This window comes from Perognathus longimembris, chromosome 14, assembly GCF_023159225.1.
Source record: "Perognathus longimembris pacificus isolate PPM17 chromosome 14, ASM2315922v1, whole genome shotgun sequence".
In the NCBI taxonomy this organism is placed as follows: Eukaryota; Metazoa; Chordata; class Mammalia; order Rodentia; family Heteromyidae; genus Perognathus; species Perognathus longimembris.
In genome coordinates this window covers 60,667,965-60,791,384 of record NC_063174.1, presented here as the reverse complement: position 1 = coordinate 60,791,384, position 123,420 = coordinate 60,667,965, and the positions used below count along the sequence as shown (strand labels likewise).

Sequence of the window (123,420 nt, the reverse complement as noted above, 5' to 3'; positions counted from 1 at the left end):
GGCCCCCGGGGGGGACTACTTTCCCCCCCCCGCGCGGAGGAGTACGGCCAGTCTGAGGGGGCTCGGTACAAAGACCGAAAACTAATTGGGAGAAATTAATTGTGCCGCCGCCGCCGGCCCCAGGGGCCCGGGGCGCCCCGGCGACGCGCCCCGGGAGAGGCGGGCGGCGGCCCCAGGCGGCGGGCGCGCTCCGCTAATTGGGTGGGGGGCGGCGGGACCCCGCGTCGCCCGAGGGCCGGCCCCGGGGGGCCGCGGGGAAGCGGTGGGCTCCCCCCGGCCCCCCGCCCCGCGAGGCCCGCCGGCTCCCGTGCGTGCCCACCCCGCGGGCAGCGCGCGCGGCCGGACGCCACCCCGGCCCGGACGCCCTCGGGAGACCCGAGCGCCACAGTGCCGTCCTCCTCCTCCTCCTCCTCGTAAAGCACGGCGTGGCTTCTGACCTGAGCCCACTCGGGGCCGGCCCGCAGCCGCAGCCGCGGGAGGAAGCCTGCAGCCTTAGGGGCTAAAGCCTAAACGAGGTGAGCAGGACCGACCTCCCTCCCCTCCCTTCCCCCCCTTCCAGGCCCGGGCTCGGCGGGCCCACCTGTAATCCCCGCCCTCTGCGTGGAGGCTGAGGCCGCAGAACCGAGGTCCTGAGCCAACCTGGGCTACAGTGAGGCTGTCCCCAAAGTGGAAGAGGAAGGAAGGGCCCTGAGAGGACACCCCTGGGCCCGTCGCATGGCCCGGTGATAGAGTGCTGGCCTCCTGGAAGGACTCCCCTCTCCAGTTGTTCCTGCGGGCTGGCCCGGGCAGAGGGGTGGGAAACGGGCTGCCCCGGGGCAGGCCAGACCGGAGGATGTGAGCTGGGCCTGAGGAACGGGGTGAAGAGCACGTGCTCCTTATCTGCCCAAGTCTCCTACAGGCTGGAAAGATGAGCCGCATTACAGGGGTGTCATTTATTAGGGCGGCAGGGCTGGGGCACCCCTATCCACCACCAAAGGCCCAAGCTGAGGCCACCTCCTGACAAGCGCTAGGGAGCACAAGAGCCTAGACCCTCCCCAGCGGGGCCGGGCCCGCCTCACCGGAGGCAGAGCCCTGCTCCACCCCGCCAGTGCACGCAGAGGGCAGGGCCCGCTGACTCCTGACTGCCCATGTGAGGCCCCCTGCCTGTCCACCCCAGAGCCCTGGCCTCAAATTCTGGCTAGGTTGTGGGTGCCTCCAGTCCTCGCATGCTGGACCCTTACTGTGGTGTGACCGAGAGCCCCATGGACCCCTCAGCGGCCTGCAGCCCCTCAGCCGTAAAACAGGAATGGCACCTATGTCCAGGTCATCTTCCAGGCCCTTCTAATGCCCCCTTCCACCACAGAGCGCCCTCAGCCTGAAAGAAACCCCCTTTCCTGTTGCCCCAGTGGAGCGGGGTTCCCACACAACCATCTTTCTTTCTTTTTGCCATTCCTCTGGCTTGAACTCAGGGCCTAGGCCCTGGCCTTGTGCCTCTTTGTGCTCAAGGCTAGCGTTCTGCCACTTGAAGCCACAGCTCCACTTCCAGTTTTCTGGTGTTTAATTGGAGATACGCGTTTCACAGACTTTTCTGCCCAGGCTGACTTCACAAACTGTGGTCTCAGATCTCAGCCTCCTGGTTAGCTAGGACTACAGGCCTGAGCCACCAGCGCCTGGCTACGGTTTACTTCTCTCTGAGTCTCCAAACTGACAGATCTCCCGGCCCAGCCCCTTGCCCTTGCTGCCTGTCCAGGATGTCTCAGTGCTCTTGTACTGCTCTCGCTGACACTGAGCTAGTATTTTCTTTTCTTTTTTGTGCCAGTCCTGGGGCTTGAACTCAGGGCCTGAGCATTGTCCCTGAGAGTATTTTTCTCCAGGCTAACATTCTACCACTTGAACCATAGCACCACTTCTGGCTTTTTCTGAGTAGTTTATTGGAGATAAGAGCCTCACAGAGGGCTGGGAATACGGCCTAGTGGTAAGAGTGCTGGCCTTGTATACATGAAGCCCTGGGTTCGATTCCCCAGCACCACATATACAGAAAACAGCCAGAAGTGGTGCTGTGGCTCAAGTGGCAGAGTGCTAGCCTTGAGCAAAAAGAAGCCAGGGACAGTGCTCAGGCCGTGAGTTCAAGGCCCTGGACTGGCAAAAAAAAAAAAAAAAGTCTCACAGATAGACAGACTTTCCTGCATGAGCTGGCTTTGAACTCCCATCCTGAGATTCCAACCTCGGTAGCCAGGATTAGAGGCATAGGCCACCAGTGCACGGCTTGGGCCAGGATTTTCTAAACAAAGAGGCCAGGGCTGCTGAGCACCCCCACCCCGCAGCCCTTGCTCAGTCTCTTCTCCCTTGGCAGCCACCTACCTCCCCCTCCCCCCCCCCCGCCAGGAATCCACCCCTGCCACCCACCTCCCCATGAATCCACTCCTGCCCAGCTCAGTCTGTCCTGTCCTCCCCCCCCCCCCAGCTTCTCGCAGAGGCCACCACAGCCTTCCTGCTGTCCAGTCCTGTGGTCAGTCCCTGGGCAGACCCCTCCTCCCAGGAAGTCACCCCAGGTCCACCAGCACCCCTACCCTGCTGAACTGTGTCCCCCTCAACTCCTCCATAATCTCCACCCACTCCCTTCCAGCCTGTAATTACTAGGTTCCTGCCTGGCCTTCTCTGCCCTCCATGCGTGCTTAAAGCACAGCTAAGTGCTCATTAAGTAATGCTAAGTGAGGAATGTAGGGGTGGTTAGAGAGCACAGGAATGGTAGGCTACTGCAGGGAGAGGGCAGAGGGGTGCCCTGGAAGAAGTGAGGACTGAGACTTGACTGTTGTGGGGGGAGGGCCCCCTAGTGTGTCAACCCGGCACCCAGCCATGGCTGGCTCCTGAGAGCCTCATTTCCTACACATGCGGCCCAGGACTGGCCAGGCAGAGCCCCACCTGCAGTGACCCATCAGGGACCCGCGCAGGGCCAGCCGGGCCAGGGATAGGCCTTTCTGGAACTGGGTAGCACTCTCGGGAGCACCTCTCCCTCCCTCAGACCATCACTGACCCTGGAGAAGCACCTCAGCCTGAGGTAGCCAGAACAGGAGGCCAGTCCTGGGGCTTGAACACAGGGCCTGGGCATGGTCCCTGAGCCTCTTTGTGCTCAAGGCTAGCACAGCGCCACTTCCAGCTTTTCCTGAGTTTATGGGCGATAGGAATCTCACACAGACGTTCCTGCCAGGGCTAGCTTTGAACCAGTGGCTCCAGGCAACCCTGGCTTCCCAAGCTCCCTGGGCTGCCAGCCCGCCCCACCCTCTACAGGGAGGTCAGGCCAGCTCTGAAACTACCCCTCCGCCTTCCTGCTGCACTGGGGCTGAGCTTTCAAGCCCTCGGCGGGCCAGGCCTCCCCTCAGCCCTCCCCCCCTTAGCATCCTACACCTACCTGCGGCCTTTGCACGTGCTGTTCCCAGCCCAGCACACCTTTCCCTGAGTGTTCCCAGGCTGCCCCTGCCTCACCAAGCTTACCTGTCCCCTCCTCCTGGCCCTGTCCCCTCCTCCCTACCAATCCAGCCCCCCTTATCTCCGTTACAGTCAGGAGCCTGCGAGCTCTGCCGGCCACCTCCCGCACCAGACCCAACACCTGAGGACTAGGTTGCCACTGGTGCAGCAACCCCGGGACCCAGATACCACTCAGGGTGACAGGATGGGGAGCGGGGACTGGGAACGCGGCTTAGCGGTAGAGCGCTTGCCTTGCATGCATGAAGCCCCAGGTTTGATTCCTTAGCACCACATAAATGGAAAAAGCTGAAGTGGCGCTGTGGCTCTGTAGTAGGGAGGTCAGATCTGGCCAGCGCCATCACTGGCTGTTGGAGAGGCATCAGATTGACTCCATCTCAGATTAGTTAAAAAGAGCAGAAGCCGACTCCATCTTCACTGAGATCTCCCCCCGCCCTATCCAGGGAAATTCCCCTCCCCTCCGCTGTGATAAGATTATGTAAACTGCTTGACCACCTGGGGTGTGGAAGGTTCCAGGTTAAACCTGTGCCCTCCCATGAGTAGGCGAATCCGCCTGCATTACATGAGCCCCACAAAGTCCGTGTGCCAAGTCTAACTAAAATGATACTATGAGAGACAGATTGTAACTCCATTGGCCACCTGCGTGTGGCCTGGCATGCTCTGTCAGTGTTGTAACCTTGTTGGCCACCTGTGTGTGGCAGGCTTGACCAAGTGGTGTTTGCCGGGTCTGGAGTCGGCTGCGGCCCTGGCTGGCCAGCCTGCTTTTTACAGTTGTGGTCCCAGCTCCCGAGTCTGGGCCATGACCCTGGCCAGTCAGTTTACATTTTACTTTCCCAATAAATCCATCCTCTTATCATCTTTTTGCTTGAGACTGTCTCTGAGTGGTGGACCCCATTACAGCTCAGGTGGCAGAGTGCTAGCCTTGAGCCTTCAGCAAAAAGCCAGGGACAGTGCTCAGGCCCTGAGTTCAAGCCCCAGGAGTGGCAAAAAAAAAAAATACATATATATATATAAATTAAATAGAAACTGAGTAGGGAGCCTGGTAGATGGCTCACCCCTGTAAACCTAGCTACACAGGAGGCTTGAGATCTGAGCATCAGGGTTTGAAGCAAGTGTGACAGGGAAGTCCAAACAAAGCTGGAAGCAGAGGTTGTGGTTCAAGTGGTAGAGAACTGACCTTGAGTGAAAAAGCTAAGGAGCATCCACTACTTGCACACTTTGTAAAAACTGAGTAGAATGTTGGTGGCTCACACCTGTAATCCTACCTACTCAGTGTAAGGTCCACCCCCGGGAGGGCTCCATGCAGATGCCCCCCCACTTCTTTAAGTCTGTGCCCAGTACCTGCATTACCTAGGTAACTGGCACACCTGGAGGCCGTTGTTTCCCCCTTTTCTGAGGTCACACCAATCCATCTGGCCAGACCTCCCACCTTTCCCCCATCTGCTCAACAGGAGTCCCAGATCTCTTTTTTTTTTCCCATATTAAAAATTATAATTTTATTATTATTAAGGTGCTGTACAGAGGGGTTACCATCTTAATACCTCGTGGCATTATAATAATGTTTTTCAGATCATAGTTTTCTGTGGGCAGTTGAAGCCACAGACTGAACCCCTTCCCCGGTAGATATGGGGGTCTACTGTACTCAAAATTTTCAGAATTGTTGTTTTGGAAGTCTGGCTACTGGGGTTAATTGTGCAGGAACTGCTGGAGTATGAATTTAAAATTAGTCCCCCAAATAAACCTGGACATTGTAACATTGTGTTAAGCCAGATATTTGGGATGTCTGTGCCACACCATCTGGCGTTTAGCCTAATCTGTTATAGCAAATCTGCTCTTTTTTTTTTTTTTTGGTAATTTATTTATTAATTAAAGAAAAGTTTTTTTTTTGACAAGGTGTTGTGCAAAAAGGGTACAGTTACATAGTAGGGCAGTGTGTACATTACTTGTGATATCTTACATCCTGTTTTTCTTTCCCTTCCCTAGGTTGGTAGACATATATACAATACACAATGTACCAAGAACATATACAGTAGTCACATGGCCTACACCGAAGAAAATTCGCCTAGGTCTTTTTGTTTTGTTTTGTTTTGTTTTTTTGCCAGTCTTGGGCCTTGGACTCAGGGCCTGAGCACTGTCCCTGGCTTCCTTTTTGCTCAAGGCTAGCACTCTGCCACTTGAGCCACAGCGCCACTTCTGGCCATTTTCTGTATATGTGGTGCTGGGGAATCGAACCCATGGCCTCATGTATACGAGGCAAGCTCTCTTGCCACTAGGCCATATCCCCAGCCCTCGCCTAGGGCTTTAAATGTAATGTCGACAATAGACAATATGTCGACAGTAGTCTCATATGAACGTACATACATAGCTTTTGAGCTACTCCCAGATCTCTTTTCTGTCTTATTCTCGTTCTCTCCTTCCTTCCCCTCTTTACCCTGTACCTCCATCTTGTGCGGGCTGGCAGTTTGCTTTCCCCCCAATAAACTCTTCTCTGCCTGAGCCATGGGGCGGGTTTCCTTTCTGGTGAACCTTACACTCAGGAGGCTGAGATCTGAGAATTGCGGTTCAAAGCCAGCCCTGTCAGCAAAGTTCATGAGGCTCTTACCTCCAATTAACCACCAGAAATGGCACTGTGGCTCAAAGAGGTAGAGTGCTATAGCCTTGAACAAAAAATGAAAAGCTCAGGAACCTCAGATTGAGCCATGTGGCTGACAAGAAAAAAAAAAAAATCTTGTGTTTTACAAAATAAGATGTGGGTGCCAATGGGCCGGAAACTCCGCGAATGCGCGCGCGGCCCAGCGCCGGCGACCTGGTGGCTAAACTGGCTTTCGGAATTCCAGTCTGTTGAAAGCTTGCAATTTCCAGGCAAAGGCATGGAGGGGAAAGTTCACGAGCTAGGGTCCTCGAGCAGCAGCGCGTGAAAGCCCAGGGGCAGGCCACACACCTGCCCCCCAGATGCTCCCTGTCAGTGCCCTGCTGCAGACTTGGGCTTGTCCGCCCGGAGGGGCAGGCCAGGCTGGAGCCGTGGCTGCTGCTTCCCCAGGGCCTTGAGTGACACCCGGGAATTTAGACATCATCACCTCCCCCTCTCGTTTCTCTTTCTCTTTTTGGGAGACAGACATTAAAGATTGGGACGTGGAACCTGCTGGTCACTGAAATGAAATTTCAACAAAAGCCAAGGAAGGATTTAGTTGTTTGTGGGTTTTTTTGGTGCCAGTTCAGGGGCCTCAGGCTTGCACCGAGGTTTTGCTCAGGGCTAGTGCTGCACTAGAGCCCCCACCCCCAGTCCCAGCTCCTGGCTGATTGGACCTAGAGCCCTGGGGCTCCGGTCGGCTGGGCCTGGTTTAAAACCTCCATGATGACTTCAGGCTCCTGAGTAACTAGACACCTGGCTCAAAGGCAGATTTTTTATTTTTGGCCAGTTTTAGGGTTTAAACTCAGGGCCTGGGCACTGTCCCTGGCTTCTTTTTGCTCAAGGCTAGCACTCTGCCACGTGAGCCACAGCACCACTTCTGGCTTTTTCTGTGCATGTGGTCATTGAGGAATGGAACCCAGGGCTTCATGTGTGCTAGGCCAGCACTCTACCTCTAGGCCACCTTCACGGCCTATATTTGTTTTTTGAACGTCACCCCTTCCCTTGTTCTTTCCCGGTTTTTCCCTCATGTCCCCACCCACAGGTTGTATAGTTCATTTTCAAGGTAGTTCAGAGTTAGTATCACTGCTACAATTGTTCACCTTTGTAAAGGCAGATGTAAACAGGCAGAAGGACCCGTGAACAAGTTAGCAGAAGCTGGGCCCCGGTGGCTCAGGTCTGTAACCCTAGCTACTCTGGAGGCTGAGACCTGAGGATGGACGTTTGAATCCAGATCTGGTAGGAAGGTCTGTGACACTCTTCCACTAACCACAAGGAAAGTGGGACATGGAGCTCTGGTGAAAGGGGCTGAGTGCTGACCTTGAGCTATAAAGCTCAGAGACAGAGCCGAGGCCCCGAGGCGCAGCCCCGGGACAAGAAGGAGGAAGAGACCTGTCTGTGAAGATGGGGTGGCCAGGGGCTCCCACCCAGCCCCGGTGACTATTTCTCTGTTCCATGGGACCCTCCCCACGCACCCTGGGGGTGATCAGCTGGAATCCCACCCTGTGATCACAGCCCCCCCGGGAAGCCCGCTCCTTTGGGAGCAGCCAGGGTCTCTGGGGCCCGCAGCTTCCCCACCCCCACCCCCAAGAAGCAGCCAGTGTTGCTCAGAAATGCCGGGGGACTTGAGGGACGTTTCTCCTCCATAGTCGGCGAGTAGTTGCATCCGCAATGCAGTAGTTTGGAGCGCACCCCCCTGGCTGGATGCTGGTGGTTCACAGCGCTAAACCTATTCTCAGGAGGCTGAGATCTGAGAATGAAGGTTGGGAGCCTGCCCAAAGCCAATGAAGTCCAGCCAGCCCAAGACAGTCTCATCTTCAGACAACAGCAACATGCTGGAAGGCGGCGGGGGACTTAGGTGGTAGAGCAGGGAGCACGAAAGAGCATAAGGCCCTGAGTTCAAGCTTCAGCACTGGCAGAAAGAAAAGCACACATGATATTCACAAAACTTTAAAAGGCCTAGTGGTAGAGCGCTCGCCTAGCATGCATGAAGCCCTGGGTTCGATTGCTCAGTGCCACATAGACAGAAAAAGCCCAAAGTCTTGCTGTGGCTCAAGTGGTAGAGTGCTAGCCTTAAGTAAAAGAAGCTCAGGGACAGTGCTCAGGCCCTGAGTTCAAAGCCCAGGACTGGCAAAAAAATATATATATATTTGTCTATATATATATAGAGAGAGAGAGACAAACAGGCCTGTAATGAAAAGGAGCACCCCTCCACCCCTGGCTCATTGTCTATTCCCTCCCTCCCTCCCCCTCCCCCACGGATACAAAACCAACTACTTAGACCTCCCCGAATATAAATAACATTCTCATGCTGCTGTCCCTTGGTGTCACTACAGGTGATACCTCAGCTTCCTCACACCCGGTCCAGGGCCTCGCAGCCTTGTTTATGCTGGTGGAAGGCTACCTTAAGCCGTGCCTCCAACCCAGCTTTTTTGGTGGCTCAGTGGAGAGTAGACAGACTTTTCTGCCCAGGGTGGTTCCAAACCTCAGTCCTTTGATCTCAGTCTTCTGGAATTAACAGGTGCCAGTCACCCACACTGGTTTCTAGTTTAGTTTTTTTTTTTTGGCCAGTTCTGGGGCTTGGACTCTGGGCCTGAGCACTGTACCTGGTTTCTTTTTGCTCAAGGCTAGCACTCTGCCATTTGAGCCACAGCGCCACCTCTGGCCATTTTCTGTATACGTGGTGCTGGGGAATTGAACCCAGGGCCTCATGTATATGAGGCAGGCACTCTTGCCACTAGGCCATATCCCCAGCCCGTCTAGTTTTTGTTTTTGGTCAGTTGTGGGGCTTGAACTCACAACCTTGGTGCTGTTCCTCAGCTCTTCTGCTCAAAGTTAGTGCTTTACCACTTGAGCCACAGCTCCACTTCTGGGTTTCTGCTGGTTATTTGGAGATAAGAGTCTCATGGACATTCATGGCCAGGCTGGCTTTGAACCACGATCCTCCTATCTCAGCCTTCTTGGTAGCTAGGATGACAGGTGTGAGCCACCAGTGCCTAGCTTAGTTTATTTATTTTTATCACATTTGGTTAAAAGTACATGTGATAAACCCAAGACTAAGGCAGGTTTGCTATTTCATTATTTAGTTATTACTCTCCATGTTTAGATAGTTGGGGCTTGGGGGGTGCTGGAGATTTGAACTCAGGGCTTCGTGTCTGCTAGGTCCAGAGGTAACTCGGAGCTGTGCTGCTCGCTGTTATTCTCTGTCCAGAGTTCAGCAGCCTGGGTTTTGCCTTGGGCTTCCCTGCCAGGCTTCTGCCCCCTGGGCCTCCCGGGCCCCCCAGCTCCCGCCATGGCTGCTGACAGCTCCGCCGTGGAGGGCAGAAGCTGCCAGCCCCAACGCGGGCCTCCTGGCAGGGCTCCCGGGCCGGGCCACGGCCACTCCCACGGCTGCCTGGGGCTCCGCAGGCCGCCCCAGTGGAGCTCCCCACCCCACCCCGCACTCATCCACCCCACTCTTGCCTCGCTGGTCTCCAGAAGGCTCCTGCGGGACAACCCGCCCCATTCGGGCCTAGGGTTCGGAACCCGGTGTGATCCCAGGCAGCAGGCGCCCTTCTCCACCCCTCCCAACCCCAGGCCCCGGACCTGCCCCAAGGCTTTCTCCGACAGCACCTGCTGGTTCTGTGGGGGACCAGGGGCTTTGCCACCCGAGGCCAGCGCAGGCCTGCGGCGAGCCAGGCCTGGACCCCGGCGCCAGGCTGGTGGAAAGGCCCAGGCCTGGGAGGCGCGGCTTCTCCCTGGCTGGGGCTGGGGGCTCAGGGGCCAGCGGGCGAGGACCTGGGGGGGGGGCTCCCTGCTGCTCCTTCCTGCCCTCGCTGCCTGCCTGGGCCTACTGATGGCCAGGCCCAGAAAACGCCTGGTGACAAGCGGGGGGGGAGGGGGGCCTCTAGGGCAACAAGGAGGCCGTGGGTCACCGGTAACCCTGGCTACTCAGGAGGCCAAGACCTGAGGGTCACGGCGGGAAGCCGGTGCCGGCAGGAGAGCCGTGGGGTGTGGCTCAGAGACCCGGGTAAGGAAGAGTCAGGCCCCGGTTCAAGCCCCAGTACCAGCACCGGGCGGGGGGAGGAAATGATGGCCGCCCGAAGGTGGGAAGCCGCCCTCCGGGACCCGCTGCGGAGCGCGCTGGGCCGGGCTCTGGGCGGCCTGAGCCGCGTTCCCCGGCCGGAGTCCTGGTCCCCGGCGCGGACGCAGCGCGTGCGCCCTCGGAGCCAAGGCCGGGCCCGGGTGGGCTACGTGGAGGCGGCGGCGCCTGCGCGGTGGCGAGGAGGCCTTCCCCGGGCGCGGGCGGGCGGCGAGGAGGCCTTCCCCGGGCGCGGGCGGGCGGGCGGCGAGGGGGCCTTCCCCGGGCGCGGGCGGGCGCGGGCGGGCGGGCGGCGAGGGGGCCTTCCCCGGGCGCGGGCGGGCGCGGGCGGGCGGGCGGCGAGAGGGCCTTCCCCGGGCGCGGGCGGGCGCGGGCGGGCGGGCGGCGAGGAGGCCTTCCCCGGGCGCGGGCGGGCGGGCGGCGAGGAGGCCTTCCCCGGGCGCGGGCGGGCGGCGAGGGGGCCTTCCCCGGGCGCGGGCGGGCGGCGAGGAGGCCTTCCCCGGGCGCGGGTGGGCGCGGGCGGGCGGCGAGGAGGCCTTCCCCGGGCGCGGGCGGGCGCGGGGCGGGCGGGCGGCGAGGGGGCCTTCCCCGGGCGCGGGCGGGCGCGGGCGGGCGGGCGGCGAGAGGGCCTTCCCCGGGCGCGGGCGGGCGCGGGCGGGCGGGCGGCGAGGAGGCCTTCCCCGGGCGCGGGCGGGCGCGGGCGGGCGGGCGGCGAGAGGGCCTTCCCCGGGCGCGGGCGGGCGCGGGCGGGCGGGCGGCGAGGAGGCCTTCCCCGGGCGCGGGCGGGCGGCGAGGAGGCCTTCCCCGGGCGCGGGCGGGCGGGCGGCGAGGAGGCCTTCCCCGGGCGCGGGCGGGCGGCGAGGGGGCCTTCCCCGGGCGCGGGCGGGCGGCGAGGAGGCCTTCCCCGGGCGCGGGTGGGCGCGGGCGGGCGGCGAGGAGGCCTTCCCCGGGCGCGGGCGGGCGCGGGCGGGCGGGCGGCGAGGGGGCCTTCCCCGGGCGCGGGCGGGCGCGGGCGGGCGGGCGGCGAGGAGGCCTTCCCCGGGCGCGGGCGGGCGGCGAGGAGGCCTTCCCCGGGCGCGGGCGGGCGGCGAGGGGGCCTTCCCCGGGCGCGGGCGGGCGGGCGGCGAGGAGGCCTTCCCCGGGCGCGGGCGGGCGGGCGGCGAGGGGGCCTTCCCCGGGCGCGGGCGGGCGGCGAGGGGGCCTTCCCCGGGCGCGGGCGGGCGGGCGGCGAGGAGGCCTTCCCCGGGCGCGGGCGGGCGGGCGGCGAGGAGGCCTTCCCCGGGCGCGGGCGGGCGCGGGCGGGCGCGGGCGGGCGCGGGCGGGCGCGGGCGGGCGCGGGCGGGCGGGCGGCGAGGAGGCCTTCCCCGGGCGCGGGCGGGCGCGGGCGGGCGCGGGCGGGCGGCGAGGAGGCCTTCCCCGGGCGCGGGCGGGCGGGGGGCGCTGTGCCGGGCAAACAGGTCCGACCGGCCGCGGCGGGCCCCGCCTCTGGGCGGGACTCCTGACTTGCGGCCCCACCCACCCGGAGGCCGAGGCGTCCTTGGGCCTCAGCCGCGGGAGGGGTGGGTGGCCCTGGGCGGGAGTGGGCGTGGCACGCGGGACCCCCCCCCCCCCCCCGCCTCAGTTCCCCGTGCCCAGCGTCTTTCCGCAGCCTGGCTGCTCCTTCCCCTCCCCCCGCCCTCCCCCAGCCACCCCGCGTCCAGTCTCTAGTACCCGGGGGCCTCGGCTCCCCCGCGGGCAGCGGGCGGGCCGGGCTGCCCCGCGCTGTCGGTGGGCCTCCCTCTCGTCCCCGCTGCCGTGTGTGCGGGAGGGAGGGAGGCGCTGAGGATGTCAGAATCACCTCCAGGGCAGAGGCGGGCACGGGGCGCGCAACCTCGGGGGGGCGGGGGGAGAGTGAGCGCGCCCCGGGCGGTCCCCAGAGCCCTGCGGGCGCGGCCGGCCGGAGAGGAGGGGAAGGAAACGGGGCTCCAGGCCCTCACGGCCAGAGGGCCCGGGGAGGCGCGGAGGGCGGGGACCGGGACCCGAGCCTGGGGACCGGCGGGGCCCGCCGGCGCCCTTGGGGCACCCCAGGGCAGTGTCCCGGCCCCCTTCCGGGGTGAGGGCGGACGAGGGGCGGCGGCCTGGACGGTTCCCCGGGAAGGGCGGCCGGGCCCCCCCTTCCCGCCAGGCCCGCGCCGCACGCCCACCGGGGGCGCTCCCGCCCCCCTGGGGACCCGAGGTGGTGCTGGGCCTTGGCGTCCGCCGGGCCCGCCGGGCAGCCTCCCCCTTCCCAGAGGAAATGGCGCCGGGGCCCCGGGCGGGCCTCGAGCGCACGCGGCTCAGGGGCAGCGCTCAGGCCCCGAGTTCGAGCCCCGGGACCCTCGTCCCTCCCGTCCCGGTCCCCGCCGGTCTCGGCGTCCTCTAAGGAAGCCTCGGGCTGCGGGTCAGCGATGGGTGAGCGGGCCAGAGCCGCCATCACGCTCCGCGCCCCCACCCATCTCTCAACCGCAGCTCCCGCCCTCCCTCCCCGCGCCTCTAACCGGGGCGGGGGGGGGGCCTGAACCACGGCCCTCCACCCGGTGCTCCGAGGGGCGGAGGGGGGACGCCCAGGCCACCCGGCCCGCCCCTCCCCGGGCTCCAGCCCCCCCCCCCCGCCCCCGGGAATCGCGCCGGGAGTCCGTCCGGCACTTCCCAGCCTCCCTCCTTCTCTGGGAGCGCGGGGCCCCCAGGAAAGGGCCGCGGGGGGCTGCACTGCCTCGCCCGCCTCCTCCCTGCCGCCGGGGTGAAGATCCCGCGGCCGGAGCTCCGGTCGCCATCTTAGCCACCGGCCGTGTTGGACGGGAGAGCGGCCGCGGCGGAGCCCGAGGACGGGGCGCCGTCTGCCCGCGCGCACCGCGGCGTTTCGGGCTCCGCGCCCCGGGCTCGGCTCGCTGCCCAAGGGGGCACCGCGGGAACCGAGGCGCTCCCGGCGCAGAGCCGGCCCCGGGGCTCAGGCCTGGCCACTGGGGGGCGCAGCGGCTGACACCTTCCCGGGGACTCCCACCCCGAGACTCGACGGTGACACCAAGGAGACAGCGCTCCTGAGAGAAAGGGGGAGCCCTCGGCGCCCCCCAGCGGCCAGGGCGGGGCGAGGCCCTCGCAGCCCTTAGGCCCGGGGACTCGGGGACCCCGGGGCCTCAGGACCGGTGTGGGGAGCCCCACGCCCGGCTTTCTCCGGGACGCGGCTGGGGTCAGGGGCGCCAAGCCCCCGCCCCTCGCTTCCGGCCTGACCTCTCACCCTCCTCCTGAAGAGGAAGTGGACGAGCTCAGCCTGGGGGGAGGGGGATGAGGGGGGACTGAAGCGGGGGGGGGGGGGGGGGACCCTGTGCCCGTCATCAGGAAGCCTGTCACGATAGGGGGCCCCGGCATGGCGCGTGCACACGTGTGTGTGAGAGAGAGCGAGCCGGAGCTCGAACCCAGGGCCTGTGCTCCTGCTCCAGCGCTCTGCCGGCCCGGGCGGCCCGGGCTTCCGCCCAGCGCTGAGTCCTGAGCCGGGAGGATGGCGGGCCAGCCGCTGCCATCGCCCACCTCCAGGACTTGCCCCGTCCTGCCCCCTGCAGCTCGGCCTGCGTGAGCCGCGCCGCCGCGGGTGGGCGGGTGGGCAGGTGGGGCGGTGGGTGAGGCCGCAGGTGGGCGGGTGGGCCAGGTGGGGCCGCGGGTGGGCAGGTGGGGCCGCAGGTGGGCAGGTGGGGCCGCGGGTGGGGCGGGTGGGGCCGCGGGTGGGGCCGCGGGTGGGCGGGTGGGGCCGCGGGTGGGTGGGCAGGTGGGGCCCCGGGTGGGCGGGTGGGGCGGGTGAGGCCGCAGGTGGGCAGGTGGGGCTGCGGGTGGGGCCGCGGGTGGGCGGGTGGGGCCGCGGGTGGGCAGGTGGGGCCGCGGGTGGGCAGGTGGGGCCGCGGGTGGGCAGGTGGGGCTGCGGGTGGGGCCGCGGGTGGGCGGGTGGGCAGGTGGGGCTGCGGGTGGGGCCGCGGGTGGGCGGGTGGGCAGGTGGGGCTGCGGGTGGGGCCGCGGGTGGGCGGGTGGGGCTGCGGGTGGGGCCGCGGGGTGGGCGGGTGGGCAGGTGGGGCCGCGGGTGGGCGGGTGGGGCCGCGGGTGGGCAGGTGGGGCTGCGGGTGGGGCCGCGGGTGGGCGGGTGGGGCTGCGGGTGGGGCCGCGGGTGGGCGGGTGGGCAGGTGGGGCCGCGGGTGGGCGGGTGGGGCCGCGGGTGGGCAGGTGGGGCTGCGGGTGGGGCCGCGGGTGGGCGGGTGGGCAGGTGGGGCCGCGGGTGGGCGGGTGGGCAGGCGGCCCGCTCTCCCTCGGCGGGTCTGCACTGCCTTGCTTTGGCGGGATGTGTTCCGGGGTGGGGAGGCGCTGGGCTCCGTGGAGATGAGGAGTCTCGCGGGCTCTGCGGCTTTCAGCCTGGATCCTCGGGTCTCAGCCTCCGGAGTGGCGGGGGTTACAGGCTGAGCCTGGGGGGGGGGGGCAGCCGTTCTGTCACTGGGACGGGAGGACGCAGCCCGGCCTCCCCGGGCCCCGCTTGCTCTCCGCCGCCCTCGGTGCCCCTGGGCGCTGAGCTCCATCCGGACCTGGGATGAGGCTGCCGCTTCTGCTTGTCCCATCCATCCCTAAGTGATGGTGTGTGCACGCGTGCGTGCGCGCGCGTGTGGGTGGGTGTGCGCGCGCGTGCGCGTGTGTGCTGAGGAGCAGCTGTGACTGCCCTGCCCTCCGCACCGCGCCGCTGGGCCTGTGTCCCCCGGGCCACTGCTTGTGATCGGAAGGAGCTGCGGCCCCGCAGGGGGGACTCGGGCTCAGGGGACGCGCTGGTGACTTGTTGAGCCTCGAAACCGTCCTCCCAGCGCTCCCACCCGAGTTTCCCTAAACAACCCACCCAGGAGCCGCCAGGGGCCTCCTGAGGGCCCCCAGGTGCCCTGGAAGGGGCCCCTCCCCCTCCCCCTCCCCCTCCCGGGGATTCTACTCAGGGCCTGGGTGCCGTCCGCTCTGCCACTCGAGCCACAGCGCTGCTTCTGGCTTTTCTGAGTAATTTATTGGAGATGAGTCTCATGGACGTTCCTGCCCAGGTGGGCTTTGAACTGTGATCCTCAGATCCCAGCCTCCTGAGCAGCTAAGATGCCAGGCGTGAGCCGCCGGCACCGACCCCTCTTCCTTGTAAGGTTGATATGGCTTTATCTGTATACAGTAAAACCCCCTCCACTGTAAAGCACAACTCAGTCATTTTAGTCAATGTGCCGTGCTGTGCAATCCATGCTGAACCAATGGTCCAGTTTTCGGCAAATCTCCACCAGCTCCCGGGAGCCAGTGAGTGCGAAGCCAATCGCGGCTGTCCTTACCTCTGTACAGTCGCCTTTACTGCTTCACTGAAATCAAACCATGTAGATGTGGCCTTTCTTTATTACTATTATTATTATTATTATTATTATTATTGCCAGTCCTGGGGCGTGGACTCAGGGCCTGAGCACTGTCCCTGGCTTCCTTTTTGCTCAAGGCTAGCACTCTGCCACTTGAGCCACAGCGCCACTTCCGGCTTTTTCTACATATGTGGTGCTGAGGAATCGAACCCAGGGCTTCGTGCACGCTAGGCCAGCGCTCCACCACATTCCCAGTCCCAGTGAAGAAGTCTTTGTGTAGGAACTTGATTTTCATTCCTCTTGGCTAATACCTGAGTGCAACCGCTGGGTCCCCGGGTTAGAGAGACTGCCCAGGCTGGGCTGGCACTCCATGGTAGAGCCCGGGCCCCTGCCTCAAGGCCATGGGCTCCGTGTCCAGCACTGGGGGAAAACACCCAGAACAGCTACACTGCAAAATGACGACTCCCGGGCCTTCCTCGTGCCTGGCGGCTCAGGGGCGGCATCAGGACCTAAGTTCAAGGCCCCTGACAGGCACCACTAAAACAAACACTAAGTTTTTAGCAATGGAGGGAGTTGTTGTGACTAGAATACAATGTAAGGGGGCTGGGAATATGGCCTAGTGGTAGAGTGCTTGCCTCGTATACATGAAGCCCTGGGTTCGATTCCCCAGCTCCACATATATAGAAAAAGCCGGAAGTGGCGCTGTGGCTCAGGTGGCAGAGTGCTAGCCTTGAGCAAAAAGAAGCCAGGGACAGTGCTCAGGCCCTGAGTCCAAGGCCCAGGACTGGCAAAAAAATAAATAAATAAAAAGAAAAAGAAATGTACTCACTGCGTTACGCATGAAATTGCACCCTCTCTGTACATCACTTTGACAACAAGGAAATAAAAATTCTTTAAAAAGATACAATGTCGGCATGTGTGCGGTGCCCACGTGGCGGTGGACAGGGGACTTCCTATGCGGATGTGAAATGCAACAGGGAGACCCGCGCTGGAGTTACAAAGGGGCAAGGAGGAGGGAGGGGCACGGCGGAGGTGAGCCCCACGGGTGACCTTGCCACGCGTGCAGTGTGTCCCACGCTCCCTCCTTACAAGTTCAACAAGCAAACAAGTTCCAGGCACAATGTGTGTCCCCTTCATTCCCCGCGTCCCTCCCCCCTCCCACGGGCCCCCCCTCCCCACGGGGGCCGTTTCGACGTCTTGCTGTCCATCTCCCTCTCTGTGCGTATTAATTGCATCAAGGAGTTCTACATCTCAGCGATGCCCCCGTTGCTTTCTACCCATCCCGCCACTGATCAACACTTTCCATTGCGGAAGTTCAATCGTGTATGCTAATAAAAATCTTAATGAAAAGGTCCCTGCCACATTAAACTCTAAATATGGTTAGTTTCTGGGGATATGATTTACAAAGGTTTCCCCTGTCCGTGGTGTGTGCTGGAATGCAGGCGTCGTTAATGGTGGTAAGGTCCTATGAGTCAAGGTTTCCCTCCCCGCCTGGGGGCCGCATCCTCCTGAGCGTGTGTACGTGTAGTGTGCAATGTGTGTGGTGTGTTTGTGTGTGTGTGAGGTGTGTGTGGTGTGTAATGCATGAGAGTGCGGTGTGTATAGGTGAGTGTGGTATGTGTGTATGGTGTCTGAGTGCAGTGTGCATGTGTGGTGTGCACGTGCTGTGTATGTGCATGCGTGTGAGCGCGGTGGGTATTTGTGTGGTGTGTGTGAGTGCAGTGTGTACGTGTGTGGTATGTGCATGTATGTGAGTGTGGTGTGTACATGTGTGTGGTGTGTGCGTGCGGTGTGTGTGCGTGCGGTGTGTATGTGTGTGCATGCATGTGTGTGCGGTGTGTGCATGCGTGAGGGATATGTGTGTGGTGTATGTGTGTGAGGTGTGTGTGGTGTGTGCATGAGTGCGGTGCATATGTGGTATATGCATGTGTGCGTGCGGTGTGTATATGTGCGGTGTGTGTGCGTGCGGTGTGTATATGTGCGGTGTGTGTGCGTGCGGTGTGCATGTGTCACTTGTCTGCAGGGCGGGGCGAGGGCCCCCCATTCCCGCGGGGCGCGCCCGGGAAGATGGGGACTGGAGGCGGAAAGCGGGCGCTGGGCCCGCGGCCGGGGCCGGGACTGGGGTGGAGGCGGGGACCGGGCTGCGCCTGGGCCTCGCGGGGCGCTACGGAGCCGCGGGCTGCGCTCCCGCCGCCGGCCGCTGGAGGGCGCCCTCGCCGCCGCGCCGGCCGCAGCCGCCGCCGCGTGGAGCGTCCGGGGCTCCCACGGGGCAGGGGGAGGGCCGGGCAGGGGCAGGGACAGGGGCAGGGCCGGGCAGGGGGGGGGCAGGGCCTGGAAGGGGGAGGGGCCCAGGCCCGGGCAGGGCAGGGCCGGGAAGGGGGAGGGCCGGGCAGGGGCAGGGGGAGGGCCGGGCAGGGGCAGGGCCGGGGCAGGGGGAGGGCCGGGCAGGGGGAGGGCAGGGCTGGGGCAGGGGGAGGGCCGGGCAGGGGGAGGGCAGGGCTGGGGCAGGGGGAGGGCCGGGCAGGGGGAGGGCAGGGCTGGGGCAGGGCCGGGAAGGGGGAGGGGCCCAGGCCCGGGCAGGGCAGGGCCGGGAAGGGGGAGGGCCGGGCAGGGGCAGGGCTGGGGCAGGGGCAGGGGCCAGGCTGCGGGAGGAGGACGTCGTCCGGGCCCGGAGCAGCGGGCCGGGCTCAGCCTGAGCCGGGCGGCGGGGGGGAAACGACTTTAGCGAGTCGGGGTTCTCCAAAGCAACAGACCTGGGGGCTGCGGGGCGCAGGCCGTCACCCCAGACCCGGGGACCGCCGTCCAGGGCCGGGCACGGCGGAGAGTCCCGAGGCCCATCCCCAGGGAGCCGCGGGGGCGGCGCGCCCCCCCTCCCGCGCCCCGCCTTCCTCGAGGGCCCCGCGTGGCCAGGGATCGAGCCCGGCCCCGGGCCTGCGGGGCCGCTGCTCCCCACGCGCCCCCCGCCGCCCAACGGCTAGGATCACGAGAGCGCACGCCGGCGAGCCTCTGCCACGCGTGTGTGCAAGCGTGGAGCCGGCGCAGCCGTGCCTCGTCTCCATCGACGGCGGAGTGCAGGGCGCGCCCTCCATCCCCCGTGGCTGTGCCAAGGCGGGCACGTGCGGGCGCGGGACGCCCTTCCGAGCGGGTGAGGCCGGTGTCTCTCAACGTGTCGCCTGTTCTCAAACGACGGTGCGGGCAGGCGCACGCACTCCTCACGCACTCACGCGCGTGCGCACGCAGACAGCACCGGCACTCACTGCGTGCCCCCCCCGCCCTCCCCCCAGCCCCCCCCAGCCGTGCGTGACCTCGGCCCCGGGTGGCTGGTGGCGCCATCGCAGCCGACCAATCCCAGCCCCCGCCCGGCCACCCCTGCTTCCCGGGAACCCCGAGCCGGCTGCCCCCCCCCCAGGCGGGGCCCACGGGGCTCGGCGGGGGGCGTCCTAGCTTCCCCTCTCCCCGCGGCCCCCGTGTGCGGGACCCCACCCGCCCGTCGGCCTTCTCCCCCCTTCGTGTGCGGCCCTCACCCCCCTCCAGTACCCCCCACCCACCCCCTTCCACCCGAGCGCCCCGCGCCCCGCCTGCCAGGGACGGCCGCGGCTCCCCCGCCCGCCCCGTCGGTGCTGAGAGCCCCCCTCCCGGTCCGGGCCCCCAGACCCCTGGGCACCCGCAGGCCCTGCCCCCCTCCCCGCCCCCGGAGAACCTGTGCACACAGACCTTTGTCCTCCCCCCGCGGGGCACGAGCTCCCGGGAGGACCGGCTAGAGCTCGCCAGGGTCAAAGGTCATATCCTGTCCCCAGGAGGAAAACCCTCGGCCCTCCTCCCCCTCCCCGCCAGAGCCCTGAAGCCGTCTAGGGGCTCACCTCCATCCCCCCCAGCCCGTCCGGGTCCCCCACGGGCCCCCGCCCTCCACGCCCAGCCCTTCCAGGTCCTCCACGGCCCCCCGCCCTCCACGCCCAGCCCGTCCAGGTCCCCCACGGGGCCCCCACCCTCCACGCCCAGCCCGTCCAGGTCCCCCACGGGGCCCCCACCCTCCACGCCCAGCCCGTCCAGGTCCCCACGGGGCCCCCACCCTCCACGCCCGTCCAGGTCCTCCACGGGGCCCCCGCCCTCCACGCCCGTCCAGGTCCCCCACGGGCCCTCGCCCTCCACGCCCAGCCCGTCCAGGTCCCCCACGGGCCCCCGCCCTGCACGCCCAGCCCGTCCAGGTCCCCCACGGGCCCCCGCCCTCCACGCCCGTCCAGGTCCTCCACGGGGCCCCCGCCCTCCACGCCCGTCCAGGTCCTCCACGGGGCCCCCGCCCTCCACGCCCGTCCAGGTCCTCCACGGGGCCCCCGCCCTCCACGCCCGTCCGGGTCCCCCACGGGGCCCCCGCCCTCCACGCCCAGCCCGTCCAGGTCCCCCACGGGGCCCCCGCCCTCCACGCCCAGCCCGTCCAGGTCCCCCACGGGCCCCCGCCCTCCACGCCCGTCCAGGTCCTCCACGCCCGTCCAGGTCCTCCACGGGCCCCCGCCCTCCACGCCCGTCCAGGTCCTCCACGCCCGTCCAGGTCCTCCACGGGCCCCCGCCCTCCACGCCCGTCCAGGTCCTCCACGCCCGTCCAGGTCCCCCACGGGGCCCCCGCCCTCCACGCCCAGCCCGTCCAGGTCCCCCACGGGGCCCCCGCCCTCCACGCCCGTCCAGGTCCTCCACGGGCCGCGGCCCGTCCTGACCCCGGGAGGAGCGGAGGTTGAGAGGCCCCTCCGCACCGTCCCAGGGCCGGGAGGGCGGGCAGCGCTCTTCACGGGGGTGGGGGGTTGCGGTGAGCTCTCTCAGCTGCATTCATAGCCTCCGTGGGGGAGAATGCTAGAAAGCCCCCCCCCCCGTGGCTGGAGCAGCAGGGCGCCCCCCCCCCCGCCCTCCCTCCTTGGGGTGTCCCCCAGGGCCGGCAGGCGCCCACAGGCCGGTCCTCTCCCACCACACGGAGGCTTTGAGGCGAGGAGGGCGGGACTGAGGTCCCGGGTTCAATCCTCAGCCGCTCACCACGAGTGGATAGTAAGGGGGAGAAGCCGTGGTGAAGGCTGGGCGGGGCTGTCCGAGCGCCCCGTTTGTGTCCGAGCTCCCCCAGGGAGCTGGCGGCTGGCGAGGCGAGCTGCTCCCGGTGGCTCGGCGCTCCCCGGGCGGTCCAGGCCGCCGGCCTGCCCCGACGTGGCCTGACTGTCCGCCCCCTCTCGGGGCTCCAGCAGCTCTTCTGCCCGCCGGGGCCACGGGAGGCCCCGCCCCGCTCGGGGTGCACACGGGGGTGCACGTGTGCGGAGGGCGGATTCCAGAAGCACGTTCCCCAGCCCCTACCCTGAGGAGGCGGGGGTGGGGGGGTGGGGGGGGGGTCGTGGCCAGCGCCTGCCCGGGGAGCGGCCGCCGGGCGGGTCTGGGCTGAGGAAGTGCCGGGCACTTCCGGGAAGTGCGGGGGGGGGGGGAGCCCGGAAGCAGCCTGCAGGGGGGCGGAGGGGTTGCCCGGCGCAGATGCTGGGGTCGGCTGAGTTGGGGATCCGGGAGGAAGGTCAAAACAGACCTAGGGCTCCGAGCTGCTGCCATGTGACAACGCATGTGGATGCTTCTGGAAGGCACTCAGGCTTCGGAGTCCCCCAGGCCCTGACCCTAAACCTCAGCCCCGTTCCATTCACGCGCCTGGCTTCCTGGCTGGCTCGTCCCTCCTGGAGGCCACGTCCTCCTCAGGTGGGATTTCCGGGGGGGGGGGGGAGCACAACCTACTGCGGGCAGCGATGAAAGACCATGCAGTGTTTGTTTCTGTGCTGGTTCTGGGGCTTGAACTCAGGGCCTGGACGCTGTCCAGAGCCGCAGCTCCACGCAGCTTTGTGAGGAATTGGAAATGAGTCTGAAGGGCTTTCCTGCCCAGGCTGGTTTCCAAGCGAGACCCTGGCTCTCAGCCTCCCAAGGAGCTGGGATGAGGTCGGGCACTGAGTGCGGGGCCCAGCAGGCGCCCAGAAACATCCCTGGGAGGCCGGCGAGGGAGCTCGGGGACCCCGTCCGGCCCGCGCCCCCGCCCGCCCAGCCGCGGGGTGTTCTCAAGGTCACGGAGGTCAGGGCGGGGAGGGACGTGGGCCGCGGCGGGGAGCCCCGCCCCGCGGGCGCACCCCCCCACCCGCACGCCCTCAAGTTTCCACCAACTTTTCCGCGGGTCCCGCGGCGCGCCCCGCCCTCGGCTCGTGACGCAACAATGGTGCAGCGGGGCGGCCAATGGGCGGCGGCGGGGGCGGGCGGCGCGGGCCAATGGCGACGGCGCACGGTCCCGCGGTCCCGTCTGGCTCCAGCCGCACTGCGCCGCCCGCCCGCCCGCCGCTGGCGCCGGCACCGCCGCCCTGCGACCGGGCCCGGCGGCTCAGAGCGCGGCTGCGGCGGGGCGGCTGCGGGCGGCGGCTGATCGCTCCCGGCCGGGGCTCGGGGACCTGCGCGCTCCGGCCCGCGGCGGGGGCCGGGACGTCCGGGCCCGCGGCCCCCCACGGTGAGTCCCCGGCCGGGGCGCCGCCCCCTGCGTGCGGGCGCCGGCCAGTGCGGCCCGGGCCGGCCGTGTCGGCTACCGGCCCGCGGAGGTGCGGGCTCGCCCCCGCGCCGGGGGGGGGGGGGACCGGGAGGACCTGGCGGGCCGCCCGGGTGCGCGGGCCCCGCCGGCCCAGCCCCCAGTGTCGGAGCCGCGGCCCGGAGTCCGCCCGGTGACGTGGGGCGTCCGAACTTTACGTAACCCGCCGGCGTCCCACTCGTGCCGGATCCGTACACCCGGGGTGCGGGGCTCGGGCGGCGTTGCCGCAGCCCACCTCACGGTGCCCGGTCTCGGGGCCTGCCCGCCGCCCCTGCCCCTGGTGGCCAGAGGGGCACTTGCTGGAGGCCTGAGGGCAGTTGGACCTCAGGGGTCAGAGGCCAGGGCTCAGGCCGGGCCTGGGGCTCAGGGCAGAGGCTGGGCTAAGCACACCGGGAATGGGGGGAGCCCCGAAGGGAACGCCGGAGACCTGGGCTCCGAGCTGGCCATCCCGCGAGCTGGGTGACCGCCCCTGCACACCGTGCCCCTCGGTTGGAGGATGGGACGGCAGCACCCAGGGCAAGGGAAGTCGGTGAGGTGCTCGTCCAGGCCCAGGGACTGCGGACTGTCCCCGAGCAGACGCCCGCCCGCGCCCGTCCAGGTCGCCCTCACCCCGCTGGCTTCTCCCGGGGGCTCCCAGCCACTCCCCCCTCACCCCGCCCGCGCCCGGGCAGCCGCAGCCTCCCAGGGTTCACCCTTCACCCTTCTCTTACAGATGGGAAAGCTGAGGTCCCAGGAGGGGAAGTGACAACCGGCTTCTCAGACCCAGGCGCTTCACCTGGCTACGGGAACCAGGTAGGTCTGGGGGGTGGGGGTCGGGGGTCCCCCCCACCCCCCCCCCCCACCTCCGCTCACCCGCAGCGAGGCTCCAGGAGGAGTGGTCAGGACCCCCGCGGACAGGCCCGCTTAGGGGTGGGGAACGGACTTGCTGGAGCTTTCCGGGGAGAGTCCGGCCCGGGCTTGAGCAGCCCTTCCCGCAGCTCCCGGGGCCGCCATGCCACCGGAAGGGCGCTGGGCCCCGGGAGACGATGGAGCCGGAGCGCCCGGGGTGGTGGCGGGAAGGCGCGGGAGAGAGGAAGGGGGACCCCGTCCCAGACCCCCGTCCCCCCTGGCTCACCACACCCATTCCTCCGCCCGCCCGCAGGTGGATCCCTGGTGGCCGGCGCCCATGCCCTGAGGTGGCCCGGCGCCCCGCGCTCAGCTCAGCATGCCGTGGGACGCGCGGCTCGGGGGCGGCGCCGACGGCGGGCCCGAAGGTGCGGGGGCCGCCCGCTCGCGGGCGCAGAAGCAGTGCCGGAAGTCGTCCTTCGCCTTCTACCAGGCCGTGCGCGACCTGCTTCCGGTGTGGCTGCTGGAGGACATGCGCGCCAGCGAGGCCTTCCACTGGGACGAGCGCGGGCGCGCGGCCGCCTACTCGCCGTCGGAGGCGCTGCTCTACGCGCTCGTGCACGACCACCAGGCCTACGCGCACTACCTGCTGGCCACCTTCCCGCGCCGCGCGCTCGCCCCGCCCAGCGCCGGCTTCCGCTGCTGCGCCGCGCCCGGCCCGCACGTGGCCCTGGCCGTGCGCTACAACCGCGTGGGCATCCTGCGCCGCATCCTGCGCACCGTGCGCGACTTCCCGGCCGAGGAGCGCGCGCGCCTGCTGGACCGGAGGGGCTGCAGCCGCGTGGAGGGCGGCGGCACGGCGCTGCACGCCGCCTGCGAGCTGGCGCGCCCCGAGTGCCTCTTCCTGCTGCTGGGCCACGGCGCCTCGCCGGGCCTGCGCGACGGCGGCGGCCTCACGCCGCTCGAGCTGCTGCTGCGCCAGCTGGGCCGCGACGCCGGGCCCGCGCCCCCCGCCGCCGCCGCCGCCCCCGGGGCCGCCCCCGCCGCCCCCGCCGGCCCCGGGGAGCCGCGGCAGCGCCGCCTGCTGCTGCTCGACCTGCTGGCGCTGTACGCCCCCCCCGCGGGCGCCGCCGGCCGCGCCGAGCTGCTGGGCGACCGGCCGCGCTGGCAGCGGCTGCTGGGCGAGGACAAGTTCCAGTGGCTGGCGGGGCTGGCGCCGCCCTCGCTCTTCGTGCGCGCCATGCAGGTGCTGGTCACCGCCATCTCCCCGGGCCGCTTCCCCGAGGCCCTGGACGAGCTGCCGCTGCCGCCCTTCCTGCAGCCCCTGGACCTCACGGGCAAGGGCTAGGCCCGGGGCCCCCGAGCGTTGTACCTGGCACTTTACATACACTGGCCTCCGCGCACAAGGACCTGTCTCGTCTGTTGCGGGCCCGAGGGCGGGGGTGGGGGGATGGGCTGGGGCTGGGCCCGGGGCCGTGGCGGGCAGGGCGTCGCGCTCCGGCCCGCTGCCCGCCCGGATCCAGTGGGAGGCGTCCCGGAAGGCTGGCAGCTGAGCCGGGCGGGAGCCTGGCCAGCGCGGGGTGGGGACTGACGTGTGCGAGCCCGGGGACGGAATGTGCCGAGGACAGGCCGCGCTCCCCACGCCCCGTGCCGCCGGCGTCCAGGCCCTCGGCAGCTTGCAGGGGGTTGGACTCGATCCTGCAGGCTGGCCGAGGCGGGGCCGGGTGACGTGCGACCCGGGCTGCGCCCTCCGTTCCCACCCCACCTTGGGCGCCACTTCCTCGGCGTCCCCGTGGCTTCCTACCCGGGCCCGGATTGCCCCTGCCCGCCTCTCGCTCCCCACGGTCGCCGGCACCAGGCTCCGCCCCTGCCCTGGGCCTCCGCAGCCGGCTGCCCACCGCGGGGCCACGGGCGCCATGAGCACCGAGGGGCGCGCTCCCCGCCCCGCCGGAGAGCGGGTTCCCGTTGGGAGGTTCTGCGATGGGGACCGGTTGATGAACGGCCTTCTCTGGGAGGAGAAGCGGCGTCCGCGCACGGCGCCGCCGCGGGACCGGGGAGGATGGCCGGCCGGTGAAATTCAACCTCGCCGGCCCGGGCCGGGTGCCCTTGACGTGCTGCCAGGAGCGGACGGCCAGCTGTCGTCCGGTGGGGGCAGGCGGCGGCCACCGCAGGGGGGGAGGGGAAGGCCTCACCTGCCACCCGCGGACCCGCCCGGCCGGCTTGTCTGTCTGGAGGGGTTCGGGTCGTCACCGGGCTCCCCGCTCTGCTGCCGGGAAATGCGGGACGGGAGGGTCGCGGCTCCCCGGCACCCCGGGATCCAGGTTGGGGAGGTTCCGCCCCGCTCAGCGTCCTGGCCGGTCAGCACGAAGGGGTCAGAGGCTCCTCCTGGTCCGCCGGGGGTGCCATGTGTGCACTTTGGGGGGACTAGACATGGCTGCCGAGGCCTCGTCTGGGGAGGCACTGGGGGCCTGTGGAGTTCGGTGGCTGGACACCGGCCAGGGGCCCTTTGATCCCTCAGGTTGCCCCCCCCCCCCGCCCCCCAGCAGCTCTGTCCAGGCCTCAGCTCCCAGCCCAGGCCCAGGGGCTGCTCTGCTTCCCTTCCAGCCGCCTGGCCTGGGGGAGCCGCGAGGTTTTTCAGGGGTGCCGTACACTGGGTCACCAGGAGAGGCGAGCCTGAGGCCCGAGGCGGGCGTGGGGCAGGCCAGCCCCGGGGGGCTCTGTGTGGCTCCAGGTGGGTAAAGGCGGAGGAAGGGCCACCTACAGCACCAGCCTTGGGGGGCGCCGAGGGCAGAGCTCGTCTGGCCCCGTAGTGCAGTGCGGGGCCTGGGCTGCGGCGGGCAGATAAGCAGGGCCTGTCCTATCATGCGGGCGCTGCCGGACAGGGGCGGGCAGGACCGGCCGCCTCCCCTCGGAGCCCGGCTTATCGGTCTCCCGGCCCTCCAGCCTGAGCACCGCGGCCGCTCCTCACCGGCCGTCCCAGTCGGTGTGGCCGCCCCGAGGCGGCGGGGAAGGGCGGGTTGGTTCACTGGTTCGGTCTGAGTTTCCCTGAGCGCCCTGTGTCCCCAAGGTCCTGAGCCCCACAGCGGAGAGTAGAGCATTCCCTGTACCCCAGGGCCTGTGGTGGAGGGCGAGGGGCTGGGCCAAGGCTGGGCTCCCCACGAGCCCTGAGTCCGCCCAAGCCGTGGCTCCAGGCAAGCCCTCTGGCCCCCCGCCTGGCGGCGCTGTGTGACCGGGCTGCTGTGGCGTGGGCCCTCAGCTCTCCTGTGGTCTCCCCCATTCTGCCAGCTTCACAGGACTGTGAGGAGCAGCGGCTGTCGCCTCAGCCTGGCCAGGCCAGGCTCACTCAGCAAGTCGGGACAATGGTCAGGATGGCCCCGTGTGCTCAGGCTTCCAGGAACAGCTCACAGGGCTGGGTGTGGCAGCGCTTAAGTCAGTGCCCTTGGGAGCCAGAGGCAGGAGGGTTGAGAGTTTGAGGCCAGCCTGGACCACAAAGCAGGGCTGTCTCAAAAAACAAAATAAGCAGTATCACCACCCCCATTGTTTTTGCCAGTCTGGGGCCTGGACTCAGGGCCTGAGCACTGTCCCTGGCTTCTTTGTGCTCAAGGCTAGCACTCTACCACTTGAGCCTCAGCGCCACTTCCGGCTTTTGGTGCTTGTATGGTGCTGAGGATTCGAACCCAGGGCTTCATGCATGCGAGGCAAGCGCTCTAGCACTAGGCCACCTTCCCAGCTCCATGACTGTTCTTTTTAAAATGTAACTTTCATTTATTTTTAGAATAAATAAATTTTTGTGGCTCAAAATTAAGAGATTAAAATCATATGCCTAGAAATGCCACCTTCGTGTCCCTTGTGTGCTGGGGTTGAGCTGGGCCTGGAGCGGGCACGAGTTCTCACCATGGGGCCCACCTGGCCCGTGGGTTTGTAGTCTGTGACGTCAGGTCTGGCTGACCGCCCTCCCAGCTGGTTCCACCGCACGGGTGGGCCACCGCGCCCAGCCCCACGTTTGCCCTCTGCTCCCCGGTGGAAGGGCAGAGCACTAGGAGCACACACTGCCAGGCACTGCCTGCTTCTCGCTCTGATCTACGGCTGAGATTACAGGCGGGCCCCACGGCACCCTCTGTAAACGGGCACTGGGCAGCGGCGGCTGCGGGCCTCGGTGTGCTCAAGTTCACAGTGCCCTTCCAGTGCCAGGCTGTGTTAGTGCTTTGAGTGTTTAGACCCGTCCGAGGACAGATTTCCGGAAGTGGATTTGCAGGTGCCGGGCCTGCCAATGCTTTCATCGCCTTTGCCAGCCATGTCCCAACCACCCTCTTCCCGGTCTGGACAGGTTCTTACAGTGAGCATCCAACACGCATGTCTTGCTTCGTGCAATTACCTCCTTTTTGATCTGTGTTGGGATTCTGGTTGGTTGGTTTTGCGGAGCTGGGGATGGAGCCCAGAGACTTGTGTGTGCCAGGCTAGGAATGGGTTTTCTTCTGCAGCTTTTTCCATCATTTGAGTTTAGAAAACCTATCTTTGCCATCCACAGGTTAGAAGTCGTTTTTCCCATTGGCTGTTTTTGCCATGAAAGTAAATAACGGTACCAGGTGCTGGTGGCTCACGCCTGTCATCCTAGCTACTCACATCTGAGGATGGTGGTTCGAAGCCAGCCCAGGCAGCTAAAGTCTGAGATTCACCTCCAAGTAAACATCAGAAAGCTGGAAGCAGTGCAGTGGCTCAATGTGATACAGTACTAGCCTGGGACAGAAAAGCTCAGGGACAGTGCCCAGACCCTTGAGTTCAAGCCTCATGATTGACAAAAAACAAAAAAAAGTTAACAGTGGTCCTGAGTTGTGAAGCCACTTGGCATGCCGTCCCTGCCCTGGGCAGCCCTCGGCTGTTTGTGAGATGGCATCGGCACGGCCTGCCACCCCCGTGTGCTGCCCCCGGGTTCCGGTGTGACTCAGCTCCCTGGTTGCCCAGGGCCACGGCTTCAGGGAGGACGAGAAGCTGCAGGTGCAGCCAGCGGCAACCTGGGCATTGGCGGGCACCGTCACGATTTGAACACTACCTGACTGCGTCCACAAGAAAAACATCCCCGTGGGAGTCGCGGGTGAGCGTTTCCTTCGGTCTGATGTGTTGGCTTGTGTTTAGCTGCCTGTCCTGGAGTAACAAAGAACCCTTCACTCCCTGTTTCTGTCCTGCTGCCGCTCGCCCCAGGTCTGCCACTGCCATGTTCGTGACTGCAGCCTTAGTGCCCAGCAGGGCGCTTCTGGCACAGGGTTTCCTCTGCGAATACAGAGCTGGGGACTTCGGCCCCCAAGGCTGTCCTGGGCTGCAGGGGCAGACGGCCCTGCTCTGGCTTGTTCGGGGTAAGACACCCTTCCCCAGGGCCGCCGGAGGGTGCACCTTACTGGGGTGGCCAACACTCAGGACCTGCTCTGGGCAACACGGACCCAGGAGTGGACGGCGGCGCCTGCTGGCCGGTGGAGCTGGCAGCGCCCCGGGCACAGCTCTGGGGCTCCGCGAGGCACCAGCTAGCTCAAACATCGACTCGCCAGGTTTGCAAAAGCCTAGTTTATTGCACAGTCTCAAAGCACAACTAGGAATTGAAACCAGAAGGCAAATCCTACAAAGCACTGGAGCGAGGTCTAGTTTGCAGGTCTCCACTAGGCTTGGGTTTCATTGCACTGTCGTCCCGCAGGCTAAAGAGCGCTGCTGTCTAGGAGCGGACAAGGCACGGCACCTGCAGAAGAGGCGAGGCCAGCCGGGCCGCCTCCGCTGCCACCCAGCTCTTACAAAAGGACGCTATAAAAGTGGGAAGGTCAGGGGTTCAGCAGCTGGTCCTCGTGGAGCCCCGGAAGCCTCCCTCCTCATGGCTGGCATCCCTCGGCTGGGCTTGGGGGCCCGACGCACAGGCATCGCAGGACGGCCCGGCCGCGGGCAGGCGGGTGGGCCAAGCGGCCATCCCGGGGCGCGGGCCCAGGCAGGGACACGGCCCGGTCCTGAGGCTCAGCTGCCCCAGGGGGGTGGGGGCGCGGGCCGGTCCCCATGACCACGGTGTGATGGCCGGCTGCGCTGACGGCAGACTCGAGCTCCACCTGCTGGGTGTCCGCCCCACCACCGAGGCCCCACCCACACTCCAGGGAGAGGACGTGGGGGGGACACCCGCTGGAAGGACCGAGGGCCCGCCGCCCGCGTCTCTTCTACGTTTGTACGATTTGATTCGAGTGAGGTATCTCATGTAGGTTTGCAGTACACCAAACAGAAAGGCAGCGGTCAGGGCCGTCCTCTGAGGACGTGGCCGCCGCGCTGCTGACATCGCTCACGCGCTCCCGTCGGCTCCCCCGCTGGCTCCCGGCCCCGCCGGCCTCTACGCCGGGTGTGTGCGTGTGCCAGTGCACGCGACGGTGCCCGCTCCAACACGGGCGCACGCCAGAGCACCTCGTCCTGACGTGGGGACTGTCACAGCACACCTGCTGGTGGCAATGACCTGCGGCTGTGGGCCTGGGTTACTTCTGGGGACACATCTGTCGGGGGGCTGCGCTGCCCGTGCTGGCTCCTGGCTCGGCGTGGGTGCGGAGCACATGGCGGGCAGCAGCGCGGGGCGCGTGCGCGAGGCCGTGGGTCGGATCTGGTGTGGCAGGAGTGAGTGTGGATGAAAGCGGTGTCGGGGTCCCGCCTGGCCGCATCCGGGTAGGGTTCCGACGGGGCGCGTCCGCGAGCCCTGGCTTCCCCGTCCAGGCGCGGCCCGGACGCCCTCAGATGACCTCCCACTCGTCCTCCAGGTCCTCGGGGTGCGGGGCGGCCGCCTGGCTGCTCTTCTGGGCGCCGTGCGCGTGGCTGAACGTCTTGGTGAGCCTCTGGAGGAGGTGGCCGGGGGGGCCCACCGCCCACAGCTCATCCGAGGGGGTCACTGCGGACAGAAGCCGCCCGCGGCCCTGTTAGCCACACCGCCGAGGGTGGAGGGGGGGGCTGGACAAGGCCACCCCTCCGCACGCGCATCGCCCCTTCCACCTCCCGACGTCACTTAGTGTTACCAGGTATGTGTGATGGGGCGGTGCTCCCCTGGGGGCGTCCACGCCTGCGCAGTGTCCTCCCCCCGCCCCATGAGCGTCCACAGGTGCTGGCGGCGTGCCTCCTCTGCCGTCACTCCGTTCCCGTCACTCTGCGGGGCCGGTGGCGCCACCCTGCCCAGGCTCTGGGCCCCGCCTCGCCCCGCCCCGCCCGGCACCTGCCTGTGACGCAGGACACGCATCCGGGGATCTTCTTCCAGTAGTCCCCCGCGGGGTTTTTGTCTGTGATGCCGTAGCGGCGGGCGAGGTCGCCATTCGGGCACCGGGCCCACACCGTCCGGGCGCTCAGGGCCAGCTGGCAGGCCTGCAGCCCTGTGGGCACAGCGGGGGCTCCATCAGCACCGGCTGAGGCCCCGGATGGGGGTCCCGGGCAGGGCAGGCCCGCCAAGCCCAGAGGGGCCTGGGGACGGCTGGGCCTCTAGCCCGCACCGGGCCCGGGAGGCCAGGACGGCGGCCGCCTCTTACCTGGCACGTGCTCCCAGTCGGTCCCCACGGGCATCTCCTCGGTGACCCCCGTCCGGACGTGCACGTTCCACCGGCTGTCCAGTGCCCACAGCATCTGGTCGTTGGGGCTGCAGTGGACACTGACCAAGGTGACCCCGGCGGGCTGGAAACACAAAGGGGCCTCCTCAGCCGGAGCGCACCCTCCTCTTGGCCGTCCGCACACACGGAGACCCAGAGAGATGGCCAGGCGCACCAGCCTCCTGGCGACTTCAGCTGGCCCTGCCTGTACCCTGGCTGCAGGTGACCGACACCCCTGCAGCCCAGCCGATGAGATGGCAGTGAGGAAGGCCGGGCAGGAGCTGGACCTGTGGGTCCCGTGCCGGCCTCCCCGCTCCTCGGGAAGTCCTCGTCCGCTTTCCCCGGGGGCAGTGCCGGCGCCTTCAATGCCCTTTGCTGACCGGTCCGGACGCCTTGAGCTGGAGAGCAGAGCAGTCCGGGGTCCGGCCCGGCCCCACAGTGAGCGCCTGTGACAGGTGCAGGGGTGGAGGAGCTCTGCACCTGCCCCGGGCCCCGGGGGGGGGGAGGGGGGAAGGCAGAGTGGGCAGCAGGCACGAGCAGCAGCTGGCCCAGGGGTCGGGCTATATCCGGCTGAAACTGACCGGCGTTCCTTTCAAGAGACAAAAACGCACTGCTTACAGAGCTGGGGAGCTAGGGAGCTGCTGTGCTGGCTCAGGGTGGGCAGGGGAGCCCGCGGGGGCTTTGCCCCTAGGCTGGCCCGGTGTCTGCAAGGTAACTGACCAGGCCAGAAACAATGAGAACCCAGGACAGCAAAGCAAATGACCCCCTCACTCAGCTTCCACAGGAGAGGAGCAGGACAAATGGGGGGGAGGTGGTGAGAGGAGCTCTTCTGGGCCTAGAGCCCAGCCTGTCTTTTAATGATAGGTTGTGGGAGGCTGGGAACATGGCTTAGTGGCAGAGTGCCCGCCTTGCATGCATGAAGCCCTGGGTTCGATTCCTCAGTACCAAAGAAACAGAAAGAGCCGGAAGTGGCGGTGTGGCTCAAGTGGTAGAGCGCTTGAGCAAAACAGGGACAGTGTACCAAGGCCCTGAGTTTAAGCCCTAGGACTGGCAGAAGCAAAGAGCTAGCGCTTTCCCACTTGAGCCACAGTGCCACTTTCACCACTTTTGAGTAGTTTATTGGAAATAAGAGTCTCACAGACTTTCCTGCCTGGGCTGGCTTCAAACCACCATCCGCAGATCTCAGCCTCCTGAGTAGCGAGACTGAGATATGAACCACCACAGCCCGCAAATTTGTCTTCATTTCTTTTAAATGTATTTCAAAGTAAACTGCTGGCATCAGCACTTTCCACTGCTGCTCTCCATTATTGGGAGCTCATTATTCATTTAGGGTGTTTTCTTTAGTAGGATTTACATACGTGTGTACAAGCCTTAAGAATGCTGTTCCCTGATCTTAACAAATCCCCCAGAAGCGGCCTCGTGTGCCAGCCATTGCCACTGAAGCAAGTGTGAATCTGATCTCTGTCACTAAGGATTGTGTGGCTTTACTGTTCTAGAATGCCACACAATTGGGGCTACACTGGAGCTATTTTCTGCCTGGGGCTCCTCTCCCTCAGGATGACGACTGGAGGATGTGCCTGCTTCTTTCTCTCGGGTATACCTGTTCCTACCGTCTCTCTGGAGCACACCCCAGCGCATCCTGGATCCCAGGGGAGCCAGGCTTCGGGGCTGCCGGCTACGCTTCGCAGCACCTCCCCTGGAGGGAACCAAGGCGGCGGGGGTGGTGTGGTGGTGGTGGCTGTATACAATTTGGGCTTCCATTCCATCTTCTCTGCTGTGACCTGACTCATAAAAACCTTCCTCCCAGGGCTGGGAATGTGGCTTAGTGTTAGAGTGCGTGCCCTGCACACACAAAGCCGTGAGTTCAATTCCTCAGCACCACATAAACAGAAAAAGGCAGAAGTGGTGCTGTGGCTCTAGAGGTAGAGTGCTAAGTAACCCTGAGCAAAAAGAAGCCAGGGACAGTGCTCAGGCCCTGAGTCCAAGCCCCAGGACTGGCAAAACAAAAGCAAAAACCCCTCCTCCCAGAAGCAGAAGTGTGGGTGGGCACAGAAGACCCTGCCCCCCACCCTGCCCCCGAGCTGCTGTTTCTTGAGCTCTGCACCCAGCCGAGGCTGGGCCTCTTCATCTGGCTGGCGCTGCTCAGGGCATGGGCTTGCTAACCGTTGCTGAGTAGGTCAGGGCCACCTCGGCTCCCCAAGCCTCAGAAGCATCTGGACTCTGTCATTAAAGCAGCTTGAGTCCCCAGGGCCCCTGTGCCACAGGGCAGCGGGCACCCCACCCACCCAGCTCCTACAGCTGCCTTACCCGGTGCGGCGCTCCCGAGCTGGAGATGGGGCCTCCCCCGCCCTGCGTTGGCCAAGTCCACGCTACGACACCACCCCCCCCCCCCCAGACATCAGGCCATCCATTCAGGTGTTGTTTTAGGTTTGGGCGAGCAGATCCCACCCAGGAAACGGAAGCCCAGAAGTTGGAGCCGGGGGACCATTTGCAACTACTGAGATTGCACGATAACGGCATTCCTGTATGGCACGCCAGCAGTCACCACCACCTGGGTCCTCAGGGCTCCAAGTCTACCCCGGCCTTTCCTGGGTCCTGCTGCTCTTCCCATACCAGTGGGCCCAGGTCTCAGTTCCCTCTCTGGACGCGCAACTCACCATCTTTCCCAAGTCCGCTCATGGCCTGTCCATGCTGATGGGCTCTCCCTCCACCTCTGCTGTCCCCGGCTCGCATGTTCCGGCAATCCTCTTTCTGCTCTATTGCTCAATCCCTCCTGGCAGACGACCTCAACTGCTCACAGCCTCTGAGCACGCCCCTTCCCTACAGTCAGACCAGGTCACTCGGCCTGACTTGCAGTAGCCCTCTGGGTGACAAGTCACCAGGACTTCCGGTGCTATCCCCCACTCGGGTTCCTCCCTCAGAACGCCCTCTGCCTGCCTCCCTTCCCTGCCTCCCCTCTTTTCCCCTTCTCTCTCACACCACTTCCGGCTTTGGCACAGCGCACCTCCAGAGAAAGCCGTCTGGCCCCTTCTTGCTCCAGTGGCTCCGCTGACCCCAACTTGCCTAAGTCCCAGGACAGCAGCTCTGCATCAGCTCCAGGAGCTGCCATGTGTCTCCACACTGTCCCTCAGTGCCCCCTGCACGCCCTCCAGACCAGGGAGCTTGCTTTCCTCCCCTGTAGAAAAAGGTGGCTAGCAACATGCTTTCTCAAGTCTCCCAGAGCTCTAGAGTCATTTGGTGGTTGTGAGTGCAAAAGGAGGGAGGGGATCTTCGGAGATTCTGATCACTGAATCAGATCACCGAGAGGTCCGAGAATGTCTTCTTGGAGCAGAAGGTTGCACACTGATGCACAAAAGATGGATCCTTTGCTGGGCACAGTTGTGCATGCCCGTAGTCCCAGCACTTCAGAGGCAGAAGCAGAATTGCTTGAGGCTAGAAGTTCCAGGCCAGCCTGGGCTACACAGTGAAACACCACGCCCCCTCCCAGTATTCCTGAGGGCTTGTAGCAGGCATTTCCCGCTGCGTTATGTGTGTTCATGTTCTGAACGCTCTGTTTTTTCTTGTTCATGTAGCCCTAAAACACCTACAGCAGCTTGCCAGCTCGGTCGGCCTCGGTCCCACAGTTCTCTCTGGCAGGCCGAGCAGGCGGTCCAAACACAGAGAACGACCCCTAGACAGGCGTGGGCCAGCCCAGGGAGGAAGCCGGCTGGGGGCGGGCGGTGTGGCAGAGTGAGGCTGAGCACAGGGCCCGCAGAGGTGGTGGCAGAGGTGGGCCCCCAAAAGAAGAGATGGCCACGTGGGTCCACGTGGGCACACCGCTCGAGGATGGCCGGCGCTGTGAATGAAGGATCGCACCAGTGCTTGTGTGGCTTTACAACACGGACGGGAAGTTCTAGGACACAGCAAACGCCAGTCCTGTAAACTGCTGAACAAAACTAAAAATATTTCCTGCAAGTCCTCCCAAACATTAGCAAGTCTGAAAACTGAGTCATTTGTTTTGAGTACTTTGCTGAAATTTCACCTCAAAGCCGCTACAAGGGGGAGGTTTTGCCAGAGGAGAACGGGACTCGGAGGCAGAGGGCGTGCTGCTCGTCTGAGGAGGTTTTGGTGGCATTACGACGTGCGCCCTGTGGCAGTCTGGTCTGCGAGTGAGACCTGCGAGCCGCCTGCGGGGGGGGGGGGGGGGAGGAGGAGCAGCACATGACGTGAACATGACGTGAAGGACGAAGGTTGTCCTTCGCCCCACCCTGCTGTCCTTCCGTATTTCCTGACACACGGATGCCACTTAAAGGAGTCATCTCTCCACTTACTCCTGGACTTGTGTTTTCCAGGACCTTCTGTAGATACTGCCTGTGGGCTTTCTTCTAATACACCCGTGAGGTGGCCCTGGCATGCGGCCTCTACTTCCCTCGTGGCTCCTGGCACAAGGCCACAGGAGGGACCTGAGTCAGATGTTAGCACCGGGTTAGTGAGGACGCCTCAGCCACTTTCTTCCGGCCTTTTCTGTTTATGAGGTACTGAGGAATCGAACCCAGGGCTTCATGCATGCTAGGCAAGCACTCTACCATTAAGCCACCTTCCCAGCCCTGCCTCAGCAACTTTCTGAAGAAACCCTTGGAGGGAGCGCAAGCCTGAGGGGCAGGAGGGACGGGGGGGTGGGGGTGGGGGTGGGAGAGGGCGGCTGGAAGCCCTGAGGTGGGCACAGGGGCGTGGCCACCCCTCAGCTCAGCAGATGAGCAGCGGGTCCCCAGGGAGCCTCGCAGGGACCCAGGAGGTCCAGTCTGAGTGCAGCCTAGCAATGAGGGTTGTGGTGCTGGGCAACTCGCTCAAGTGTTCTGAGAAACAAACACCCTTCTTCGTAAAGCAGGGCTTTTCTACTTCCTAGGGCAAGAGCAGGACTGAGGGCAGGGCGCTGCTTGGCAAAGTGCAGTTTAAAGGCTTACACTCCAGGACCAACCGGGAAAGCATTCTGGATCTACTCATTCTGCAGCCAAGTGAGTTTCTCCTACAGCATACCAAAAGCTAACTGAATGAGAAAATGTGGCTCTATTCAATACAACTACTTTCAACAGTTAATGCTTAACAGCCCACTTAGCAATCACTACTTTATTCAGAGCACAGCTTTGAGGTCCTTTCATGTGAATTTGCTCTATTTTAGCCAGTTTCCTGGGAAAAGCTGTTGATCTCTACAGTCAATTAAAGCTTTCTTCTTCCTTTTCAGTTTTGCTTCCGGCGGGTCATTCTGGAATCTTGATGGGGACAGGAGCCCTGAAATGTGGCTTAGCTCAGCTCTCAATGCAGCTCTACTGCCAGGTGTGCCAAGGCCCCTCACCCCAGGCGGAAGCCAGGGCAGCCCAGCCCCACTGTGCGGGCTAAGGGACCCACCCTCCCACCCCACTCTCTGGGCTGACTAGAGATGGAATGCTGAAGACTTTTCTGCCCAGGCTGGCTTTGAACTCCTGAGTAGCTAGGATTACAGGGTTGAGTCACTGGTGCCCATGTTGGGCAACAGATACTATGATATCAAAAGCACAAGAAAACAAATGATAAAATAATCTGTATTGCACAAAAATTAAAACCCTCTATGCATCAAAGGGCATCAAAAAGACAATTAACAAAGTAGGAGAAAATATTTACAAACGGTATGTCTGATAATGGCCTAGTATTGAGAAGATATAAAAAACTCACAACTCAAAAATTAAGAAATAGGTCTGGGAAGGTGGCTCAGTGGTAGAGTGCTTGCCTAGCATGCATGAAGCCCTGGGTTCCATTCCTCAGCACCACATACACAGGAAAGCCGGAAGTGGGTGCTGTGGCTCAAGTGGTAGAGTGCTAGCCTTGAGCAAAAAGAAGACAGGACTGGCAAAAAAAGAACAACAAGAAGAAATAATAATCCAATTAAAAAATAAACAGGGTGTTTTAGATACATAGTTGGGTTTGTTTTATTTTTTGCCAGTTATGGGGCTTGGACTCAGGGCCTGAGCACTGTCCCTGGCTTCTTTTTGCACAAGGCTAGCACTCTGCCACTTGAGCCCCAGCGCTGCTGTGGTCTTTTCTATATATGTGGTGCTGAGGAATTGAACCCAAGGCTTCATATATCCAAGGCAAGTCCTCTACCCACTAGGCCATTTTCGCAGCCCAGATACATAGTTGTTAAAAGAAGCTATACAGGGGGCTGGGGATATAGCCTAGTGGCAAGAGTGCCTGCCTCGGATACACGAGGCCCTAGGTTCGATTCCCCAGCACCACATATACAGAAAAAACGGCCAGAAGCGGCGCTGTGGCTCATGTGGCAGAGTGCTAGCCTTGAGCAAAAAGAAGCCAGGGACAGTGCTCAGGCCCTGAGTCCAAGGCCCAGGACTGGCCAAAAAAAAAGAAGCTATACAGGCTGGGCACAATGGCTCACACCACTTATCTAGGTTACCAGGAAGATAGGTAGGAGGGTGGTGGTCTAAGTCTGGTCCTGGGCAAAAAACTCAAGACCCTACCTGAAAAATAGCTAAAGCAAAAAGGGGTTGGGGTCATGGTTCAAGTAGTGAAGCAGCTTTTAGCAAGGAAGAGGCCCTGAGTTTAAAACCCTAGTATTATTTTTTTTTAAAGATATAGAATAAACATGTGAAAAGACGCTCAGTATCCTGAGTCCTTAAGTAAATGCAATGAAAACCAAAAGGCAACACCACTCCACAACTACAAACTTTTCAGTAACAAAAACCAAGTGAGAAAAGAACAGTTTAGAGTTGAAAATACAGGAAAACTGGGAGCCACGTGCATGTCAAGTAGCTGCCACTGCAGAGAATAGCTGGCAGTCCCTCGGGAGTTAAAACACTCTCCAACCACCAGACGACTCTGCAATCCCGATGGCAGGTGCCCAGTGGGATGGAAAACATCCCCAGATTCACATACACACAGCCAGGGTCAGAGAAACCAGCGACGTTTACCAACACGGCGGACAGCCCTCAACTGGATGATGTTCTAACATAAAAAGGAATGAAGACTGATAACTGCTAGAACTCTGGAAACAAGACACTAAGGGAAAGAGGTCAGCCAAAAAGGCCACATACTGTATGATTGTATTTAGATGGAATTTATCGAAGGGGAAAGAAATCCATAGAGTCAGCGGCAGGGCAGTGGCTGAGGGGTTAGTGTTTCTGGAGGAAAGGGACTAAATGCGGTGATGGACATGGTCTGGAAATGGACACGGTGACTGTTCTATAAAAGGATTCGTTTTACTTTTTATTATAAGTTTATACTTAATTATGTATTTTTTTTCAGTGGGGATTTGAACACAGGGTCTTGGGCTTGCTGGGCTGGTGTTTTACCATCTAAGTCATACCTCTAGCCCTCCTTTTTGCCAGTCATTTTGGAGCTAAGAGTTCAGTGAACTTTGTCTCCCAGGCTGACCTTGAATAGGGATCCTCCAGATCTCAGCCTCCTGAGTTGCTACAAGTACAGGTGCAATCCACCAGTGCTTGGCTGTGAACTATGGTTCTTAGATAAAACCATTAGAAGGAGAAAAAATATATTGACAGTAACAGACCAAAGGAATCCACCTAGGTACAGGCAACAAGAGACAATGACACTAACGTCGAACCGGCCTGCTTTTCATTATCACCGCAAGAATGGTGCTACGCAAGGTCGGTGATCAAGTATTCCTCTTGGCCATGGACTGCTTCCACGGTCTGCTGTTAGTTCTCACCAAGTGCGGAGAAAAAACAATGAAGCCTGTGCTGCAGCTCATCGTACACAGCCTTGTGTCTAGAGTGCACTGTGTAATAACAACACTCTCCACGGTGGTGAAGAGGAGGCTCCTGCTGGGGGCCAGCCAATGGCCTCCACGGAACTCTGGGCCCCACTCCTGACTAGACCCCAGCACATGCCGTGGGGTACCTCATCCTATGGGACAGACACCCAAAACACACACAGTCCCCCAGGAACGGACCCAAACTCTTCATTTCCTCCTGTCCCACTGCTGCCTCTGCATATGGCAACTTCAAGTATTTTCCAACAAAGTCTCCAAATATAGAGATGAGCAGAAATTTGAGTAAAAAGTTCATTAAGTCATCCCCTCTAACTATAAATTTTAATAGAAATACCTGTTGCACAGGAAGTAAAGCTATAGGTCCTACAGGAATTAGAACTACTAGCACACTTAAATAAGACTTCTGCTTGTAATTTTTTGTGTGTGCCAGCTCTGGGGCTTGAACTCAGGGCCTAGGTGCTGTCCTTGAGCTTTACTGCTCAAGGCCAGCACTCTACCACTTGAGCCACAGCTCCACTTGCAGCTTTTTTGGTGCCGATTTTTTTTTTTTTTGCCACTCCTGGGCCTTGAATTCAGAGCCTGAGCACTGTCCTTGGCTTCTTTTTGCTCAAGCTACTTGAGCTACAGCACTACTTCTGGCTGTTTTCTATATATGTGGTGCTGAGGAATTGAACCCAGGGCTTCATGTATACGAGGTGAGCACTCTTGCCACTAGGCCATATTCCCAGCCCGTGGTGCTGATTTTGAGGTAAGTCTCATGGACTTTCCTGCCCAAGCTCGTTTTGAACTGCAATCCTCAGATTTCAGCCTCCTGAGTAGTCAGAATTACAGGCATGAGCCACCAGTGCCCAACTCTCTGCTTGTAATTTGAGTGGTATAATAGCCAAGAAACAAAAACATAAAATCTCATGTCAGATTACAATGTAAACTAAAATTTGGTAGGTATAGGGATAGGAAGACTGGAAACAGAAATTCCTAGCTCAGGAAGAAGACCTTGTTTTGCCAGACAAGGGCTCTACAATCGAGCTGTATGCAGCCTCTACTCCAAACCTCCCCTGGCAACCTGGAACTTGCAATGTAGCTCAAATGTAGTTGACCTCAAATTCTTTCTCTTTTCTTTCTCTTCTTTGTGTGTGTGTGTGGGTGTGTGTGTGCACGCGTGTGTGCGTGCACAGATCCTAGGACTTGAACTCATCATGGCTTGGGCACTGTTCCTGAAAGTTTTTGCTCAAGGCTAATGCTCTATCACTTGAGATACAGCACCACTTCCAGCTGTTTCAGTGGTTAATTGGAGATAAGAGTCTCCTGGACTTTCTTGCCAGAGTTGTCTTCAAAGTGCGATCATCAAATTTCAGCCTCCTGAGTAGCTAGGATTACAGGCATGAGCCACTGGTTCCCAACTTCAATTTCTTTGTTTTTATAAGTAAAATAGAAAAGACTTACTGAAAAAGATAAGCACAGCTCCCACTGGATGGGGAAGTACCAAGGGAGGGTAGCTCTTGGGGTTTGTTAATAAAGGGTTTCTAGGAAGGAGCTATTTGACTCTCAAGATGACTGGGCGGCCACATCAGTTCTCGGTCTCAATCAAAGGCTGCATGTAGACTGACCTCAAACTCTTAAGATTAAGGCACTGACAATATACCTATAGTAGGTATCTTCATGACATTTTGTGTGACTTGAATATGTATACTGAACTCGGGGCCTTAGGCTGTCATTTGGCTTTTTTACTCAAGGCTGGAGCTGACAGTCTCATGGGATTTCCTGCCCTGGATGGTGAAAAACCTCATCCTCAGATCTCAGCCTCCTGAGTGGGAAGGATTACAAGAGTGAGAGCCAGGGGCTGGGGATATGGCCCAGTGGTAGAGTGCTTGCCTCATATACATGAAGCCCTGGGTTTGATTCCTCAGCACCACATATATAGAAAAAGCCAGAAGTGGTGCTGTGGCTCAAGTGGTAGAGTGCTAGCCTTGAGCAAAAAGAAGCCAGGGACAGTGCTCAGGCCCTGAGTTCAAGCCCAGGACTAGAAAGAAAAGAAAAAAAAAGAGCCACTAGCACCCAGCTTTTTTTTGGCTCAGATCATCTTAATAATGTGTTCAGCTTTAAACTTGCTATCAAATTCCAATACTGGATACCAGTGATGGGGAGACAGAACACAGGTGCCAGCTACAGTGTCCTAACAGCTTGTCTTGCTAAAGAGCAAGAGTCTACTAGCTAATGTGGCTCACCTGGACAGGCGGCTCGATCATGATCCAGGCTGGAAGCATCAGGCTGGGGTTCAGGGGCTGGGTTCCCACACGGAAGTAAACTCCACCCCTGGAGTCACACGCCCAGATGTGCTGGTTTCCACATGCCAAGCTTATCAATTTTACGGCTCCTATAGAGAGAGAGGAAAAACACGCACACTGTAATTAATTCTGTGGGATGACTAATCCTTCCTTTAGTCTATGAGCTTGATTTTATACTTGGGAGGAAGAGAGGAGGCTACACTCCCAACTGAAGTCGGGCGTGTGTCATCTGGTCTACTGAGTCCTCCCACAGCCAGTGTGGAAACCTGGCTGGGTGCCAGCTGCCACACAGCACCTAGGCTTGAGGAAAAGTGGTCACCATGCCACTAACACAGCGCCTTGAGCCACAGCATGGGGCTAAAGATCTCAGTGTGGGTCCCAGGTTTACCTCCACCCCACGTGCAGCTGTTGCCAATAACTTTTGGATTTGTGGAGAGGAAATCCATATTTACTGGTAGAATTAAGATTAACATGGTCTCTTAAAGAATCTTCCTTCTGTGTGTGTGTGCGTGCACCATTTCTAGGGTTTAAACTCAGGGCCTGAGAGCTGTCCCTGCGCTTTTTTTTTTTTTTTTTGGCCAGTCCTGGGCCTTGGACTCAGGGCCTGAGCACTGTCCCTGGCTTCCTTTTGCTTCCTTTTGCTCAAGGCTAGCACTCTACCACTTGAGCCACAGCACCACTTCTGGCCGTTTTCTGTATATGTGGTGCTGGGGAATCGAACCCAGGGCCTCATGTATACGAGGCAAGCTCTCTTGCCACTAGGCCATATCCCCAGCGCCCCGCCCCCCCCTGCGCTTTTTTGCTCAAGGCTAGGGCTGTACCATTTGAGCACAACTCTACTTTTTTTTTTTTTTTTTGATAGTTAGCTGGAGATAAGAGTCTCACAGACTTTGAGCTGGCTTCTAAACATGATCTTCAGGTTTCAGCCTCCTGAGTAGCTAGGATTACAGGTATGAGCCACCAGTTCTTAGTTCTGTATTTCTCTGTTAATTAAGCTGGTCATAGAAGGAAAGGAAATGAGAGGTGTGACAAAATTAGGGTGTGGCTTGTCAATAATAAGTGTGTGCAGCGCTGAGCAGACTTCCTTAGCCTCACTTCAGGATTCTCAGCGCAGTGCAGGTTTTACTACCCCAGTTCACACTTGAGGCAGCCATGACTCAGCCACAGATTTGCCAAGGTTCACAAGGACGGAAGCTAAGCCAGGAGGCAGAGGCTGGAGGAGTCCAGTGACCTCTGTGGCTTCACAGACAGCAAAATCCATAGATAGTCTGAATTCTAGCATGTCTTGGGTTTGAACTTAAAACTTTTCACTTGCCTGGCAGGAGCTACACTTCTAGTCCATCTTTTTTGCTGGAGATGTAGTTTTGTAAACTTTTTCCCCCCTGGGATGATTTTGAAGTGTGGTCCTCTCATTTTAGCCTCCTGAGCACTGAGGATTACAGGAGTGAAGGAGTGAGCCACAAGCACCAAGCTCAGGACATTTTGTTGTTGTTGTCAGTCGTGGGGCTTGAACTCTGAACTCTGGGCCTGGGCACTGTCCTTAAGCTCTTCAGCTCAAGGTTAGTATACTCTACCATTGTAGCCACAGCGCCACTTCAGATTTTCTGGTGGTTAAGTGCCTATAAGAGTCTAACAGACTTTCCTGCCCTGGCTGGCTTTGAACCACGATCCTCAGATCTCAGCCTCCTGAACAGCTCGGGTTACAGGGGTGAGCCACCAGCACCGAGCAAGTCTAGTTGTGATACATGAATCCATGGGAACAATCCAATCCAAAGAGTCACTCCTTCCCTGCCCGTCAGTGCCCTGCTCACAGTCAGTGAGGCTACCCCTGCACAGGCTCCCACCCCCGCGGCTAGGCCCGTGGGCTTTCCAGGCTCACACTCCCAGGACCGGAAGCGTGCTCACTGGGACGCGCCTATGCTCGGGCGGTGCATCACTCCCTCTGCCGCCCAGCTTTGCTACGGAAACACCAGGAGCTTCTGCATTTACCTGTTGATGGTGTTTGGGTCATTTCCACTTTTTGCTATTAGTGCCGTTGCTATAATTATTTTTCCCTGGCACTGGACATGAACTCAGGGCCTGGGTGCTGTCCCTGAGCTTTTTCACTCAAGGCTAGTGCTCTACCACCGGAGCCACAGCTCCACTCTGGCTTTTTGGTAGTTATTTGGAGATAAGAGTCTCATGGACTTTCTTGCCCAGGCTGGCTTCAAATGGATAAAACCTGCTAGAATATATACTTCAGTGCATCATAAACCAAACTATTCTGAGTGAAGAGCCAAGTGAAAGACAAAGACGTTTGACTGAGGGCTTGCTTTTCTGCGGTTTTCTCCCCGGGGGTCTTGGCAGGGCTGTGTGATCACCGACAGGATGTGTGCCCACGGCCCGCTCCCTGTCCCCACTCTCAGTTAGGCAGTGGTGACCAGGTCTGGTGAGCAGAGGGGATCTGTGGCTTGGGGACTAAACCAGAGAAGAGCCGGCACACGGCCTTGTCAGCACGCCTGTCCTGCAGGAAGAGGGTGAGGCCCCGCGTGAGTGGCCGGGTCAGCTGGGTCACACCGCCCTCAAAGCACAGGGTGTGCTGTGGGGCAGGGAGGCTGCCCATGGGGTGGGGGCGCTTTCTGTAACACAGAACCCAGCCCGACTGCCCTGCCTTCCCAGCTGTGCTTTTGTTTCTCCCATTAACGAGAGTTTGAGGTCACTCTACACTATAACCCTGCTTCTTACCTGAGGCATACACTGACACTGAATACTTCATTACATGCTGTGTCCAGACACATTGAACTACAAATTGCATTAGTTTGCTAAACAGTCCGATGCCTGACATGCGTAGTTATGTATACTGGGAAACACAATGTTAGGAGTTTCTTAAATATAAGCTAAATGATGCACATTTTTCATTCCAAGCAGGAGTATAATAAATCTGATTTAAAGAAAAAAACTCATAGTCTTTTTTTTTTTTTTTTGCCAGTCCTGGTCCTTGAACTCAGGATCTGAGCACTGTCCCTGGCTTCTTTTTGCTCAAGCTAGTACTCTGCCACTTGAGCCACAGTGCCTCTTCTGACCTTTTCTATATATGTGGTGCTGGGGAATTGAACCCAGGGCTTCATGTATACAAGACAAGCACTCTTGCCACTAGGCCATATTCCCAGCCCCCCATAGTTAGTCTTTACAACTGGGTTCAGCAACCAATCAGCTAAGAATTCTCTTGCCAGGCACAATGGTCACATCCATCACCAGAGGTTGAGAGGTCATGATACAAGGCCAGCCCTGGCAAAAAAGAACTTTGCAAGACTTCATCTCAACCAATGACTGGCCCTGAACATGTGACTCTCCTAGCCTAGTCTCCAGTGTACTGGGATTACAGTCATGACCACCAAGCCCAGGTTTAACTTAATCTTAATGAAGTAACTGACTTGGCATTGGGGTGGACAAGAAACACTTGAACTCAAAATGAAGCCCCTAATTTAGATAATAACTAAAACCATCTGACTGGCATGCTCTCCCACAGGAAAGGCAGACCATGCCTGGAGAGGACCTGGCAGCAGAACACCTGGTGCCTCTGGCTGCAGTTTGCTGCGTAAGTGGCAGGAGCAAAAGCTCTAGCATAGCACGGCCAAGGCCAGCTCCCTCCGGATGCACCTGCCTACAACCCCACCCCAGGAGGAAGGCGTCTGTGGACTCTGGACTTGCTGCATTCTCAGCAAATGGAGAAAATGGCACAAGGAGTTCATCATTTCAGCATTAACGAAAAAAATCAGTAAACATTTTTTTGAAAAGTGGATAACATCTAGAGCACAGAGCAGGGTAAAGACCAGGATGTGGTGCTGCTGTGCACAGGGGTGAATCCCTGTGGACAGCTAGCAGCTGTGAGAGCACCCACAGCAGAGCGTGCTGCTAGGGTGCTTCAGCTGAGGCCTGCTGAGAGCCCAGTGCACCCGTGAGATGCCGGCTCGACGAGGTGGGACGGGGGTAGACATATCAGTACAGAAGAGCTCAGGAAGAGGCAGACAGGCAGCCCTCCAGCTTTTCTTTTTCTTTTGCTAGTCCTGGGGCTTGAACTCAAGGCCTGGGCACTGTATTGAGCTTTTGCTCAAGGCTAGCACTCTACCACTTGAGCCACAGTTCCATTTCTGGCTTTTTCTGTGTATGTGGTGCTGAGGAATCGAACCCAGGGCTTCATGCACTCTACCGCTAAGCCACATCCCAGCCTACTCCAATTCTTCTGTTCTTTTGAACCAGTCCCGGGACCTGAACTCAAGGCCTGGACGCTATCTCTGAAGTTTTACTGCTGAAAGCTGACGCTTTACCACCATTCGAACCACAGCTCCACTTCTAGTTTTTGGTGGTTAACTGGAGATATAACATATCTCAGACCTTCCTGCCTGGGCTGGCTTTAATCCATGATCCTCACATCTCAGCCTCCTAAGCAGCAAGGATTACAGGTGTGAGCCACTGGCATTCAGATAACTTTTCTCCTCCTATTTTTGTGACTGAGTTCTTACACATTGGCTGTCAGTCAGTACACTGCAGCAGGAAGTCTCCCCAGCGAGTGCTGCTGGGAGTTCAAGGCTCGCCCCGATTCCTGGAAACCCCTGGTTTGAGCTCTGCCGGACACTCACGTGTGCTGCTGGGCCACTCAAGAACGGACTCCAAGAATAATGTCGTGTGGGGCTTCTTTCAGTACTTCAGGCAGTATGAATGCTATGCCACATGCTCTCTACACTTTGGACTGGTTCAGAGACAAGCAGGCAGGAGCAGCACCTCACCTGCTTGAATGAAAGCCCACACCCCACGCAGGCATGCACCCCCCCACGCCCGGCATTTTCCCAGGGCTGCGGAGGCACAGCTGAGCCTTGTCTGCTCCAGCACACACCGCCTTTTCCAAATGAAAGGTCACAGCGTGCTTCTCCATATTCACGGGGAGTGGCAGAGGCAGCTGCGCCTCCAGTACTATTTCAAGCAACTCTAGGTGGCAATTTCTGAACACCCTACAACTCCTTGGGGTCTGAAAACCTGCAAGCTGCAGGCAGTGGGCAAAGCGAAGCTCCTTATAGATCAGAGGAGCCCGTGTCATCTCCTGTGATCCAGCCACTGACAAGCATCAGCCACGAATTCACCCGTGGCAACTGTGGTGCATGTGCACAGGCTGACCTGTCAGGTCCACCCCACCACAGTCACAGAGCCACCGTACCTAGTTGGGAAAGGTCCAGCTTCGTCCAGTGCATGCCTGTAGGGCAGCTCTTAGACAGCGTCCTGATGAACACCTGGCCAAGGCGATCCAAGGCCCACAGCGCGTCCTGGCAGGCGGCGTAGGCCCTCATCTCCGCATCGGGGGGCAGCGGCACTGTGGAGGGGCGGCGCTGCGGGCTCTGGGCGCTGACGCTGCACAGCTCCTTGCTGCTCTGGCATAGCCACAAGGAGCTTCCTGCGGAAAAAGTTCATATTTGTCATCACTTGCTGTCTGTGCCAAGCCACCCCAATCCTGTCTGAAGGTGGCCTTTGCCTTCAGGGAGACACCTGCTCCCTGGCTCACTTACCCGAGCCCAGACAGACAGGAGGGTGGGAGCTGCCATGTACTTCTAAGTTCCAGGGAAAGGTCATGACCAGCACTTAAGATCAAGGCTGACGCAGTTTTAAAAATGGAAAGAAAGCAGAGCTTAGGAGGTTCCGTGAAGGCTGTGAGGCTGGCACAGCATCTCTGACCCATTTATGATGGGCTGTGAAGTCTTTTTTTTTTTTTTTTCTGGTTGGTCATTGGTCTTGAACTTGGGGCCTGGGCACTGTCCTTGAATTCTTCTGCTCAAGGCTAGCACTCTATCACTTTGAGCCACAGCTCCACTTCTTGTTTTGGGATGGTTAATTGGAAATGAGAAGAGTCTCACAGATTTTCCTGCCTAGGAGTCGTGATGTACAGATCTCAGCCTCCTGAGCAGCTAAGATTACAGATGTGAGCCCCCAGCCTGGTCAGTCTTTAGTATGAACAAGGCCTTTTGTTTTGGCAGTACTGGGATGTGAACGCAGGGCCTCGCTTTGCTCAGCTGTCGCTCTTTACCTCTCCCTCGCCTGTCTAGCTGAGGCCCTCAGCTTGGCCTACTGGCCAACAACATTGCCACAGCCCCATTAACTAGGCCACAGTCAGGCAGCAGCCTGAACTTGATTTCAACTGCTAACCCTTGTGCTAGAGTACTGAAGCAGGCAAAAACTGACTAACCATCCTTGGTGGGCGCAGTAGAAGCCAAGATGAAGGCCCATTTTGTTGCAGAAGCTGTCCCCCGGGGAACAACATTTTCCCAGTAAGTACCTGCAAAGAATAAACAGGAAGACTGTGGTAAAGAGTTCTGGTTCTTTTCCTTTTTGGTCCTAGGCTGCAAACTCTAGGCTCCCACTTGTTCAGCTGGCACTTTGCCATGGAGGGCAGGCCTCCAGCCTGGCTTTTGCTGGTTGTTTTGGAGGTGGAATGTTATGAATGTTTCTGCCCTGGCTGGCGTTAAATTGCAATAGGATTACAGTTGTAAGCCACTGGCAACCAACAGTCTTGGTTCTTGACTATAGCTTGTCTTCAAGATCTCTTAAAATTAATTTTACTGTTCTTAAACTAAGAGGTATAAGCCAGTACTGCCTGCTATTCATTTTTTGACCATTGTTGAGTAGAGCCATATCTTTCCAATGGAAGCCCAGGGAGGCCAGACAGGGAAGAGAACTGGAGGAAATTCAACAATGGTCACAGTTATTCTCTCTCTTTCTCTTTTTTTTTTGCCAGTCCTGTGGCTTGGACTCAGGGCCTGAGCACTGTCCCTGGCTTCTTTTTGCTCAAGGCTAGCTACCACCTGAGCCACAGCACCACTTCTGGCTTTTTCTATAAATGTGGTGCTGAGGAATGGAACACAGGGCTTCATGTATACGAGGCAAGCACTCTACCACTAGGCCATATTCCCAGCCCTCACAGTTATTCTAACTGGGCTCCCTAGGTTTGGAATTCCCTCCGCCCCAAGTCCTGGGGCTTGAACTCAGGGCCTGGGCACTGTCCTTGAGCTTCTTTTGCTCAAGGCTAGCACTCTGCCACTTGAACCACAACACCACTTCCGGCTTTTTCTGTTTATGTGGTACTGAGGAATGGAACCCAGGGCTTCACACATGATAGGCCAGTACACTACCACTGAGCCACATTCCCAGCCCTGGAATTGTTTTTTTTTTCTGTGAAATTACTAACATAAAAATGAGCTCCAAGGCAACAGGAGAGGAAAACTGGGAGAGAGTAAGGAAAGGGGAGCCACTGTTCAAAAAGAAATGTACCCATGACCTGAATTATGTAACAATAAATCCTCTGCACATCACTTTTATAATAACAATAAGAAAGAGCCCCAGCTGGGTGCTAGTTGCTCAGTGTTTATAATCCTAGCTACTTGAGGCTGAGATCTAATAAGGTTTTCAGTTCAAAGCCAGCCCAGGCAGGAAAGTCCAAGAGACTTTTTTTTTTTTTGCCAGGCCTAGGCCTTGGACTCAGAGCCTGAGCACTGTCCCTGGCTTCTTTTTGCTCAAGGCCAACACTCTGCCACTGGAGCCACAGCGCCACTTCTGGCCCTTTTCTATATTATGTGGTGCTGGGGAATTGAACCCAGGGCTTCATGTATACGAGGCAAGCACTCTACCACTAAGCCATAGTCCCAGCGCCCCAAGATACTCTTATCTCCAATTAACCACCAAAAAAGCTGGATGTGTTGTGGCTCAAGAGCATTAGTCTTGAGCAGAAAAGCTCAGGACAGTACCCAGGCCTTAAATTCAAGCCCCAGGGCTGGCACCAAAAATAAATAGCTCCATTTGTTTTCCTTTTATCTCAATAGATTCTCAAAAGAAACTGATTACATACTATCCAGACACTAAATTTTAGGAATAATCAATTGAATAAAAAGAGAGAGAGCAACTGATCACAAAGAATAGAGCCTTTCTTACAGACACTTCCTACCACAGTACAACATTACCTCTTCAAGGTGAGATCTTACGGCTATTCTTTTTTTTGTTTGTTTTGTTTTTCTGGCCAGTCCTGGGGTTTGGACTCAGGGCCTGAGCACTGTCCCTGGCTTTTTTTTTTTTTTTTTTGCCAGTCCTGGGGCTTGGACTCAGGGCCTGAGCACTGTCCCTGGCTTCTCTTTGCTCAAGGCTAGCACTCTGCCACTTGAGCCACAGCACCACTTCTGGCCATTTTCGGTATATGTGGTGCTGAGGAATTGAACCCAGGGCCTCATGTATACGAGGCAAGCACTCTTGCCACTAGGCCATATCCCCAGCCCCTGTCCCTGGCTTCTTTTTGCTCAAGGCCAACACTCTGCCACTTGAGCCACAGTGCCACTTCTGGCTTTTTCTATATATGTGGTGCTGAGGAATTGAACCCAGGGCTTCATGCATGCAAGGCAAACACTCTACCCCTACGCCACATTCCCAGCCCTTAAGGCTATTCTTTAAATGTGTGTGAGACCCAGCACTGCAAATTAGAAAAACATTTTTCTTTTGTCAATCATGGGGCTTGAACCCAGGGCCTATGTTCTGTCCTTGAGATTTTTTTGCTCAAGGCTAGCACTCTACCACTTTGAGCCACAGTGCCACTTCCATTTTTCTAGGGGTTAGTTGCACAGACTTTCCTGCCTGGGGTGGCTTTGAACCACAATCCTGATATCTCAGCCTACTGAGTAGCTAGGTTTATAGGAGTGAGCCACTGGTGCCTGGTGCAAATCAAAAAATAAAGAGCACGTGCACAAGCGCACGTGTGTGTGTGTGTGTGTGTGTGTGTGTGTGTGTGTGCATTTATAAGCTTCCTATAAACCAAGCCAATATGAAAACCAACGTGATCTACCTACCTACAAGGCTTCCTCTGGCAACATGGAATTCATTCTTGCCTGAGGAGATCCAGACACCACTGTTGTTGACCCCCAGCAGGCTGGGCTGGCACTGAAGCTGCTGAGACCAGAATGCCATGCGCAGTTTATCTGCTACTTTTTCCACAGGCACTTGGGCCGCGGTGGCCACGGAGTGTGTGGCATGGATAATGGTCTGGAATAAGCTGCACTGGTCGAACACCACATAGTCTGTGATGCTCACCTGTAGGGAGGAACATCAGAGCCAACTGTGAATGCAGTTGTAGGAGCCCACCTGCCTCCAGCCATGAGACAATTGAGTGTGCACACACACCTGCACAGGGACTGCAGGGCGAGCAGAACACCTGATGGCTTTTATATATTCACCCAAGGGGTGGACGTAAAGGAAAATGCTATTTTATTTTACACACTTTTATGTTAAGTGGATCTGTTGAAACAAGCAACAGTACTGTTTCACATTCTAATAAAGCGTTTATTCTACTCAGAGTGAGAAACTCTGGTATTTCCAATAAACAGGATATAATACGACTTAGAATCATATTATGAGTTTTAAAATGTATGCCAGTATGGTGATGAAATAATGTATGCTGTTATCTGGGACTACTAACAACTGTGCCAGGCCACCAGCTTAGCCCCGAACGATCGCAGGCATCTAGAAGCGACTTGGCTGCCCTGCGGTGTGGCTGGCACCTTGGGGACACTCCTGAAAAGCATCTGTGCACACAACTCGAGAGATCTTCCATATGCCAATTGCCTCCCCCAAGGGAAACCTGTCCTTGCTGGGCAGCCGAGTCTGAGGGTCCATTGTGGGACAGGCCAAAGCCTCCGCACGACTTTCATCATCCCTTTCCAATTTGGGCTCAATTATAAAGAACAAAACCAGCACAAATACCCTGCTCCTAGAACACATCTCCAGAACATACACAGGGAGATGCTGAGTGAAAGTGGTATCCTGTATTGCAGGACACTTAATTTATAACAAAACAAACAAAACCAAAAAGGAAATTGCTGTAAAGTCACTCATTTATGACACATGCAACTAGTGTCCTATCTTGCCTGTAGAAGGATGCTGGCTGGCCCTAACTAAAGCTGCTGTAGGTAGTTTCTACCACACCAGCCCGTTTGAGCTCTTAGTCAGTCTGGCTGTGTGGCTCCTATGGGCTACAGCCCCTCTCAAAGGTGCATATAGGCGGCTGGGAACTCGGTGCTGCAAACATTCTTCTTACCAGGACAGCAGTTATTTTGCCAAGGCCACAAGCCAATGCAGATTTGGTCCAAGCACCCAAGATAAGCACGCATGTGGGTTGCCAGTTCAAAGACAAAGGAAAGGTTTAGCAGCCAAATAGTAACATTGACTCCAGTTCTTGTACAAAGGAACCTCTCAGTCTCTGAAACAACTCTTGCAAGTACCTCAAGATGGTTCTAGCAAGTTAAATTTCTCTTAAGGTAATGCTCTGAATACTACAGTAAAACCATATTAAGTTTTCTTTATGTTACTTTAAAAATAGAATTTAGTGCTGTAACCCTAGCTATTCAGGAGGCTGAGACCTGAGGATCAAGGTTCAAAGCAAGCATGGCCAGGAAAGTCTGTGAGACTCTTATATGCAAGTAACCACCAGAAAACCGTAAGTGGCACTGTGGCTCAAGTGGTAGAGCACCAATCTTGAGCTCAAGAGCTCAGGGACAGCACCCAGGCCTAGAGTTCAAGCCCCACAACTGACCCCCCCCCCCCAAAAAAAGAAGAACTTAGTACATACATAGTATGTAAACATACACACTATGTTTGCATATGCACATGTATGTTATGATGTTATGGTTTTAAGTATACAGTATGTTTTTTAAAATCACTTGTATTAAGTACTACCAAATATTACCTAGAATATTAATTCAGACATAGTATACAATATATATGGTCATCAAGAAGCAAACCTGACTTATTTTCATCTGAAAGATTTCAGTCAGACAAGCCTCAGCAAGGCAGGTCAGATGATCACAAAACTTCAAACAAAGGAGTCCAAAGATGCAAGACACGGTGTATTTCACCTGTGCTAGAGCAACCTTCACCCATGGTAGGAGACTGAGAAGCTATGTCAACACCAAATGGTGCCAAGCAGGAAGCGTGGAGACTCCTCTGGCAATCCCACCCCAGGCCATGCCGGCCAGGGTGGACCACACACAAAGATCACGGATTAGACCTCCCACTTCTCAGCACGCTCCCCTCTGGGAACGAGTGGGAAACTCTCCTTTCTTTGTTAAAATGCCATTTACTTGGAGGCTATTACAGGCATGCAGAGGTGAATGAATTTTAATTGTGGGTTTTCCTAGCACATTTGTACAGATTTAAACATCATTATTACCTCGGTCTTCAAATGGATGTCACTGGTCTGATCTAGCCTATAGTGATGAATGTGTAAATAACACCGCCTAAACTGTTTATGCAAGAAACTTTTGCAAGTTATTTCCTATTATGAAAAATCCTTAGGTTGGGTGCTGGTGGCTCACACCTGTAATTGTAGCTACTCAAGAGGCTGAGTAAGATCTGAGGATCATGGTTCGAAGCCAGTCTGGGTAGGAAAGTCTCTTATCTGCAATTAACCACTCAGAAACCAGAAGTGGAGCTGTGGCTCCAAGTGGTAGAGTGCTAGCTAGCCTTGAGCACAAAGAGGACCAAAAATAAAAAGAGAGAGAGTTCTTGGTGGTTTTGTTGTCATTGCTTTTGTTTTTGTAGCAGTCCTGGAGCTTGAACTCAGGGTCCAGGCACTGTCCCTGAGGTTTTTTGCTCAAGGCTAGCACTCTACCACTTGAGCCACAGCTCTACTTTTGGCTTTTTTGGTGGTTAATTGAGATAATGGTTTCACAGATTCTCCTGCTCTGGCTGGCTTTACACGTGATCCTCAGATCTCAGTCTCTTGAGTAGCAAGGAGTCCTTGGCATTTTTAATGTATTCATAGGAAAGTATAACCCAAATAGTAAGGATGAATAGTATTGGCTTAATCTGATTCTTTAAGGAAAAAGAGAGCAGACAGGAAGAGGGAGGATCTCCAAGCCAGAGCCTCAGCACCTACCTGCCACCAGTGGTCATCGTCCCCTTGGGGCTTCTTTGGAACCACTCCAGTTCTGAACCACAGCTTACCATGGATGTCCAGGGCCCAGAGAGTGTGCTGGTCCCCAAGAGTAATGCAGACAGGCTCCAAAGCTTGCCTTTCACTGAAAGTGAGCAAGAGCACACCAGAGTCAGTCCCCTTAGTAGGCGGAGGGTCAACTCCCCGAGAGTCTCTGGGAGGCTTGGTGTGGGGAAGAAATATGTTCCTACTCACAGGAGAGGAACATCAAGTGCCAAGGGAGGAGGTATGAGTTTGAGAGACACTAGTGTGCAATATAAACTGTCCAGACATGTGGCAGCTTTTGAAAGACATACTGAAGGCCCAGAACAACAGGAACAACAGAAAACCACCTAAGGCCCAGGGGCCACTCCACTGCTCTCTGTCTTTCCCCAAGGAAGTGCAGCTGTCCCTGAACACAGTTCCCTCTCTGTTGGGTCTGGCCTTACCTCCCCATCTCGGGGTGTCCTTGGCAGCTTCAAGGCTTGGTGGTGGCTTCCTCTGGCATGCTGCCACCCCAATCCCTGCGGGCAGTCAAAGCTCTTGATGCTATACTCTCCTTGTCTTGTTTAGAATCCTCTGTCCTAAGTGGTATTTGTTGGTTAGGTGGCTCCCCAGATTGGCAGATGAAGGCAGGGCTGCCTCTTGGCCACTTTGGTACACTCAAGCCACTCCCAGGGGCTCCCTGATTGTTCACTGCCTGGCTAAGTCCATCCTCATCTGATTTTTCTAAGGACTGATTTTTTTTTTTTTTTATTAGTCCTGAGGCTTGAGCTCAGGGCTTGGGTGCTGTCCCTGAGTATTTGTGTTCAAAGTTAGCACTCTACCAACAGCACCACTTCCATCCTTTTCTGAGTAGTTTATTGGAGATAAAGAGTCTCAAGGATTTTTCTGCCTCCTGAGTAGCTAGGATTACAAGTGTGAGCCATCAGTGCCCAGCTTAAGGACTAATTTTGAGTAGTAAAAGGAAAACAAGTTACAGGCTCAGAGATCCACCTTCACAGACCAGATGAAGATAGAAAAAATAATTAAAACTACACCACCATAGATTCTCAACAGGACTGCACAGAGACACTGTGAAAAGTCTCTGATGCTCAGGGCCTGTATACAAGAACAGCTATGTTTGTCAAAGTGAGCTCTGGCCTGACAGCCATTCTGCTGGCCCAGGTGGGAACATGTCCCCAGAACTAGACTGCTGACACCTTGAGAGAACTTGTATCAACATAAGACCTGCGGGTGTTGTGGAGAGTCATGCTGATAAAACACCTTGGTGCGTACCTGGCGATGTCACACTTCCACTGCTCCCCCTCGGGACAGAAGCTGCTCACACCCTCTCGATACAGGAGGGCCCTCTGCTCTGTCAGGGCCCACACCACGCTGTTGCGGGCGGTGATCTGGGAGAGCGGGTACGGACAGTCCACTTTCACAGCTCGGGCACAGGGGCGATCCACACTGAGACCTGCCCGCCACAGGGGAAGGAAACCAAAGGCTCACCATCAGCACTTCTTTTGTTTTTAATTTATTTTGGTACCATTCCTGAGGCTTGAAGTCAGGGCCTGTGTGTTCTTCCTGAGCTGCTCTGCTCAAGGCTAGTGCTCTACCACTTGAATAATAGCTCCAGTTCTGGTTTTCTTGGTGGTTAACTAGAGCTGAGAGTCTCATAGACTTTCCTGCATAGGCACCTGACTGCCATCAGCATTTGAAACCACGGGGTATGCATTCTTATTTTTTAGTATTTTACTATCTAATGAATTCCTTTTCTTTTTAAGGTTGAAGCAACAAAAAAGGGTAAATTCTACTTTGATGTCACAATCTATATGAGACTGTTTTAGACATTCTTTGGAAATTAAAGGAGTATCATTTGACGTGGCTTAAAGTTTAGAAGGTGCTTTGAAACTGGAAAGCTGAGGCAAGACAGCCCGCTCCACCCCCACCCCCACATCCACAGGGAAAGCCTTCTGCCAGGAAGCTGTGTTGGCCAGTTGCTGCTGCTGGATCCTCTAGCCCTCTTCTGCAGAGCAGCTCTGAAGACTAGCTCCTCTCTCCTAGGCTTCACCAAATGAAGTCTGAGGTCCGCTAGAGTGCCTGTAGTGCAAGGCTGTGGTGGGACCAGCGCTCCAGGGCTCCCTCCCTCCCTGGTCTTTTTGTGGCCTATCAGCAATGTATGTCTATGAGCTGAAAGGCTACTTCTAAAGGAGCTGGCAAAACAAGACTGCCTCAGCTTGCAATTGGGTCTTAGTAGTATAATCACAAAAAGCACCCATCATAAACCACAGATGGTTCTTACCTAGTGGACTTCTTGTTCAAACTCAAGCCCACTGCCCTACTGAGGAGTTGGGAGGGCACCTGGCTCCTCATCCCCAGGCCCCAGTGCCACCTCCTCGTCACGCCATGACCTAATCTGAAATGTCCTGGAAGCCAGATATGCAAGTGAGCTGCCAGAGCTATTTTCAGTGGAGAGAAGACACGGAACTGGGCCGGAGGCCAGCACTAGCACATGGCCATGAAGCAAGCATGGCTGCCCTCAGGGCTGGAAGTTCCTCCATACCTGGGAAGGAGTCAAACAGCCAAGGCCTTCAATCCCGAGAACCATTCCCATGATGGGTCATATGAGAAATTGTTCTCTGAATCAGCAATATTAAATGGTTGGAAGATGGATCTTTACATAAGCCTAATATGACCATTAGACAACTCAAACAGAACTTCTGCCCCCAGCCCTTCCTAGTCCTGTCGATCACGCTACTGATGGCAAACCATTTCCCATGTGTGCACAGTAAACAAACACTGACTCATTACAGTTTGTTTCTAATAAACAAGTCCCACTGTGCCACTTCTAGCAGCTAAAGATTTCCCTAAGGGCAGTTTCCTAGGACAAGCTGAAGTGCTATTTAGGGAAAATTATTTTCACCTGACCCATATGTAAACAAGTGTGTAAGTGTTGAGCTTTGGCTTGGCTGGAAAAAAAATTCAGTCACTTAAATCTTAGGGTGAAATGATTTCTAACATAATTTCTTTAATTTCTAGCAATACTGGGATTTGAACTCAGGGCCTCATGTTTCCTGGGCAGGTGCTTTACCAGTTGCGCTATACCTCCAGACTCCTATCATCATTTCTATTATTCTTTCCTCAAAGGCTACACTACACGATTGGCTATGTGATGGTTAGCTGTGATTCTACTTTTGTACCTCATGAAAAACCATATTAATTCCTGCTCTAAATCTGTGCCAGACTGTGCTACTACTGTTAGAGCAGCAAGAAACTGCTAATACATTCCATGGCAAACACTGTCTTTCTAGAACCTGTTTAAAATTCTAATTGGTTTTGAGCCTCTGAATTTGTGACTGTTTGAAGTATGTGGTTAGCAGAGCAGATGTGGCAAGAGGCAAAGTGGCCTGTGGGGCTGACCCTACCTGTCTGCAGGTACAGGTCTCCATTGGTCCTGACGATCCAGGCTGTGTCGTCACTCAAGGCCACGAATACTGCCTGAGGCAGCGCTTCATACCAATGCCGCTTCCCCTTGATGGTGACTTTTCCACAGGCGAAGGCACGGTTCGATTTCTGTTCAATCTTCCAGAGAAGAGCTCCTGTGGTAATAAAAACTATAATCACTACCAACAAAGACTGAACTTACTATGCAGAGACATTGTTCTAGGCACTGTGAGGGTCAGACTCCTAAATCACACTCTGTAACTTCCTCGTCACGGTGCCGCGGCTTGCACTTCTGCCAGCACCGCAAAGCTGTGTGAATCTGGGCATCATCACACCCCTCATCTTCCTAACCTGTGAAATGAGTCATCTCCACCTTCCCGGGCTGATCTAAAGGCTGGGGGTGAAGAGATCTGTGCCCTAGCAGTGGGGGCTGGGAAAAGCAGTGATGACATCATCAAGCGGATGAGGTTGAGGGCCCAAATAGACACAGTGTGACACAATTGTTTGTCCGAGGCTTGGCTAGGGACCACTTCTGGAGCAGCTAAACAGCAGAGCTGCATCTAAGCTAGGTAGAGTTCTGACAAACAAATGTAGGAGGGGAGGCAGGAAGAGGAAGGCAGGGGAGAGCACTGTAGATGGAGGCCAAGGCAAGCAATCACCTTGGCTGACATGAGCAGAGCTGGACCACAGGGTCTGCTGAGTGGCTGCTCCTGTGTACCCCCTACTCCGAACAAGACATGGTACAAGCGCTCTGGGAGCCCCTGCAGACATGAATCCTGAAGGATACTACCTCAGCTGAGAATGTTAATGTCACTGAGACATCTGCAACCACAGCAATGAGGGACTAATGAAACAGTTGGGAAAATACAAAGTAATTAAGACAAGAGAGAGAACCAAAGTTTCTAAGTAACTAGGGAGATGAACTCCTAGGTAAAAAAGGTAGAAACAGGGGAAAAAATGAAGACATGTGATCATATCACACAGTAATGGAGGGTTATTATTTCTATAGCTCAGCCTGTCTCCAGGGAGCAGTGAAAAGAAAGAAAACAAAATAATCCTGAAAAAAAAAAAAACACCCTCGTATTTTCTTCTTTTGAACAAGAGTTTGGGTTTTCATTTTTCTTTTTTACTCAAAGCTGGAGGTGGGAACCAGTACCTTTGCACACTAGGCAAGCACACTCTGGATTCTTGTTAGCACACTGGAACAGAAGCTGGACAAGGCTGAATCTATGGCTCTAGACCTGTCTCCTGAAACTTCATTGTGAACTTTCCTTAATTCACCATTACCATGTAAATATAAGTTTAGTGACACTGACAAACAGAAATACATGTAGCTTTTATAAGGGTGAAATATGTTAATAGTACCCAAGAACCTTCAAAACTCAAATTATTTATAAGCTTACAAAAATGTGTTCAAATAGTATCACTGCAATTAATTAGCAAAAAGGGCTGGAAGTTGTGGTACATGCCTGCAAGCCCAGCTACTTGAGAGGTGCAAGTAGGAAGACCTATGCCCAAGGAAAGCTCAGGAAGAAGCTTAGAGACAAACTAAAACAAAAAGGCTGTGTATAGGCTCATGTGGTAAAGTACCTGCCTAGCAACTACTGAAAGGCCCTGAGTTCAACCCTTAATGCCATCAAACCAAGACAAAACAACAACAAAAACTAAAATAAGGAAGAATAAAAAGGCACTCAAGTTGAGCACCCATCAGAGTATAACATCAAAGGAAATGAATCCTGGGAATTGAAGAAGGTCCCCCAGCCCACAGGAAGGCCCATGTGCATCAGGAGACCTGATGGGAGATAGCTGGGACTAGGAGCAGGAAGCCAAGGAGGCAAACCTGAAGGGGAGACCGCCACCTGCTGGACAGCATCTTCAAACTTCTGCCAGCGTAGCCCAGCGCCAGGCAGTGCACTGCAGAACAGGCCACCTTTGTAGTCCAGGCACCAAATATACTTCTCAGACACCGCCAAGCTGAGTATGCCATAGCCAGGACCCGAGTAGCCCATCCAGCTCTCTGCAAACTAACAAGGAGAGAGTGGTAAGTTCTGTGGCAAGTGGCATAGCTGCATTTGTCATACTGTTGTCAACAAGGAAAGTGGGCAGAATGCTGAAAATTATACAGCTGAACAGCTCTTTGAGAAGCCTTGCTGCCCCTACTCTTTTATTCTACCTCTGGGACAGAGCCGTGGTTCCCTGGAAAAGGCTGTGATATCCTGGGATAACATTTTTCATATGGTAATATCCTTCCACAGTAGTGCTCAAAGCTCATGAACTTTTATGATCTGGTTGGACTTTAACCTTGATCTTTTGTTCTCTGCTTCTTGAGTAGCTAGGATTACAGGCCTGAACCACCACACCTACCTAGCACTGGATTTTTTATTTTTATTTTTGGTCAGTCCTGGGGTCTGAACTTAGGGCCTAGGCACTGTCTGTGAGCTTTTTTCTCAAGGCTAGCCCTCTACCACTTGAGCCACAGCGCCACTTCCAGCTTTTCCTGTGTATGTGGTACTGAGGAATGGAACCCAGGGCTTCATGCATGCAAGGCAAGCACTCTACCACTAAGCTACCTTCCCAGCCTCGTATTGGATATTTACGATCTGGCTTCATTCTATGGCACACTTTACTTTAAACATGGAGTCCTCAACACGCTTTGCATGTGAGCTGATTTTCTGAATGTCTAAATGCAGCAGATGTGCTAGGAGAACTGCACCATCAGTGTCTTATTTTTCCTATACTTCTGCAAGCACTGTTCCAACCTTCACACTCAAGAGTATCTTGTGGGAACTGCTGGTAGAAGGTTGGCTGAAGACAATGAATTTTGTTGACTAAAGTTTTACTGCTAGTTCTTTTTCCTTTTTGGGGGGCTGGTTCTGAGGCTTAAATGCAGGGTCTGGGCATAGTCCCTGAGCTCTTTTGCTCAAGGTTAGCACTCTAACACTTGAGCCATAGCTCAACTTCCAGCTTTAAATTTTTTGTTGTTTTTTGTCTGTCATGGGGCTTGAACAGAGGGCCTGGGCGCTGTCCCTGAGCTTTTTCTGCTCAATGCTAGCACTCTACCACTTTGAGCCACAGCACCACTTCCAGTTTTCTGGTGGTTAACTGGAGATAAGAGTCTCACAGACTTTCTTGCATGGGCTGACTTTGAACCTTAATCCTCAGTTCTAAGCCTCCTGAGTAGCTAGGATTACAGGTATGAGCCACCAGCACCTGGTTCACTTCCAGCTTTTTGGTGGTTAACTTAAGATTCTCATGCCCCCCCCCCCTTTTTTTTTGCCAGTCCTGGGTCTTGAACTGAGAGTTTGAGCATTGTTGGTGGATTTTTTCTTTCTTTCTTTTTTGTTCAAGGCTAGCACCCTACTATTTGAACTACTGAAGCTCCACTTCCAGCCTTTTCGGTGAACCGGAGGTAAGTGTTTCACAGACTTTCCTGCCCAGGCTGACTTTGAACTGTGATCCTTAGATCTCAGCCTCTTGAGCAGCTAGGAATTCAGATGTGAGCCACTGACAAGTAGAGGTAAGATTCTTTGAACAACAACAACAAAATCAAAGCTAAATACACTTTAACAAATTTCTAAAAATGCAAATGAAATCAACCTATTTGCACAAATAAAGATGTTAAGTGTTTCAAAGAAACACCTTGATTTGCTCACTGTGGCAAGCCATAGCCTCCTCCCCCACTCCCTTAAAACTCCACAAAAAGTTGAGCTTTCCAGCTCCCTGGAGCAGGACAGGCATACTTCACCTAAGGAGGAAAAAACTAGTGCTGCTCAGGACTCTCTTAAGAAAAACAAACAGAAAACAACCTTAGTTACATCTCCCACATACCTGGTCTGACTTGAGCAGAGCAGTGTCGTCAGCACCGGGCTGACCCAGATCCTGCAGAGCGTGACTAGTTCCAAGCTCTGCCACGCTTGTCTCTGAGGATGAAGATGGGAGCCCCTGAGCATAGATGTCTTCATCATCACTGGACGCCAAGGCCTGGTCCTGGGAAGGCTGCTCCAGCCAAGGCTCATGGGTGCTGGCCACCAAGGCAGAAGTCAGAGGGGTCAGCTGACTCCCCACCACTTCACATTCCAGAGCCAATGGTGCTTTCTGGCCTGTGTCTTTGTTGTCAGGGAGCGCATGCCAGGAGTTTGAGCCGAGGAGGTCAGGGGCATCCATCTGGGCCATGGCGTCCTGGTCTTGGTTTGCCTCCTCAGTGCTGCCACCATTGGCGGGGGCCCCAGGCGGCCACTGCTCAGCAGTTGGAAGCCAGCTGAGGCAAGAAGGCACCATACACAAGTCCAGGAGGGGGCCCTCGGAAGTGCTCTGGAGTTCACTGGGCTCCCCCTTCTCGACCTCATGCGCTTCGGCAGAGCTGTTTGGGTCTCCGAAGGGCACCAGTAAGTGGTCTGCTGTGTCATCGGTAGGACCAGGATCCTCTTCCAGTCTTGTGACGTCACCTGCAGCCACACCTTCCCTCGGGAGTGAGGATGAGGGCGGCTCCACTTCGCACGTGTGAAGGTGCTGTACAGTGTCCGTTCTAGTGTTGTTCTCTTCCTGCAGTGCAGCAGGGGCACATCCTGGCACCTCCAGGACGCTGAAAGCCTCAGGGTCATTATTTTCCTGCGAGACACCATTCACCTCACCACTGAAGGTGCTTTCCGGGTCGGGAGACTCTGTGCTCAGCTGATCCAGGCTGCTGCCCAGGACACTGGAGGCCATGGACAGCAGGTCTGTGTGCAAGGACTGTGGGCTGTCAGCAGGAAATTCGGAGCACGGGGTCGAGTCCAAGGAACTGTGACAGGTGTTCTTGTTTCCACTTTCTAGTTTAAAATGAGAATATTAAAATAAGACACGATTTGACATAAATGGCAAGAAAACATGAAAAGAAAACTATTTTTTTTTTTGGCTTATGAAGAAAAACCTTCTGGTAGTATTAGGGTTTGAATGAAAAGCCTCACATCTCTCGTAGGCAAGTGCTTTACTACTTGAGCTATTCTGCCAGCCCCTTTCTATGTTGGTTACTTTCAAGATGAGGTCTCTCTTTATGCCGGGGCTGGCCTAGAGGAAGCCTACTTGTCATCTTTTGTCACTGGGATGACAGGCATGCACTACTGCATCCAGTCACTGGATGGGATGGAGTCTCATGAACTTTTATGGTCTGGCTGGCTTTGAATATCCTGATCCTTCAATCTCTGCTTCCCGAGTAGCTCAGATTACAGGCTTGAACTACCACACCTAGCTTGAACTGGATATTTTTGTTTTGCTTTGTTTTTTGGCCAGTCCTGGGGCTTGGACTCAGGGCCTGAGCACTGTCCCTGGCTTCTTTTTGCTCAAGGCTAGCACTCTGCCACTTGAGCCACAGTGCCACTTCTGGCCATTTTCTATATATGTGGTGCTGGGGAATCGAACCCAGGGCCTCATGTATATGAGGCAGGCACTCTTGCCACTAGGCCATATCCCCAGCCCTGAACTGGATATTTTTGATAGGGCCTTGCTTCTTGACCAGGCATATGCCTGGACTGAAACCCACCTGTTTTTCATTTCCGTCTGCAGTTGAAGTGACAGGGATGAGCCACTTCACCCAGCTGCAGGTTAGAAGGGCTACAAACAGCACAGAGGAGCCACCAGTGTGTATGACCAGTTTGCCTCAAACCATGATCCTCCTAATTTCAGCCTCTCTAGCTAGGATTATAATTACTTGACTGGCTCTTGTCTGAAAAAAATATTTCCCCCTGTATGTGCCCCCCCCCTTTTTTTTGCCAGTCCTGGGGCTTGAACTCAGGGCCCAAGCAGTCCCTGGCTTCTTTTTGCTCAGGGCTAGCACTCTACCACTTGGGCCACAGCACCACTTCTGGCTTTTTCTATATATGTGGTGCTGAGGAATCGAACCCAGGGCTTCACGTGTACGAGACATGCACTCTATACCACTAGGCCATATTCCCAGCCCCTATACGTGCCTTTTATTTATTTAGCCAGTCCTGGGGCTTGAACTCAAGGCCTGAGCACTGTACCACTTGAGCCACAGCACCACTTCCAGCTTTTTCTACATATGTGGTGCTGAGGAATTGAACCCAGGACTTCATATATGAGGTGAGCACTTTAGCACTAGGCCATATTCCCAGCCCACGTGCCTTTTATTTTAAAAAAAGGTATTTTAAATGAAGGAGGTGAAGAATGAGTCTCTTAAATACAAATGATCCCAATAAAGGGATGTTATATATTGATACAAGTATCATATTCACCTACTGATTCTGAGACACTCAGGAAATGCTAAGGAAGTGGAATGGAACAAAAGGGCATATTCGGCTGGGTCAGGGCCAATATTTTTTAATTATTAGAATTCTTAGACATGCATGCCTAGCAACTGCAAGGCCCTGAGTTCATTCCTCAAGACTGTTAAAAAAAAATGGCTGGGAATATGGCCTAATGGCAAGAGTGCCTGCCTCCTACACATGAATCTCTCGGTTCAATTCCCCAGTACCACATATATGGAAAACGGCCAGAGGGGGCGCTGTGGTCCAGGTGGCAGAGTGCTGGCCTTGAGCGGGAAGAAGCCAGGGACAGTGCTCAGGCCCTGAGTCCAAGGCCAAGGACTGGCCAAAAAAAAACCCAAAGACTGTTAAAAAATGTTTAGGAATCTGATACTCAATTTCCTTTAATACCACAGTAGCTAGAGAACAGAGTAAAAAATTCAAATGTCAACACAAAAATGTCCCATCTGTACACCAATGTAAGTCTTATCTCATGACTTTCCAAATCCATGTTTATGGACTCTCTGGTCTAGTAAATAGCATACATGCCTAAGGCAACATTCTTAATTAAAAAGACAAATGACTACAAAAGCATACTTGTAAAACTATTTGGTGTAAACCAACTGAACAACTCATAGGAGGAGAGGGAAAAGGGGGAAAGGGGAATGAGGGAGGAGGTAACAAACAGTACAAGAAATGTATCCAATGCCTAACGTATGAAGCTATAACCTCTGTGTACATCACTTTGACAATAAATAAGAAAATTTAAAAAAATAGAAACTAGGAAAAATAAATAAATAAAAAGAATGAGGGCTGGGAATGTGGCTTAGTGGTAGAGTGCTTGCCTAGCATGCAGGAAGCCCTGGCTTCAGTTCCTCAGTACCGCATAAACAGAAAAAGCTGGAAGTGGCTCAGTTGCTCAAGAGATAGAGGGCTAGCCTTGAGCAAAAGCTCAGGGACAGTTCCCAGGCTCCAAGTTCAAGCCCCAGGACTGGCAACAAAAAGAATGGACTCAGACTACAAGGAGGGCATGATAGACAGATGAAATGTTCTGCAATCATTCCAATCTTACAGAGGGGCTTTGTGTGTGTCTGTGTATTCTTCATTAGTTTGGAGACACTTTTTACAGTGAAATTCCTCTGGGAGGAATGTGTTCATTTTCTAAAGGCCTCTACTTTTCCCCGAGTGGGTAAGTGGCCATTCAATGAGAAGCAGGTGTCCTACCCGAGCACACGTGTATGTCTATCTCCAAAGGGCCTAGGCAAGCTACACAAGCCACACGAGCCAGCGGATACTCAGCCATGGAGACTACCTGTCCTTCTCTTCTTTTTCTTCTTCACTTTGATAGGTTTCACAACAAGTTCCTGGTCAAAATCTTCTGAGCTGATGACACTGAACCTCTGGGAGGAGGGCTGGCTGCCTTTGCCCAGCTCGGGGCCTGGCTGAAGGCCAGGTGGCAGCAGCCCTGAACCGCTGTCTGTGGAGTTGAGTGAACTGCTCCTGCTCCGGGGCTCACTGACCACAGAGCTTGCCAAAGAAGAACCTCGGAGTCTTGTCTCAGACACTGCAGTTCCCAGTGGCTTCTCCAGACGCTGCATGTGTGCTTGTTCTGAACATCGTGACATCTCCAGACCATCTCTCACTGAGGAAGAAGAAGAGTTCACATTCACTACCGATTATCCCAGGGAAAGTCAGCGTGTGCTTATCCAGGCTGCTAGTCCTAAATAGCAAACAGCACAGAAGACCCAAGGCTCCCACCTGATAAGGAAATGAGAAATTCTAAATTTTACAGAAACAAAATTCAACTACACAGAGATTTAAGTGGTTTTCATTTTCTAGGAAGCTCATATATCAAAATCCATAAAATAGTTCTCATAAATACCACTAGATAGGAATACCCCCTAGGCATAAAATTCTTGAGAAAGGAGAGATGTCTGTATAAAAAGGGTTTCATTATGCTTCATGCTTACATTATTACTTCAAAATGCCTCATGGGCTTGTTTGGAGGTGGCAGTTAAGGACTGCAGTCCTCCTCCGAGGGAGACAGTCAACCTCCAAGAGCATGGGAGAAGAAGGGACATCCGCCTAGCCAGCCAGATCAGCTGCATCAACCCGGCCCTCAACAAATGATGTGACACATCTCAGCCACATTGCCCTCCTGTACTCAAAGGGCATGCGAAAACTACATGCGTACTAGGAGCTTCAAGGAGGAAAGATAACTTTCTACTAGAACAAACTCAAGATGGGGTTAAGAAAGCTGGTATCAATGCAAGCAGATTGCAAAGTGATGGAACACAAGTCTCCATACTCAGTCCTTGTGATGTGCTTATGTCTTTGTCCCTTCCTCATAGTGGTTCTTAATTGTTGTTGTTGTTTTTTACCAGTCCCGGGGCTTGGACTCAAGGCCTGAGCACTGTCCCTGGCTTCTTTTTGCTCAAGGCTAGCACTCTACCTCTTGAGCCACAGTACCACTTCTGGCTTTTTCTGTGTATGTGGTGCTGGGGAATTGAGCCCAAGACTTCATGCATGCTAGGGAAGCACCCTACCACTAAGCCACATTCCCAGCTGCCCAGAAAACAGAAAAACTATGCATGGTGGTGCACACCTGTAATTCCAGCACTCTGGAAGCTAAAGCAGAGAATGGTGAACCATCCACCCAGGGCTATACAATAATATGTGCCTATGTGAATTACAGAACAAAAGTCGAAAGAATCAAGATCCCACAAGGATTGACCAATGAGAGTTTCAGATGTTCTGAAGACTTATGCAAATCTGCCATTGGAGCATTCACCCATGTACTGTCTTAGTCCCTTTCACACAGGGAAACAGCCCTAATTGTGAGATGCCTGACATAACCCTTCAGGCGGGTAAAGCCTGAGTTGTAAAGCCTCCAAATGCCCCTGGCTAGTTTTCCCTTATAAATGGCAGTGTCCATGCCCCAGTACCTCGCACACAGAGCTCTTCAGATGGACACAAACCTATCGATGCTAGTCCTTCAGGCCTGCTCGAAATTCTTATAATGTTCCTGTCTCCCTTTAAGAAAAAGATTTCATTTTCTGTGCAGGAAACAGATACAATATCACCGGATCCTTCCAAACCAGCAATTGTAGCCTGTTAAGATAAACAAAGAAATAAAAGCATGAAACCAGGCAATAGTAACAGTTGAAAGTATTAAGAAACTTATGTAAGACTGCAAATAAATCAGATGGCAGCTGGACTTTGTTACAACTTTCTGAAATTGCTTCAGAAATTGACACATCTATAGTCAGGCGTTATCTGGCAGATGTGACCTAGAGTTGCACAAGGTGTCAGGAAGCTGAGTGACAGGCTCTACTGTCCAGCAGAGCCTCTCCCACCTCTCAGCTACTCTATGCTCTGAGGCCTCCATATGCCATGGAGTGCAAACTTCCTGGCAGGGCAGGAAGGGGCCTCAGCCTGTTACCCCTGGCTCCACCATACCTTACATGCACAGAATGTGCCAGTCCAAACCCCAGCCTCCCTCCTCTGTGCTTGGGCTCTGTCCAGACGCCTTTCCTATCCTGGGGGAGTTCCAAGTTCATCAGGAAGAAGTCCCTGACAAACTCCTCCTTGACAATGCGCAGGGTCCCCGCGAGTCCCCAGCACTATGTGGCACGTCTCCCTTGTGCTGGACGTCAGTGCCCCGGGTCATGTGCTCTCCTGCAGGGGAGACTAGGGTGCCTGCAGCTCATGGTTTCTGAACAATATGAAAGGGGAGGGAAGAGGCCTCCACCTGACAAATAGCAGCATACAAGACGTCTCACACTGACCCAATTGTTGTTTTCCAGCCAATAGTGTAAACAAGAGACCAGTTCACTGTAGAAGATAGAGCCAAGTTCTCTGTTAATGTTCAGATAACCAGGCAAATGGTTAGAACAAAACAGTAGTTTCTGAAGGCTGCCAATCATGGTGCCCTGAGGTACAGGCTCGGATAGCAGCTGGCAGTATCTGTTCAGACAGCCGGTTACAGATCTCCCTGCCTATGGAATGAAGTTACTACATCTATTGGGGAAGCACTGGGGAAGTACTCAGATGAAAAGGACTTGATGCTACCTACCACTTGGCAAGTGCAAAGGATCCTGGAAAAGAGAAAAAGTTCTCCATCAATAGGGAAAGAGTATAAAAAATATCTTTTGAAATAGCCCTCACTAAAAGAATGAACACAGGCTTCACATGTACCAAACCAGTAGTACAGACATGGCTGATAATTGTAGTTGAGGAGGTTTCAGTGAAGATCATAAACTTGTTTTCTGATGATAGGTATGACATAAAAACCTTTGGTCGGGCTGGGAATGTGACTTGGCAGTAGAGGGCTTGCCTAGCACGCATGAGGCCCTGGGTTCAATTCCTCAGCAGCACATAAGCAGAAAAAGCCAGAAGTGGCGCTGTGGCTCAAGTGGCAGAGTGCTAGCCTTGAGCAAAAAGGAGCCAGGGACAGTGCTCAGGCCCTAAGCCCCAGGACTGGCAAAAAAAAAGCAACCTTTACTTTCTGTAGTGAGGCTATGCCACAGGCTTCCAGAACCTACATGGAGGAAACTAAGCAGTATGGGCCTGGTCTGGATTTGGGGGGAGTGAGACAAGACAAAGGCTCTGAAATTGAAGAGGTTTAAGGCTCAGAATGTCTCCAAAGGTGACCTTCAAGATTTAAGAAATTGTTTTGTCATGACTTACTAATGATGATAAAAAGTTGCCCAAGACGTATCATTAAGTTTAAAGAAGAAAATGTAGAAAAGAACCAAAATAATGTAGCTTTATCTACCTGGGCCTGCGATGGTTATTCTAGGAGTTACTGTTTCTGCCACAATTCATTGTCATTGACTGTGCTCAAAGTAATTTGGCAGCCAGAAAATACATAGGTCCAGGAGACAGGGGTGGAGCTCAACATGCACGAGGTTCCCCGAGTACAATCCCCAGTACAGCACCCTAACCCCCAAAAGAGAAAAACATGACCCAAACAGACTACAAAGAATGCACATCGAGGCTGGGGATATGGCCTAGTGGCAAGAGTGCTTGCCTCGTATACATGAGGCCCTGGGTTCGATTCCCCAACACCACATATACAGAAAATGGCCAGAAGTGGCGCTGTGGCTCAAGTGGCAGAGTGCTAGCCTTGAGCAAGAAGAAACCAGGGACAGTGCTCAGGCCCTGAGTCCAAGGCCCAGGACTGGCCAAAAAAAAAGAATGTACATCATTTTTGCTCAAATATAAAAAAAAAACCAAACAGAAAAAAACCCACCTAATTCCTTAGCAAAGCTAGGATTATGACTATCAAAAGCACTTTATTTATTTAGTGTATTTATTCATTCTTTGGTGGTACTGGGATTCGAACTCAGAGCCTTGTACTAGTTTACTAGGCAGATTCTGCTACTCGATCCATGCCCTTAGCCCATTAACTTTAGCTATCTTTTTTGATAGGGTCTCAAGTTTTTTGCCTCAGGACAGCCTCCAACTGGGACCTTCCTACCTGTCTCCACTATAGCTAGAATCACAGGTGTGTATCATGCCCAGCCTGCTGGCTGAGATGGAATCTGTTTGCCTAGACTGGTCTGAGATTTCTATCCTCCTCATCTCTGCCTCCCAGTAGCTCTATTATGGGCTTGAGCCACTATGCTCAACAAAAGTAGATACTTCTCAAATCTACAAAAATTTCTAAACCTTCATTTGATTTCTTTGGATCAAAGGAAAATAGAAATCACTGGTATTGATACTTCTCTCACCATTCTGAGAGCCCAGGGGCAGAACATGCTCTTGCCTTCTGATCCCTTCATGTACCTGGTTGACGGTGTCCAGAAGATAGATACTGTACTCATTCCAACTCAACACCCAGCCTTCTCGAAAGAAACATGAGACGAGCCCCAGGTGTTTCTCAGGTGAGCCGCAACTCCCACTGTCGGAGGATTCCAGCCTCGGGTAGAGCTCAAAAGGTGTGATTCCTCCAGCAAAGACATCCTTTAAGATAAATGTGGCTTGGACAGTGCCATAGACATCAGCCTTCCACAGGCGGAGTCCAGGCCGGGACGCATACAAGGTTAGATCACTTTGCTTACACAGCCCTGGTATAAAACAAGCACCAAATTTCCCAGTACTAAAATTGGGAGAAAAAGAAGAGAAAAAACAAAAAAAAAACAAAAACAGGCATGAACTGATTTAAAGTGATATCACTGTTAATCCCTGATACTAACTATAATAATTTATGGGCTAAGCAAGGCCTGATTTCAAACTCCAGTACCATCAAATAAATATAAATTAAGTTTTGGCAAACACCAAACAATTATTTTCCACCTCTCCTAATGTTTACACCCACCCCAACCCCCCACCTTTACCTCATGCCCCTGCTCCCATCTTCAAAGTGGCTGCACCCTGAGCACACACCCCGGTTCCCTGGGAAATCACTCAGTGAGTACCTGCCATGGTTCACCTGTGCACAGAATTTGTTATTCCTCTAACCCTCACAACTCCATTACGCAGGGTTGTTGTTTTTTTTAATTTCTGAATTTTTTTTTGGGGGGGGGGAGGAAGCAGTCCTGGGTCTTGGAGTCCTCTGGGCCTAGACACTGTTTCTGAGCTTTTGTGCTCAAGGCTGGTGCTCTACTACTTGAGCCATAGCTCCACTTCAGCTTTTTGCTCATTAACTGGAAATAAGAGTTTCACAGCCTTTTCTTGCCAAGACTGGCTTCAAACCATGATCCTCAGATCTCAGCCTCCTAAGTAGCTAGGATTACAGGCGTGAGCCACTGGCATCCAGCAATGAAGCAGTTATTACATTCCAGTTTTACAGAAGAGGAAACTGAGGCAAGAAGGTGACAAGGCCAGGGCTGTCCCTGCAATCTCTGCTCCGAAATTCAGTCCCTTCCAACCTCTGATGGCCATAATCACTCCAACTTCCTCAACGAACAAGCTAATAGCCACTCATCTATGCTGTTAATCATTCAGAATGCCCCAACCCAATCCAGAACATCTCAGTAACTTCCAGTCCCCAGGCTCAATATTGCTTTCTTTTAAAATCATGAAATTTCTGACATATGCAGGAGAATATGTATAATAAAAGTTATGAAGTCTAGTGGACTACCCACCCAGAAACCCATCTTCCAACTCAGGAACAGTCACTGCACCACAGATCCACTCAGTGCTCTGGCCTCCTGTCCCCCACTGTTCTGGCTGTGATTACTAAACTGAACTATGTCATATTTCCTTGCCTTTCCTGATTCATTTATTCACATATTCTATGTTCCTAAATTCTAAATAATTTAGTCTCTCATTTTTATTTAAAAAATGATATGACGCCATTTGGATACTTTGGCAAACCTTTTTTCATTTAACATTAAGTTTCCAAAAATTATCCTTGATAAAAAGAAGCTATAGCCAGGAACCAGTGGCTCATGCCTGTAATCCTAGCTGCTTAAGAGATCTAAGGATCATGGGTAAATGCTATCTTGGGCAGGAAAAGTCTGTGAGACTCTCATCTCCAACTAGCTACAAAATGCCAGAAGTAGGCCAGGAGTTTGGCCTACTGGTAGAGTGCCTTGCCTAGAATGCACGATGCCCTTCGAATCCTTGGTACCACAAATACAGAAAAAAGCTGGAAATGGCGCTGTGGCTCAAGTAGTAGAGTGCTAGTCTTGAGCAAAAAAAAAAGCTCAAAGACAGTGCCCAGGGCCTGAGTTCAAGCCCCATGACCGACAAAAAAAAAAAAAAGCCAGAAGTAGAGCTGTGGCTCAAGAGGCAGAGCGCTGCTTTGAGCAAAAGAGCTCAGGGACGGTGCCCAGATTCTGAGTTCAAGCTACAGTACAAGGACAAAAAAAAAGCTGTAGCACTCATTTACTCTTCTGTCTGTTCCAGTATTGGGGCTTGAACTCAGGGCCTGTGCTCACTCAGGCTTTTTGATCATAATTGGCCTTCTATCACTTGATTCCTAACTCTAGTTCTGGCTTTTTGCTGGTTAGTTGGAGACTCCTGACTCTAGCTGGGCTGGTTGAATCAAGAGCTCAGGTCTCAGACTGCTGAGTAGCTAGGAGTACAGGTGTGATCCACCAGCATCTCACTGCACTTTTGTTTTGTTTTTTGCCAGTCTTAAGCCATGAACTCAGGGCCTGAGCACTGTCCCTGGCCTCTTTGCTCAAGGCTACCACTCTTAACACTTGAGCCACAGCACCATTTCCAGCTTTTTCTATATATGTGGTGCTGGGGAATCGAACCCAAGGCTTCATGTATATGAGGCCACACTCTTGCCACTAGGCCATATTTCCAGCCCCTGCACTTTTGTTTTTGCACTTTTATTTTGATTGTTCTATAGTCCACAATTTATTCACTCTTGTTATGGGTACCTGAGTTATTAATTCTTTCACTTCTTCATGCATGGGCCTAAGAATTTGTCAAGAGTACAACTACTGGATTGTTGAGTAAGATTACGTGCAAATTTAAAAGACAACTGCATTAGATTCATGTCTGTAATCCTAGCTACTTGACATCAGGCGAACTATGGTTCAAAGCCAATCCAGGCAAAAAGTTTTTGAGATGCCCCCACCTTAATAACTGGGTGGCTCACGCTTTTTATCCTATGTTTAGAAGGCAAAAAACAGCAAGATCACAGTCTAGACCAACCCAAGCAAAAACTGGAAAGGCTATTGGAATAGTAACAAAAAGCAAAAGACTTAGAGGCTCAAGTAGTACAGCACCTAACTAGCAAAGAGGCCCTGAGTTCAAACCTCAGTACTGTCAAAAAGACAATTGTGGTTGGGCGCTGATGATTCACACCTGTAAACGTAGCTACTCAGGAGGTTGAGATCTGAGAATCCTGGTCTGAAGCCAGCCCTAGCAGGAAAGTCTGTGAGACTCTTATCTCCAGTCAACCACCAGAAAACTGAAGTGGAACTATGGCTCAAAATGGTAACTAGCCTTGAGCAAAAGAGCTCAGGGACTGTGCCCAGGCCCTGAGTTCAGGCAGGCCCCATGGTCAAAAAAAAAGACAATCACAAACTTTCTTCCTTGAGTTGATACCAGTCTCTACTCTCCAGCAACCTTCTAACTGCTTCACATCTTTGTCAATACAGAGACTTCTACTTTAAGATTTTTTTTTTTTTTGCCAGTCCTGACAGTGCTTGAGCCCTGTCCCTGGCTTCTTTTTGCTCAAGGCGAGCACTCTACTACTTGAGCCACAGCGCCATTTCTGGCCTTTTCTATGTGTATGCTGAGGAATCGAACCCAGGGCTTCATGTATGTGAGGCAAGCACTCTAACATCAGGCCATATTCCCAGCCCTTCCACTTTAAATTTAAGCATTTCTGCTCACTCCTAAACTTTATTATTCTCTAAAATATTTCTCAAGTTGTAGACAGTAGATAAAGACCTGGGCTCCATGTCCACACTGACATGTAAGAAATGCGAGGTGTATGCAGTTACTTCGCCTTCCCGGATCCTGCTTGCTACAGTGTAGAAGAATAAACAGCTCTGTCACTGAGGCTGAAGACTAAATGGAAAGTTTCCACAAAGCACCACCAGCAGGGCTGTGACACTCCAGGTCCTTGCATAGAAGCTCCTCTATTCCCATGGATTCCTCCTGAGGAATTCTCATTCCTCCTGAGGGCATTCTCATCATTTACCATCCCTCGAAGAGCTGCCCAACCCCATTGCCCCTAAGGCCCACCTCCCAGAGCCTCGAAGGTAGTTATTTGGGATGGGTGGGGTCTCTACATATTAATGTCTCACTAGGCCTCTTGGTGCTTGGGTAACTAAATCTGAGGAGGATATCATATATCAACTCTAGCTCTGGAATAAAGCTCAAGAGACTAGCCAAGAATGTTCTGGTAGCAAAGAGCTTTCCTGCCCTTAGTGGGTTTGTTCTGGAGAAATCTTCTAGGCAGAGGTGCCCAGAGAGTTCCAGCAAGGCAAACCATTGCTCCTCCTGCCTTTCCCATCAAGTGAGCCCCACCCCTTCCTCTGGTCCACCCTGGAGCCCCAGAGTGTACCACCAAAGCCACCATACCTGTCCCTTTTTGCGACTGCCCACCATGCTGGAATAAGGCAGCCCCTGGAAAGGAACTTTCAGCTTTCATCTCTAGCTAAGTCCTCTGCCGTGTGCTCCAGACCTGTGCATGGACACCTTCCTGATGCTCCCACACGGTTACCTCAGCATCAGGACTTCTAAAACCCAACTCCCCACGTCCACACCTCACACCTCCCATCTTCTCTTCTTGTGAACAGCCTTCCCACACCCCCATCTGTCTAGCTGCTTTAGCCAAGAAAACATGCCCAGTTGCTTTAGCCAAGAAAACAGGAACCTTGTTTCACTCTTTCCCTCCCTGGCACACTACATCCAATCCATTATCCAGCCTTGCCCTAATCCTTACCTCCCCACCTGCCCTTCAGTCTTCATGGCACTGACCCCAGAACAGCCTCTTCCTGGCCCTTCCTGTGGTCTCCAGCCATTATCCACACAGAATGAGGGTGATCTGGGAAACACACCTGTTTGTCTCCTGCCTAGGCTTCCACGATGCCTAGGGTCCATCAGGGTAACAGCAACCACTCCACTAGCTCATTTTATTCCAGTGCCCTAACATACCCACTTTTCTGCCATCCTGGGCACTTCTGGTTCTTTGGATATCCAAGCCATGGCCCAATGGGGTGCCTTGGCATCTGCTGTTCTCTGAGCCTGGCATGCCCTCCCGCCAGCTCTCCCCATTTTAGGCTTCAGCTCAACGTCATTGAAAAGGAGGCTTTCCCCAGCCATTCTATCCACAAGCTGCCAGCCTCACTCTGTAGCTTCTGTAACACCTCAGCTGGATTGCTTCCATCATAGCATGTACTGTAGTCTCTAGTCACACTGTGCCGCCTGGACATCTCTGCCACGGGACAGGTCCTTCCTGGACTAAGGCCTGTTGTTCTTGCCCTCTCTTATTGCTACTGGACATACCACAGTCATTCCCTAACATCTGCTGAATGAAACACTGCTCCCAAGGACAGGCATGGCCACTGCCCTTTGTTACTACCATCGAAGGCAGCCTATGGCAGAGAAACAGCCCTTCAGCTTATTCTGCACTACCTCTATTGCTCCAGGCGTCTTCCCTCTAAGAAAGGAGACACATTCAATTATTTCTGTATCCTGGCTGTCCCTGGCAGAGTAGACTTTTAGTCATTACTGCTAAAAGGCCTGACAACATAATGCCCATGAGTGGTTCATCATCAAAACTGCCTAGGTCTCCACACAGCTGGAGGCCAGGTCGGAGAGGCAGCTGGGGACAGGATCTACACAAAAACTAACCAGCTCTGTGTGTGTGTGTGTGCGCCAGCGCGCGCGCTGGTCCTGAGGCTTGAACTCAGAGCCTGGGCACTATCCCTGAGCCTCTTTTTGCACTGGATTAGAGCTCTCCCACTTCAGCCACAGCTCCACTTCTGGCTTTTTGGTAATTTACTGGAGGTAAGTCTCATGTGCTTTCCTGCCCAGGTTGGCTTCAAACTGCAATCTTCAGATCTCAGCCTCCTAAGTAGCTAGGATTACAGGCATGAGCATAGGTGCCAACACTAATTGCTTTTAACTCTCTTTAGATGCTATCTTCCCTGAGACACAGGAAAGTACCAGCCAATGAGCCAGGACCTAATGCCAGCCTGATGAGAAGAGTGCTGCAGAGAAAGTCAGAATTCAGCTCTGTGGAACCTCTAAAACCAGGCTGCAAACCCCACTCAGGTACCCAGGGCCAACGGAAATTCATGAAAAGGTCAGATTGTTGGTATCTGGTGGAATTAAATGGAAGGTAAAGGGGAGGCATGAGAGGATCTTTTGAGAGCTAAAGATCCACAGTGCAAAAGAGAATAGACTTCTACTGTGCTTCTGCAAAGCAGGGTACAGAAGAGTGGCCTGTGAGTGTGCCCACAGAAGCCGCTGCCCTTGTCTGACCTCACCCAAGCCTTCCAGCTGTCACCGATGGCACCACCAGTCCCCGAGACCCTCACACGCCTACCAGTCTCCCTCCTCTCCACAGAGTCTGCCTCAAACCATGTCCTATGGTTTGGCCTACTGCCAACCTGCCTGGTTCCCCGCAGGCAGTAGTGCCCCTTTACTGAGAGAAAGAAAGAGGGACATATATGTAAGCTCCTTCCACTCCCACCAGCCAGCTGACAACCAGCCTGTGCCAGTGTCCCTGTCCCCCATGCCCATCTGGCTCCTTCTCCCTCCTTCTCACCAACTCAACTGCCCTGCTCCCCCTTCCCTCACTCATCCCACACGACCTGGCTGCAGAGTACGTGAGGCTGGGACGAGGATGGTGAATGCAGGTCACACATGCACTCACTCCACCTGCCCTCATGCACCTGACAGGTATGGTGGAGGAGAGCTCAGCAGCTGGTCATCAAAGGGGAGATACTCTCTTAGACAGGACCTTCCCCGTCCTGGCTACTGCCACTCAGCGTGCAGCGCCATACTTGCTCCTGGGAGGACAACTGTCAGCCAGAATCCGGGGCTCACATTGCTCTGCTACCTGGCCATGACAAGGCTGCCATGGTACAAAGCACGAGGGCAGCTGTGGCAGGAGGCGCTCCATAACCAAGTCCCTGGGTCTGCGCCGGCCACCCCAGAGCTGGACACAGCACACCCCACACTGAGGCTGAGTACTCCCCCGCAGGTCCCTCAACTCCTTAATCAGAGCATCCCATGAGGTGCCTAAGCAAGCATAGGCCACCAGGAGCCCCAGGACAGAGCGGGTGGGTCCACATCCAGCACATAAAAAACTCTAGAATTCAGAGCCACTTCTGTGTCAAGGCCCTGACACTGAGCGCAAACAAGTGTTCATGAAACATACCTTTTTCTTGGTTGAGTTCCAATCTGCTTGACAGACTTTTCCTCTGTGTAGAAGAGTAGACTTCTCTGCAAGGTAGAGATGAGCAATACCTTCTGGCTATAATCCAGCTGCACAATGGAGGACGGCTCTTCTAACACCAAGTGTGAGTTGCAGATGCCCTGTGAGAATCCAGTGAGAGATCAGGTCAATGTTGTGTAGTGCAACACTTGCCTAGCAAGCCGGCCTTGAGGTCAAACTCTAGTACTGCCAAAAAAATGTATGTTTTAATTTCCTCAGATTCAGTGTCAACCTACTGCAATGGAATCTGGAAAAGTCTTTACTGATAATAGTAAACGTTAACGTCTATCTCATGCCACATCACTTGGAAAGAAAAATTTAAGCCAAGTGTGATGGGGGACACCTGTAATCTCAGGAAGCAGAAACAAATGAACTGTAGTTTGAGGTCAGCCTGGGAAATGGAGCAAGACCCTATCAAAAAAGAAGCTGAGAGCCAGGTGCTGGTGGCTCACACATGTAATCCTAGCTACTACGCAGGAGGCTGAGATCTGAGGATCATAGTTCAAAGCCAGCCTGGGCTGAAAAATCCCTTTGAGACTCTTTTTGTTTCGTTTTGTTTTTGTTGCCAGTCCTGGGGCGTGGACTCAGGGCCTGAGCACTGTCCCTGGCTTCTTTTTGCTCAAGGCTAGCACTCTGCCTCTTGAGCCACAGCACCACTTCCGGCTTTTTTCTATATATGTGGTGCTGAGGAATTGAACCCAGGGCTTCATGTATACGAGGAGAGCACTTTACCACTAAGCCATATTCCCAGCCCGCCTTTGAGACTCTTATCTCCAGTTAACCACCAGGAAACCAGAAGTGGTGCTGTGGCTCAAGTGGTAGAGTGCAAGCCTTGAGCGGAAGAACTTAGGGATAGTGCCCAGGCCCTGAGTTCAAGCCCCTTGACTGACAACAGCAAAAAAAAAAAAAAAAAAAAATCCTTGAGGGCAGAGCTCTTTGCTGTTGCTGAACCTTCCCCTCCTCTACCACTTCTTGTCACAGGTCATCTTGCACAGGCCAGGTATGTCTGGAAATAGGGTCTCCATCACTGAACACACTAACCTTACCTGCAGGTAGGACTGGAAAATGCTTTGTATCACTTCTAACCCTCCTAGGAAACAGGAGGAAAATGCCTTCTCCTAAGTAGTTAGCCCATGAGAACAGAAGGATGAAAACCAGGAATGATTCCCCACAAGTATGTGCCAAGTGGTGGAAAAGTTCAACACATTTGCCCTGACTTAAGCATCACACAATAAATACAAGTACTGAGTCATCACATGGTATCTCATAAAAATGGCTGATTTTCCTGTCAGTTAAAAATAATAAAGAAGTGCCGGGCACTGGTGACATACCTATAATCCTACCTACTCAGGAGGCTGAGATCTGAGGACCATGGTTTGAAGTCAGCCTGGGCATGAATAGTTGGGGAGACTCTTATCTCCAGTCAACCACAAAAAGCCAGAAATGAAGCTGTGGTTCAAGTGGTAGAGTGCCACCCTTGAGCAAAAGAGCTTAAGGACAGTGTACAGGCCCGAGTTCAAGCCCTAGTGTAAGCATGGGAAATAATAATACTGAAGAAGTGAATGTTCCAGCAGGCTAATTCTTCAGTCACAGAAGTGCCTTATAAAATATTGAAAAAGCCCATGAAAAAAAGTGTTAAAAATAACTATTGAGGGGCTAGGAATATGGCCTAGTGGCAAGAGAGCTTGCCTTATACACATGAGGCCCTGGGTTCGATTCCCCAGCACCACATATGTAGAAAATGGCCAGAAGTGGCACTGTAGCTCCAGTGGTAGAGTGCTAACCTTGAGCAAAAGGAAGCCAGGAACAGTGCTTAGGCCCTGAGTCCAAGGCCCAGGACTGGCAAAAAAAAACAAAAACAAAAAACTATTGATATTATAAAGGGGCTACAGTCAGGTATATAGTCATCTAGCTAAAATGGAATTTGAATATATTTCTAACATTAAAAATAGTCAACAATATTTCTGAAAATAATTTACCTGGTCTAGGTCCAGAGAAGAATAGATGATTTTCCCTTTGTCATCTCCTGAGAATAACTTCATTCCGTTGGGGCTCCAAGCCAGAGCCGTAATGCTATGCTTGTGAAAACCAGTGACATCAAATCTCCGAAGCTATGAATAAACAATAAAAACACACAAGGAAGGGGATTATGCAGTAACTGGGACTATGTGGACATCAATTATTTATGGAGAGCTAGTGTTCCATACAGAACGCTGTACAGGGCTATGCTTGTCTGTTCACACTGAAAACTGAGAGAAGTGGGGCAAAATGGTGCACTTTTTTTTTTTGTCAATTGTGGGGCTTGAACTATTCAGCTCAAGGCTAGCCCTCTACCACTTGAGCCCCAGTGCCAACTTTGGTTTTCTGGTGGTTAATTATCAATTAAGAATCTCATAGACTTTCCTGCCGGGGTTGTCTTTGAACCTTGATCCTCAGATCTTAGCCTCCTAAGTAGAAGGATTGTAGGTGTGAGCCACTGGCGCTCAGCAGTGGTACTCTCTTAGAATCCTCGCACTCAAGAGGCCAATGCAGGAAGACCAGGAGTCCAGACTGGGCCACACAGCAAGATCCTGTCTCAAACAACAAACGCAAGTACCTTTTGGAAAAAATAGCTATTTGAACAATAGCTAAAGAAGAAAGTGCTAAGAGTGTGGCCCAAGCAGAAGCGTGCCTACCTAGTAAGGGCAAGGCCCTAATTTCAAACCTCAGTACCACCAAAACAATAAAGCAACAAGAACAAACCTCACAAGAACACAGCAGAGGGTATTAAGCAAACTTGAAGACATTCCTGTGTGCTTTATGCCATGCAGGAACAGAAATGTCACCTAGTTATGAACAGCACGGTATTCTAAGAATAAGTTTTCTAGAGAGATGAGGATTTTTCATTTTTAAAATCCATGAGGAATTTGCCAAGAAGTGGAGAAATATGAATGGTATGAGTACCCACTTGTTTATTTCTCCCTGGCAAGGAAGACACCAGTTGAAAAATTGCCACCCTCCCTGAGGCAGTGCCCGCTGCCACCAGGTCATCAAAGCAGCTCAGCAGCTTCACCACGGTGATAGACTCCGTCTTCCCCTGAAAGAGGCAATGTGGAGAACAAAGAGATCTGTAAGCAGACAGCATTTAAAGCATACAGCAAGGAAGGCAGAACCAAAAGAGGCCAGGGATTTATTTGGCTGCAGCCCATATGTTCCTGTTGGAAATGTATGCAAGCTAGAAAGACATGTAAACATCTTAAAATCTTATTTTCCTGTCTGGATCCCTGTCCCTACTTTTTCTTATATTAAAATAAACAGAAGTAGCCAGGCGCTGATGGTTTGTGGCTGTAATCCTAGTTACTCAGAAGATTTGAGGAGCATGGGTCAAACCAGTCCAGGCAGAAAAATCCATGAGACTCTCTCTCTCTCTCTCTTTTTTTTTTTTTTTTTTTTTGGCCAGTCCTGGGGCTTGGACTCAGGACCTGAGCACTGTCTCTGGCTTCTTTCTAGCACTCTACCTCTAGAGCCACAGTGCCAATTCTGGCTTTTCCTGTTTATATTGTGCTGAGGAACTGAACCCAGGGCTTCATGCATGCTAGGCAAGCACTCTACCACAAAGCCACATTCCCATTCCATAACTACTTGTTCCCCACCCCTCCCTCACCCCCAACAGTACTAAGGTTTGAATTCAGGGCCTTGCAATCTCTCAGCGTGCTTGCTCAACTAACACTCTACTACTTGAGCTATGCCTTTGGCCTGGCTTCACGCAGTTGAGATCTCTGAACTTCTTGGATACTTGTATTTGTGCCTTTTGTGCTATTTCTTCAGTTACTTTCTCTCATTCCCTTCTCTAACTCCCACAAGTCAGTCTTCTTGATGCTATCCCACAGGTCCCTGAGATTCTATCAGTTTTTCTTCAAACTTTTTCTTTTGATCAATTTTTCTCTTTAAATTCACAGACTTCTTGTCTGCTTCTATCTGCCCTGAAGGCATCTAATGTGGGCTGAGGGCACAACTCAAGTGTTAGCTACCCTGCCTAGCAAAGTTAAGAGCCAGAATTCAAACCTCAGTTCTATACAAAAAAAAAAAAAAAAAAAAGAGGGCTGGGAATGTGGCTTAGTGGTAGAGTGCTTGCCTAGCATGCATGAAGCCCTGGCTTCGGTTCCTCAGCACCACATAAAGAGAAAAGGCTGAAAGTAGTACTGTGGCTCAAGTGGTAGAGTGCTAGCCTTGAGCAAAAGAAGCTCAGGGACAGTGCCCAGGACCTGAGTTCAGGCCCCAGGACTAGCAAAGAAAAGAAAAAGTAGATTTGACCTGGGTGCTGATGACTCAAGCCTATAAAACTACTATAAAAGCTACTCAGGAAGCTGAGATCTGAGGACTACATTCTCAAAACCAGCCTGGGCAAGAAAGTCTGTAAGACACTTAATCCAATTAACCACCAGAAAACTCAAAGTACAGCTATGGCTCAAAGTGACACAGGGTTAGCCTTGAGCAAAAAAGTTCAGGGGCAGTGACTAGGCCCTCAGTTCAAACCTCAGGACCAGCGAAAAGAAAAACAAAAACAGAAAAAAAGAAAAAGCAGATTTGAAGGCTTCTAGTAAAATTTTAAAATTGTAATACTTTTCGGCATAGGATATTTTTGGTTTAAGTTTTCTTTTTTTTTCCAGTCCTGGGGTTTGAATTCAGGGCCTGAGCACTGTCCCTGGTTTCTTTGTGCTCAAGGCTAGCACTCTACCACTTGAGCCACAGGTCCGCTTCCATTTTTTTGCTGGCTAATTGGAGGTAAGACTCTCAAAGACTTTCCTACCCTGGCTGGCTTCAAACTGCAACTCTCAGATCTCACCCACCTGAGTAGCTAAGGATCACAGGTGTGAGCCACGGGGAGTTGGTTTGATGGTAGTTTTGTTGGTTTACTGATTCCCTTTGAATGGAATATCATACACTCATGTTTCTTGGTAGGCCTTGCAAATTTTTTGCTATTGTTGGAACCATTTGGATATGCTAATATGATCATTTAGAAAATCAGACTCTGCACAACTGCTTTGACTTTGCTAAGATATGTTATTCTAAATTCTGACACAGTGATTTATATACCCCCCATACTCTCAATAGCAAGTGAGATGCTGTAGCTGTGCAAACTGAAGCAGGCCACAGCCCTGGCTCTCTGAAAGCTGAGCTGCAGCAATGAGGCATGCACAGGAAAAGCCGCCCACAGCAAGAGGAGGTGGTGATGACAGAGCTAACTTTCATCTGGGACTCTGCAGCTTCCAGGGCATTTTCAACAACTATAAATACATCCACTGTCACATTGTCATACAGTTAAGATGTTTGGACCTTAAGCTATAAGATGGAGGAGCGGGATCTTCCTAGTGTTATCAGTCAAATGTTTCTGATATACATGATAAGGAGCAAGATACTAAAAGTTGCAATAGTTTAGACTATCATTGGCTAGTAATGGACTAATTAATTATTGCAATCAATAGTTAGTAAGGAACTAGTCTAAGGCCAGGTGTTTCTGGCTCATAACTATAATCCTACCTACTCAGAAGGCTGAGATCTTAGGATCACAGTTTGAAGCCAATCCAGGCATAAAATCCATGAGACTTTTACCTCCAACTAAGGGGGTGGATAAAAGCCAGAAGGGGAGGTATTGCTCAAGTGTTAAAGCACCAACCTCAAGAAAAAAAGCCAAGTAAGAAAGAGCACAATAAGCTGGGAATATGGCCTAGTAGCAAGAGTGCTCGCCTCATATACATGAAGCCCTGGATTCGATTCCTCAGCACCACATATAGAGAAAACGGCCAGAGGTGGCGCTGTGGCTCAAGTGGCGGAGTGCTAGCCTTGAGCAAAAAGAAGCCAGGGACAGTGTTCAAGGCCCTGAGTTCAAGGCCCAGGACTGGCCAAAAAAAGAAAAAAGAAAGAGAAAGAAAGAGCACAATACCCCAAGTTCAAGCCCCAGTACCCACACCAAAAAATACCCCACATTTTAAAAAGGCAATCTCTTTTTCTTTCCTTCATGGAGGTCCTAGGGCTTGAACTCAGGGCCTAGGTGCTGTCCCTAAACTTTTGTGCTTAGGCTAGCACTCAACCACTTGAGCTACAGCTCCAATTCTGACTTTTTACTGGTTTGTTGGAGATAAGAGTCTCTTGGACTTTGATTCCCAGGATGGTTTTGAACTGTTATCCTCAGATGTTAGCCTCCTATTCAACTAAGATAAAAGGCGTGAGCCACCAGTGCCCAACTATTACATACATGGCTGGTTACAGCACATGAACAGCCTAGAGAGTTACAAAATAAGCATCTGTAGAAAGCCATCTAGCTTGGGAAAGGGATTAACAGCACCTTTGAGGCTCCACATGCCTCTTCCTGACTACACAGCCCTACTGAAAAATCACATTCTTCATGTCAGGATTAAATATTCTTTGCTTTTATTATTATAGCTTTACCACATGTACATGCATATCTTTTCTTTTTGTTTTCTTTTCTCTTCTTTTCCTTTAGTTCCAAGACTGGGACTCAAACTTGAACTTGATACCTGCTGTTTTTACTCATTGGCTAGTGCTCTACCAATTGAGCCACACCTCCAACCCCTGCAACATGTTCTTGCTTAAGCACATGAAAGGTCTGGCCCTCAACTATCCTGACCCACATACTCCATGATTTTAAGTGTCCTGCTATTCATCAATGAAGCCCAGAGAAGAGGATTTATGTCCACAAAAAGTAGGTTGACACTGAAGCCAAAAAGCCAATTTGTTATTCTACCATGAATTACTGGTCATAAAAACCAGAACACAGGCTGGGAATGTAGCTTTAGTGGTAGAGTGCTGGCCTAGCATGCATGAAGCCCTGGGGTGGTTCCTCAGTACCACATACACAGAAAAACCCCCGTAGTGGTGCTGTAGCTCAGGTGGTAGAGTGCAAGCCTTGAGCAAAAGATGCTCAGGGACAGTGCCCAAGTGCTGAGTTCAAGGCCTAGGACTAGCCAACACACACACACACACACACACACACACACACACACACACACACACACACACACACACACACACACCCCAAAACATCAAAAACAGAACACAAGGGGCTAGGAAGGTGGCTTAGTGGTAGAGGGCTTGTCTAGCAAGCACAAAGCCCTGGGTTTGATTCCTCAACACCACATAAACAGAAAAGGCTGGAAGTGGTGCTGTGGCTCAAGTGGTAGAGTGCTAACTAGCCTTGAGCAAAAGGAAGCCAGGGACAGTGCTCAGGCCCTGAGCCCAAGCCCCAGGGCTGGCATTAAAGAGAGAGAGAGAGAGAGAGAGAAAGCTCCAGAACGCTCAAGAGGTCTGGCCTATATATTCTTCCCTCATTTACCATTCAACATAGGAAGCAAGGCCAGCCCAGAAGCCAGGAGAGGAGACAAGAGGTCCCTGTGCACAGACCTGGCACAGCGCACTTGCAGGGCCGCCCCGCTGCTCAGGAGGTCCGTCCTGGTGGTAGTCTTCCCATGTGACACACAGACTCTCCTCCTCTTCCTCTGCTCCACTCTCTTCTCTGATATGGGGGCAATTCTGTCTTAGCCTGGCCGGGAGACAAGCTTCTACCCTATCAGGTAGGTGACTTTGCCCATCTCACCTATTGTGTTTACCTTTCCTGCTTCCTTCATTTCCAACTCCCTAGAGGAATGTGCTGTTGCCCTCCTGATAACAAAACTTCATCAAGCAGAAATTCAATAATCAAATATTTTGATTAAAAAAAAAAAGTCTTTTTGTGTGTGTGTTCCAGTACTGGGACTTACACTCAAGACTTGGGCACTGTCCCTAAGCCTTTCTGTTCAAGGCTGGAGCTCTACTTCTGGAGCCACATTCACTTCTGTGAGTTAGGGATGGGGACTGATGGGTAGAGTGTCATGGATTTCCTGCCCAGATTGGCTTTGAACGTTGCACTTCAGATCTCAGCCTTCTGAGTGGCCAGGATTATGGGAGTCAACTAAAAAGTCTTTTGATTTGAAAGGTGCCAGGACTGGTTTTGTAGACAAACGCCTTGGCATCAGCCTTGGGCACCTCATCAGGCCACTTTTCCTTTATAACCAGGAAGAAAAGTATCAGGACAATGTGCTTTTTGTGAGTGCACTGGTGAGAACCATGAAGTCCGGCAAAGCTTTCTTCATGAGTTTCTCTTGGAAGGACAAAGCTTAATCTTCAGCAAACTGCTAGTATTCCAAGTAACTAGTAGATTTGAATTATCTGTAAAGACTAAATAAGAATTCGTAGGTTTTACTAATTTTCTTCTTTACCAAAAGAGAAGTTTGAATATTTACACAACCTGATAATGAACTCAACATTATACAAAGGCATCTACTCTCCTGACATAGTTTTCCTAACTCCACAGCAAAATGGAGTCAAGAACGAAGGCCAGAGTTGAAGGAAGGCGCCAGGCCTGGGGCCCACACACTAGAGGATCTAAATGAGGGGAGTAGAACACGCCAGCCAGCACAAGTCTTAGCAGTAAAGCGGCAATGTCAGAGTCCTTCCCTTCTCCTCCTCATATTCCCCCTCCCTTTTCCTTCCTTTCAGTGTAAGGGGTTAAGCCCAGTAAGGCAAGCGCTCCACTGCTGAGCTGAGCCTCAGCCTCTACATAAAATGAGCCTGCAGTCCAGTTCTACTTTTCCACTGATGTTCATATCCAACTATCCCATGACATTTATTGGGAAACAATCGGGAGGTTACCTCCCCAGGAAAAGCCAAGGGAAGGCATTAGGCAATTGCACCTTTGGCTCACAGGTGAGATAAAAACTGATTTCTGCATCACTTTAGAAAATACAATAGGTTTAAGCCAATGAGACAGGCTCTTAGCTATGTTCCTAAGCTCAGGGTCTTTCCTGTGGAAATCTTTTTTTTTTTTTTTTTTTTTTTGCCAGTCCTTGAGCTTGAACTCAGGGCCTGAGCACTGTCCCTGGCTTCTTTTTTTTTGCTCAGGGCTAGCACTCTGCCAACTTGAGCCACAGCAGCACTTCTGGCCTTTTCTATATATGTGGTGCTGAGGAAATGAACCCAGGGCTTCATGTATACGAGCCAATCATTCTTGCCACTAGGCCTTATTTCCAGCCCCTTCCTGTGGAAATCTACCTCAGTCCGATCAGCATGGCATGCTGGTCACTCTTCCATTAGGTCTTTATTCAAGTGTCCCCTGCTCTGCGGGACCTTTCTTGGACTTTGCAACCACCCCTCCTGGCACTGCTTAGCTCACTCGCTGCTTTATTCTCCTATGCCTGCTTTGCTTTTTTTTTTTTTTTTGGTTTTGTTTCTATATTTAGTTAATAACTTCTCTTCCTTATTTTACTGGCTCTTCCATGAGAACTAAGCTCCTCAAGGACAGAGTCTGCCTGTTGTGCTCTCAACTCCAGCTCCAGGACTCGTCATAGGCTGGGAACACACTAAGCACTCCATGAATGCTTGCTGAATGAATTCCCAGGGAGAGGCTGCAGAGACAAGAAGCAGCATTCTCCACCAACATCTGCGGAAATCAGCACGTAACACTTGAAGTTTGTCCTGAAGGCAAACCTGCAGGATTTCAACAACTAAATACTAAGATATCATATATTTAGTCTCAAAACAAAATTAGAAACTTTAGTCAAGTAATCTTTTGTGGTCTGTGCTCACACATATTCCAGCCGTACACTTAACCAGTTTTATAACATTTTTGTACTCATTAATTAATGCCTTACAACATTTTCTTGGTGTCTTTTGGCAGTTGCTAGGAAGAACGTTTTGTGCTTCCACCTAACTTCTCCCACTAACTTCTAAAGAAGGAAGCTTCCTTCAAGAGCACTCTTCTCGAAAACACATGTCAGACTATATTTACCACACTAAAGGTCTGCTTTCTTCTTTATTTTCATTTTATTTATTTTTTTATTTTTGGTGCCAGTCCTTGGACTGGAACTTAGAGCCTGGGCACTGTCCCTCAGTTGTTTTATTTATTTATTTTTTGCCAGTCCTGGGACTTGAACCCAGAGGCCTGGGCACTGTCCCTGAGCTCTTTTTGCTCAAGGCTAGTGCTCTACCACTAGAGCCATAGCACTATTTCTGGCTGTTTCTATTTATGTGATACTGAGGAACTAAACCCAGGGCTTCATGCATGCCAGGCAAGCACCCTACTACTAAGCCACATTCCCAGTCTGTCCCTCTGAGTTTTTGTACACAAGGCTAGTGCTCTACCACTTGAGCCACAGCTCTACTTCTAGCTTTTTGGTGGTTAAGGGTCTCATAGATTTTCTTGCACGGGCTGGCTTTGAACTGTAACCCTCAGATCTCAGTCTCCTGAGTAGTTAGGATTACAGGAACGAGCCACCAGAGGCTAGCTTGCTTATGCTCTTTCAGCACAAAGATATAACTTTCTCTGAAAATTTAAAATACTACTTATTGAAACAAACTCTTGGAAATGGAAACATGTTTTTTTTTTTTTTTTGCTGCTGTTGTTAAAATATATGTATGGGGGATGGGCTGGGGATGTGGCTTAGTAGTAGAGTGCTTACCTAGGGATGCATGAAACCTTGGTTTCAATTCCTCAGTACCACATAAACAGAAAAACTCAGAAGTGGTGCTGTAGTTCAAGTGGTAGAGGGCTAGCCTTGAGCAAAAGCAGCTCAGGGACGGTGCCCAGGCCCTGCGTTCAAGCCCCAATACTGGCACACGCACACACACATACACACACACGAGGGCACAAACATGGAGGGGTTGGGGCTGGGGATATGGCCTAGTGGCAAGAGTACTTGGCCTGTATACATGAGGCCCTGGGTTCAATTCCCCAGCACCACATATATAGAAAATGGCCAGAAGTGGCGCTGTGACTCAAGTGGCAGAGTGCTAGCCTTGAGCAAAAAGAAGCCAGGGACAGTGCTCAGGCCCTGAGTCCAAGCCCCAGGACTGGCCAAAATAAAAAATAAAAAAATTAAAATAAAAAACATGGAGGGGCAAAGGGTGAATAAATGCAGCTAGTGGTACTCACTGGACACTATATTGAAAATGAACTATATAATTTGTGGGTGAGGATGAGAGAGAATAACAGGGAGAAAGCAAGGGAAGAGGTGACATTGTCTAAAACGAAGTGTACTCTTTACCTAACTTATATAACTGTAATCCCTCTGTACATCACTTTTGTAATAACCACATATATATACACTTATATGTATATATATAATCTTTTATGCATGGATTTATCAGAGGGTAAACTATGGGTTTACCCATAGGGTAAATTAGCTTACAGTTTATCAGTACTTGGTGCCAGTCATTCCACCACTATAAAACATCCCTAGCAACACCTACAGTACAAAGACAGCCGAATCAGGGGAGAACACAATTGGTCTGGTTATCTGTGCTATAGAAGTAACCTTATTTCCGATGTGCATAATCTGGCAATTTGCTAATACAATTTTTTTTATAATCATTTCAAGACAGTAACTAGGCACTTTGAGAAACAAAAGTTAACAAACATATCTATTTCTAAAGTTTCCTAGTAAATGTTAAACACTATAATATGTTGCAACGTAACAGGACTTTTGAAAACACGGTAAAAAGTTGAAAACAGCAACGACTTTACTTGTATTTCTTTTAGTTAAAAATGGTTTTAAAGGGCTGGGAATATGGCCTAGTGTCAAGAGTGCTTGCCTTGTATACATGAAGCCCTAGGTTCGATTCCTCAGCATCACATGTATAGAAAACGGGCAGAAGTGACGCTGTGGCTCAAATGGTAGAGTGCTAGCCTTGGAGCAAAAAGAAGCCAGGGACAGTGCTCAGGCCCTGAGTCCAAGCCCCAGGACTGGCAAAAAAAAGTTTTTTTAAAGCATTGTTTAGATGAGGAATGATGCCATATTGTATGTAGAAAATCAGAAGTGTATTACCCTATTCTACAACACAAATGTGCTTAACGTCAAGCACGGTTCAGGCATGCTAAGACTCAAAAGCAACTCACCTCAAAGTTGTACTTTTTCATCTGGTTGAGGTGCCGGCAGTATAGATAAAGCATGCCAATGCTACTGCCCACCGCAATGTAGTCCTCGTTGGTATCCAGGGCTGTGAGGTAGACCACAAGAGAACGGAAACCCTTCTGGATCTTCGTGGGAATGGCATTGAGGAGATAGTATAAAGGACAGAACTCTTTGAATGTAACAGGCTCTGATATGGATGCCATGACCAAGGTTTCCACAGATGTTCCTCAGGAAGGGAAAGGAATGTTTATTCGTCATGGAGGAAAACCTGGGGCTACAGAATAAGAAACAGTATTATAATGATAGTAATATGTACATATATAAACAAAGATGGTATCTGTGTTTTGTTTTGGTTTTTGTTTTGTTTTTTTGCCAGTCCTGGGCCTTGGACTCAGGGCCTGAGCACTGTCCCTGGCTTCTTTTTGCTCAAGGCTAGCACTCTGCCACTTGAGCCACAGCACCCCTTCTGGCCGTTTTCTGTATACATGGTGCTGGGGAATCGAACCTAGGGCTTCATGTATGGGAGGCAAGCTCTCTTGCCACTAGGCCATATCCCCAGCCCCGGTATCTGTGTTTTAACAAGGACTATTATTATACTGAATGCCTAGTCATGTCAGAAAGAAGTAACGATTAACAGTGGACCCTGGGGGATAGTACATATAGCTAGTGTGGTAGAACACCTGCCTAGCAAGTGAGAGGCCCTAAATTCACATCCCAGTACTGCCAAAAAGAAAGAAAATAGTGGAACATGGAACTTTCAGGCAAAATTACAGATCAAAGAAAGCAAGCAAGGGGCTAGGAATATGGCCTAGTGGCAAGAGTGCTTGCCTCGTATACATGAAGCCCTGGGTTTGATTCCCCAGCACCACATATACAGAAAACAGACAGAAGTGGTGCTGTGGCTCAAGTGGTAGAGTGCTAGCCTTGAGCAAGAAGCCAGGGGCAGTGCTCAGGCCCTGAGTTCAAGGCCCAGGACTGGCAAAAAAAGAAAGTAAAGCCAGGTGCTGGTGGCTCACACCTGTAATCCTAGCTACTCAGGAGGCTGAGATCTGAGGATCATGGTTCAAAGCAAGACTGGGCAGGAAGGTTTGTGAGACTTACATCTGCAATTAACCACCAGAAAACTGGAAGTGGTGCTGTGGCTCAAGTGGTAGAATACCAGCCTTGAGCTGAAGAGCTCAGGGACAGCGTCCAGGCCCAGAGTTCAAGCCCCACAACTGACAAAAATAAAAGTATATGAAAGGCTGGGAATATGGCTAAGTGGTAGAGTGCTCGCCTTGCATACATGAAGCCCTGGGTTCAATTGCTCAGCACCACATATACAGAAAAGGCCACAAGTGGAGCCGTGGCTCAACTGGTAGAGTGCTAGCCTTGAGCAAAAAGGAAGTCAGGGACAGCACTTAGGCCCTGAGTCAAGCCCCAGGACTGGCAAAAAAACCAACCAAACAAACAACAAGAAAAAACAAACAGAAAATGAAGCTGGGTGCCAGTGGCTCTCACTTTAACCCTAGGCTATTCAGGAGACTGAGATCTGAGGACAATGGTTCAAATCCAGCCCTGGCAGGAAAGTCTGTAAGACTCTTATTTCCAATAAACTACTCAGAAAAAGCCAGAAGTGGTGCTGTGGCTCAAGTGGTAGAGCACTAACCTTGAATACAAAGAGGCTCAGGGACAGCACCTAGGCTCTAAATTCAAGCTCCAGGATGGGAAAGGAAGGAAGGAAGGGAGGGAGGGAGGGAGGGAAAGAAAGAAAGAAAAAGAAAAACAGAAAATAAGGTGCTACTAAAGATCACTTTAGAGCCTTTTAATTCAAAATGCACTTCGGAAAGTACCAGCCCCTATAATTTATGTTGTAAATACTATGAAAGAGTAGAAAAAGTTTAACATAGTTCTTTCTTATGATCTAGTCAGCCAGGCAGATTACATGATACAGAACACAAAACCACAAGTAATTACGTGTTAATCCATGGGTCTTGATGAGAAGAGGGAGAGATCAGCGTGGATTAAGTGGGTGTGGAAGACTTCACTGGAAACATCCTGAGTGAGGTATGAAGCCCACCAGATTGCACAGGATATGGAAGAGAAAGAAAAAAGTCATTGCATACTAGCAGACAGTGACCCCACCCCAGAGGCAAAGATGTGCTTCCTGTGGCAAGGAATGGGTAAAAAAGCAGGTCTCCTAATTTCTCACAGCTGCCTCAGTGTTCAGAATCCAGTCACTAGCACCTCCCACATGGAGGGTCGGGCCCTGCGCCCCTGTGCATGCGTGATACCAGGCTTCCCTGAAGCAAGACGGTTCACCCTTGCCCATTGCGTTTAACCAAGAGCTCACTTGCTTCTTCAATCCTTACCTTATTTGGAAAATAAGGTGGTATCATCCCTAGTACTGAGGACCAGAGGGCCACGAGACCCAACAGAGACTTGAAGACGGATCCTTTCCCTCCAAGGCCTGGGTCCTTGGACACAGCTCTGATGGACAGTCAGCAAGTAAGGCTAGATGCTCTGTCCCTGATTCAATCTGGAGGGATATCTTAACCCTTTATGTCTATAAAACCTTTAAGCTCCTCTAGTAGAAATTTCTTAGGATGCTGACTTTATGGTTGTTTTGTACTGTGGACTATTTCTGTGTAGTTGACCAACTGACTTATGATCCTTCTGATCAAATTCTCCCAACTCATTCTCACCGAGGAGTCCTTGCATTGGCTGTTCCCTCTGCTTGGAATGCTTTCTCTAGCTATCATGTACCTTTTGGTGAAGAAGGTCCTCAAGGCTCCCAAAGCCTTGTCTGACCTTACCCCTCACCTCAGCAAAGCACTAACTCATGGTGCTTTGCTTCTCCCACACAGTCCTGCTTTCCTGTCCATGCATGTATGTCTGCACACACATGCACACTCACCCACATATACACAATCTGTTAATCCCACAGGAGCAGGAGCCATGCCCGCCTCACTCATCCTCTTAGGCCTGGCATCTGATAAAGGGCCAGTACATGAGAGACCTTTGGAGAGTATGCATTGAATAGAGGAGTAAATAACAAAAGAGGAAACTGTATGGGGAAAGAATGAATGACAAGAGTGAAAAACAACCATAATACCACTTTTTTTTCAAGACAGCCCAACTTAAGGCTAGTAAACAGCGTAAGATCCAGTTTTCCAATCATTTTCTGAGTAGTCACAACAACCAGTACACAATAAAGATCTATGAAAGAGAAACTTCCTAAAGGCAAGCAAATAATTGTATCGCTCAGTGATTATTAAGATTTAACTAGCTACTGGATTACTGGCTCATGCTTATAATCCTAGCTACTCAGAACCTGAGATCTGAGGACCATGGTTCAAAGCCAACCTGGGCAGGAAAGTCCATGAGTTTCTTACCTCCAGTACCAAAAGAAAAAGACAGACAGAAAGGAATGAATCTAGACTGTGAGATCACAGCCCATCAAGAGACAAGCAAAAATTAAAAAAAAATTTTTTTTTGGTAGTATTCAGGATTGAACTCAGGGCATAGGTATTGTCTTTGAGCTCAAAACTAGAACTCTGCTGGTTGCTGGTAGCCCATGCCTATAATCTTAGCTACTCAGGAGTCTGAGATCTAAGGATCACAGTTCAAAGCCAGCCCAGGCAAGAAAGCCCATGAAGCTTATTTTCAATTAGCCACCAGGAAATCAGAAGTAGCACTGTGGCTCAAAGTTGTAGAGTGCTAGCCTTGAGCAAAAGAGCACAGGGATGGGATAGAGCCCAGGCCCCAAGTTCAAGTGCATGACTAGAAAAAAACAAAAACAAAAAAACACCTAGCACTTACTTCTGGCTTTTCGGTGGTTAATAGGAGATAAGAGTCTCACAGAGGGCTGGGGATATGGCCTAGTGGCAAGAGTGCTTGCTTGGTAAACATGAAGCCCTGGGTTCAATTCCCCAGCACCACATAGACAGAAAACGGCCAGAAGTGGCGCTGTGGCTCAAGTGGCAGAGTACTAGCCTTGAGCAAAAAAAGAAGCCAGAGACAGTGCTCAGGCCCTGAGTCCAAGCCCCAAGACTGGCCAAAAAATAAAAAAAGAGTCACAGACTTCCCTGCCCCAGCTGGCTTTGAATCACAATCCTCAGATCTCAGCCTTCTGAGTAGCTAAGATTGATTACTTGTGTGATTAGCAGAGCCTGGCTGGGAAAAAACTACTTGGCAACAAACTTTCCTACTAGTACTTTTAGTGCTCACCTTGCCCAATTTACAAGCCTTTATGCTTCAAGCTGCTCTACCCCAGGTCCAGACTCTCTGTCATAAAACTATCCCTTTCAAGCTGGGCACTGGTTCATGCCTGTAACCCTAGCTACTCAGGAGGCTGAGATATGAAGATCGTGGTTTGAAGCCAGCCTGGGCAGAAAAGTCCCCATGAAACTCTTATCTCCAATTAACCACCAGAAAACCAGGAATGGCACTGTGGCTCAAAGTGGCAGGGTGCTACCCTTGAGCAAAAAAGCTCACAGACAGTACCCAGGCCCTGAGTTCAAGCCCTGTGCCCGATTAAAAAAAAAAAAAAGTTCCAGGCCAGTCTGGGCTGTATGTATACCCTCAAAACAAAATATCTTTGTCTTAAAATAGCTCAGTCAAATCAAGACATTTAGTTTCCAAAAATTCATAATTCATTCACTTGAATCAATATGGTTCACTGACAGCTCTACATAGGAGGGGCTTTGAAACTAAAGTCTGGCTAAAGGGGAGAGGGGAAACTTGCCTAGACCTTGAATTTGCACAGCAGGTATACTATTCGGAGATGAGATAAATGATTTGTGGCTTAGAAGGGTTTAAATAGATATCATGGAAGGGCAGAATCCCTAGAACTGTCTTCTTAGAAAGCCGAAATACTGCCAAAAGCAACTTCCAAATGTACAAAGAAAAAGCACAGCAGGGATTAATAACTGTCACAAATCCATAGCAGGAAACTTTTGTAACACAAGACTTCTCCAAGCTAAAGTCCTGACACTCATTCTTGATTCCTCCATTCCCTTACCTTACACCTCCACCTTCCCTGTCTCAGAAATGTCTCTCTCCAAACCCACCTCACCACTGCCCCTTTTCATCAACTCAATGATGGAGCCTTACTGGAAGCATCAGCTCTCTCATCTGCACTATAAGCTAATTTGGTGGCACATGCCTATGATTCCAGCTATGTAAGAGTCATAGGTAGGAAGATCATGACCTGAGGCTGATCCCAGGAAAAAAGAACATGAGGTCTCTGCTGAAAAATAATGAAAGCATGGGCTGGGGGTATAGCCTAGTGGCAAGAGTGCCTGCCTCGGATACACGAGGCCCTAGGTTCGATTCCCCAGCACCACATATACAGAAAATGGCCAGAAGCGGCGCTGTGGCTCAAGTGGCAGAGTGCTAGCCTTGAGTGGGAAGAAGCCAGGGACAGTGCTCAGGCCCTGAGTCCAAGGCCCAGGACTGGCCAAAAAAAAAAAAAAAAAAAAAAAAAAAAAAAAAAAAAAAAAAAAAAAAAAATGAAAGCAAAAAAAGAGTGGGAGCCTAGGTAAAGTGGAGTGAGTGAGTACCTGCCTAGCAAGTGTGAGGCCCTAATGTCATGTTATTGAATGAATAAGTTAACTAAATTACTAACTTCAAGTTTCATTGGAAAAGAATACTCTCAATCTAAACTAGCCATTTATTTGTTTGTGATACTAAAAGTTGATCAGGACCTCCTGATTACTTGCTAGGCAAGAGCTCTACACTTGATCCATGCCTCCAGTCTCTTTATACTTGTTATTTTTGAGGTAGGCTCATTTTATTTTTGTTGTTGTTGTTTGTGGTGCCAGCTCTGGGGCTTGAACACAGGGCTGGGCACTCACTGTTCCTGAGCTTTGTTGCTCAAGGCAAGCACTCTACCCCTTAAAACTACAGCTCCACTTCCAGCTTTTTGGTAGTTAATTGAACCTAAGAGTCTCAAAGACTTTCCAGCCTAGTCCTGCTTCAAACTGTAATCTTTAGATCTCAGCCTCCTAAGATTACACACATGAGCCACCAGCACCCAGCTTGGGCTTTGATCCTATTTGTGCTTCCCCTTGCCAATGCGGATGCCAGACCTGCACCACAGTGCCCAGTCATTGGTTGAGATGGAATTTCCTAAACTTTTATGTCCTGTGGCTCACATCTGTAATCCTAACTACTCTGGAGGGTGAGACCTAAGGATCATGGATCAAAGCCAGCCCAGGCAGGAAAGTCTGTGAGACTCTTCTCTCCAATTAACCACCAAGAAGGCAGAAGTGGAGATGTGGCTCAAGTGGTAGGCGCCAGCCTTGAGTAAAAAAGCCAAGAGACAACAACCAGGCCAAGTTCAAGCCCCAGTATCAGCAAATGTGTGTGTGTGCACACACACACCTCTCTATAATTGACATCAAAGCCTATTTTCATGGTGTGTATGACCATTTCCTGATTTGTTCCTCATCCTTCCAAGTTCAATCAATTGTTCTGCCTGTTGCAGACTTCCAAGTTCCAGAAACCGGGGCTGGGAATATGGCCTAGTGGCAAGAGTGCTTGCCTCCTATACATGAGGCCCTGGGTTCAATTCCCCAGCACCACATATACAGAAAACGGCCAGAAGTGGCGCTGTGGCTCAAGTGGCAGAGTGCTAGCCTTGAGCAAAAAAAAAAAGAAGTCAGGGACAGTGCTCAGGCCCTGAGTCCAAGGCCCAGGACTGGCCAAAAAAACCCCAAAAACACCAAATTCGAGAAACCATTTTTTTTTTTTTTTTTTTTTTTTGCCAGTCCTGGTGCTTGGACTCAGGGCCTGAGCACTGTCCCTGGCTTCTTCTTGCTCAAGGCTAGCACTCTGCCACTTGAGCCACAGCGCCACTTCTGGCCATTTTCTGTATATGTGGTGCTGGGGAATCGAACCTAGGGCCTCATGTATATGAGGCAAGCACTCTAGCCACTAGGCCATATCCCCAGCCCCAGAAACCATTTTGCTAAAATTAAATTGAGACTAAGAATGAAATGAGATCCTCTTCAAACCTGATGCGTAACTTCTCTATGAAAAACTGAAGACAAATGCAGCAAGAGCCAGTCTTCCATTCAAAAGGACAACGTGGCTACAAAATAACTTAAACCTACAAAGAGCTTCTCAACAGCCCTTCCTGTAGAAGGGTATCCTGTCCCAGCTTCCCCACTGCTGGTTTCCAGGCCAGTTCTGAAAACCTCAGCAGTGTTCCCTCCACAGGATTCTCAGGCCTGAAAGATCTGAAGCCAGACCATAATCTCTTTGACAACTGGGTCTGTAGAGCAAACCACAGCATCCCGAGGACTTGGCACAGTGGCTGGCATGCAAGGGACCCCAAGTAAATACCTGCTGAATGAACACACAGGATGTTAAGTCAGGTTACCAAAAAAATAAAAATGTGTATCAATGTGCATTATTGTATAAAAACTCTTGCAGCTTAGCAGATCCAGGATTCACTGGTAAACAAGCAGATTCTGCCCGTGCTTGGAATGGGGGTTTAAGGGAGTTCCCAGAACTCCCTTTAAAGTTTCTGAGACGTCGCTTTGCGAGGGCTTGCGGTGGTCCATTACCCCAGCGAGTGAAAAGGAGCGCACCCAGGCCAGTACCCCACATTCTACCAAGCACAACAGAGACAAGAGAAGAAAATTCCCAAATCTCGTTGAAAAAGACAGGAGGAAGAACAAAGGACGGGAATGAGAAAGGCAAGGAAAGTGGATGACATCCAAGTAATAAGGAGCCAGAGGCTTTAAGGGACGAGAGCAAGCGGGGAGCCTTCCGGGACTGACCGAGGCTCGGCGCGTGGCTGTACACAGCACTGACCCATTTAACGCCCCCTCCTCCCCCGAGTTGAGGCCGCGGTCGCCTGCCTCTGGGCGCTGATGAAACGGGCTGGGGAGGCTGCGGGCGCCTTCTCGCCGGCCCGCCGGGAGGGGCGGCGCGGGGCGGCGCTGGGGCCCGACCCCGGCCCTGACCTCGGCACCCCGGCCTTCAGCCCTCCCTGAAGGGCCGGGGGCGCTCGTCCGTCCGTCCAGCGAACGCTCGTTTCGCCGCGGCTGGGTGTGGGACCCGGCGGCGAGGGTCGGGGCGGCCGGCCCGTCAGTCCCGAGGCTGAGGCGCCCGAGCGCGCGGCCGCAGGGACGCCGCGGGCGGGGCCGGGGCGGGGAGGCGCGGGCGGACCGCTGGGCGCTCGGCGGCAGCCGCGGACTCGGCCCCCCCGCAACGTCCCCCCCCCCCCGCCGAGGGCCGTCGGGTCTCCGCGGCCGACCACCGGCTCCCGCAGGCACTTGGCGAGCGGTGGCGGTGGGTCCCACCACTGAGGAGAAGCGGCGGGCCCGGCGGGCGGCGAGCCGGCAGCGGGGGCCCTGGGGGGCGAAGGCCGGGAGGGCGGACGGGGGCGACGGGAGCGCGCGGGGCCGGGGGACGCCGGACTCACCTCCCGCAGCAGCCCCTCAGGACTCGTCGGCCCCGCCGGGCCGGAGGAGGCGGGGAGGAGGCGGGATGGACGCGGAGCCGCGGGGGCTGCCGGGAGCGCGTTGCCTGGGCGACGGGTACCGCCCCCGGGAGCCACAGCTGACTGCGGGGGGCGGGGCGAGGGGAGCCGCGCAGCCACGCGGGTCAGCCGGCGGGGCGGAAGTGACGCGTTCCGGCGCGAGGGGCGGGGCTCCGGGGTTTCTTCCTGGGATGGCAGCGGACGGCTCCGGAGGTGGGTGCCGCGGGGTTCGCTTTCCCGGCCGGGGCGCCTGCGACTGCGGCTGTTAGCGGCTTGAGCCTCGGAGATCACCCCCGGACTGTCGTGGTCGTGCAAGGCTCCAGCTCAACCCGCTGGCCCCGCACAAGCCCCGCCGCCTGCGCGGGAACCAAATATGTCCGGGCTTGGTTTCCTTGACGTGGGGAGTGACAGCCGGGTGACGGCTGTGCGGAGCAGGGGGCCACCGAGCTCCGGGGACCGGCCCCGAGCCCCTCAGCCGGGTCACCAGCGCGGAGCATTCCGCCTGTAATGAGGTGGTGCTGTGTGGTTCAAGTGGTGGAGCGCTACCCTTGAGCAAAAGAAGCCCAGGGACCGGGTCCAGGCCCTGAGTTCAAGCCCTAGGACTCCCCCCCCCACCCCACCCCCGCCAACACTGTATTATTTAGAGTTGGTGTGTGTGTGTGTGTGGTGCCTCTCTAGCAAGGCCCTGAGTTCAAACTCCAGCAATACAAGAAAAAAAATCACTATATTAAGTGGGAGAAGACCACCCTGGAAAAGAGATGGGTGCATATGTTTATCTACTGTTAGCAACCCTATGAAGCAGATCCTAGTTAGATCCTCCCTTAATAGAAGAGAACGTAGAGGTTCCTAGAGGTTAGCTAATGCCCTGACCGAACAGCTGGCAGAGTTGGAATTCAAACTCAGGTAGCATAGTCTTAGGAGTTTAGAAGCATACAGCTGTTGGGTGACCTGAACTCCTCAAGGGCTCTGAGAAGCCTTGGTAGGGTTCTGAATAGAGATGGAAGGGCACAAGAGGGTTCAGAAGAGGGCAGATAACCTGAGGTCACCCTTGGTCTAGAGAGCACTTCCACTGGGATCTGGGTGAGTCTTGAGAGATGGTCAACAGCACTAGTCTGAGGTGGGAAGGAACTTTCCAGCTGAGTAAATTGAATGTGTCAATGTTCTTTCAAGTGCTCCCAAGTAGTTCATTGTAACTGCCCATGGGGGAGCAAGAGGTGAGGGTTGAAAGAAGTATTGAGGCAGAGATGTAACTGGAGGAGGTTGGACTCGTGTGTCCCTGTGGGTCAGGGGCAGCCCCGTCGAGATCTCTGGATCTCTGGCATTGGCATGATGAGTGGTGGTGAGCCAGGAAAATTTTGAACAGGTTTGAAGTATCAAAGAAAGTTCATTGTTTCCAACCGCTGAAAGTAGTTGTGCTTAAGGCAAAGACTTTATGGAGTTGTGTGATACTGGGAAAGACCTTAGATTGTGTGAACTTGTTTGTCCAGTGATGTAGCATTTCAGATCATTTTCCCATTGAAAGTTAAAAGGACATTTACTGCTGGGTGCCAGTGGATCATACCTGTCATCCTAGCTGCTCAAGAGACTCAGATCTTAGGATCATAGTTCACAGCCAGTCTGGGCAGCAAAGTCCCTGGGCTTCTTCTCTCCATTTAATCGTGGTAAAGCTATAAGTACAGCTGTGGCTCAAGTGACAGAGTGCTAGCCTTGAGCAAAACGCTCCGAGACAAAGCCCAGGTCCTGAGTTCAAGCCCTAGGACCAGCACCAAAACAAACAAACAAAAAAAAGACATTTCTTTTCCAACTATAATCACTCATTCCATAATGATGATGTTTCTCTTGTTCCCTATCAGCAAAGACTCCTGAAACTACAACTCCCAGAAAACCTGACTTATCAGTCAGTGCAAGAAAAATTAAGGACAATGCAGCAGACTGGCATAATTTAATACTGAAATGGGAAACCCTCAGTGATGCAGGTTTTACCACTGCAAATAACATTGCCAATCTGAAAATCAGCTTACTGTGAGTACACACACCCCTTGTGCCCTGGACTTCCTTTCTTACTATTTGGGCAGAAGAGGCACCGCAGAATCTTCTCCGTGGAGAATTCATCAGTACGAGTCATATGGACAGGCACTGCACCTGAGACTCTCTCTGATAAAAGTCTCATGAACTTTCCTGCCCAGGCTGGGTTTGAACCACAGTCCTCAGCTTTCTGAGTAGCCACTGAGTGTGGGGGTTTGATTTTTTTTTTGTAGTTTTTTTTTTTTTTTTTTCCCCCAGAGCTGGGGACCGAACTCGGGACCTTGCGCTTGCCAGGGAAGCGCTTTTCCACTGAGCCAGATCCCCAGCTTGATATATATATATATATATATATATATATATATATATATATATATATATATTTTTTTTTTTTTTTTTTTTTTTTTTTTTTTGGCCAGTCCTGGGCCTTGGACTCAGGGCCTGAGCACTGTCCCTGGCTTCTTCCCGCTCAAGGCTAGCACTCTGCCACTTGAGCCACAGCGCCGCTTCTGGCCGTTTTCTGTATATGTGGTGCTGGGGAATCGAACCTAGGGCCTCGTGTATCCGAGGCAGGCACTCTTGCCACTAGGCTATATCCCCAGCCCATATTTTTTTAATTCCTTAAAAAGAGGAAAGATTTAGGCTGGAGATACAGCTGAACATGTACAAGACCCTGCATTCAGCCTTAAACACCACCAAAAAATAAAATAAAAAAGAGGAAAAAAAAGAAAGGTTTATGTCCATGGTCAGCCTGCCCTATTGCCTCTATGCATTCTGGTCACTCATGACTGAGGAAGTCTGTTTACCTCATTGCAAGGACCAAAACAAGAAGAAGCCTTGGGGTGGAAATGTGGCTTAGCAGTAGAGTGCTTGCCTAGCATGCACGAAGCCCTGGATTCCATTCCTGAGTTCCACATATACAGAAAAATCTGGAAGTGGCGCTGTAGCTTAAATAGTAGAGTGCTAGCCTTGAGCAAAAAGAGCTCAAGGACAGTGCCCAGGCCGAGTTCAAACCCCATGACAAAAAAAAAAAAGGTTGTGTTCGTTTGTTTTGTGTGCTCCTGGGGCTTGAATTTGAGGTCTGGGCTCTATCCTTCAGCTTTTTTTTTTTTTCCCTTTGCCAGTCCTGGACCTTGCACTTCAGGCCTCACCACTGTCCCTGGCTTCTTTTCGCTCAAGGCTAGCACTCTACCACTTGAGCCACAGCACCACTTCTGGCTTTTTCTGTTTATGTGGTACTGAGGAATCAAACCCAGGACTTCATGTTTGCAAGGCAAGCACTCTACCGCTAGGCCACATTCCCAGCCCCTATCCCTCAGCTTTTTAACTCAAGGCTAGCACTCTACCGCTTGAGCCACAACTCTGCTTTCAGCTTTTTAGTGGTTAATTGGAGATAAGAGTCTCATGAACACTCCTGTCTGGACTAGCTTTGAACTGTGATCCTCAGATTTCAGCCTTTTTGAATGGCTTAGGATTATAGGTGAGCCACTCAAGGCTATTTGTTTTTGAGGAGGTTTTTGCTTTTGGGAAAGAGCCTTGCCCTGTAGCCCAGGCTAGTCTTGAAATTGTGATTTGCCTGCGTCAGGCTCCTGAGTGTTGGGATTACAGGTATGTGCTGACATATCTGGGCATGAGGTGAATTCAGTGTAATTTCTACCCCTTATCTTCTATTTTGCCCAGGAATAAAGACCAGATAGAAGTAGAGAATAGCAACACAGTGTTGAGTGAAAATGAAGACAAGAAGTGTCTGGAAGATGATAAAGAACTTGAGTCACTGTGCAAGGAACTGCAGGTCACCTTGGATGGTTTGGTAAGACCTAAAGATGCTAGCCATCGGTGGTCACTGTCAATAAGCAGTGATCATCTCCTCCTCCTCCCCCTCCCCTCTCCTCTTCTCCCCCTCCTTCTCCTCTGCTGGCCTCCTCCTCCATCCATCCCACATATCTTGCTTGTTTGCTTTGAGACCTGGGGCAAGCTGCGTGATGGGAATAAGGCTGAGCATTAGCACACCCCTGTCCTGTGCATTGTCTGAGGAAGCCCCACCGCTTGGAGGGTCTGCCTAGTAAATACCTGAGGACTCGTAGGCCAGAACATTCTTTCTGCAGCTCCTCAACAGGCAACCGTAACCAGTACATACACAAATAGATGGCTCTGTTCCCACAATACTCCATGCTTTACTGGAACTTGGATTTCATATTATTTTCATGTGTCCTGAAATATTACTTTTTTTTTGTTACTTTTCAGCCATTTAAGTGTAAAAACCTTCTGAGGGCAGAGCATCTATGAATTGTTTAAAATTCTACTTGGGAGATTTGTTATTCAACTCATTTATATCAGTCGGGACTTCATGATATTTTTATTTATTTATTTTGCACGTACAGAGGTTTGCACTCAGTCTTGTGCTTTCTTGGCTGGTGCTCTACCACTTGAGGCAGGCCTCCAGCCAGCTTTTTGAATCATGATCCTTTAGATCTCAGTCTCTTGAATAGCAGGATTACAAATATGCGCACCCATCACCCAGCTTGTTGGGGCTTTTGTTTTGGTTTATTCAGTCCCCCCACTCAGCCCCCCTCCATCCCCCTCCCCCCTTTTTTTAAAAAATACTTCTTTACTTGCTGTCACTAGAGATATTTCAGGTGCTTTTTTACTTCTTGCCTTTTATAGAGAATCTTGCTAGGGGGACTAGAGGTAAAGGTTCAAGTGGTAGAACATCAGCCTAGCAGGCTGAACAAGGGTAAGTCCCTGAGTCCAAGCCCTGGCACTAGTATGGGGGGGGGGGGGGGAAGAGGTACGCACGCCACTGTTGGTGGCTCACAGCTGTAATCCCTGTAATTCAAGAGGCTGAGACGAGCATCATGATTGAGACTCTTATCCCCAGTTAACCACCAGAAAACTGGCTCAAAGTGGTAGAGTGCTGGCCTTGAGCACAAAAGCTCAGGGACAGCGCCCATGCCTGAGTTCAAGACCTACGGCTGACAAAACAAAAATGAAAACAAAACTGGGGGCTGGGAATATGGCCTACTGGTTTAGTGTTTGCCTTGCATACATGAAGCCCTGGCTTCGATTCCTCAGCACCACATATACAGAAAAAAGCCAGAAGTGGTGCTGTGTCACAAGTGTCAGAGTGCTAGCCTTGAAGCAAAAAGAAGTCAAGGACAGTACTTAGGCCCTGAGTTCAAGCCCCAGGACTGGCAAAAAAAATTTTAAAAATAGGGATATTCTATTTCTTCTGTTTTTCCCCAGCCTTTGGAGAGAATGTTTCCTAGACCTGGCTTGGGGGTTGCATGCACCCATTCCCCTGAGCTGGGCGTTTTGTGTGTTTGTGGCTGGGAAGCACTGCTCGCGCTTGAGTGGCAGCGTGGGCCCCCCGTGCGTGTCACTGTCCTTGCTAACAGCCACGCCACAGAACCGAGTGCTGACCGCCAGCCCCAGGTCAGGCCTCTGGGATTTTCCTTGCTGTCTGGATCTTCGTAAGCTGTTCTTAGAGTCGAGTCGCAGCAAGGAGCTTGCATGGAAACTTGTGTGGATGTAGAGGAAAGAACAGAGGATTGGGTGTTAAAAAAAAAAACAAAACAAAACTGGTACCAGAGGCCTGGTGTCAGGTTCTGGCCTTGTCCTTCCCTAGCTCAGCCCTGAGTAATTTTCCCAGCTATGAAGTAGAAATTATGAGTCCTATCTCTTTGAAACTGGGCCAAGTGAGATACTGAGACTAGCAAGACTTGAGAGCCAAGTAATGTTCTTTAAAGATTTATGCTAGCTAAATTTAGTGCATGCCAATTTGGATGCAACCAGAGGGTGGTTGGAAGGACCCAGTGCAAGGAGCAAAGATTTTGATGCACTTGAAGTTTATATATCCCTAGGAATCCAAAATTTGGTCTTAAAAAGACCTGTGCTAGGGCTGGGAATATGGCCTAGTGGCAAGAGTGCTTGCCTTGTATACATGAAGCCCTGGGTTCGATTCTCCAGCACGACATATACAGAAAACGGCCAGAAGTGGCGCTGTGGCTCAAGTGGCAGAGTGCTAGCCTTGAGCAAAAAGAAGCCAGGGACAGTGCTCAGGCCCTGAGTCCAAGCCCCAGGACTGGCAAAAAAAAAAAAGACCTGTGCTACTGAAAAGTGAGTCTGGTAACCAAGTAGGTTTTTCACAAACATGAATGCACTCTTTACCCGGCTGTGAGATCAGCCTTAGATCCCAGTGGGGTGGGTGGGTGGTTCCTGGCAGTGCCACGGGGGCAAGGGACACAGTGACAGGCAGGGGTGGAGCCCAAGGTCTTCTAAGACTCTGCCAAGGTCAAGTTCTCACTGTGTGGGGAAGCCTTCCATTATTATTGTCTCATAAATAAGGAGATGGAGGCTCAGAGAGGCTTCAGTAAGCTCAAAGGCAGTTAATAGAAGATAGAAATGAGCTCACTAAATGCCTTTTCTCCTGTCTTTATGCCATGGGATCTCTCCAGGCTTTTGGAGGTCAAGCATTAGTGGTGTGGGGAAATGGAATAATGTGAAGCTCGGCGACCTTTATCTTCTCTGGAAATCCTCAGCTTATTACTGAAGTAATCCAAATTAATGAAACCACAACTATCTCCTCCTATCTCCCTGGAAACTGGCTGCTCGTGGAGTTGATGTTGTTTAGTGACAGCACTTGTAGTGCCACAGACCTGCACTTCTTAGTTTTGAAATCTTTTAGTTTGGCTGAGAATGTGGCTTAGTGGTAGAGTCCTTGCCTACCATGCATGAAGTCCTCGGTTCGATTCCTCAGTACCACATAAACAGAAAAAGCCAGAAATGGCGCTGTGGCTCAAGTGATAGAATGCTAGCCTTGAGCAAAAGCAGCTCAGGGATAGGGACAGTGCCCAGGCCCTAAGTTCAAGCCCTGGGACTGGCAAGAAAGGAAGGAAGGAAGGGAAGGAGGGAGGGAGGAAAGAATCTTCTAGTTCTTGAATCTGAGGCTAGAGATTTCACATAATAGTTTTTTTCTTGTTTTTTTCTTCTTCTTTTGCCAGTCCCTGGGCTTGAACTCAGGACCTGATTACTGTCCCTGAGCCTCTTTGTGCTCAAGGCTAGCACTCTACCACTTGAGCCACAGTGTCCCTTCTGGTTTTTTCTGTTTATTGGAGATAAGGGCCTCATGGACTTTTCTGCCTGGGCTGGCTTCAAACCATGGTCCTCAGATCTCAGCCTCCTGAGTAGTTAAGATTACAGGCATGAAATAAAAACAACCCTGAGATACCACCTCTCTCCAGCTAGAATGGCCTATACTTTGAACTCAGGCAACAACAAATGCTGGAGGGGGTGAGGGGAAAGAGGAACCCTTTTCCATTGTTGGTGGGAGTGCAAATTAGTACAACCACTTTGGAGAACAGTATGGAGGTTTCTCAAAAAGCTCAATATAGACCTACCCTATGACTCAGCCATACCACTCCTAGGCATCTATCCTAAACAGCAAACCCCAAGATATCAAAAAGACATTTGTACTTCCATGTTTATCGCGGCACAATTCACAATAGCCAAAATATGGAAACAACCCAGATGCCCCTCCACAGAAGAATGGATCCAAAAAATATGGTACCTGTACACAATGGAATACTACATAGCGATTAGGAATGGTGAAATATTGTTATTCGCAGGGAAATGGTCAGAACTCGAACAAATAATGTTGAGCGAGACAAGCCTAGAACACAGAAAACAAAGGGGCATGATCTCCCTGATATATGACTGTTAACAAAGGGAGACAGAGAGACAGCAGAGACCAAGTCTGTGAAACCAAAAACTGCTTGTCAAATAGTATTCCCCACAGGATTGGGGCAGCGACCCAACAGTATGTAACTAAAACCAAACCATTACTCAACATATAAAGGTCAAAAATTGACCTCTCAGGGGAATACAATAGCTCAAAAGCTATGTATGTACGTTCATATAAGACTACTGTCGACATATTGTCTAATATCGACATTGCATTTAAAGCCCTAGGCGAACTTTCTTGGGCATGGCCACATGGCTACTATATATGTTCTTGGTACATTGTATATTGTATATATGTCTACCTGACCTAGAGAAGGGATAGAAAAACAGGGTGTAAGATATCACAAGAAATGTACACACTGCCCTACTATGTAACTGTACCCTTTTTGCACAACACCTTGTCAAAAAAATTTGTTCAATTAATAAATTTAAAAAAAGATTATAGGCATGAGCCACCAGCATCCAGTGCAGGTAATATTTTCATATTCTAAATCACTATCTTTTCAGGCTAAAATACAGGTGAAAATGGAGAAGCTGTCTTCAACTACCAAGGGGATTTGTGAGCTAGAAAATTACTATTATGGGGAGGAGCACAGACGGCCCCTCCTCTTCCACACGTGGCCCACTGCCCATTTCTGTAAGTAGCCCTTTTGGTCCTCAGGCGGGGAGGCGGGACATCTTAAATGAGTATTTCTCCCAGGCTCTAATTGCCAGAGATCTTCGGCAGGTAAAGTGAGCATAATTAGAGACCATGATGCAAGTTGCTCTTAGCCACCCTTTAAAGCCAATGAATAGAATGAATTCTACCTCCTCCATGGGTACAGAAAGCTCTCATTTTCTTTTATTAACTGAGGAAAAAAGTGTTTTCGGTTTCATTTCAATTTTAAAAATGGGTGGGCACTGCACTAACTTCATAGGAGATTATTGAGAAAAGCTTTGTGAAGTGCTTTTTAAAGGATTATTTTTAGTTGAGTTCAAAAGAAAGGCTAAGGGGCTGGCAATGTGGCTTAGTGGTAGAGAGCTTATATGCATGAATTCCTGGGTTCGATTCCTCAGTACCACATCAACAGAAAAGGCCAGAAGTGGTGCTGTGGGCTCAGGTGATAGACTGCTAGCCTAGAACAAAAAAAAAGAAAAGAAAAAAAGGCTAAGCTTTTTGATGTTGACTTGAGACTAGTCTCCTTTAAAATGATGAAAGACAGGGCAAAGTATCTACCATCATTACTTATTGAAATAAAGTTGGTGTGTGATGACTCCTGGTTGTCGTCATTGCAAGTGACCTAAGGGTTAAGCTGAAAAGCCTGCATTTCCTTTGTGACTGCGTGCTTCTTACCATGGGCTAATTGGCATGGCTGGGGTAGTCAACACACCTGCTGCTTTCCTGTCCCGGCGTCTCCGATGATTCCGGTTTTAATAAGGAGCCACGAGGCGGCCCAGCCCTTGTGGAGCGAGTCCTCCAATGACGTCTCAAGGGCACCTTGTTCTGTTGCAGATGAGGTTTCCCGCCAGCTCTCTGACATGTACCGGAAGGACCTGCTCCTGAAGCGCACGGTGGCCGCCGAGCTGGCACACACGGCCGACCGCGATCTGTCCCTCAGCTTCCTGTCCATGTGGCTGCACCAGCCCTACGTGGAGGGCAGAAGCAAGCTCCTCCTGGAGAGCATGCTGTGCGAGACGGGCCACCGGCCGCTGTGACGCATCACGGGCCTTTGCGCGCCAAGCATGCCGGGCTCCGGACCGGTGTCCTCTCCCCTGCCCCCAGACGGCGCACCGCACCCCCCCCCCCCCCCCCCCCCGCACGCCTGTCCCCACCCCTACGCCTGCTGTGAAGTTCCCACTGGGGCACCTAAATGAGACCTGACTGAGCACTTTGTAAGTTTAGTGTGCTGTACACATCACATTTGTGGAGAAAAACCAACTTTCCTATTCTGTCTTCATACCCAAGTCGCATCCCCAGACTCTATTTCAACTCTTTGTGAGGATATTAGTTCTGTGGTTGTGACTTTTAAATCCCAGAGTTAACTGAAAAAAGTCTGGTATCACGGAAGCAAAAGCTAGCAAAAATCCTGCCAGTGTTCATGCTGAAGATGTGACAGACCAGTCACAAGTCCTGCCATCTCACACCGCGTTCTTGGGGGCTGTGTCCGCAGTGACGCTGAATAACTGTTTAATTATGACGCCAGCTTTTTTTATATTGCATCCTTAGCATACTACTTCTCTATAGGCTTAGAGCTGTTTAACTCACCAAATAAGGACTCCCTTGAATAGAATTTATGGCTCGAAGACCTTAGAAAACAATAACTATCTCCTGCTCCCTCTTTTCTAGGTAGATGAAGAAACAGGGGCCATAGTCATGCCTTCAGTTGTCCAGGGTCCTTCAGCCACACACCCCTAGCTTGGCTGTCTTTTGGTCCAGTTTGACTTTTACCGAGACCTTAAGTGTAGCCCCAGCTTCTGTTTTCTCGTTGTTTTCCAAGCACTTAACCTACTGTTTGCTCAGTCCCAAGTTCAGAACGAAGAACTGAAACACAAAGGAACCATAAGATCTTATGGACTAGGGCTGGGACTGTGGCTTAGTGGTAGAGCACATGCGTACCATGCATGAAGCTCTGGGTTCCATTCCTCAGTACCACATAAACAGAAAATGCCAGAAGTGGCGCTGTGGTTCATGTGGTAGAGTGCTCACCTTGAGCAAAAGGACAGCTACAGTGCTCAGGCCCTGAGTTCAAACCCCAGGACTGGCAAAAGTAAATAAATAATCCTCTCCAGAGAAGGAAATCTAAAGCCTCTTAATGTGCAAAAAATGTAGCATGATCCTATAAAACTGAAGTTCTAGAGTGTAAGGAGCAAATGCTTCCCACAAAAATCAAGAAAATATGCCTCAAACAAAAACTACAGAATGGAAGGCATGGTCAAGTTCAAACCCTAGTGCCATTAAAGAAACAGCCAAAGCTGTGTGGTGATGCAGATCTGGAGTCCCAGTCACTTGGGCAGTTGAGGCAGAAGGGTTCAGAGTTCAAGGCTAACCTGAGCTACATAATGAAACCTTGTGTCAGAAAGCCAAAGGGGGTGGGGGGAGACTACGTATGACAGGGAAGAACTTTGAGAGGAAATTAGGATTTCTCGGTTGTACAAGCAGATATTTCGAAAGCATTTCCAGGTGGCATTTGTTAGGGTTTCCCTTTCTTCTGCCTTTGCTGTGACTACTAGAGTCTATCATAAAAGGGTGTCAGATGACTATGTGTGGGCAGAGCTGCTCAGACACACTGCTCTCCAGCCTGGGAGAGGGCTTGGCATTGGGGTCTGTTGGCAGCCATTTCTATGTTTGAATAATCACACTTAACTAAGAGCTGGGAGCATATGTCTGTAATTCTGATCTGAGGATCAAGATTCAAAGCCAGCCTAGGCAGACAGGTCCAAGAGATTGTTATATCTACCAAAAAGCCAGAAATATAGCTGTGGCTCAAGTGGTAGAGAATCAGCCTTGAACAAAAAGCCAAGTGAGAGCACAAGGCCTTGAGTTCAGACACACATACAAACACAAAAGCAAAAATATTCTACACAGGGGACGTTGACGGTGGCCTCCAGGACATCCCCGTGTGTTCCGGGATGCATCAGTGCTTGTGGAGAGAGCTAATGCAAATGACTGCTTCTCCTACGTACTGCAGAACAAGGTGTGGCACTTCATGCCTGTAGTCCCAGCTACTCAGAAGACTAAGGCAAAGAGGATCACAAGATGAAGGCCATCCTGGGTGACTTAGTGAGACCTCAAAATATTTTATTTTAAAAAAATATTACGACTGGGCTGGGATTGTGGCTTTAGTAGTAGAGTGCTTGCCTACCATGCACGAAGCCCCGGGTTCAATTCCTCAGCACCACATAAACAGAAAAGGCCAGAAGTGGCGCTGTGGCTCAAGTGGCAGAGTGCTAGCCTTGAGCAAAAAGAAGCCAGGGACAGTGCTCAGGCCTTGAGTCCAAGGCCCAGGACTGGCAAAAAAAAAAAAAAAGGACTGTATAGCTTGCCAAGCATCCTAAAGGCCCTTGGTTCACACACACACACACCCTGAGTAACTTCTGAGAGTAACAATGAAACAGAGGGCTGTACCCCTACCTCTACAAAGGCCCTTGGTACACACACACACACACACACACACACACACACACACACACACACACACACACACACACACACACACACACACACACACACACACACACACACACACACACACACACACACACACACACCCTGAGTAACTTCTGAGAGTAACAATGAAACAGAGGGCTGTACCCCTACCTCTACAAATCCTGCCAAACTGACAGAATGGGAATATGAAAATCTGCCCCTGGATTTGGGAAAGGTGTATGTGTAGTGATACATGATTCCAGAAAATACAAAACCTTATACAAAGTTGAAAAAGTAACAAATGGCATAAGCAATAATGTGGCTCCTGTTCAGACCAACATAAACAGCCATCAACTGTGCACCCAAGGTACCTGGCGTCCTGCCTTCCGGGCCATGGAAAGCCTGTGCTTCTAGCTTTTTCTAGTTTATTGGAGATAAAGAGTCCCACAGACTTTTCTACCTGGGCTGGCTTTGGAGCAGATCATCAGATCTCAGCCTCCTAAGTAGCTAGGATTACGTGTGTGTGCCACCAATGCCCTACCACAGATATATATATATATATATATTTTTTGCCAGTCCTGGGACTAGAACTAAGGGCCTGAGCACTGTCCCTGGCTTCTTTTGCTCAAGGCTAGCACTCTGCCACTTGAGCCACAGCACCACTTTCAGCTTTTTTGGTATATGTGCTAACGAGGACTCAAACTCAGGGCTTCATGCATGCTAGGCAAGCATTCTACCACTAGGCCACATTCCCAGCCCCAAAGATAGCTGCTTAACTTTGCAATCTTAACTCTCAAGAAGCTTCTAGTATAAATCAAGTTTGATGGAGAAGCAGTATTATCACCAGGAGAGAGGGAAAACCTTTTTTTTTGAGATAAGGAATAGGACTGATAAGTAATAATGATCTTAACTGCAAGTCACAGTGATCTTAACTGCGAGTCACTAAACACTCCAAGGTATGTCATCCAGTAACGCGTCTGCCAGGGGTACACACCTATAGTCCCAGCACTCGGGAGGCCGATAGTGAGGCCTCAAAACAAAACAACCAAAAAAAAAAATACACTGCCATGATTGTAATGAGTTCTTCTGAACAACAGAGAGTGAGACAAACATTATTCTTTATAAATAAAACGCTCATTTGTGTCAGTATTCACATTAGAAAAACACACCTTGCCTTATCCAGATCTAAGAGGTTGCGCCTGCTCGTCACGGAGAAGACTCTGTTTTCATGGTGAGAATGTCCCCAAGGTTCCCAGGTGAGCCCCTTCGGGCAGGCCCACCTTCAGGACTGCCCCCCCGGCCCCCGTGTGGGTCACTAGGACCACGTCCTCCTGAGACACGGAGGAACCTGGACAGGACAAGACATCTCCGTCGGAAGTCTGAATAAGGACACCCCCCCATTCCTCCTGGCATCCGCTGGTCACTGTGAAAGCCGGGGTGTCCCCCACAGCAGCCCTACTCTCCAACGCCCCTGGCTCTACCTGCACCCTCCCGCGGGAGCGCTGGCCTCCCGTGCTCCCTTGAGCTGACCATAGCCAGTCGGGGCCCAGCTGAGGCTCTGGCTCAGGCCCAGTGCTGGAGACACAATCGTCCTCGAGGCTGGGGCGGGCCTGCGGGTGGTGCGGGTAGGGGCCACCCTCCGCGAGATGTGGGGGCTCCCCTCCTCCACCCGCTGCCGGGGCGCCGTTCTCCCCTAGGTGCATCTGGCCGTCTTCAGCGCCCCGGTCTGCTGCCTTCTCTTCGGGGATCACTGCCACGGGGGCTGAGGGCAGAGCCCAGGGCTCCCCTGGCTGAGTGTAATGAGCAGGCGCGTTGACGTGCTGACGCAGCAGCGCAGGCCCTGGGGTCCCGCTTCTCACTTCCAAGTCAGCAGACGACGACTCTGCCACCAGCTTCTGGCCCACAGGTAACGCCCCTCCATCTCCATCGGACACCACCATCCCCCAGCTTCCTGCCACGAGCAGAGGGCCCTGCCCGCTGACGGTGGGCGGAAAACCTAGAGTGCAGAAAGACATCCCGGTCACCACCCTCGTCACCCCTGACCAGCCCACAAACAACACCGAAACACTCTCGCTACGTGGGACTGGTAGGCAACCGTTTTTCTCTATTAGTCCTTTGTATCTATCCACAAAGGCAGATTTTTGGTGGTAGTGGTCTGTTTCTTTTTGCCAGTCATGGGCCTCGGACTCAGGGCCTGAGCACTGTCCCTGACTTCTTTTGCGCAAGGCTAGCAACTAGCACTCTACCACTTGAGCCAGAGCATCACTTCTGGCCTTTTGTGTTTATGTGGTGCTGAGGAATCGAACCCAGGGCTTCGTGCACGCTAGGCAATCACTCTCCCACTAAGTCACATTCCCAGCCCACTTGTTTCCAAATATTAAATCTTCCCTGTCAGACAGAGCTAAGTCTCACGAAAATCAAGTCATAGATGCCTGTGTTGGGTTTTTGTTTTTCGTTTGCTTTGGTTTTTTTTGGTCAGTTGTGGAGCCTGAACTTGGGGCCTGGGCGCTGTCCCTGAGCTCTCTACCACCTTGAGCCACAGCGCCACCTCCAGTTGGTGCCCGTGTCCTTGGGCCCCATCTCTGCCCAACCTCTTGTACCCGCCTGGTGGCACCCAGTTGCCACCACAAGCGAGTCTCCACTTTAACAGAGGGCTCTAAGACTCCTGGGGCATAAACGTGGAAAGACAACCGTCGGAGGCTGGGATCAAATCTGAGAGGCCAGAAGGTTCTCCTACACCCAGCCGCAGAGGCCCTCCGCCTGGGGAGAGCCCGAGAGGCACGCTTACCCTCACTGGCAGATGGGCCGCACAACGGCCTGGGCTCCTCTAGGCCTCTGCTGTCCCATGGCCCCGCGTGTCTTCGGGGCCTCTTCCCCGTGGCCAGCCCCTCGCCTGCAGCCTGAGAAGAGTCCCTTCAGCTGAGACCCAGAAGTGAGGGGAGCCCTGCACCCCTCCTCCCCGAGAGAAGCACCGTGAAGGACCACACCGCACTGTAACCCAGCATGGCACTACTTCGCCGACGCCCACCTCACAGTCCCTCTTTGGTCGGCCAGCTCCCTCTGGCTTGTCCACGTCCATCGCCCGGCTAACGTGCTTGTCCACGTCCATCGCCCGGCTAACGTGCTTGTCCACGTCCATCGCCTGGCTAACGTCCTTCCGTGCAGTGCAGTCGGGGGAGATTTCTTTCTGCCGCAGAAATTCTTCTGTGATTCCTAAGGATTCGGCAACCTGAAGGGAAAGGGACCAGGAGGCATGAGCAGACTCAAGCCAGCCAACTTCACGAATTCCTAAGGATGAATGACTGCGTTTCAATCGCTAAGGCTTCTTTACCCAGCAAGGTGCCATCTCCCAATGAGAAAAGTGAAGATAAATATAAAGAAAGCTGCACGGAAAAGCTGATGGTAAAGTATGTCCCTACCAAAACCAGAGGGTTTTATGTCAGCATAGTGTGCAAGAGAGACTAAAAGACACTCAGAAGAAACCTAAAACACTCTAATACTGCCGTAACCTTAGTAATGTTAACTCAAACCCAGGTACTCTTCTTGCCATCATCGGGGCTCTTTTTGAATGCCAACTGGCCTTTTCAGAAAAATATTCCTGTGTAGCCCATAATCAGGTCTCCCCTCTCCTGTGGTGGGGAGGCCACGGGTCTGGGGTCCAGAAAAGCCAAGCTAGATGCCGGTCCCTGCTCACACATGGTGATCTGGGCAAGCCACCCACTGCCCCAGATGACCCACCCACCTCCCCAGGAGGCCCCGCCCACCTCTGACGACACCCACCTCCCCCAGACCACCCTTTGTGAAAATGAGATTCCATTCCCGAGGAAAGCACAGGGGTGAAGGTAGTAAGTGATGGCCCCAATCAGGACACCATGAGCATAAATCTGAGGGTGGGCACAGAAGGAAGGACAGGAGAGCAAGGCTGAGGAGAAAACGAGACTGGACAGCGTGGCTTACGAACGGAGGCACGGGCACCATCTGGATGAGGACAGAAGACCAGTTCCAAGGATGATGGATGACAAACACAGACTAGGCAAACTACATGAATCTTGGCAAATAATCCCTTATGTTTTCATAATGTGTAGCTTAAGAAAATAAAATTCAGGGCTGGGAATATGGCCTAGTGGCAAGAGTGCTTGCCGTATACATGAAGCCCTAGGTTCGATTCCCCAGCACCACATATATAGAGAACTGCCAGAAGTGGCGCTGTGGCTCAAGTGGTAGAGTGCTAGCCTTGAGCAAAAGGAAGCCAGGGACAGTGGTCAGGCCCTGAGTTCAAGCCCCAGGACTGGCAAAAAAAAATAAAAATAAAAATAAAAAATCACGATGACTAATAACCCCCCCCCCTCCAAATAACAAAATTAACCCCCAAAACCCCACCCTGCTGAGACCTCCTTACAGCAGGGACTGAGGCTGCTGGCTGCGGAAGCTTCCTTAGCGGTCAGCCATGAAGCCTTCCTCCTCCTCTTTGGGACTGGGAGGTCCCGCAGGTTAATTCCACAGCAAGAACAGAAAGTAGTAATACGGCCATTGTTAAGTAAAGGAGGGTCTGATCTAAACCCACACTGTGAAAGCCACAAAGGACCTTTTAATTAGTCTTCCTGCTTCCCGGAGGTGGGAGCTGAGACCCAGAGGGACCGAGAATGGAGTCAGTGAGGAGCTTGCTGCATACAGCCCGGTACCCACTGAGAAGGCCACCCGGTGGTCATGTGATACGTGCTACACCCAGCCCAAGGCTTTCTCTAAAACAAGCAAAAACAAAAAAAAACCCTGGTGGCTGCAAACTTACCTTTTTGGGGGGAGTGCTGGTCCTGGGCTTGAACTCAGGGCCTGGATGCTGTCCCTGAGGTGCTTTTGGCTCAAGGCTAGCACTCTTACCACTTGAGCCACAGCGCCACTTCTGGCTTCTCCTGAGTACTTTATTGGATAAGAGTCTCACACTTTCCTGCCTGGGCCGGCTTTGAACCGTGACCCTCAGATCACGGCCTCCCGAGTAGCTAGGATGACAGGTGTGAGCCACTGGTACCCAATTCAGGCTTGCTTTTTTGTGAAGGACCCAATGTGGCTAAAGGCTGTGCTGGCCACAGGGACCGCGCCCCCCCGTCCCCCCCCCCCCCTCCCCCCCCCCGGCCCGTGCCCGGCCCCCAGCCCCATGGACGGGAGCAGCCGAGCCAGGCAGCAGTGAGCCACTGGACCACAGCAGCTTTTTCCTATTCTAGTTGATGCGCATTTTCTTTTTCAGTTTTGTGGAACCAACATTGTTGCACTAATGTGAAGGGGACAAAACCTCACTGGGCGGGACGGGCTAGTGGCTGGGGGGGAGGGCGGCACGTGGAAGGTGTCCGCGGCTCTGGGCCCGGGGGCGGTTACCGTGCGATCGCGGATCTCCAGGGGCTCTGGCGAGCGTGGACCCGCGCTGCTGAGGTAGTCTCGACACATTTTCTTAACTAGGTGGTGCAACTCTTCAAATTCCTTATATATGGCTGGGAAAAAAGGCTTTGCTAGATGACTCTTCTCAACCTTCAGGAAGACAAAGAGGACAAGTAGAGTTTAAAACCTGAGGCGACGGCACGGAAACGTCTTGAGATCCGAATTTAAACTCAGTATATCTCATGCTTTCGCTCACTGGCCGGCACTCCACCACCTGAGCCAGGCTTCTAGCCCCAACAAGACTGAAACGTCAAGACAGAAGGACGGGTCCCAACCCGGGGGGCTGGTGAGTGGCAGGAGCTTCCCAGTGCCACCCTCCCGGGTGCCAGCACCACACCCAGCTCCCGGAGGCAGCCTGGGCCCTCAAGGGCCAGAAAACAAAGCCTTGGTGCGGCAGCCACAGAGCTCTGAGCCTGGGGCAGCCCCGGGAGGAGGAAGGGCAGGGCAGAGAGGCTGAGGGTGGGCTCTGGGCTCCCAGACAGGCCCGAGGGGCCTAACTGGGGAGCTGCCGGCCTCGGTAGGGTGCGCACGGCTCTGTTCTGGGGAAGGAAGTGACCCACATGGCCAGGCCCCATCGAACCAGTCACCCCATTGCCGAAAAGCACCCCGCACACCCACCTTCGTTAGGAGGAATTCATACACAGTCACTACCCGGGCCAGCCGCGGCAGCACCAGCTCCACCAGCTCCTCGCGGGCACACTGCTGGAGAGACTACCAAGAGAAGCATCTGCTTGGAACCCCCAACAGCAAGGGCTGATGCGACCCAGAGCAGAAGACACGGAAGGCCTCCAGAGCCAGACATCCCAACTGCAGACATTCTGCCTTATGAGAAGCTCATGGCTTCGTCCATTAACAGAACCACAGGCTGGGCGCTGGCGGCTTGTGCCTGTAATCCTAGCTACCCAGGCGGCTGAGATCTGACGATCACGGCGCACTCCTGGGTTTTTAGGTAGTTTACTGGAGATACGAGCCTCAGGAACTTCCCTGCCTGGGCTGGCTTTGAACCACGTTCCTTACATGTGAGTCACTGGTGCCCTGAAGCCTCCCCCTTCATTTACAGAAACAACAACAAGAACAACAATACAGGAGACCATTTCCGTTGTCTTTTGAACTGTTTCCATTAATTATTTCAAACTCATGAAGGCAACACCAGAGCTATGGTTTTAGGGAGGCATGAACAGGAAGGAGGAAATGTCCCAGACTACAAGACCTCATTCTAAAATGGCACACAAGCCACATCCTGCACCCAGGATTAAGACCAGGATCTGTTTCCCTATGAAGCCCACTCCCCACATCCAGGTGAAACCAAAAGGGCAAAGAGGATGAAATGCACAGACCTAGGTCTTCCCATACCCGGGTGGCCTCTTTGCCGTCTGGGAGGGCCCTAAGGCTGAGTTAGCCCTCCCTGGACTGGGAGCCTCCCTGGAGGGCTGAGTCTCCTTTCCTTGCTCTGTTCTTATTCATCATGGCTCCTCCAGTTGAACCCAGGAGCTGAGGGACATGGGAAATGCCCATTCACTGGGCACTCAGCGTAAGCAGGTAAGCCTACGACTGCCACTGGAATTTATCCCGTGTCATTTCAAGTGAGCTTTTTATAGCTCATCAGGGTAGTTTATTTTATTGAGAAACAGAGAGAGAGAGAGAGAGAGTCGCATAATGGAGCTGGGGTGGTCTTGAGCTCAACCCCACCTCAGCGTCCCGAGGGCTGGGATTACAGGCATGAGCCACCGTGCCAGGCTGGGATGATTTACTTGTCCATTCAAGAACTAAACTGCGAACTACCACATACCGTGGCAGAGACCCGGGTGTGGCCCGCGGGCGTGCGGGTGGCCTACCTCCTCGAGCTGGGCGCGTAGCCCCGCAGCCCCAGCTGGGCGCCGGTGCGGAGGGGCCGCCCTGCCCCCCGGGAAGGTGACTGTGCCGCCCTCCGTCAGGGTCTCTGAGCCTCCGCTTCTCCTAGGGCCTTGGTCCTCGGGTCCCAAAAGAGCTGACTGACTTCCATTTTCTTCAGCTGCCACAGACCGACCATTCTAGATAGTTTGAAACCCAAAAAGGAAAAAACAACAACAACAACAACCTATTAAAAATGCTTTACACACCATCACGAAAACATAAAGCACAAAAATGTCAGGTCAAAGTCAAGGAGCTAGCGATGACGCTATTTCTTCCTTGATGAGTACTTAACTCTTAACCACAGTCAGCACATCTTACGTTTCCTTGACACCAGCTGAGAAAGTGAGTATGGGCTTTTAACAAACCCTGGGGTGAGCTGAGCTCTGTGGCTCACGCCTGTAATCCTGGCTACTCAGTAGGCTGAGATCTGAGCATCACAGTTCAAAGCCTGCCCAGGCAGGAAAGTTCATGAGATTCTTATGCCCAACTAACCACCAGGAAACCGGAAGTGGGGCTGTGGCTTCAAGTGATAGAGGGCTAGCCTTGAGCTAAAGAGCTCAAGGACAATGCCCAGCATTCAAGCCCCACAACCGAAAAACACAATAGTAAAAGAAATAAGCAAAATTAAATAAATAAGATTTATTTTAGAACAACTGAATTAAGAAAAGGGAGAAATGGGAAAGAGAAAAGGAGGGGGGAGAGGGGAACGAGAAAGACCTGAACCCCTGAACCCCATCCAGGAAATGGGAGTTAGGACACCGAAAATAAATTTAAAAAACAAAAACAAAAAACTTAACGTGGGGGGCTGGGGATATGGCCTAGTGGCTAGAGTGCCTGCCTCGTATTCATGAGGCCCTGGATTCGATTCCTCAGCACCACATATACAGAAAATGGCCAGAAGTGGCGCTGTGGCTCAAGTGGCAGAGTGCTAGCCTTGAGCAAGAAGAAGCCAGGGACGGTGCTCAAGCCCCAGTCTAAGCCCCAGGACTGGCAAAAAAAACAACAAACTTAACGTGGGGAAGCTCAAAGTGCCAATCAGTGTGGAACATCTGCTTGGCACACAAAACCCCAGCACTGAACAGTAACAACTACAAAGCATGCTGCACTTGTTTCTAGTGTATCACATACCCATGACTTTCTCAGTATTTTATTTCCTATTGGCTATACTTCAGATATAAAACATTTCACCCTGAAATTAGAGAATTCCAGCTTCTACACATCGGCAACGAAATATAGTAATTGTTTTAGATACAGGACAAGGCTGACTGACTCACTAACACACACACACTAACCTTGTTAAACTTTTCCCCCCAAACAGAAGCAAGAATACTTCCTAACTCATGCTATCAGGTCCAAACACCATGTACCGCCAAGGCAAAGATTCCACAAGAAAGGAAAGCTGCGCCTCTGGTGCCACAAAATTCTCAGCAAAATACTATTAAACAGGAGCATACTTATTAAGGGCTTTCCTCCCAGGAAGCAGACATTTCAATATGTGCAAATGAGTTAATGTCACGTTAACAGACTAAAGGGCCACTCATAGGATCATCTCAGCTGATGCACAAAAGACACGGACAAAATTCAGCATCTTTTAAGATAAAAACCAAAGTCAGAGCAGAAGGAAACTACTCAATGTAATAAAAAGCCCTATGTTAAAAACCCAGGCGAACGTCACACTCCACGGTGACAGACTGGAAGCTTGGCGTTCAGGTTCAGGAAGGAGGCATTTGAGACTTCTGTCAACACAGCCCCTTCACAGGGAAAATAAGAAGAGTTCAGCTGGGCGCTGGGGCTCACCGCCGTCATCCTAGCTACTCCCAAGGCAGGGATAGGAAGCCAGCCTGGGCAGAAAAGCCTGTAACTGTTTTTGTTTTTGGCCAGGCTTGAACTCGGGGCCTGGGCGCTGCCCCTGCGCTTCCTTTTGCTCAAGGCTCGCACTCTACTGCTCCTGCCATAGCTCCACTTCCGACTGTGGGGTGGTTCATTGGAGGTAGGAGTCTCACAGGGACTGTGAACTCTATATAAAACCGTTGAGATCATAACTTTCATGCTACGTATGTTTTAATCACAATTAAAAAAAGATTTGGAAAGCCCTCCTGATGTGCGGGGGCCCGGGAGCCTTTGGGAAGGCGAGGACGGGGAGGAGGCCAGAGGCCTGTTGTGGTGGCTGCTCGGGGACGCACCTATGGACTGGCGCCCCGATTCTGCCCTCCCCAGCCCTGCCTGTGAAACTGGCCTCAGCCGCGCTGCCCGACCCCGCAGCGAGGGGGTGGGGGGGCGCCCCGGGAGAGGACAGGACGCAGAGCCACGCTGGCTCAGGCCCCAAACCCCCACCCGATGCGATGGGAATGGCTCCCTGGAGCATGGCGGGCAGGACGCGGTGAGGACCCGGCACGGGACACACATACCTGCAGGCCTCCCTGGGCTGCGGCCGGGGCCCCGCTGCCGGGGGACGGGGCGGGCTCCGGCGGGCCGTGGCCCGGGTTCAGCTTGAAGTGGCGGGCCAGGCCGCCCTGCCCGATGTAAGACTTGGCACAGGCCGGGCACTTGAAGGCCCTGGGCCGCAGGGCGCCGCTCTCCACGGGGAGGAGCGCCCGCGGCTCCCGCTGCTCCTCCTCCTCCTCCTCCACGCTCAGCTCCGAGTAGTCGTCGGAGTCGGACGGGTGCCCGTCCAGCAAGCCCTCCGTCCTGATGAATCTGTAGTCCCTGGCTTTGAACGTGGGAGGTCGGGATATGCGTCCGGAACGCGTCTTCACTCTGGAAGGCCTGCGTGGCTTCCCGGTCTGTTCCGCGGGCGAGCCGGACGCCGGTGCCCGCGCGGCGGCGCTGGAGGACGCGGCCGAGGGGCTGGGCGCCCGGGGCACCTGCGCCCCCCCGGTCGGGAGCGGCTGGAGGGCGGGCAGCGGCCGCTGTGCCAACCCCTGGCCAGCAGGGGGGCGAGGCCGGCGCCCGCCGCGGGGCTGCGCCCTGGACAGCGTGCACAGCCTCACCAGGATGGAGCTGGGAGCCGCCGGCGGCTGGGTGGTGGCAAGCGGTGGTGGCATTGGCCTTTCCTGACCTCTTGTGTCACCAGTTGTCACCTCGACACGAATGGCTTCTAGCTGCTTAAAGACAGAAAGAGGACGTGGGGGAAAGCGTTATGCGCGTCCGTGTCTCCGCCACGTCGCGCTTCCCGCAATCGACGGTTGAAACTGTTTCCTAAATTACACACTTCAGACAGGTGGAGCGCGTCTGCGCTCCACCCGCCCCTCGACGCGGTGGTAGTTCTCATGCCCTTCTGATCAGAGCACAGGGATCCCTGTCACCTCCACAGCCAGCTACACATCTGCTGTGACACTTTCAGACATAAGTGAAACGAAGAGTTTGTGAACCCACTTATGCTATGTAGCCTGCATCATTTCTAAAGCTAGCAGTCACAAGCCACCAAGTGATTTCATGACTCCTGAAGACATCCTACCGTGTTAGATTTGCCCGTGTGGGCCTGTGTGCGTGAGTGTGTGCGTGTGTGTGTGTGCGCGTGCTGGTCCCGGGACATGAACGCAGGGTCTGGGCCCTGTGCTGTTTTTGCTCAAGGCTAGCATTTCACCATTTGAGCCACAGCTCCACTTCCAGCTTGTTGTTGGCTAATTGGAGATGAGTCTCATGGACTTTCCTAACCAGGCTGGCTTTGAACTGCAGGCGTCAGATCTCAGCCTCTTGGCTGGCTAGTATTAAAGGAATGAGTCACTGGCACCTGGCTGAATGAAGACTTTGATTCTACCTTGTGTGACATTGTTGCTGACCCTTCACTGGGAGAGGGCGACGTCCAAACACCTGCTGGTGGTCCAGTCAGTGGCCAAGTGAGGGCTCTCGAGGGAGGGCCACTTTGGCCCACAGGGAAGTGCTCTGACCATGTCTGAGTCCCCTCCCCCTTTTTGGTGCTGAGGATAGAAGCCAGGGCCCGAGTTACACCCCAGCCCCTGGAGACAGTTTTGATGGTTACAATTGGGGATGCTGTGGACAATTGATAGACAAAGCCAGGACGCTGATAAGATTCTCACAGATTTGTCAGCCTGGGCTAGCTCTGGGTGTGGTTCAAAGACAGCCTGGGCAGGATAGAACATGAGACTCTTACCTCCGATAAAATTACTCAGAAAAAATTGGAAGTGGTGCTGGGGCTCAAGTGGTAGAGGGCTAGCCTTGAGCATAAGAAGCTCAGGGACAGCGCCCAGACCCACAGTTCAAGCCCCAGGACCAGGGGAGATAACCCAACATTTCATTTTACCGTGAGTCACATCAGAATACTTCTCTAAGCTCTTATGACATGACTGGGTACCATTCATTATGACATGCATGCACACGCACACATGCGCACACACACACACTCTTCTTGTCTCATAATAAGCAAGCTGCAAAGCTGGCCTAAGAGTTTACAAATGGGGCGTGAAGACTGGCTTACCATGAGGTGTTGTACCTGGCTGGATGTTTGTATCACTTAGCAAAGTTTCCGTACCTTGGCGTCCTCTCCATGGGAGTCACCCCAGCCCCATCCCGAGGTGTCCCCCCGACTGCCCAGTCCCTGTAGGCCTCTGAACCGGACCTCCTGAGGGAGGGCCAGACATCACGGCGCAGAAGCCTGAGGGGTGGGGGCTTGAAGGCTGGACATATGACAGCAAAACGAGCTGACTTTTCCTGGACGGGTGAAGGAGGGCCCCGGAGCTTGGTGGAGGTGGCCACAGTCCTGAGGTGGGGACAGGGAAGCTGGGGACAGGTGGGGCTCGGGAGCGTCCACCAGGCCTGGACTTCTGTGAACCATGGTGCCTCTGGCCTAGGTGGCCCTCTCCCGGTGGGGACTTCGTGGAAGCGTAGGCTGAAAGAGGATTATTGTAGCAGGCCACAGGTAACATTCCTGCCTGTGCAGGCACCACGCGTGCCAGCTCCACGAGCAGCTCCGGACTACAATTCCATCCCGTTCTAACCTGGGGGATGTGCGGCTGGCGCTCTACCATTCAAGTCTCGGCTCCACTCCTCGCTTTTCGGGGGTGAGCCTCACAGACTTTTCCTACGCAGGCCGGCTTCAAACCCCAATCCTCAGACCTCGGCCTCGCGAGTGGCTGGGGTTACAGCCCAGCAGTGGGCTGGTGCTGGTTCAAGTTCCACACCAGAGTGAAAAAGCCGCCGCCGCCGCGCTGCACTGCGTTCTGCACGGCGGGGAGGTGACACTGGGGACGGACGCCCCCCCCTGCAGGGCCTTCGGCACCGGGATGCCGCCCCGGAGCCGCCCTGGCGCCAACCCACTCCCCCCCCCCCCCCCCCGTGGGGAAGCGGGCGCGGCGCAGAGCTCCTGCCGGGAGCAGGGGCCTCACCCACAGGTATGGAGAGAGGGGCTGGGACTCCCCGGCACTAGACGTAAGGAAGAGGCCGGAAGCGGCGCTGTGGCCCGGGGGGAGGGGGAGGGCGCTGGCCTTGAGCAAGCCCCGGGAAAGGTGAACGAACGCGGCGGTGGTGCGCACGGGACCGGGGCTGGGGACGCGCGACGCTCCGGTGGGAGCAGCTGGGGGAGGGGAAGGGGCGGCGCCCCACGGGCCGGCAGCCCTCCGCACGGGGGGAGGGGGAGGGGAGGAGGAGGGGGGAGGGGGAGGGGAGGAGGAGGGGGAGGGGGAGGGGGTGAAGCGGCGCCCCACGTGCCCGCAGCCCTCCACACAAGGAGGGGGGCGCCCCACGGGCCGGCAGCCCGTCCCCGCAGCCCGCCGCACGGGGGGGAGAGGGGGGAGGGGCGCCCCACGTGCCCTCCGCACGGAAACAGCAACTTAGAAACTTTAAAAGGAAGGGCGGCGGGCACGTGGGGCGCCCCAGAAAGCCCGTCCCGCTGGGTCGGCGCCCGGGACTGCCCCGCCGCGAGCCTCACCTGGGTCGGCGCCCTCGCCACCCGGCCGCCGCCGTTCCCCCCCGCCGCTCGCGGGGCCCGAGCCCGGCTCGGCGCCTGCCATGGGAGACGCTGCGCGCGCGCGCCCCGACGGTGCGTCACCCGGGCAGAGGGGCGAGGTACGGGGGCCCCCGCGGCCCAAGACGCTGCGCTGCGGGAGGCGGCGCCCGGAGGCCCCGCCCCCCAGGCCCCACCTGCCCGGGACGGGCGCCGCGCCCCGCGCCCCGCGCCCCGCGCCCCGCGCCCCGCGCCCCGCGCCCCGCGCCCCGCGCCCCGCGCCCCGCGCCCCGCGCCCCGCGCCCCGCGCCCCGCGCCCCGCGCCCCGCGCCCCGCGCCCCGCGCCCCGCGCCCCGCGCCCCGCGCCCCGCGCCCCGGCCTCCCCCGCCCGCCCCCTTCGCTCCGGTCGCGGGGTCCCGGAGACCTGCTTCACCTCTACACTGACCTACCCGCTGCTCGAAGTCCCCGCGGGAAGGAAAAGCAACCGGCGTGGCCCGTACGGGGATCGAACCCGCGACCTTGGCGTTATTAGCACCACGCTCTAACCAACTGAGCTAACCGGCCGCCCGGCTGCCGGGCGCCCTCGGCCCGCCTCTGAGGCCTCCGGCCCGCCCCCGATCCGCCTCCGAGGCTGCCCCTCGGGTCCGCCTCCGGCCCGCCCCCGATCCGCCCCTGAGGCCGCCCCCCGATCCGCCCCTGAGGCTGCCCCTCGGGTCCGCCTCCGGCCCGCCCCCGATCCGCCTCCGAGGCTGCCCCTCGGGTCCGCCTCCGGCCCGCCCCCGATCCGCCCGCCGCCCCCCGATCCGCCCGCTGCCCCTCGGGTCCGCCTCCGGCCCGCCCCCGATCCGCCCGCCCCGATCCGCCCGCCCTCGCCCCGCACGCCGGGCGCCCGGGGCTGGCGCCGGCCATCCCAGGAGGCGGAGGCACGGGGGTCGCGGTTCGAAGCCAGCCATCGCCCGCTAACCCGAGGGCGGAGGAACGAAGGCCACTCGGCCGGCCGGGCGCCGCGTCGGGCTCCGTGGGAGGAGCCGGGGCCCGGAAGCCCGGCAGGAGAGGGCGGGGACCCGGCGCGGGCGGGGAGGCCACGCCCAGGCCCAGGCGGGGTCCCGGGCGCAGTTCCTCCACCTGGCCGCCGGGGGGCGCCCGAGCCCCGCCCCACCAGCGCGAACTTCCCCGGTAGGCGCCGGCGCAGGGCTGGGGCGCGCCGGGCAGGTTTCCTCCCGCCTCCGGGTGTACACGAGGAGGGGGACGGTGTTGGTTGTGGGTCGTTGGTGGGAGAGGTGTAGAGTGCAGAAAGCAACCTGGGACTTGAATATTCCGTTTTCTTTGAAATCCACTTACAGCTGTCTGCTTACTCATTTGAAACCTTCGGTGTGGCAGGAAAGACACCTTGATTAGCTTCCCCAAGGGGCCTTAGCAAAGCACGACAAGCCTAGGTGGCTCCAGTGGCAGGAGCAGAACGTGAGGCGGGGGTGGGGGCCGAGGTCCCCCCTCAAGGCCTGGCAGGCTGGTTCTACCTGAGGCTGAGGGCTCCTATGTTCCAGGCCTTTGTCTCTGATTCTTAGGGTGGTCACCAATCTCCGCCTTCTTTAACTTCCATAGAAGCAGTGCATGCCTCCCCCCCAGGGGTCCTCCCAGTCTCCCCCCCAACCCTTGTTTTGTACCAGTCCTGTTGTTGAACTCAGGGCCTGGGCACTGTCCCTTGAACTTCTGTGCTCAAGGCTAATGCTCTACCATTTGAACCACAGCTCCAGGTGTGTGTGTGTGTGTGTGTGTGTGTGTGTGTGTGTGTGTGTGTGTGTGTGTGTGTGTGTGTGTAATTGGAGATAAGGATCTCATGGAGTTTCTGCCTAGGCTGGCTTCAAACTGTGACCTCAGCTTTCTGGGAAGCTAGGACTACAAGCATGAGCCATCAGTGCCTGGTGCTAATCTTGCTCTCTTGTTCTCTCTCATTTGCCAGTTCTGGTGCTTGAACTCAGGGCCTGGGCACTGTCCCTGAGCTTCGTTTTGCTCAAGGCTAGCACTCTACCACTTGAGCCACAGCGCTCCTCTGGCTTTTTTCTGTTTATGTGGTACCAAGGAATCGAACCCAGAGCTTCATGCATGCTAGACAAGCACTCTACCACTGAGCCACACTCCCAGCCCCATGACTTCTGTAACCCAAGTTGGCAGCTTCCCATTCCTCTCCCCTCTCATCTATCCATTCAGTTGTATCAAAGCACAAAGCTGCCTGGCCAGGTCCTTAATATTCGTTTGTAATCTGCATAGAAACGAAGGACAAGCAGGTGACAGGTGACCAGGCAATCTAACAATTATTAAACCCCTGCTGAGTGCCAGGCCCTGTGACAGGTGAAAGCTCCTCTAAGGGCAAACTTCTTTAATACATAAGAGCGCTCTTATAAATCAAAGGGAAACTGCAGAAAAAGAATTTGGGGTGTGGTCAGCTTGCTTCTCCTAGAGTTGGAAGCTTCTCCTCTGAGCCAGTAAAAAAGCTTCTCACAGCCCAGCTCCACTGGCTCACCTCTGTAATCCTAGCTACTCAGGAGATTGAGGATTGTGGTTCAAAGTCAACCTAGGCAGGAAAGTCTCCAATTAATCCCAGAAAAAAGCCAGAAGTGGTGGTGTGGCTCAGGTGGTAGAGTGCTAGCCTTGAGCACAAAAGCTTAGGGACAGTGCCCAGGCCCAGAAAAAGAACAGCCAGGGACATCCAATCTCTCAGGGGAGTTATAAGGCTAAACAAATCAGTGTGCTCTACCCCAATGCTCAGGGTTGTTTTTTACTGCATTGCCACCCCATGTGCACACGGTTTATTTACTTTTTTTTTTTTTTACTCAATT

At 53.7% G+C, this 123,420-nt stretch overlaps 4 protein-coding genes and 1 non-coding gene across 8 annotated transcripts; 2 read left to right on the top strand and 3 right to left on the bottom strand.

Moving 5' to 3' along the window:
- Window positions 1-21,855: 21,855 nt before the first annotated feature.
- On the top strand, window positions 21,856-24,334 carry Ankrd9 (ankyrin repeat domain 9). Of its 4 annotated transcripts, none has more exons than XM_048362423.1 (3): window positions 21,856-22,028; window positions 22,816-22,895; window positions 23,245-24,334. In XM_048362423.1, exon 3 carries the CDS (start codon window positions 23,308-23,310, stop codon window positions 24,274-24,276), a length of 969 nt encoding a protein of 322 aa, XP_048218380.1. In that variant the 5' UTR covers window positions 21,856-22,028; window positions 22,816-22,895; window positions 23,245-23,307; the 3' UTR covers window positions 24,277-24,334. The 4 variants fall into 4 exon arrangements, with proteins under 4 accessions (XP_048218380.1, XP_048218384.1, XP_048218381.1 ...); XM_048362427.1 differs by lacking the exon at window positions 21,856-22,028 and adding an exon at window positions 22,088-22,116; XM_048362424.1 differs by lacking the exon at window positions 21,856-22,028 and adding an exon at window positions 22,301-22,637.
- A 4,080-nt stretch (window positions 24,335-28,414) lies between these two features.
- Tecpr2 (tectonin beta-propeller repeat containing 2) lies at window positions 28,415-95,479 on the bottom strand. The gene is made up of 21 exons (XM_048362402.1): window positions 95,415-95,479; window positions 88,955-89,035; window positions 86,983-87,272; window positions 78,001-78,129; window positions 77,033-77,164; window positions 74,997-75,154; window positions 67,979-68,291; window positions 65,167-65,299; window positions 63,501-63,830; window positions 59,778-60,757; window positions 57,790-57,973; window positions 55,931-56,104; window positions 53,799-53,979; window positions 52,485-52,626; window positions 49,402-49,642; window positions 46,761-46,850; window positions 45,741-45,974; window positions 40,490-40,638; window positions 30,449-30,590; window positions 30,146-30,295; window positions 28,415-29,823 (listed from the first exon to the last, which is right to left on the bottom strand). The coding sequence occupies exons 3-21, from the start codon at window positions 87,199-87,201 to the stop codon at window positions 29,669-29,671; spliced, it is 4,236 nt and encodes a 1,411-aa protein (XP_048218359.1). The 5' UTR covers window positions 87,202-87,272; window positions 88,955-89,035; window positions 95,415-95,479; the 3' UTR covers window positions 28,415-29,668.
- Window positions 95,480-95,633: 154 nt separating this feature from the next.
- On the top strand, window positions 95,634-104,994 carry LOC125363303 (cyclin dependent kinase 2 interacting protein). The gene is made up of 5 exons (XM_048362428.1): window positions 95,634-95,684; window positions 97,325-97,493; window positions 99,174-99,303; window positions 103,740-103,869; window positions 104,725-104,994. The coding sequence occupies exons 1-5, from the start codon at window positions 95,663-95,665 to the stop codon at window positions 104,925-104,927; spliced, it is 654 nt and encodes a 217-aa protein (XP_048218385.1). The 5' UTR covers window positions 95,634-95,662; the 3' UTR covers window positions 104,928-104,994.
- A 3,396-nt stretch (window positions 104,995-108,390) lies between these two features.
- On the bottom strand, window positions 108,391-118,550 carry Znf839 (zinc finger protein 839). The gene is made up of 10 exons (XM_048362429.1): window positions 118,442-118,550; window positions 117,090-117,785; window positions 114,624-114,818; window positions 113,407-113,499; window positions 112,729-112,878; window positions 110,510-110,587; window positions 110,387-110,452; window positions 110,147-110,258; window positions 108,846-109,354; window positions 108,391-108,812 (listed from the first exon to the last, which is right to left on the bottom strand). Exons 1-10 carry the CDS (start codon window positions 118,451-118,453, stop codon window positions 108,585-108,587), a joined length of 2,139 nt encoding a protein of 712 aa, XP_048218386.1. The 5' UTR covers window positions 118,454-118,550; the 3' UTR covers window positions 108,391-108,584.
- Window positions 118,551-121,073: 2,523 nt separating this feature from the next.
- Trnai-aau lies at window positions 121,074-121,147 on the bottom strand. Its single transcript has one exon. It is a non-coding gene; the product is annotated as a tRNA-Ile (tRNA).
- Window positions 121,148-123,420: the final 2,273 nt, after the last annotated feature.

What these genes read in the sequence shown, in the direction of transcription:
- Tecpr2 (XM_048362402.1), bottom strand. Translation starts at nt 87,201, where the DNA reads ATGGCATCCATATCAGAGCCTGTTACATTCAAAGAGTTCTGTCCTTTA. An exon ending in TGGAAGTGTGACATCGCCAG is followed by an intron (nt 52,627 to 53,798) that starts GTACGCACCAAG and finishes GCTCACTTTCAG; the next exon opens with TGAAAGGCAAGCTTTGGAGC. An exon ending in ACGATGACCACTGGTGGCAG is followed by an intron (nt 49,643 to 52,484) that starts GTAGGTGCTGAG and finishes TCCTCCCTACAG; the next exon opens with GTGAGCATCACAGACTATGT.
- Ankrd9 (XM_048362423.1), top strand. Translation starts at nt 23,308, where the DNA reads ATGCCGTGGGACGCGCGGCTCGGGGGCGGCGCCGACGGCGGGCCCGAA.
- Znf839 (XM_048362429.1), bottom strand. An exon ending in CAGCCCAGGGAGGCCTGCAG is followed by an intron (nt 114,819 to 117,089) that starts GTATGTGTGTCC and finishes CAAACTATCTAG; the next exon opens with AATGGTCGGTCTGTGGCAGC. An exon ending in CGGCCCATCTGCCAGTGAGG is followed by an intron (nt 109,355 to 110,146) that starts GTAAGCGTGCCT and finishes TCTGCACTCTAG; the next exon opens with GTTTTCCGCCCACCGTCAGC.
- LOC125363303 (XM_048362428.1), top strand. Translation starts at nt 95,663, where the DNA reads ATGGCAGCGGACGGCTCCGGAG. An exon ending in AATCTGAAAATCAGCTTACT is followed by an intron (nt 97,494 to 99,173) that starts GTGAGTACACAC and finishes TATTTTGCCCAG; the next exon opens with GAATAAAGACCAGATAGAAG. An exon ending in GTGGCCCACTGCCCATTTCT is followed by an intron (nt 103,870 to 104,724) that starts GTAAGTAGCCCT and finishes GTTCTGTTGCAG; the next exon opens with ATGAGGTTTCCCGCCAGCTC.